The 144,179-nt window shown below is 37.9% G+C and overlaps 1 protein-coding gene and 1 pseudogene across 1 annotated transcript; one reads left to right on the top strand and one right to left on the bottom strand.

Moving 5' to 3' along the window:
* Positions 1 to 42,064: 42,064 nt before the first annotated feature.
* On the top strand, positions 42,065 to 42,170 carry LOC123453492 (annotated as a pseudogene).
* A 31,581-nt stretch (positions 42,171 to 73,751) lies between these two features.
* Gabrg1 (gamma-aminobutyric acid type A receptor subunit gamma1) lies at positions 73,752 to 141,165 on the bottom strand. Its single transcript, XM_045161713.1, has 9 exons — positions 140,915 to 141,165; positions 118,885 to 119,033; positions 104,248 to 104,315; positions 92,908 to 93,128; positions 91,397 to 91,479; positions 88,774 to 88,911; positions 88,507 to 88,659; positions 83,607 to 83,818; positions 73,752 to 76,101 (listed from the first exon to the last, which is right to left on the bottom strand). The coding sequence occupies exons 1-9, from the start codon at positions 141,025 to 141,027 to the stop codon at positions 75,832 to 75,834; spliced, it is 1,407 nt and encodes a 468-aa protein (XP_045017648.1). The 5' UTR covers positions 141,028 to 141,165; the 3' UTR covers positions 73,752 to 75,831.
* Between the last annotated feature and the right edge of the window lie 3,014 nt (positions 141,166 to 144,179).

Raw genomic sequence — 144,179 nt, 5'->3', positions numbered from 1 at the left:
GCCCACTACTGGTACCATTATTTGCTCATTATTCTTAATTTAAAGTTCAGTAATATGCTCTCTGTGGTGGTACACATCAGTAATTCCAGTGCTAGGTAGACCAAGGAGGAAGGTTGAAGTCTTCCAGGTCAACTCAAGCTATATAGTGAGACTCTGCCTTGAAAAAAGAAATCCAAAACAATTTAAGAACCCATTACTTCCATTCAGAGAAACACACAACCACATGCCCTTTCCTCTCTGTGATTAAATTCTGTTTAGCCCTTCTCTTCCTGCTAACATAACACAGGGTGTATGTTGTTATCAAACCTTTACCATGTACATTGCTTATGTAAGTATTCAAGCATATTTTTAAAAATTATGCTTTGATATCCATAGCTGCATGCTTGTCACTTATTTCACTTTATTAACATATCAAAATAATCCCAGAAATGTTCTAACATGCACAGGGGTATTCCTCTCACTGTGAATCTACCCGTAAATAAGCCCCAGGCAAGGAAGAGGCTTCTCTGGGACACCAAGGGACTTCCCATGAAGCTACTTGAGATGCAGAGCCATGGCAGGACAGCCAGCTCATAGCCCTGTACTGAAGGACAAGAAAGGGGCAGTGAGAAGGGAATTGCTCTCACCTTTAGATCTGTTTGAGTGGAAATCCACCAGAAAGAATTTGTTGTTCCAAAAAGTAATTTCCCTGGTATGAATAAAATGGCTATAGGGGGTGAGGTAGGGGGAGGGAAGAGAGATTTCATGAAAGTGAAAGTTTCATGATTTCTATACAGATGTTATACATGGTATAGTGAAATGTTGACACAGATGGCATATAGACTTCTAATCTCTTATGATAATTACTTTTGTTATGAACTCTACAGTACAAACATATTCCCTATTGGTTATATTCTCATCAGGTTATATTTTTATATCTCCACTATCCTTCCCCATTCCACTGAGGGCCTTCCTCAGTGGGGCTGTTGGTTGTCACTGTGGGATCATGAGTGTACCAGGCTGTCTCAGTGTGTGTGCAAAGGGGGCAATGTCTTAGGATACACCTTCCAACTCTGTGGCTCTTACAATATTTATGCCCCTTCTTTTACAACGTTTCCTGAGCTTTGGAAAGCCTGTTATAAATCTTTTTTTTTTTTTTTTTTCTGTTAGGCTCTTTCTGCTTCCTTTGAATTTCTACTTGGGTGACTTTTGAACCTCTTCAGTGTCTTAGCACCTGGAGGAGGTTGTCAGGATAGCAGTGAGAGCAGCACTCATGTTCAGTTACCATTTTCCTCTGCAGTACCTCCTGGGGTCTGGGAGATGTGATGGAGAGGACTTGTTTCATGAGGGGCACTTAGCTATTTGTTTGCTATCTTACCGATGGATGTTGGTTCTCCTGGGTATTCACTGCCTATACAAAGCAGATTCTCTAAGTAAGAGTGAGAGTAAAGATCAAAGATCTTTTGATCTATATCAAAGGGGATAAATATAGTTCTTTCAAAGATATTTTGGTGGGCACACTCTCTCTTCTTAGCCATAGAACAATAGAAGCTTTGCTTTGGAGTCTGTGACCCTTAAATCCATAGGATTCTAACTTGGTTCTCAATGCCAGGTATGAACTCCCTCCTACTGAACAGGCCTCATAACAAATTAGAGAACAGTTGGTTGCTCACATAGGCTGTGTGCCACTGTTACACAGATGGGTAAATTTTTATCTGGCTGGTTGATTTTGTAGTATTTCTGGTCTCCTTCTTATTCACACTATTGGTGACTATTATCCCCCCAGAAGCTTACACAGCACAGTCCCAGACTATGAGGGCTAGCCAGCAGAAAAGTGGCTTCCTTTTCAGTTTCAGCCTGACATTAGGTTTTTACTCTTGAATACAGTGTGCCCTCTGATTCATAAAAAAGAAAAATAAAATGAAAAAGCAACACAAAAATAAAGGAAGAAAGAAAGGAAAATTAAAAGAAGCTACAATAAGGAGGAGAGAGTGAAACAGGGTAAGAAGAACGTCAAGGAAGAAATAGAAAGTTGGCAAGAGAAGACGGAATCTTACATACCTTCATCTTACCTTGAAGGCAGATATATTCTTGTGACTTGGAATTGGTCTTCAGAACCATTAAGAAAGATTCATTTTGAAGCTGGAAAGATTGCCTAGTGGTTAAGGCACTTGCCTGCAAAGCCTAAGGACCCATGTTTGACTCCCCAGATCCCACGTAAGCCAGATGTGCAAGGAGACACAAGTGCGCAAGGTCGCACACATGTCTGGAACTTGATTACAGTGGCTGGAGGCCCCAAAGAGCCGATTTTCTTCCTCTCTCTTTCATTCTCTCTCAAAAAAATTCCAGTCCATTGGGCTTACCACAAAAAAATAATAATAACACAGAATTAATTTTCTCCTTTTCCCTAGCTATTTATTGCCTTTGTGTTTGGTAGACAGTTACTTTCCTATCTGCACCTGAATTTCTTCACTTATAAAATAGGGACTATAGTTACAGGGTTACTTCAAAAATTTGGAGGCATAAAGAAGGTCACATGCATAAATCCTTTCATCCAATTTCTGTGTATCTAATAGTGAATATGAAGTAGTGCATATATGTTAATATGTGTAGCATGCAATGCATGTTCACAAATCTACATACTATCTACTTTTAAAACACCAATCTTTGAGAAGAACATTTTCATAGATAGCAGCCAAACAATACAAGATTCCAAAAGGAAAGTTTTATAAAGTCCTCACATAGATATTTTAACGTACTATTTTTAATAGAGACTAATGCATATTTTAAGAAATTTGAACAAGGAGTTTGAACTCAATTTTAGTAAATGGCTTTGGGGAGAGAATGGACATGCATATATAAGACCATCAGTAGAAGGTGAAACCAGAGACTGCCAATTGCCTCAGGTCTACCAGTGGTACAGAAGCCCAGCTGAACTGAAGACTTGGGTCCTTCAACTTTTGTGTTCTCATCCCTGAGGAAGTTGCCTTGTTCCTTTCATTAGCCATGATGAGGTTAGTTTTATGTTTATCAATTAACCAGTTTCACAGATACTTGGTGGAAAAGCTAATTATCTGCTCATTCTGTAGCATATCATAAGCAAAACAGTTCTGCTGCACAAAATCAGATAAGGTGGGGTGTTGGAGACTCTGCCATCTTACTCACCAGTAGATGGATTTATAGTTTTCTTGGTCACCCAATCAGAGGAAGATAGACACTGAGCTTGGCCAGCCAAGAGTAACATAGGACAATTTGACCTGTGCCCATAATTTGGTCTCACTACATGTCTGGTACCTGGGACAGGTTGGGGAGCCATGGAATAGTTAGTGAGCATGTCTGCCTTTTCTACAGCCTATGATCCTTAGAATGGATGAACCAATAACTTCATTATAGCCAAAAGTGGAAAGAAAAGTGTGAAGTAGAGGACATTCTCAGTTTATGCACAAGTCCTGAAAGGTGTGCTTAGACTTCCTCTATTCAGAGCTCATGGACAGATCTTAGTGAGATGGCTATACCTCCCTACAAAAATAAGAGAATGTGGTGGCGCACACCTTTAATCCCAGAACTCGGGAGGCAGAGGTGGGAGGATCACCATGAGTTCAAGGCCACCCTGAGATGACAGAGTTAATTCCAGGTCATCCTGGACCAGAGTGAGACCCTACCTTGAAAAACCCAAAAAACAAAACAAAACAAAAAAAAAAAAAAAAGAGAGAGAGAGAGAATGTTCCCTTTGTTCTAATAATCGTGTGTCCTGCTGATATTTAAGTGCTAAACATCAAGTTGCTTTCTTGGCCACCAAATTCCTTTACAAAATTATAACAGCAGTTCAGCTTAGTTCAGACTTTTAAAATGTGCTATAGCTTGGGTATCAAATATCCCCTGCAGGCTCTTGCGTTGAACGCTTGTTCACCAGTTTGTAGCACTGCTTTTCAGAGGCAGTGGGACCTGGCCAGAGGAAATAGATCTTTGGATTAGAACCTTTGAAGGCCACTAATCCTATTTTTTTTGTGTGTGTATGTGTCTCTACTTCATGATTCTAATGAGATGAGCAAGCTTTTCCACCATATGCTGTAATACCATGATGTTCTATTGAAACATATGAGGACCATGGTGAAATATGGAGCCTTCTAAAACAGTAAGCCAAGATAAATTTCATTTCTTAAGTACTTTCATATTGTAGTAAGAGTGGTTGGAAAGCCAACGCAGTTTGCATTTATGAAGTCTCATAAAAATCAGAATTTCAATGAAGAATGGTTCTGATGATACAGTTCATATCTCACCAAAGAATTAATTTAAAACACAGAGTCAGTCTGCTAACTCTATTAACATCTTGTGTTCTACAAAAAAGGAAGTCCTAAATTCCCCAGGCAGCCTACTTACCCCCAATAATAAGTAATTTTAGAGAAATGTCAGGAAATAAAGATTCATGAACAAAAACCATGAATATATGTTTAGGAGTTGTCATCCTTTGCACAAGAAGAAACAAGTTCTCCAGTAGCATTAGTCAGCAGAATTGTGATGGCTTCTTTTCTCTCTGAAGAAAGCTCCAGTACTTTCAAAGACATAGGGATGACAGTTCTGAGAACACTTGTCCCCGTGTGTGATTATGTCAAAATCAGTTTAAGAGAGATGGTTGATAGTTATATTGTATTTTGTCTTTGTAATATTATTCACCTCATAAAATGCAAGATAACCTGTCCAAAGTCCTGTGTTCTTTGAAATGCTTCATTTGATATCATTTTTTTTTTAAAAATCCCTATTAATGGTCACTTAACGATTGCCTAAAATTCAAGTGGCAGAAATTATGTCATTATACTGACTTTAACACCCTGAGAGAGTATTTCAAGCCTCATGGACTGCTGTGAGTCCAAAACTGTTATCCATTCATGTTATAATATGAAACACTTTGTGGTGTGGGAATATAGCTCAGTTGGTAAGACACTCGCTCAGCGTGTATGAAGCCTCGGGTTTGATCACCAGCGCTGCATAAGCTGGACATGATGGCAGACACCTGCAATTCCACCACTCAGGAAGCACAAGCATGAAGATCAGATGTTCAATATTATCGTTGGCTACATAGTGAGACCCTGTCACTGAAATAATAATCAGAAAATGGAGTCAAGGTGTGTCGTTGCACCCAGCCCCATGTTGCTGGGATGAACATCCAACCCAACACAGCTTATGGGAGGAAAGGGATTGAGTTCAGGTCTACAGAATCCAGTTGAGCACCATCGATGGAGGAAGTAGGTTACTCCCTTTCATAGACCCAAGCAGAGAGACGTCACCTACAGCCAGCACCCCCAGCAAGCACTAGGAACAGCCAGAGCTAAAACTTCTCTGAACACATCATTCATAGGGATTTTTTTAAAAATGATATCAAATGATGCATGTTAAAGAGTACAGGACTTTGGACAGGTTATCTTGCATTTTATTAGGTGAATAATACTACAAAGACTCACAGCGATCCTCCTACCTCTGCCTCCCGAGCGAGTGCTGGGATTAAAGGCGTGCGCCACCACTCCTGGCTATGTTACTGCAATTCTAATGACAGTTATACAAATGCAGAATCATTGCCCCTGTGTTGGCCTATTTTCTTGTAATTGGCAGGTTTGGACAGACATTAATCCCCATTTTTATGACTGTGATGATCATGCAAAGAAGATTCCATCACATCTTCCTCTGGCAGGCTGGATCTACCAAGGGGGAGCATGGTGGCACACTGTCCCATCAACCTGCATGCTTGGCACGGCAGGCCCTCAGCTAGAGCATCTCCTCTGCCAGATACCTACTGATCTGGACAGGAGGAGAATCTCCACACATCTTTAGCGTCACAAGTTACCTCTGGCATAGGACTCTTTGTTGCCCCTGTGACAGGAGACCTCACCGGGCTGCTGGTTAGCTGCTTCTCCTATGTAGGATGAGCCTTTCCAAATGTGCCCCAGCATGGCTGGGAGGCAAAATCAACAACTCTGGGTGTAGGTATACTTTGGTGTAAACTTGATCATTAGAAAACAGAAACTGTCAGCAGCCTAGAGAGTCTCTCAGAAAGGGCTCCACACTGGGTAGATGGTTGTGGTTGTTTGGTGACTGTACCCAACCCAGAAATTCATCTTGTGTGGGGTTTCCCAATCCTCATCCCAATGTCTTTAACTGATATTTTTTTCTGAGCTTCCATTGACCTACAAGGTCATACTATCATCATGACCCCCTTATTTAGTATTATGCAGAATATTCTCATATTTGGTTTATTAATGTAATGTCCCATATATGTAATCCATGAAAAATATTTTAATAAAATCAAGAGCAATAATACCTCCTCTTTATGTGTTGTTTTGTGCAGCATGTTTTCTATGTCTCAGTAAGCTTCACGTTACTGTGATAAAATATGTGTAAATGATGAAATGTCTGTTTTGGCTCATGGTTTTGGAGGATTCAGTCCATGTTTACTTAAGCCCTGCTCTTCTGGCCCTTTGGAGACCTGATCTATTATAGGGAGAGTAGTTGGTACTCAAAGCCTATAGGGCTAGTGGCAACAGGGAAGCAGAGATGGAATAGGGCCACAGATCTAACTCTACCCCCAACAGAACACCGTCAATGACCTATTAGTTTACATAAGGCCTCCAACTCCCAAATATTTCACCAAGTTCCAATGACACAGAACATAAGGGACTTTGGCCACATTTAAGACCCAAACTATAGTACCTCCTAATCCATTCTAGTGTTATCGTTGTTTTTGCATCTCTTTTTCACATTTTATAATAAATATTTAGGTGCTTCTATAAATTGTAAGGGGCAAAAATGTTTGTATACCATTAAAGGAAATGTTTGCGATTCTGTTTTTTTCCCTTTAAATGAAGTTGATTTCTGAAGCAATCCCCAAATTAATTTATCACTCCCATGAAGACAAGGATCTGCAAATCAGGTAGGACAGGTGCTGCCACACAGGGGAATGTGGATCAGAGGAAGGCACTGGGAATGCGGGTTTGACAGACATAATTGCTAATAATTATGCAAGTGACATTAATCTCTTTATGAATCCTTTTGATCATAGAAATTAGATGTAAGTTTTGCATAATAATTTAGGGAATAATAAGAATTCAGCGTTCATCTTAGTAATTTCTGTTACATGGGCAACTAACTGTATCTGATAGATGGAGTGACCCTTGAGGACATGTAGCCTCCCTGGTTCACAGACTGAGAGTAAAGTCTCTGGATCAAGACAAAGCCCCAAGCAGCTGGTGCCTTTTGCTGTATCACTCTGGTTTAATGTTTGTTTTCTACCTTGACATGTTGAAACAAAAACTAGCGGGGGGAAATTTTAACATACAACTTAATATAATGTGAGGAAATAAACATTATACTTGGATTTTAAACTACATTTTAACAATTATTGTTTGAGGCCATAATGTCTCTTTCTTAACTGCAAAAGAGAAGGCTGTAGAGTCTAAATTATTTAAGTCCACATCTTTTTAGAAGATATGGTTTTAAAACTACAGAGACTAAGGTTGCTGGCAATGTTTGAGATTTTACTGACCTATGCTCCCTTGAAATATTTAGGTATTCTTTTTTACCTATCCTTCTGTTCAGACTAATGGGTGGTTTTCAGAAACTTTTCCATGTAAAAATGAATCCAAGGGCTGCAGAGATGGCATAGCAGTTAAGCACTTGCCTGTGAAGCCTAAGAACCCAGGTTTGAGGCTTGATTCCCCAGGATCCACGTTAGCCAGATGCACAAGGGGGCACATGCTTCTGGAGTTCGTTTGCATTAGCTGGAGGCCCTGGCGCGCCCATTTTCTCTCTCACTATCTCTCTCTCTTTCTCTCTCTGTCTGTCGCTCTCAAATAAATAAATAAATAAAATTTAAAAACTGCATCCAAGCAAGTAGGAAGATGTAATAAAGTTCTTCTTCCCTGTGTAAATTTCCTCCTTATGATAAGTGTGTGCAATATTAACTGTTCCTGATCTACTGTTCTCATGTTTTTTAGGACTAAATTTAATTTGTGTGCTTGTAATTTGAGTTGTAAATCATAGTAATGACCTGAGAAATAGAAAACATCATTAAATAATAAGAAAATAATACTAGTGTCTCATTCCTAGAATGGGTTTTTATCTTTCCAAACTATTTTTTTTTTCTATTCAAGTATGTTATTTATGTAAAAAAGGAATAGTCCTTGGGCTGGTGTATTCAGTGGGGATAATGTTTACGATGCAATTCTATGAGTCTCTGAATTCTATACCCAGCACCCATTTAAAAAGTTGGCATAGAGCTGGGGTGATGGCTTAGCAGTTAAGGTGCTTTCCTGCAAAGCCTAAGGACTCACGTTCAACTATCCAGGTCACACGTAAGTCAGATTCACAAAGTGACTCAAGTGTTCAAGGTTGCACAGGTGCACAAGAGGGAACACACTTCTAAAGTTTGATTGCAGTGGCTGGAGGCCCTGGTGGACCAATTCTCTCTTTCTGTGTGTGTCTCTCTCTCTTGCTTGCTCTCTTGCCAATAAATAAATAAATAAACCGCAAAGGCCAATCACTGGGTTTGTGTCAAGAAATTGAGGCTGGTATGCATGCACACACCTGGAACTTCAGACACCTGGGAGGCAGAGACAGAAGAATCATTGGGAATTGATGATTAATCAGTCTGGCAGAAAATGGCAACTTTGGGTTCAATAAGAGACTTTGTTTCAAGGGAATAAAGCAGAAGAGCATATGAGGCTACCTGACATCCTCCTCTGGCCTCTGCGTATGGGAAACAAATGTCTATACACGCAAATGCATCTACTATACACGCAGGCTACAGGTAATAAACACACGTGTGCATGTGTACATATGAAAGTGCAAAATGTTCTTAACAGGATTCTGCCTATTGGATATGAGCCCAGTAAATATCACAAGAGCATACACTGAAACAGAGGGAAAGGATTTCTTTTGACTGCATTCTGGACATGTGATATTATCATGTTTGTATAGTGTTTGTATTTACATTATTCATAGCTCCACTGATCATACTTATCAAAGGTTTAATCCTCAAATTTTCCTTTATTCAACTAGTTTTCATCATAGATAGATGAGTAATTCAAAATGGTGGAATTTTTTCTGAGATAAATTATATTTTCATTGTTTTTTTCAAATATTTTTATTAATTTATTTTCAAGCAAAGAGGGAAAGAGGGAGAAGGAGAGAGAAAGAGAGAGACAGAGAGAGAGAGAGAGAGAGAAAGAATAGACAAACCAGGCCTCTTACCCTTGAAAAGCAACTCCAAATTCATAAGCCACTTAGTGCATCTGACTTTACATGGGTGCTGGGGAATTGAACTCAGGCCTTTAGGCTTTGTAAGCAAGTGCCTTTAACCACTGAGCCATTTTCCTAGCCCCAGCCATTGTTTGTTACAATCATTGGCCTCAGTCTCTCATGTACTGAGATTATAGGAAGGTATCACAATGCCTGTTTTAGAAAAGTGAGATTTGAGATCAAATGACATTTAGTAACTTCTTAGCTATAAAATTTCACGTAATATATACAGTAACACCACCACCTGGCCATATGGAGATTTTGAGTTGATTATCTTAATGTATTTATAAGTGTTATACAACATTAAAAAAAAACATTAAAAACTTTATAATGCTGTTGTTATTCACTCTGAAATTTTCTATTTTTTATAATTTACATTGACAAACACAAATGAGAATGTTCATTACTAACTTAAAATTTATTTAATGTGACACACAAATAAATCAAGTATTTACTTGGATAAAACTAAGTCCTTATAATTTTTGTATTTTTTTAAATTTTTATTTGTATTTATTTGAGAGCGACAGAGAGAGAGAGAAAGAGGCACATAGAGAGAGAGAGAATGGGTGCGCCAGGGCCTCCAGCCACTGCAAACGAACTCCAGACGCGTGCGCCCCTTTGTGCATCTGGCTAACGTGGGACCTGGGGAACCGAGCCTCGAACCGGGGTCCTTAGGTTTCACAGGCAAGCGCTTAACTGCTAAGCCGTCTCTCCAGCCCTTTTTTATTTTTTAGAATAACTTTATAGTGACATGGAAGGCATTAACTTGATGAATAGTTGTATATTTACTAAAAGACTATTATTTATTTTCTAATTCTAATTACTGTGGACATTTCTTGAAGAATCTCTCTAGTGATATGAAATGAAATAAAATATTTTACTTTTAACTATGTCAGATTCGCATTGCTGGCAGAAAACACCTAACCAAGAGCAGCTTGCGGGGTAAGGGTGGGTGAGGATTTGTTTTGGCTTACAGACTTGAAGGGAATCTCCATAATGGCAGGGGAAAACGATGGCATGAGAAGAAGATGGACATCACCTCCTGGTCAACATCAGATGGACCACAGTAACAAAAGAGTGTGACAAACAGCAAGAGAAATCTGGTTATGATCCCCATAAGCCCTTCCCCAACAACACACTGCTTCCAGGACGCTTTAATTCTCATCAGCTGGGGACCTAGCATTCAGAACACCTAAGTTTATACTGGACACCTGAATCAAATCACCATACTATTTAAGCTTATTACATATTAAATTTGAAAGATAATTTTTTTGTCAAAAACTAATTGCATCAACAGCAGCATATGAGACAAATGTGAATAAATTATTTTACCCTTGCTAACATTACGTTCGTACCACACGTCCAGCTTTTGTGCTAAGAACTTGAATGTGTCTTTCATATTTTATTTCTTAGTAAATATAGTTACATGTATGCCATCTTAATACTTATTTAACAAGTGAGGATATTCGGATTCAGTAAAGTTTAGATAGGGTTTTCCTCCTAACATTAATTAACATTAATTAAGTAGGAAACATCATTCTGCAACCTACATCACATCAAAATCTATCCTCTTAGCTGTTTGGTACTTGTAATCAGTAGAACATTGTCTGTGTTGCTAAGGATGCTCTATCTTTGGAACTGATAATGCCCCCCACATTCATAAACATAGCACGACATTTAATGTAACATGTTAAAAGCAAATAGTTAGTGTAGGAAAGGGCTAAGTTATAACCACTTCCACTACACTATTTTATCAACTTTATAATCTTGATTTGCTGCCCAAGTTGGATTCTTATGAGTACAAAAAGAATAGTTCACAGTCTCATCTTTTGCTGAAAAACAAGTATAGTGATCAATTTTAGAAGCCAGTTAACTATTCCCCAGTTTTAAATACACACTCCTAAATTTTGAGTATTTTTTAAGTTGTCCTTCACCACTGAGATAAAGAAGGCTCAAGGTTCCTTTTCTCCAGTGCCAATAAAACAGAGATCTAATTTTCCTCTATTAATCAACAGTCATTCTTTATTCTCTGGACAGACTGAGACAGCCTGGCATAAGCACAGAGAGAAATGCTTTTGGCTGGGGTAACCAAAAAGTTGCGAGGCAGGGAAGTTACGAATATAGCTTGAGGCACAGACCTAGATGACATCGTAGACATCTGCTTCCTTCCTACTGCCTGGCTCAACTTGACTCGTCTTCCAGTTTGCTGTCTGTAGCCAGAAAACAACACAAACAACTACCACAAATGTAGCTATAGGCACGCAAAAACCAAAAAAAATAAAGAAAAAATAAAAACTGTGTTCTTTCACCTTCTCTTCACTCAACAAAGCAGTGTTCTCTTCCATGGATTCCTGAGGGAAATCTCATTGACTCTTATTACATTTTTAGTCATTTACTTTTTATTTATTTATGTATTTGAGAAAGAGAAGAAAGAAAGAGAGAGAGAGAAAATTGGAGCACCAGGGCCTCCAGCCACTGCAATATAAATCAAGATTCTCGTGCCACCTTGTGCGTCTGGCCTGTGTGGGTCTTGGAGAATCAAACCTTGGTCCTTTAGCTTTGCAAGTAGGCACCTTAACTACTAAGTCATTTCTCTAGTTCTATTATTATGTCTTTTGTTTTGTTTTGTTTTGTTTTTTCTGTTTTTTGAGGAAAAGTCTCGCTCTGGCCCAGGCTGACCTGAAATTTACTATGTGGTCTCAGGTTGGCCTAAACTCGTGGTGGTCCTCTGCCTCCATCCCAAGTGCTTGGGATGAAAGGCGTGTACCACCATGGCCAGTGACTCTATTATTTAAACTGGAAGCAACTCTTACACTTACAGAAGAATGAAGATGACAATTCACTCAGGACTAAGACCTGTCTCACATCAGTTTCCTCAGGAGGAATCCAGCATAAAAGGATTCCCTTTGTAAGAAATTAAGGGATAGTTCCCAAGAGAGTCCAGAAATGAGACAGAGAAGGAAGAGATCAAGGAAGGCTCTGATGAGCAGACTGCAGAAAAAGTTGTCCTCATTTTATTTTTTCCTACAAAGAATCCCAACTTGTACTCTTAGTTTACTGGCCCCGGGGAAGCAGAATCCCTATATCTGAGCTTGCAGACAGAGAGCTGATCTAGCAGACAGATCCATTATAGGCTAGGTGGGAGGAGGGGAAATGGATGGACAGAGAATCTCGGCAGGGAGCAGACAGAGCTAAAAAACGATTGGCAATCTCTGCCAGTGATCACTACACAGCTTAAGGGCAATGAAAGGCTTGCGTTTCCACCCTGATGGAAATCAGAGTGTGGTTCACTAGAAACTGGATGAACTGCAAGATCTTCTCCGCTACATTCTCAGAATTAACGTTTGTAAAAAAAAAAAAAAAAAAAAAAAATACAGTGTTTTTATCTTTGTTTTTACTTGTAAGAAATTGACTAACCCACTCAGCCCTCAATATCTTGGACTCGCCATTCATTAATTTAATCAATCACAAATAAAAGAAAAATTCAGGAAAAATAATTCAGTTTGTACTTGACACAAGTTCTTGTTGCTGTTTCCTAAGTAATACAGCCTCACAACTTTTTTTATGTGTGTGTTGGCATGTGCACTGTGTGTGTGTGTGTGTGTGTGTGTGTGTGTGTGTGTGTGTGTGTGTGGTTTGTACGACTGTGGGCACATGTGTGGATGCTCATACAAAGGTGAGCACATGAATGTAGAAGAACAAAGGGTGATTTGGGGTGTCTTCCTCTATCACTCTAAGTTATTACCTGAAGCAGTTACTGTCACCTGAGCCCATAGTTTGCTGAGGGCCTACCTTGTCAGCTTGCTAGCTATGTCCACCTCCCAAGGGCTGAGATTATGGGTGGGTCAACACACCTGCCTGGCATTTATGTAGATGCTGGGAATGTGAACTCTGATCCTCACATTTACATGACAAACACTTTATCCCCTGAACCATATCTTCAGCTCCCTTATAACAGATATGGACCTAGGCTTTACATAATATTTGGTATTTTAAATAACCTAGAGATAAGTTTAAGGGATTTTGGAAGATGTGCATAAGTTATATGAAAATATGACTCCACTTTCTATTAGTGCTAGGGAATTAGAAATCAGAGGCTTGAAAGGCACTGCAGATGGACCCCTTCCTCATAATTTGCTTCGCATGTGTCCCTGTTACCACGTGAATTTGCTACAAGAAGGTGAGACAGCTCAATTGCCTCTCCTTTAAATTTGAGATATCATGAGAAAGGAAAGCTAGCAACTAAATAGAAGAGAGGAAGGTAGATGTAATGCAGCTTTGTTAATGCACATTAAGGAATGTCTATTTTTCCTAATAAAACATGGACCATTTTCCAGCTGTATTTTCATTTTTATTTCATTTATTCTCTTTAATCAGCTCTGTTGTATAATTTTTGGTTGAAAGAATGCGGTCTGAGCTTTAACTCTGGCTGTTGGCATGAAGCATGACTTTCTGAATCACCAGTAAGAAGATCAATTTATCATCGGTCTGGAAGCTTTCTTGTAAAGAAACAGGGCATGCCACTATTCCCCTCCCCCCCGGGAAAACGAATCAAAGGGACAAGTCAGCCCTCTGAACAGCAAAGCTTCCATCAGGAACGATGCCTGCTTCTGTTAACAAGCAGCATAAAGTTCAGCCGCCCTGGAGGGAGACAGTAGTCAGCCCTCTGCCCATTGCACCCACTCTTACTCTTTGAGAGTGTTTTCCTCCATAATGGTCCCCTTGGCCATTATCTATGGTTACCCTTGAGAAGTTCTCTGTGCCTGGGGACAGGGAAGTTCAGTGTGGCTTCACCATGCCTCCAGTCTTCTCTGTTGAAGGCCTTGTCACCTAAAAGGCCAGTGCCTAGGAAGACAGGTTTTCTGTCTAACATGACAGTTACTCGCTAATAAACTCTTCCTGGCTTCTATGCTACACTCTGCGTCTCATCTTCATTCATGTGACAGAGATCACAAGGACCAGGGAGGAAATGGGAGGCCACAGCAAAATACTGAAGCAATAATTGAAGCTGGAATCTTGGCTTTCTATTTTTAATTGTGGTATTTGTAAACTAAGTAATTTTTTTTAAAGTATTTATCTGAGAAAGAGAATGGGTGTGCCAGGGCCTCTACCCACTGCAAACGAATTACAGGCACGTGTTCTACTTTGTGCATCTGGCTTACGTGGGAACTGGGGGGTCGAAGCTGCATCCTTAGGCTTTGCAGCCAAATGCCTTAACTGCTAAGCCATCTCTCCAGCCCTGCTATATTTTAATATATTTATTTATTTGAAGCATACAGACAGACAAAAAAAAAAGTGAGCATGGGCATGCCAAGGCCTCCTACCACTGTATACGAATTACAGATGTCATGTGCCACTTTGTGCATCTGGCTTAACATGAGTGCTAGGGGTTCAAACACAGGCTTTGCACACTAACACTTTTAGCCACTCAAGCATCTCTATAGCCCATAAGCAGCTATTTTTTTTAATTAATTAATTTATTTATTTGAGAGCGACAGACACAGAGAAAGACAGATAGAGGGAGAGAGAGAGAATGGGTGCGCCAGGGCTTCCAGCCTCTGCAAACGAACTCCAGACGCATGCACCCCCTTGTGCATCTGGCTAACGTGGGACCTGGGGAACTGAGCCTTGAACCCGGGTCCTTAGGCTTCAGAGGCAAGCGCTGAACCGCTAAGCCATCTCTCCAGCCCGAAGCAGCTATTTTTTAAGTGGAATGAACAAGACATTTAAAATGAAGCTCTAGTTTGAGACTCTTATTTAGAGTATAAATTTGGACAAATTAATTAACCTTTCTGAGCCTCAATTTCCTTATCTGCAAACTGAGAATTAAGTCAAGACCTTTCTGGCAGCAGTGGTGGTCAAATGAGTTACTGAACACAAAAGAGGTTCTTTCACAGTAGCAACGTTTGGAATGCGAAGAGTCTCTCCTTATTACTGTGTATGTTTCCAAAGGCCAGGACCTGACCATCCACAGCTATTCTCAGCGTTTAACCTAAACCCTACATTTAATATGTTCTTCTGGGAGATTTGATAAGAAAAAGAATTTTTAGCTGGCAAGATGTTTATTTTTTCAGTGCAATCTTGTAGTCATGTTTTCTTTTCATAAAAATTTCATTTTGATAGTCACATATAAAATATTTCTCACATATTGGAATAATTGGACTTCTTTTACAATGAGTAGTAAGGAAGATCACTAGGTACACTGATTTTGAACTCGATTTCAGGTTTTATAAATTTGTGTCTTATTGAGCAGGAATTAAATGCAGTTCCCTACATTTAAAATAATGACCCTCTTCTTGCTTGGGCTAACATCCAACCAGAAGCAGCTTATGGAAGGAAGGGTAAAGTTTACTTCAAGTTTTCAAATATCAGGGAAACTTTCACTATGATAGAAGAAACTGGCTCACTTGCATAGATCCATGCCAGACAGATACAACTCACAGCCAGTAAGCAAAAGGCAGTGCTCTTACTGGCTCCTTATATACCTTAGAACTTGCCTAAAAGATCTGGTTTACAGGGACACCTCCTCTGGCAGGCTGCTGGAGACTCAAGTTACAAGGTTAGTCGGAAAGATCTCAGGGTATGGGGGACATACATTCACATTCAAACGACCACAGCTAGCAGCATGTTTACTTGCTAGGAGCAAGCTTACAGGTATGTTTACTTTTAGGAAACTTTTCTTTGTGAACCATTATGATTTTTTAAAAAAATATATTTTGTAGTAGTTCTACTTCTTTTACAGTCACCAGGAAAGAAGATCATGAGATATACTGATTTTAAGCTCTGTTTCAGCTTTTATAAATTTGTATCTTATTAAGCAGAAATTAATTTAGTATAAAGTCCTCACATTTAAAATGGTTACTAAAGCTAGGCATGGGGACTCGGAAAGTGAAGCAGGAGGATCTTGAGTTGAAGTCCATCTTTTGTACAGTCTCTAGAAAACAGAAACAAAATAAAATTAGGGGATGGAGGAATGGCTCAGCTGTTGAGATATTGCCTATAAATGATCCAAAAAATGTAATGTAATGACCTGAGTTTATCTCAGGTACCCACTTAAAGCCAAATGCACAAAGTGACAATTGCATGTGGAGTTCCTTTGTAGTGGATAGAGGTCCCCGCACACCCATTTTCCCACCCTCCCAGGGTATGGTGGTATATACATTTAATCCCCAGCACTCTGGAGGCTAAGGTAGGAGTACGCCTGTGAGTTCCAGGCCACTCTGAGGCTGCATTGTGAATTGATCAGGTTGAAATAGAATGTAACCCTACCTTACAAAAAGGAAGAAAGAAAGAAATTAAAGAATTAAATGAAAAACTGAAGAAGTCATTGTCAGACTGTGTGAGTAGGGTATATGATTCTTTTAGGCAGTTAGGTTTAGATGTGTATGAAAGGATATTTTTATTATTATTCTTTTTCACAGCTGGAATATATTGGAGGGTAGGAAGAAAGAGAAAGATACAATTATAAATAAACTATTCTAAAACACAATAGAATCTAATTCCTAGACTTTAAGTTCATGCTCTGTTGAGTCATAATTTCAGCCCTGTAGTTGTTTCCTTATCTATGAAGCAGATTGTAGTAATGGTGCAAATTTAGGTTGTGGCAAAACTAATTGTTTCGATATATTAAAAATATCACTATTTCTGCCTTGTTTTACCTTAATGTGCTCATTATTAGCCTGCAATTACAGGACGGTACAGTCTCCCAGGACACTGTGGATTACCCATGGGCATGTATAGTGCAGCAAGCACAATGGCAGAGACAGATTAAAAACACATCTATATGCCGAAAGGTTTGATGTGTGCCCCCCACCCCCAATTATGCAATGGTCAGTATTGCCTGCCAGCTTGACAAGGTCTAGAAGAGGTATGGCAAAAAACCTCTGGCCGTGTCTGGAAGGAACTTTCTAGATTAGGTTAATTGAGGTAGGAATTACTTACCCTGAATGTGGGTGGTCCCGTTCCACGGCTGAGGTGTTGGTGTGCGTCAGATAAGAAAGCCAGGGAGCACCAGCATTACACCCTCTGTCATGGCTGTGCGCTGAATGGGAGGGAGCAGCTGCTCGTGTTCCTGCTGCTACGCCACCCCCACATTGCTGAACTGCATCCCTTCAAACTGTCCCTTACCATAAAGCCTTTCTCCTCCAGTTACACTTGTCTGGTACTTTGTGGCCGCAATGAGTAAAGTAACTGTTAGAAGGTGACCAGTGTACACACACACACACACACACACACACACTCACACACACACTATATAGATAGATGGATAGATAGATCGATCAATAGATAGATTAGATAGATAGATTGATTATTTTATTTTATTTTATTTTATTTTATTTTATTTTATTTTATTTTATTTTATTTTATTTTATTTTATTAATGTAGCATCCTATTCTAGCTCAGGCTGACCTGGAACTAACTCTGCAATTTCAGGTTGGCCTTGAACTCACAGTGATCCTCCTACCTCTGCTTCCCAAGTACTGAGATAGAAAAAAAAAAAAAAGACCTGAAATTTGTATAACATCAAACAAACTAAACAAACAAAAAACAAAAAGAAAAGCACTTCAAACAGACAACACAAACTTCAATAGCAGGCAAGACATGGAGGCACCACACTATCTGATTGAAATCTACTTTGCAGAAACTGGGCGGGTGTGGTGGCGCACACCTTTAACCTCAGCACTCGGGAGGCAGAGGTAGGAGAATTGCCTTGAGTTTGAGGCCACTCTAGGGCTCCAAAGTGAATTCCAGGTCAGCCCAGGCTAGAGTGAGACCCTACCTCGAAAAACAAACAAACAAACAAACAAAAACAACAACAACAACAAAAAACAACTATGTTGCAGAGCCACAGGAATCAAAAGAATGTGGTGACTGCCTTAAAACAAATATATCAACCAAGGCAATGAAAAAGGCTACCAAAGAGCCCCTGTTTCCATAACCAGTTGATTTCCTAGATGAGTCCTAAGAACACACCAAGGACAAGGGCAATATCTTCAGCTCACGGTGCTAGAAAGTGTGACATGCGGGGCCCACAAAGACAGTAAGACCTTATATGATCCTTGGTAGAAGAATCAAACCAAAATAGGATGAAATTATTGAATAGAAGACCTTAAACTAAACTAACAGCAAAAAATGTAACTAAGACAACAATAACCAAAATGGGGAATCAGTCTCATGGGATCACATCAAACTAACATGGAACATACAGAAGTGAGAAATATGGTCAATCAATACTTGAAAAATATCTCAGTGCCATGGACCATCAGGGAGATGAAAATTAATACCATATCAAGATATCAATGCCAGAGATATTGGCTATTGTTCAGAATACCACAGAAAATAAATGCTTTCCCTGATGTAGATGAAGAGTAACATACACACGGGGTTAAGGAAGAGCGCATTGGTATAGCCATTATGCACAGTATGGAAGTTTCTAAACAAATAAACCTCCAGTAGGACCCAGGAGGTCAACCCCTTATGATATGTCACCAAAAGAACTGAAATCAGGTTATCAAAGAGATACCCGCATGCCTATGTTCATTGCCACAATATTCGCAGCAAGAAATAAATGAAAATAACCTATGTGTCCATAAATTTATGGATGGTTTATTAGTTTGAATGTGAGAGTTTGAATGAATGGCCCCATATACTCAGTCATTTGTTCATCAAACTTCCTAATTATAATCCCACCAAACAGGCAGATCCCTTCTATAGGGGGTTGGGTGTCTGAGGGCAGTTTCTAGAATCCAACCCTGAGGTGTGTTTGGGGAAAATAGTCAGTCCAGCTGTACTAGGTGTGTAGAGAACACTGAGCTCTGCCCCCCAAGCTCGTTGGGACTGGTGTTTGCTGAATGTTTGGTGCTACCTCTCTGTTTGGGTCTATTAAAGCACCCAGCTTCTTCCACCATTGATGGAGTTTCCCCTGTATTTTCTTAAGCCTCAAATAAACCCTTTCTTCTGTCATTAAATCATGGGTGGAACCAGGACATTGAAATTCTGAGGTAGAAGAATCCACATGAGTTTGAAGCCAACCTAAGATTACATAATAAATTCCATAATTAGTTTCTAAAGCAAGTCCTTGCCTCTACAGAAAACAAAAAACTTGAAATAATACATGGGTAGGATTGGACATTTTCCTATGAGATAAGACACATGCTTATGACCTTGTTTATATGAATAAAAATTCAAATTGAGATGTAGAGAGTATGATGATAGCATAGAGTAAAGAAGATGAAGACAGTTATCAATGGGACAAGAAAGTTGTTGGTCAAAAGGTGCAATGTTAGAGTTATGTAAGATGAATATGATCTGGTATTGTACTGCAGAGCATGTGTGCTGACTATATTTAAGCATAATAGATTACATACTTCAAAATGATGGAAGTGCATCTTAAACTGTCCTCATTATAAGAAACTATATAAATTTAAGGTGCTTCATATATTGATAACTAAATTTGATCATTCACAACATATACATTTATTGAAACAGTGCATTATATCATATAAATATACTTTGAATTATTTGAAAATTATAAGTACAATAAATACTATATAAACATAAGTTTAAACTAATAAAATTGACTCATTTTTTTAAAATAAAAGAAGGTGCTGGAGAGATGATTTAGTAGTTAAGGAGCTTGCTTGCAAAGTCTAAGGACTAATCCTACAATCGTTTTTTTTTGTAAAATATTTTGTTCTTATTTATTTATGAAAGAGAGAGAGAGGGAGGGAGGGAGAGAGAGAGAGAGAGAGAGAATGGGTGCACCAAAGTCTCTAGCCGCTGCAAACAGACTCCAAGTGCAGGTACCACCATGTGCATCTGATTTACATAGGTTCTGGGGAATCAAACCTGGGTCTGTAGGCTTTTCAGGCAAGTGCCTTAACTATTAAGCTATCTCTGCAGCCAACCATACTCCCTTCTTCAGATCCCACGTAAGCCAGATGCACAAAGTAATGAAAGCACATAATTTCACACATGGGTACAAGATGGCACATGTCAATTACAATGTCTGGAGGCCCTGGCACATCAATTCTTTCTCTCTCTTGCTCACTCTTGCCCTCTCATATAAAAAGGCCAGTCTGTTGGGTTTTCCAACAAAAGAAAGAAAGAAAGAAAGAAAGAAAGAAAGAAAGAAAGAAAGAAAGAAAGAAAGAAAGAAAGAAAGAAAGGAAGGAAGGAAGAAAGAGAGAGAGGGGGGGGAGGGATGAAGGGAGGAAAGGGAAGGGAAGGAAAAGAAAGAAAGAAAGGGTGGAAGGAAGGAAGGGAGGGAGGTAAAGAGGGAGGGAGGAAGGAAGGAAGAAAGAAAGAAGGAAAGAGGGAAAAGAAGAAAGAAAAGAAGTGATTAGGTATGATTTCATTTATTTTCTTAGATCATTTCATTAGAACATTTCATAGTTGCTTTACAATGTATATAAATGATTTTGGCACTAAATATAATTCTTGTTAGAGTCATTGCTCAAGGATTTCTTTATCAAGGACATAGGAACATACCTGTTCAGAATGTAAACATTTAGGAAAAGTAATGTTCCGGTCACCCAATTTCTGTGAGAGTGTAAGCTCCTACCCTCATCTCCTCCAAGTTGTAAATTTTCTCTCATTTTTGAAGTTATCACAAGTTTATTATTCTCCTTTGACCATATGATCTGTTAGTTATACAATTAATTGCACCCATCATTAGTCAGTTCATTGATGTAGGTAGATGATCACTTTAATCTCACAGAGGCCTTAGGGGAACTCTCATGTATAGGGTACTGCCATCTTTTTTTGGAAAGCTAGTTACTGTTTAGTTAATGAGTATTCCATAATGATGTTGGTAGGCAGTGTAAAATAAAAAGATTTCTGTCTCCATTTGTAAAAAAAAATAAAAATGCCTGTGAAGTATACCTTTTTCAGTTTAATGCTCACCTAATAATAACACTATTTTCTTTCTTTACTCATTTACAGAGGCAGTTCTTGGGGTAGGAAAAGATTGCTTTAGTTTTCCAACGACCTTTTCTGAGTGTATGTACTTCAAGAACTACTTGAGCATTTATACTAATTAAAAGGAAAGATGACAATTCACAGAGAAATTCTTAATTTTTTCTCTTAGTCATAGTTTGATTATTTTTTTTTCCTTTAGCTACATATAGTAGTACCCATAACATCTAACAAATATAGGATTTAAATGTAGTGTTTCTGCAAGTGTTTGTAAAGAGCTAAGTCTATAAGAATCATTTGTTCTACTGGAAAAAAGTGAAAGTGATGTGTGGCCTAGCGTGCTACACCTGTGTATGTAGCTCTCTGTGAGCATTTGTGTGTGCATGCGTGTGTGTGTTTCTGGGGTTGAATACTTAAGTGTGCTAAGCAGGCACTCTGTCAAGTGAATTACACCCCTAGTCCCACCCCAGTGATATCTGACCTGCAATTGTCAATTTTACAACTTCATTATTGTTCAAGTGAGGATAACAATATCTATTCCAGTGGGTTAAATAGGAATGATTATTTATTTATTTATTTATTTATTTATTTATTTTGCTACATTATCCCCTTTCAGTAACATTGTCCTATGGCTGTTGGTGTAGATCATATCCCAGAGGTACCTGCTGGGACTTCCACGTTCTTAAGTCCCAGAATTAGTAATTAGATGAGGGAAAAATGGATTGTGATAGGATCAGAGACAAAAAAAAAAAAAAAAAAAAACACTTCTCTGCATAGAAGTGGGCCAAAGAACCTTGAAAGGATAGAAGATTAATGGCTGTAGGTCACCAGAGTTAATGAGTTGTGACACATTTTGGAATCTTTACATAGTTCCCGCCTGTCTTTCCATTCTAATGCTCTGTTACACACACACACACACACACACACACACACACACACACACACATATATGCACTAAAGGAGGTCCCAGTTATTTTCTCTGTGATGGTTTCTTTCTGGGTTAATAGTGATGTCTATTTCTGCCATATTACTTTGCCCTATTATGACTCTGCTGTTTTGCTGTTTTTGTTTCAATGTTGGTAATATATGTTTATGAAAATTTTGCCAGATATCATACTTCCACTAAAGATATTGGTTTGTCACTTGAATGTGAATATGGCAATATGTGATCACAGTTCATGTGTTTTGTTTTCTTTTACAAATTTTTAAAGATATAATTATTTACAAAAAGAGAGAGAGAGAGAATAGATGATGCATGGTCTCTAGCCACTGCAAACAAACTCCAGATATATGTGTCGCTTTGTGCATCTGGTTTTATGTGGGTATTGGGAAAGTAAACTAGGTCTTTAGGTTTTGTACGCAAGTGCCTTAAATGTTGGGCCATCTCAAGAACTAATTTTTAAAATATATTTTAATTAATTTATTAATATATAAGCAGAGAGAGAGAAACAGAGAAACAGAGAAAAAGAGAGTGTTTCTTCTCTTATAAAGATAAAATGCATTTAATTTAAAAAATTTTTTCTACATTAAGCTTTAGACCGTCAAAGAAAAAAAAAAAAACTCCAAACCAATGACAAAGCATCTTGAGCCTACTTGAAAAATAAATTATGCATAATATGAAGAGTAAATTCACAAGAAAAGAAAATTTAATGCCAAAACTACATGTGGTCTAGAAGATACTTAACTCCACCCATACTAGAACAGGTGATAGGCCCCATATATGCCTCAGTTACTATGACAAGGCATTTAGCATTGAGGGTCACATTACAAGATGCTGCCTTCTGTAAATCCTTTTGGTTGAGGTTGTTGTGGGAATTTGACTCATAGGCATGATATAACCAATGAGTCTACTCCTTTACTGCGGGGTGAAGAGACCATGATGACTCAACGTAGGAGGCCATCCAAGAGACCTTTCCTCAACACTAGGATATATAAGAAATTGTATTACTTATTTTAGCTTTGCTGTGATCAACTGTTTGACAAGAAGCAACTTGTGGGTTGGTCTTTTTTGACTCACAGTCAGAAGTGATAGTCCATTATGATCAGAAAGTTGTGGTGGTGGTAGCTTGCACCAGCTGGTCACATTCATTGTACCATGAAGAAACAGAGAGCAATGAATGATGATATTCAATGAGCTTTATTCTTTTTTATTTATTATTATTTTTTTTATTTTAGAGATAGTGAAAAAGAGAGAGAGAGAGATTTGGCACACCAAGGCCTCAGCAACTGCAATCGAACTCCAAGATGCTTGCATCACCTAGTGGGCATGTGTGACCTTGTGCTTGCCTCACCTTTGTGTATCTGGCTTACATGGGATCTGGAGAGAAGAACATGGGTCTTTAAACTTCACAGGCAATGCCTTAACCACTAAGCCATCTCTCCAGAATAGATATTTTCTCTTTAAAAGAAATTCTTTAAATTATTTCTTTACTTATTTGCAAGCAGAGAGAGACAGAAAGAAGAGACGGAGAGACATGCCAGGGCCTCTAATCACTGCAAGCAAACTCCAGATGCATGCACTACTTTGTGCATCTGGCTTTATGTGGATAGTGGGGAATCAAACCTGAATCTACCTCTCCTCCCCTTCTCCTTTCTTATATAGTGCTAAATCCCAACCTATAGTATAATGTTAAGATGATTCCTTCTATCTCCATTAACTCAATTTATAAACTCCGTCACATACATGTTCATAGATTTGTTTCCATGGTGATTCTAAATTTCATCTCATTGACAATCAATATTAGCCATCACAGCAATTACCACTTAAAAATCTCTAAGAGGAAGATTCCTCTTTAGTGTAGCTGCCTGTGATGTTCCCTCTGCTTCGCCATACTAACTTGAATAGAGTCCTGTGACTGATTTGTCACATTTCCATGAACACAAATATTGTTCTTTGAATGTTTTCATTCTCATAAACTCTGCAGCAAGAGATCACACACACACACACACACACACACACACACACAATTGTAGAACAGGCAGCAAGATCCAACAGAAATCTAGGCTTCATAAATAAATACTTTCCCCCACCAAAGATCATGAATGTTGTAGGGTTAATGAAGCCTTGTGGAAGGACCTTGGAAGGCAATCTATCTTGATTTTGAACCCTGAGGACAATATGGCACACTGCCCTAAAAAAATGAAGGGCTTTCAGCTCCAGGAAGAAGAGTGTGGGATGTTGTAGCCAGTTCTTCCTCATTCAAAGATGTTTCATTTTTAGGCCAGTACTAGGCTATCTGGAGGACTGTCCTCTGGCTGTTTCTTAGAAGACTAGTTGCATTAAATATTTTAAATATGTGTTATAAATTGGTTTTCAGCAATATCAGTCTGAAGCAATGGATAGCATTTATCCTAAGAAAACACAAGATATACAAAGAAATCTGCAATCTACTTCCATACATATATCAGAAGCAATGTATAGGATTAAACCTTATTTTATGCATCTGATACTCAAAAGAACTATGAAATCAAGCAAATAATATACTTTGACTGCCTAAGTTTTATCATCTATAACTGCATAAAATAAATGTACCTTTACCATGTATTATGTAAGGGTGAGGTTAGTTAATATAAAACATAAAGTTGAAAAGTATTGGTACTTATTAGGAATTTAAATTATGTATTTTAATATATACAAACAGCCAATGAGACTCTATAGATATTAAAAGACTCAAGTCCTTGTGTTGTGATCTATAAAAGTAAAAATATACTCTTTCTACCTCTTTTCTACCTTACTGGCCTCTGATACTGAGATTTTTTACTTCTCATACAGAAGCCCATTCATCTGTAGCTTGGGTCCACATATGAGAGAGAACATGGAAGGGAGGGGCTACTTAATAGGATGGTATTGTATATATGCCATTAGAAGGATACATTAATGGGGGTGAAAAGGCCCAAAATGAGGTCTGGGGAAGAGACTGAATAAAGGAAAGGTGGAAGGGCAGCTAATCAAAATCTAAGAGGATATAAATAAAGCATATGTAATCCTACTTTTTTGGACAATGGAACACTCAGGAGCCATAGACTGTTGCTAGAAAATTTTCAGTGCCAGTGATGGGATTTCTTCCAGTGAGTTGTTGGCCAGGGAGATCCCTGATGCCCCCAAAACATTATAGGCCATTGCCGAGGCCCTTGGTTTCCCACCAGGAATAGATGGTAAGACCCTATTGCTGAAGACACCATATACTTGGGCTCCAAGGCCACTGAGAAATCTTGCTGGAACTGAGCTGATAACCTCCTTCATGTAGACCAGCTAACAGAAAGCTGGAAGAAGCCATTCTGCATGCAGTGCAATGGAGAAAGAGAAATCAACAGTGAAGATACTCATCAGTGGACACTGCAAGCATTATAATTGGCCAGCCAGGCCAAATAAGCCAACGGGAGCAATAGTGGCATGTCTGTTATGGGGGAAACCAACTGCCCTCAAATTGGACTGGAGGCCCGCTCCATGGGAAGGGAATACATCCCTGATACTGAAAACTTAAAACAGAGGTAGTCATGGGCCCTAGGGCTGTAACATCTGCTGTTGTCTGGCCAAATGTATATACTATGCTTATTAAACTGCCCAGTAAGCACTTCTGTTAATGTTCACACCCTTATATTAATGCTATTCTCACTTTAGGTTGAGAATCTTCTCTTTTCAGATGGCAGTGACCTTGGGATGACTCAGAAGTTATCATGGTGATGGAAAGAAATGACCACAGTGCTCAGTACTGCAATATCTGTATCACACCTTCCAGGGCTCAGGGTCTAATGCAGAAGAGGTGGCACAAAGAATGTAAGAGCCAAAGGAAAGGCAGGACTCCATACAATGTGCTCCCTCCACACATAAAATGTCCTGGATATTCATAGCCTCACAATGCCTGATACTACTTGCATAAGACCATCATAAGAGGAGGAAAAGATCAAGGCATCAAAAGTAAAAGAGAGACTGATTGAGATGGGGAGGGGGTATGATGGAGAGTGTAGTTTCAAAAGGGTAAGTAGGGGGAGGGAGGGTATCACCATAGGGCATTTTTTATATTCATGGTAGTTGTTAATAAAAAAATTTAAAAATACAAATAAAAATAAAAAAGTAAGAATCTGTATGGTAGCCTAGGTACCCAAACAAAGCAGAGAAAGGAACAAAATTAAATATGAATGAAGGACTGGAGAGGTGGCTTAGTGGTTAAGTGCTTGCTTGTGAAGCCTAAGGACCCAGGTGCAAGGCTTAGTTCCCCAGTTCCCACATAAGCCAGATGCACAAAGGGTGCGTGCATCTAGTGTTCCTTAGCAGTGGCTGGAGGCCCTGGCATGCCCATTCTCTGTCTATCTGCCTCTTTCTCTTTTTGCCTGTCATTCTCAAATAAATAAATAAAAATTTCAAAAACTGTGAATGAACAAAGAGGACTTGTCAGCATGGGTGATATAAAATGACTCTGTGAATGGAAGGGGCTTGATGATCATAAAGCCCAGAAATGATTGTTCCTTTGTGCTTCTTGCCACTTCTTCCTCATGAAGTCTTTACAATGTGATCATACACACCACACACACACACACACACACACACTTGTAGAAACGGGCAGCAAGAAACATTGTAGTAGATTTCTGCAATATATTTTTTTGGGAGGGGGTATGCTTGCATTTATCCAAAATGTACTGGAAGATACAACAGCTCACTAACCCTCAATATACTCTTATCTATGGATGAGAAGATGAGAAGAGCTTCCTGCATCCTGAGCCTGACTCAAACTCAAAGCCCTCCCACTTGTGCTGAGACTCACATGATGGGTGTCGCCATCAGATACATGTCACTTAGTATTTAGTGGGTGATAGACAAATCCTCTTTTGAAATATTTTTATTCAGTCATTATATGAGAGAGAGGGAGAGAGAGAATGTAGCTGCCAGTACTTTCTGCCATTGCAAAGAAACTTCACACACATGGATACTAGGGAATTAAACTCAGGCTGACAGGTTGTCCATGCAAACGTGTAAGTGCCCAGCCAACTCTCTCCTTTTCCACATATTTGGATAGAGTTTTCTGGGCTCTTCTCTTGCCACTTCTCTCTCTCTCTCTCTTTCTCTCTCTCTCTCTCTTGTTTTTCAAGATAAGATCTTCAATTCACTATGTAGTCTCAGGCTGACTTTGAACTCACAGCAATCCTCCTACTTCTGCCTCCCTAGTGCTGGCATTAAAGGCATGTGCCACCATGCCCAACATCTTTCTACTTCTTTAAGACTTGGCCATATCAATCCTCAGGCAATTCCCTTATTCCTCCTTGCCTCACATTCATACTGATTTTTTTTCTAACATATTTGTGTAATTTAATGAATACATTATTAGCATGGTGAATCATTTATGTAAATATGTTTACTAAGCATTTAATCAAGTATTAGCACTGCAGTTACCTTTGCATTGCTGACATAATATGGTCCACCAGAAGTAGTTGAGGGGACAATAGAGTTTATTTTGGTTTATAGTTTCAGAGATAAAAGCTTTATCATAGCAGATAAAGGGTGGTAGAGCAGGGATTAGATATCACTTTTTGTCACAACAGCTATCAGAAATCAGCAAGAGAATTAGCTGAGCTTCTACAGGGTACAACACCCTGAAGCCTGCCTCAAATAACACACCTCCTCTAGCAAGCCTTCATCTCCAAAAGGGCCACCAGCTGGGGGCCAAACTTTGAAAGTACATGGCCTCATGAGGTACATCTGATTCAAACCATCATTGTAAAGTACTTTGATTATTAAGGTGCACACATCCCAGTGAAAAACATAATGATGGTGTTTAGCCGTGATAGGAAGAATTTTAAATAAAAACGATCAGTGTCCTCAGCTATTGCAAGAGGTACAACTTCACAGACTCTTCCTATAAAACTCTTACCATAGCAATAAAGTTTATTTTACATTGTGTAAAATGTGTCAATATTAGGCTGGAGCAACAGTTTAGCAGTTAAGACACTTGTTTGCAAAGCCAGGGAGGTTTGATTTCCCAGGACCCATACCCAAGGTGGCATATACTTCTGGAGTTTATTTGTAATGGCTGGGGGCCCTGGCATACTTATTTTCTTTCTCTCTCTCTCTTTCTCTCTTTCTCTCTCTCTCTTTCTCTCTCTCTCTCTCTCTCATAAATAAATAAATTGTTAAAATATATAAATATTCATAACTTCAGTTTTATTTTACTCTTCCTATCAATTGATTGAAAATTTTAAAAAGCAAGCCAATTACTTAACAGTACTACTCTGACTTTGTGATTTAGTTTACCAGAATAAGTGTAATATCCATTAATGTTTCACTATATGTGATAACAGCAATTATTGGAATATGACATGCTCTTGGGCTTGCAGTAGATACAGGAAGTACATACAACTTATAAATCCTTTGTGTATTTAAAACACTGTGTTTTGGATTGGAAACATCCCCTAAAAGGCTTGTATGTTGGCTTGGGTTTCGGATGGCGATGTTACTGAGAAGTGTCTACCTCAGCAGTGCCTAACATACTGATGACTCCACAGCCCGATGGTACATTAAAATATGGGAGTTACCTGCATGAAGTAAGTTACTGTTCATGTGCCTTTGAAGGTATCCCTTTCCCCTGGTTTCCTCCTTTATTCCCTTCTCTTTCATTTCATTTTCGCTGTCTTCTCTATGTCCCTCCCTTTGTCTTCTCTTCTACTAGATCCCAAACACTGAGCCATTTGCTCTACTCCAGCCCCCTACCATGACATGTTTCCTCATCATAGACCCAGAAGCTATGGAGCTAAGGGACAATAGTCTGAATTTGCTGAAACTAAACTCTAAGTCATTGCCTTTAGGAAGGTGATTTTCTCAAATGTTTCTTCAAAACACAATAACCAAAAAAAAAAAAAGACTTACAACCTATAAGTCAAAAATTCATTGAAAATACTCAGTGGACATGATAGAAGGCTCCATTGTTCCATAGAAGACTCGCTGAAACAGTGTTGTGATCACATCATGAATGAGGTCTCACGTGCATGAGCATCTTGAGGTCTCCCACCAACAGAACAAAGATCAAAATTAGCATTCCTGGGCTGGAGAAATAGCTTAGCAGTTAAGGCATTTGCCTGAGAAGCCAAAGAATGCAGGTTCGATTCCCCAGGACCCACATAAGCCAGAAGCACAAAGGGCACATGCATCTGGAGTTTGTTTGCAGTGATTAGAGACACCGGTGTGTCCATTCTCTCTGTCAGACTCTCTCTCTCTCTTCTTGAAGATTAAAAATTTTAAAAAGTAATCATTAAAAAAATAATATTACATGTTTATCACTACTCTTCTCACAATAGCCAGAAAATGGAATTAGCACAGCTGTACATCCACCTATCAAAGGATAATGAAAATGTGGTGTGTATACATAATAGAAATGTATTAAGCAATAAACAAGCTAAAATTATGAAATTTGAAGGAGGAGAGATGGGAGAAAGTGGAGCATATTATATTAAGCAAGGCATTTCAGGCTCCATTGCTTCACAGGGGGGAGGACAGGGAGGAGACTAACAATGGTACCAACATGGCTGAATACACACTGTGTACATAGCTAATAATAAAATAAATACACACATTGTATACCTTCCCTAGTATGTCGATCCTCGGTTACTAACCTGCAGGAATCTCATAACAAAAATACCTATATACCTGAGGTTCGCAATACATCCATACAGACCAGAGGAGCTGAGCCCTTTGACTCTCTATGAGCCAGTCCTTCTAAGTGGACTTTCAAATGAGTGTGCCCACTTGCTAAGGGTCACTGAGATGGAACCTACTCTGTTTTATCTTAGAGGGATGTGTGAATTTTTCAAGGATATGGCAAGCATCCAAGCTGCTTTAGCAGTTTCCTCTTATCTCAGAATGTTGCATTCTCTGAATTTTCTGTTTCTATCATTCTCGAGACGTTTAAGTAAGGTGAGAATGCTGGGTAAGAAAAAGGCTTGCAAACCTGTTGTGTTTGTTTTCAACACATGTTCTACATTGTGGCAGTTCAAATGGATGTCTAGCCCTTAGATGTATTTGTGGGCAGATCTGAATTCCAGCTGATGATATGCAGAGTGATTGAGCTCTTTCTGAGGTCAGGGAGTGTGTTTGCTTATAGTGTTTGTGGTGGAATTCCTCTCTCAGCATGGATCTGTGAAAGGAGATGAGGTTCTTTCAGCATTATGGAACATTCCCCTTGCTCAGTAAACTTCAGTAAATCCCTTCCTCTCATAATCTGTGTCTGGTCTGGAGGTTCATCCCAGCAAAGAGAAGCTGACTCTGACATATATGATTGTTAATTAGTACTGAGGTGATACTAACATGCCATGTACAAGAGAAGCTATATGCTAACTACGCCCACAGAAAGAGCTTGATATGTTGGCAATTTTATTCAATAAGGGTCACCTTCTGAATTATAAAAAGAAAGGAAGAAAAGTGGTGGAGGATGTTAACTGATATATTTTTTAAGAATATTGTCCAACCACATCACTGTATCTGTGAAAACTCTAAGCAAGGCTTTAGAGTTGACGTCTGAGGTCAAGACCTTGTAACACCACAGCACCCTAGAGAAGAAAAGAAATGGAGCAATTCATGATCCTTCCTATTGATTTGATTGACACCTTTTTTCTCATTATTTAAAACAAGGTTAGTACTTTCCCTAATTGGGATAAATTTTACTCCTTTCTTTTCCCTTTTAACTGCTTAAATAGAAGTATCTTTTCTAATGAAATTAATTGTACAGACTTTGTCTAGTTTATAACGAACAGGCTGATAGGATTATTTATGCATAATATAGTTTATTTATTGCACATAGTAAATTTTTCTGCCAACATACTGTCTCATAAATTGTATTGTTTATCACATGTTTGCAAATCTTTTCTCATAAAACTCATGCAAAATCTGAATAGCCATGGAATTCTGTACAAAATGTTTATGAATAATAATCATTTCAAAGATACATGGTTGACATTTTGAATTCCATTTTTCTTACAATAAAAGTCAAATGCAATTTCAGCAGGTCAACAACTAGCTTCACATTATTAAACCCAGCTCTTCACATAATATTGGAATGCTCAGGGAATGTAGAAGAAAGTGTTTGTATCTGTTATGTCTTATATATGATTCCTATTCTACACACATCTGGATTATGCCGTGCATATTAATTTCTATCAATTGTGTATGAAATCTAATCTAATAAAGATTGGAAATTGAGCCTAAATTTGTTTTTCTTTATGTTACAACTCAAATCAATTGATTATTACCTAAAACTCTGTGAGCTGGTGTAATTGCATAGTTTCCTATCTAAAAAAAAATTCTGAATAATTTGGAGCAAATTATAAGACAGAGCTTAGAACTTGAGAGATGGTGTTGCACTCAGGTTAGCATTGCTGGCAGAAATCACCTCACCAAGAGCAACTTTTGGAGGGGAAAAAAGGGGGTTTATTTTGGCATATAGACTTCGGGGAAAGCTCCATAATGGCAGGGGAAATTGATGGCATGAGCAGATGGTGGACATCACCTTGTGGTCATTAACAGGGAAGTGTGCCAAACACTAGCAAGGGGAAACTGGCTATAACTCCCATAGGCCCGCCTCTGACAATACACTGCCTCCAGGAGGCATTAATTCCCAAATCTCCATCAGCTGGGAATCTAGCAGTCAGAACACTTAAATTTATGGGGAAACCTCAATCAAACCACTACAGATGGCTTAGTGATTAAGGCACTTGCCTGCCAAACTGAGTGACTCATGTTTGATTCCCCAGCACCCACATAAGCTAGATGCACAAGGTGACACGTGTGCCTGGAGTTGTTCCAGCCTTTGGGGGCCCTGGCACACCATTCTCTCCCTCTCCCCCCTTTCTCTCTCATTCTCTCTCTCTCTCTCTTTCTCTCTTTCTCTCAAATAAATAAATAAATAAATAAAAATTTAAAGAGACAGAGCTTAAACTAAGTAAAACTTTTGTTTTCAAATAATTGCATTTTTATTTTAAATTCTTTAGTGAGAACCAGCATGACATACTGAAAAGAGAATAAGTACTAAGAGAAATAGTATTCTAACAGGGTCAAGGGAAATTGTTTAATCTCCTGCACATTACTTTGCTCATATACTAGTGAAGAGAAATTAAAATATGTAAATGTATGGCATCTGTGAGGAATAGCTTTCTTAATTCAAATAAACTCAATGGAAGAATGATAGTATGTAATAAACACCCAAATAATTCTGTGAATCAAGAGTCATTATGAAGACCAGAATAGCACAAATATTTGCAATAAATGTAACAATATCTGGCTAAATTTAGCTTCCTTTTATTTACTTGAAATATTTAAAATAGACCAATGCCTAAAAACCTAAATAGTTGATTCGAATGATAACAAACATATTGCTTACAGGAAAAAGTAGGGGCTGGGGTTATTGCTTAGTGGTTAAGGCACTTGCCTGCAAAAGCAAAGGACCCAGGTTCAGTTCCTCAGTACCCATGTAAGCCAGATGCACAAGGAGACACATGATTCATAGATGAAGATAGAAAGGAATATAGAAGGCAAACAAGTTTTATTTTTTCATACAAAGGATTGGTGTGTATAATCCAAGCAACATGTTCTATAGATCTTGGGATTAGGTAAAGGAATGAGGTCCATGATGCAAATAAGTTCAGAAATATTTATCATGAAAGTTAAAGCATTTTTATTATTCATCCTAAAATTTTTATAACTTTAATTTTGATTAGAAATCATTGTAGGAGAAATGATAGTATAATATTGTGGAACTTATCAAAATACAAAAGTGACTATAAAGGATGATATTTTAATTAATTTTCCACTATATCTGGTAACCTATATTTTCATATATGCTTTGCTTATGAAATTATTAGTTCACAAAGATCTGTAGTACTGATTATGCAGAATAACATAATTAATGTAATATAAGCAAATGAAGAAAAAAAAACAGAAGCATAAGAAATACACCAAAACATAACTGAAGTTTCTGTCTAGTTGTCAGATAAATACATTAAAAATATAAATGGTGTAACTGGCAATGGTTTGTAAATCTCCCCAAGAACTGGTAAGAACCAATTGATAAGCTTAGTGGGGAGTAATGGAGGCACTAGGAGCTGGGCCTTAGAGCAAGTAATTCAGATCCCTGGGGGAGTGTCCTCTAAGTGCATATTGGGACCCTAGGCTCTTTTGCTTTTTGCTCTCCAGCCACCATGGTGTAAGCAGCTTTGCTCCATCACAGACTCCTTCCTAGGTCCTATATTAATTCCACAGGCCATGTATATATAAATATATAAAGAGCCAACTAACTATGGGTTGAAACTTTGTAACCATGAATCAAAATATTAATGGGGCATGGTGGCACACACTTTTTTAAAAAAAAAAATATTTATTTATTTATTTGAGAGCGACAGACACAGAGAGAAAGACAGAGGGAGAGAGAGAGAATGGGCGCGCCAGGGTTTCCAGCCTCTGCAAACGAACTCCAGACGTGTGCGCCCCCTTGTGCATCTGGCTAACGTGGGACCTGGGGAAACAAGCCTTGAACCGGGGTCCTTAGGCTTCACAGGCAAGCACTTAACTGCTAAGCCATCTCTCCAGCCTGGTGGCACACACTTTTAATCCCAGAACTTGGGAGGCACAGGTAGGAGGATCACTATTATTTTGAGACCAGCCTAAAACTGCAGAGCAAGTTCCATGTCAGTCTGGGCTAGATTGAAGCCTTGCCTTGAAAATAAAAACAAAAACAAATATGTATGTGTATATATATATAATTTTCCTCTTTATTCCCTGAGGTATCTTGTCACAATAACAGCAACTTTATTAACACTTGAAATTATTTGCTGATGGATACATACAAAGATGTATAAAACATTATGCACTGAATATATGACATTTCAGAAGTGTATGCCACTGTAATGAAAGTATAACAAAGAGCTGAAGGCATGGCTTAGCAGTTAAGGCACTTGCCTATGAAGCAAAAGGACTAAGATTTGATTCCCCAGGACCCACGAAAGCCAGATGCACAAGATGGCATATGCATCTGGAATTTGTTTGCAGTGGCTAGAAACCCTGGCCCAACCATTCTTTCTCTCTCTTCTCTCTCTGAAATAAATAAATAAATATAAACAAAAGATCAGTAGATGTACAAGGAACTTGGCTCTATGTGTCAGGGAAGCATTGTCAAGGTGAGGTGATGAGTTGTATAGAGTGCTTGAATGAATCGAAGAGAAGGTAAAAGAAGAAAGCAATTGATCAGGTGGAAAATTATAAGATAAGTAGATAAGTCAAACCCCATTGGGCCAACAAAGCAGTAAATGAGGGAGAGATCATGAACGCACTCAGACTATGTTTGGGAAATTTTAGGTGATTCATGTGAGTCTCACCTATATGGATGGAGTAAAAAGCATTACTCTGAAAAAAAAAATATTCTAGTTTTGATTTACTTTTATAGGCAGAGCCTATGAGCCTGTTCTATGCTGGAAACTGTATTAGTTGAAGAATTTACAGCCATCAGCAAGAACACATAAAGAGCCCACAGCAGTACCTGTCCAGTGGATCAAAATAAACCTGAAAATATTTTCAATATCTAATCAACATTATTAAGTAGAGTCTGAGGAGAAGACAATATAGCACCAAGGCATTATGCAGGGTGCGTGAGTGTCATCCATGTCTTGATATCCAGTTTGATTTAAGAGGGACATGATATTCTGTGTAGATCAAGGGATCTGTACTTCCAATGCATGTAAGGAATGAGGGGGTTGCATGTGGTTAGGGAAAGCCTATGGAAAGGAGAGGTGAGCGAGATTGATGCTGGACCTTGATCACTTGCAGCCTTAGGATGGAAAGTGAAGTTTTGTTTTCAAAGGGCGGGAGGCCATGGAGAGCTTTGCGACAACTCACTGGCCAGCGTGGATGTAAGACTGAGGACTGCAATGGGAGCAGTTAGGTGGGTGTGGAAGTGAGTAAGTGTGATGATAGTGGCTACTCAGTAGGTCAAAGTCAGTAGAGAAGTCAATTCCACTTAACCTTTCTTAGCCTCCATTTGGTCTCCAAGCAAATAAAGATCTTGACTATATAAACTCAAGCTACCTTTCTAATGAAAACATTGATCCCAGAGTGGTTAACGGAACTACTACAATGAAATGAGCATCCTGCCCTTACCATGGGAATTCAGAGAGAAATGTAATAATAATAAAAAAAAAAATCTGTCTTACCATAGAGCAATGAGAGAGCAGGCTGACTGAATTTGAAAGAGAAAGATAAAAAGCAGCCACCAGGGAAAGAACAGAAAGCTAATAAAACAGGAAGGTCTGCTGGGAGCTATTTCACAAAGGCTCATTTGTGAGGGATCCTAGGGGAAAGAACAAAACCGAAGCATGTCAAATTTTCATCAGAGAGCTTCAAACCGCACAGAAATTGCCTACTTCTCAGTTTGTGCACAAGTTTCCCAGCAAAGGGATTTCATTTGTGTTGTGGAATGCTTTCTGTTCTGCATACAAACCTTTCATCTAAGAAAAAACAAAAACAAACAAACAAACAAAAATAACACCTGTCACCTTGTTTAGTGTCAGTGTTTTCCTCAAGGTCGGTGTTCTAGCTCTTTTCAGTGTACACACAGTTTAGCAAAGAGGGTAAGTGAGTGAAAGTGGTTCTCCCTTTGACTGCACTGAGCATCAGAGCAAAGGCATATTCTTAATAACACCTAAAGGAAATGGCTGCTGACATTATTGCTGGTAATGGACAAAGAACTACATTAAAAAAAAAAAAATCCGTATCTGGCTTTCTAGTTCTTGTGTATCACTCTCTCAACTCTGCCTCCCCCGCCATGTGCATTCTTTCATCTCATGGGTCCCATATGCTTTGTTTGTGCACGATTATCAGATATTTCATATTGTAATCCAAGTGTGGTGATGCACACCTCTAATCCCAGCACTCAATAGTCTGATGCACGAGGGTACCAGTAAATTTAAAGATAGCCTGGGCTGTGTAGTGAATTCAGGGACAACCAAAGCTATACAGTGAATCCTTTTCTTTAAAAAAAAAAATATTAAGAAAAAGGGCTGGAGAGATGGCGTAGCTGTTAAGGCACTTGCCTGCGAAGCCTAAGGACCCATGTTCATTTCTCCAGATCCCACTTAAGCCAGATGGGCAATGGTGAGGCAAGTGCAAGGTGGCACATGCCCACTAGGTGGTGCAAGCATCTGGAGTTCAATGGCAATGGCTGAGGCCCTGGTGTGCCAATTCTCTCTCTGTCCCTCCCTCCTGCCCTTCCTTTCCTTCTCTCTCTCAAAAATAAAATAAAAAATAAAAATAGATTATATCAACAAAACATTAATATCCTAGTGGTATTAATGAACTTCATTTTCAGTCTTTCTTCCTCATACTTAGTAGTGTTAAGATATATATAAGAGATATAAATTTCAAGTTCACTTAAGAAATAGATAATCATTTAAGTGATCATTACAGTAAACTTACTGTAAACCAGTGAGTTGGAAGCCCATGACATGCTCTGCCTCCTTCACCCTATCCTTGAATCAGCCTGAAGGAACAGGAAGGGAGATGTCACATACCAAGCCTCAAGTGAGAAGCAAGCTCCTTCTAGTAACTCCATCCCTCTATCACTATGGGCTCATCCTTTTTGGCACCATTATGAAGTTCCTATATAAAGGCTTAATTATATTTCTGCCAAGAAGCTCTCTAATTCAGTTGAAGGTTTTCTTGAATTTCACATTTTTCTCTAAATCATACAGAACTGACCAGATGTGGTCATGGTGAAAGATTTGATGAAGATTCAAAATATCATCAATATTTACAGATCTTATCATCATCTCTGCATCACTATAATGCTTTGCCTTTCATATTTTTTTTTGGTCACTCCTACAACATTTCCACTCACTTCTTATTTCAGGCTTGCATGTACCAGAACAAGAATTTACATACTGTAAACCACAAACGTCTCAATGGCAGGGCCCAAGAGTTCTTCCTTTATGCACCCCAAACATGCTCCATCACCTGCTGAAAAATGTAAAGGCAGATCAAATATACATAGAATGGATATATACTTGTAAAATTCAAAGACACAGTAATATCTATATTAATTTGTAAAATAAAAGCAGTTTAAGGAATTACACATGGGTAAATCTAGCAGTGAATTGCTTTGTTAAAGGATCTGAAGCTAATGGTAGTTGAGGATTATGAGATTGATATGTGTGTTTTCCATGTAGTCTAAACCTTTTAGCATATAATAAAGAGATAAGCAGTAAGTAAGACTAGATCACTAAACCATGTATTCTCTCATGTAATGATATTATGAACAGTTAAGAAACAGTATTTTTTTTTCTCATACTCAGCCCAACAAATAAAGTAGTTATCTATAGTATAAAGAGTTTGTCTGTGGGGCTGGGAAGATGGCTTAGCAGTTAAGGCATTTGCCTGCAAAGCCAAAGTATACCTGTTTGACTCTCCAGGACCCACATAAGCCCGACACATAAGGAGGTGCATGAATCTGTAGTTTGTCAGCAGTGGCTGGAGGCCCTTGTACTCCCATTCTTTCTCTGTCTCCTTCTCTCTCTGACTCTTTCTCTCTCTCAAATAAATAAATAAAATATATATTTAAAAGGGGTTTTTCTGAGTTCTGATTTGATTTGTGTAACACAGTAAAGAACATGGCTGCTAGCAATAATTATCTATGCCAACATTAAATTTTGCATCTCCAACTACTGTTTGTTTGATTTGGGATAAAGAAAATGTGTTTCATTATCCATGAATATTTAGTTTCAGGTAACTTTTGATGCTACAAGGCATAAGTTTAAAAGTTTCAGAGAATAAAAATTAGAAATTGAACAACTCATATCAACATGAATGCATCAGAATAAATTAAAATTAATCAAATTAACTTTCTTCTCTTACATACTAATGTTTGACATTAAGACCTTTAGAAGTAGATTCTATGTATCATTGTGGTATAAAAATATCCACCCAGAGAACTTAATTTTCTTACAGGATAGCATAACAATGTGATATAGTTGTCAGAAGTTATTACTGCTTAAAAAGCCTCATATGGGCAATGAATACTAAAACAGTTGATCAGGGAAGAAAGCAAAGTTTGTTTTTTTTCTTTTTAATTGTGTGTTATATAACTCTTCAAAATCAGCTGATTCACTCGTGAAAAAATATAGCCAGCAGTTCTGCTCATCATGCTTTGATATTTTCCGCAAATATTGCATACTATATGGACTTTACCTCCATGAAATTTTAATATTTTCATGATACACAAAAATCATAAATAGTAGAAAATTATATAAGGTAGCTTGATAACATATTCTAGTTGCCCATTAGTTTTCTTTTACATGGTTCCAAAGCAGTTTAATGCAAAGGAGAAATAAAAACACCATCAACTGTCACCAATGTGGAATCACAGGAACTTTCAAATTTGTGAAAACTGGAATCATAGGAAAATCATTGAAAGATAATTTGATAAAGACCAGATGGCATTGAATATACAAATCAGTGTTAAATAGAATTACCAGAGATTAATAGTTTATCTGGACTGGTTTTGATGGTTAGAACACAATTATTATTAGGTAAAGAAAGTCCAGAAAAGCATAGACAAAAAAAAAAAAAAAATCCTGCATACATAGAATTTCTAATGTAGTGACTAATATATAAAAAGGAATAAAGACTGGAGAGATGGCTTAGCGGTTAAGGTGCTTGTCTGAGAAGCCTGAGGACCCAGGTTCTAGTTCCCAGTGCCCACAGTAAGGCAAAAGCACAAGGTGGCATGCATCTGGTTTACTCTGCATGGGTTAGGTCTCTCTCCTATCTACTCTTTCTCTCAATGGGATACAATGAATGTTTTCTGCATGCAAGAATGGCTGTGAATTGCAGTGCTTTTAAAGGACCTGTGCTTCCCTTGGATATGTATCTCACGAGTCATCTTTGTCCTCTTTTAGGTGGAAACTGAAGCATTCTGCATAAACTCATCTTTTGAATTCTTGTTCCCCGGATCATAGACCTGTTTGGAGAGGCTATGAAACACTGAGGAATTAGGGTTGCAAGAGGAAGTCCCCAGAGCTGTCGGCCTCTTGTGTCCACATGCTACCAGCCCATGACCTGTACTGTACTGGCTTGTCCTTCCTGCCTCTACCGACTGAAACCTTTAAGAAAATGACCCAGTATAATCCAGCCAGGTAAAAGTAACTCACACAGCCTCTATCATGATTATTGCTTACAGGCATGCTTACTTTCATTCTAAGTAATGGCTCACTGAGGAAACCCGTCAGTGCCTCATCGTAAGATGATGTTTCAACAGAAACCTGGAGACAGCGAGGAGGCTGGCATGTACAAACACCATCATGTCTTACTTAATTGACATTCCATTTTCATCCTCTGTTTTCTATATCCACAATACGAGAGTTTCCCTTGGGATACACATTGATCACTAAATTCTAGTTATGTAAAAATTCAAATGCATCAAATGTCCTAGAACATTTTATGAACTGATATGTACCTCCCCTTCAAACTAATCTACTTCTATCCCTCCCTTATTCATCTCGCTATTATTATACTACCTCTATTATTATTATTGTTTCCTCATTGCCAGGACTTGACACCTGACAAGAAACAATTTCAGGGCAAAAGGGTTTATTTTAACTTATGGTTGAAGCATGCGGTCTGTAGTAGCGGAGAAGATGTGAAGATAGGGCTAGCCCATAGCTCTAGTGGCAAAAGCATGAGGCTCACATGTGGAGAAGGGTCAGGAAGCACAGAAAGGGTAATGTAGCCACTTGGTTGTGATTTTCACTTTATCCTTTTTTATACAGATCAAGGTCCCAGCCCTTGGGAAGTGACACTCTTGTGAGCACGACCACACTCAGGCTGTCTTCTCTAGAAACACCCTCACACACATGCACAGAAATGGGTCTCACTTATGTCCCAATTCTTTCTTGAAAAACAATATTTCTTTATTTATTTGAGAGAGAGAAAGAGACAGACAGACAGAGAGACAGAGAGAGGGAGGAAGAAAATAGGCACATCTGGGCCTCTAGCCACTGCAAAAGAACTCCAGATGCATGCACCACCTTGTGCATTTTGTTTGTGGGAATATTGGGAAATCAAACCTGGGTCCCTAGGCTTCACAGGCAAGCACCTTTACTGCTAAGCTATCTCTGCAGCCCCTAATTATTTCTTAATCCAGTTAATTTTACAATCAAATTTAGCCATCACACTAGCATTTTACAACCTGCTCAATCACACATGCCTTTTCACTAGAGGGTTTATTTATGCATACCATTGTCTCTTTTTGAAAAAGGTTGATATGATTTGATTAGCGTCACTAGGTCTCAACCTGCAAAAATGTTTTAGACAGGACATGTATAGTTTACCAAAACTTAAGGAAGATTCTGTTATTTGAGAATACATGTCAAAAATCTGGTTCTATTTTTCACCAGGGAACTTGTTAACTGACAAGTTTTATTAAAACTCTTGTATATTTTTGAGATTCAATTTTCACATCTCTAAAATTAATTTAATCATTATTATAAAATCTGCATTAAAATCTAGCTATGTTGCTCACCCAGTCCTATGGTGTTAATTTTATTACAATGGCAAATCTGTCAATGTTTTTAGTGGAATGGAATGAATTTGACATGCAACAGCAGGTAGACCATACTTGGGGAAGATTAAATCCTTCCTTTGCTACCTTCCAGTACCTTCAATGTCTTGATCTTATTTTTTTTCTAACTTAATACAAAGTAAAATAAATGACTTCAAATAGCCCTTTATCCAAAGAGAATTATTCTTTGGGTCTCAGTTCATCATGTCAGTGAGAACCATCTTTCTCCTTCTTCCATCCTGCAGAGATGGATTATCTGATCTGGTTAAAATGAGAGCTCATTATCCAAGAATGCTGTTGTGGCACTAAATGCCCTGAAGTCTTAGTAGAAAGGAATCAAATATCTTCTTAATATTTTCTTAGCCTTTGGAAAATAATTAGCTCTTATTTCCTTAAGTATGTAATGGAGTAACTGATGATTTTTGGCTGTGCCTTAACATTATTAAGATCAAATAAAATAAGGTTCCCTAAAATCCCTTGGTAATGGTAACACACAAAGTATGTGTTCCTCATAAACACAAGGAAGACTGTAACAACTTTCGAGAATCCTCCCATATTTAAGGTGTATACAAGTGCCTTCATTCTCTTAAAGATCCCTTCCATATAGAAGCTCTCGCTGTTACTGAGTACAGTGAAACAGCATAGTGCACTTAAAGGAGTGAAAGAAGGTTGGAGAGATGGCTTAGGGGTTAAGCGCTTGCCTGTAAAGCCTAAGGACCCCAGTTCGAGGCTGGATTCCCCAGGACCCACGTTAGCCAGATGCACAAGGGGGCGCACACGTCTGGAGTTCATTTGCAGTGGCTGGAAGCCCTAGCTCACCAATTCTTTCTCTCTCTCTCTCTCTCTCTCTCTCTCTCTCTCTGCCTCTTTCTTTCTCTGTCTGTCACTCTCAAATAAATAAATAAAATTAAAAAAACAAAAAAATTAAAGGAGTGAAAGAATTGGACCAGTCCTTATTTATTGAAAAACTCTTAAGTATCTAGATGTAAAACTATAAAATTCAGCTGAGCGTGGTGTTGCACGCCTTTAATCCCAGCACTCGGGAGACAGAGGTAGGAGGATTGCTGTGAGTTCGAGGCCACCCTGAGACTCCATAGTGAATTCCAGGTCAGCCTGGGCTAGAGTGAGACCCTACCTCGAAAAAAAAAAAAAAAAAAAAAACAACTATAAAATGCATCTATGTTGTCTCCAATTCTTATTTTACAAGTATATAAGGAAAATGACTTTTCATCATATGCCTCAACTTTCTTAGAGATACTTTTCCTACCCTTTGAATAATGAAAAGCAAAATTTTCATAATGATACTTACCTGGTAGGGGAGATACCATGATCATGAAGGTGATTTTCCCAGGGTGAGGCTAATCCATTGCACTCTGGGTGAGCTAAAAAAAAAAAAAAAGAAAGAAAGAAAGAAAGAAAGAAAGAAAGAAAGAAAGAAAGAAAGAAAGAAAGAAAGAAAGAAAAAAAGAAAGAAAGAAAGAAAGAAAACTTGCATGATAGCTACTATGTTAGCATGGATCCTGAGTAGATAAAGGTATGTGGCTCACAGACAAGGGAAGAAATGAGAAATTCAGTTTTTGCTTACAATTTTGGGACTGTTTGTTGTCATTGGATAGTCTGGTCACACCTGCTAGTATACAATGTTAACCCTCACATTGTAAGTAGTAGTACAGTGTCTAGGTAAAGCTTGAAACTTCTCAATATACTTGAAGCTTTTGTGAAATTTATTCCTGTCTCAAACATTACCATATGTGTTGCTAGAGATAATCCATATATGACACAATGCTGGTGCCCAAACTGTGATTGAATTTAGGATCCCAGACCTAATCAATATGTGATGGATCACTTCCTATGCTCCTTGGGAGAGCTCTTATTCAGAGACAATTCTTGAAAGGGTAAATATCTTCAACAGAAAAGCCTAGGCAGAGAGATAGGCTTGGATAAGGGGGAGAGAAATAGACTTGAAGTCAATATAGATTTACTGAGTTCTTTAAATAAATTACTAAATATTACCCACCTGAATTCTTTTGTCACACTATCCAGTTTTGTTTATTTTATGCACCAACAAGGACTAAAAGATTCCAGAACCTTATCTGTGGAAAATAAGTAAATTTCACATGGTTCTTGTCTTAGATTTTCATCACAGCTCTGTTTCTTATAAGTGTAGTAGGTTTGATCTCCTAACATTCTCCCATTATTTTATTTTAATTTATTTTATTTATTTGAGAGAGAGAAAGAGAGAGAGGGAAAGAGGCAGATAGAGACAAAGAGAGAATGGGCATGCCAAGGCCTTTAGCCAATGAAAACATACTCCAGACACAAGTGCTCCCTTGTGCATCTACATGTGTCCTGGAGAATCCAACCAGGGTCCTTAGGCTTCGCAGGCAAACACCTTAACTCCTAAGCCATTTCCCCAGTCCTCTCCCTTTATCTTGATAATATCACTTTCCTGTAAGAATCTTTCATGCAACATAGGTGACAGGATCACTCTACAGATGATGTTACTTAATTATGACAGAAGTTTAATAAAGTAGCTTTCACATGGTCATGAATTTCTACATGGTGAATGGCTTTTCCTTTCCACTGTTATTTGTGATTTGTATCATTGACTTTACAAATGAGTTTTTTTTCCTAAACAATCGTAAGAGAAAGCAAGTAGCCTATGACCATACCACCTTGAATGGACCCGTTGCTATCTGATCTCAGAAGCTGAGCAGGATCTGGTCTGTTCAACACTAGAATGGAAGAAAACACCTAAGTGGGAACCTGATTGGTATGCTCACCAGTGCATTCTGGGAAAAACACTCATGATGTTAAATGCTATTAAGCATGTTTTCACCTCACAATCAGTGGATCACTCTGAAACATCTGGTGGGGCTCAGGTTTCCTTGCTATCGATAGCTTCCCTGACGTAGGTATACGATGGGAAGTGGTTGTTTGGAAGTCATGAAAATCCAAGAGCAAACAAATGATTTACATTATAATTTGAAAATGTAGGCAGATTAGATTGCCCTAGAAATATTTCCAGCAGATGATCATGGGTCTTTTGGTTTCCTTTAAATTTATTCTCTTTACCATTCTATGTATTTTCCTGTGTAACACTTTTCTGTTGAAATTTTCATCTTATGTTTTATCCTTTGAGGTAGAAAGCTCATTCGCTGTGCAGTTAACTGATCGTTACAAGCTTGTCACATCTCACATCTTGTATGTTCTGGGAATTTAGTGGACAAAATGGAACTTCTGTACTCATAATTGCTATTAAAATAAAAAACCTCTAAAATAATAACATTTAAAATAGTTGCCATGGCTGGAGTGAGTAAAATTCATAAGGGAAAATAATTTAAAATTCACAGAAGAGTTTCTGAAAGTTCCTCCCACCCTCCTTGAGGAACTGATGAGATGAAAACAGTTGCATTCGTTGGATTGTATCAAGCTATGAACCCCTCAAAGCATAAGATTATGGAAGATGATCTCAAATATCAATATTTTTTTAACACAAAAAGAATTATTTATAAAGGAAAAAAAAATCTGTCCATTGCAATGAAGATTGGGGTTTTGATGTTGCGAGTATATTTTGGGTAATATCTATGATACCTCCTACTCCTTTCCTGAGGTATCATGGGAAAACATCTTTGGCACACTGATTCCTTTCACCCATTGTTTGAGTGTTTGCCAAAGAATTTTAAACTACACTTCCCAAAGTGCACTGGTGAGCACGCTGACCAGATTTCCCCATGCTTGTTTTCTCCATACTAATACAAAATAGACCAAACCCTGCTTAGATTCTGAGATCAGATGAGAACAGGTATAGTTGGAATGCTATGGCTATGTAGACTGCTTGTTTTCTCATATTTTTTTTTTTCCTAAAAGCCTCATTTAGAAAGTCCATCACTCAAATAAACACTTTGAGTTAAGAATCTTTGTCATCTAGAAGGAAATCTCCATTCATATATATGTGTGTTCCCTGGAGCTGTAACTAGAATGAGAGATGTGGCCAAGAGTAAGTGAACTGAGGCTCAGGAAATGATCAGTCCATCAGGGAAACCACTAAAGAAAGGGAATGTTGGGGCTGGAGAGATGGCTTAGCGGTTAAGCACTTGCCTGTGAAGCCTAAGGACCCCGGTTCGAGGCTCGGTTCCCCAGGACCCACGTTAGCCAGATGCACAAGGGGGCGCACGCGACTGGAGTTCATTTGCAGCAGCTGGAAGCCCTGGCGCGCCCATTCTCTCTCTCGCTCTCTATCTGCCTCTTTCTCTCTCTGTCACTCTCAAATAGATAAATAAAAATCTTTAAAAAAAAACAAGAAATGGAATGTTGAAAGCAGACAATTAAAACTCAATAGACCTAGTCATGGAAAATGAAGAACAATGGTAACTGGAAAGGACACATGAAGGTGAAGTGCTGAGAGAACCAAAAGAATTCTGCATTTTTCTTGCTATTCAAATGAGAAAGGTTTTACACAAGTACTTCTAAATTATTTACTTAAATTATGGATACTCATTTTATAAATAAATTTTTGTTTATTTTTTATTTATTTGAGAGCGACAGACAGAGAGACAGAAAGAGGCAGATATGTAAAGAGAAAGAATGGGCGTGCCAGGGCCTCCAGCCACTGCAAATGAACTACAGCCATGTGCGCCCCCTTGTGCATCTGGCTTACGTAGGTCCTGGGGAATCAAGTCTCGAACTAGGGTCCTTAAGCTTCACAGGCAAGCACTTATCCGCTAAGCCATTTCTCTAGCCCTGATACTCATTTTTAATATATACTTTTCTGTACTTTTTTTTTTTTTTTTTTTACAATTGAGAATCTTGAAATAGAGAATTAAACTTTCAAGGTTATTTTTTTTTTTAACACACAAAACATATTATCCTAGCTGTGTAGAACCAGGAATAGAATACCTGTCCTTGGATTGCAAAGTCATTTCTGGGTCCCAATAAGAATTGTGAGAAGTCTGAAGTCTGACATGAATCATAATTGATATCCAAAATGTACATAGTACATGGGATTTCAGCATTGCTTCTTACCTACTCAATAATAGAGAAATATGCCCCGATGACACTCTCGTACAGTATCTCTGACGGACAGTGGAGCACCTGCCACCACCTTCAGGACCAGCCCCATCCAGTAACTGCAGAAAGCATGAAATCAATTATCCTCTTCTGAAAATGGAAAGGATGATGAAAACCCCAAAGCTATAGAATTTAGGAAACAATACACAACAAGTGCTGCTAAAATTTAGCTCAGTAAACTGACCAGATCTTGTTTGTGAAAACCTTACTAACACAACATGCATCTCCCACATCAGAAAGCTCTGTTAGCTTTTTGTTTGTTTTGTTTTGTTTTCGAGGTAGGGTTGCACTGCAGCTCAGGTCGACCTGGAATTCACTATGTAGTCTCAGGGTGGCCTCAAACTCACCATGATACTCCTACCTCTGCGTTCTGAGTGCTGGGATTAAAGGCATCCGCCTCCACGCCCTGCCTCCAGTTAGTTTTTAATCCTCTATAGCACCGCTGAATCTACCACAGCGCTTGGGCAAGCAATGCATTCAAAAAGTTCTTCTCAGCCAGTGGTTTAGTATGGCAAGGACACCGGTGCAGGGCCACACTTGAGACCCAGGAGGACTCTCACAGACAAATTAGCCTGAGGATTCTTCTGTGGGCTTCCAAACTGTTCCCGGAGCTGTGTGGCTGTTCCATAGCGTCCCAGCACGTTTCTGCGTTTGCTTCACAGATACTAAATACTCATCAAGACTCGTGGCTTTTCACCTTGCCTGCCATGAGCTTCTGTCATGTCTATTTTCACCCTGACTTACAAACTAAACAAAACATAAATTTTGGTCAAGAGAAATGGCTCAGCAGTTAAGGTATTTGGTACAAAGGCTAATGATCTGAAGCCAGGTGTATAATGTGGTGCAAGCATCTGGAGTCATTTGCAGTTGATGGAGGGTCTGGTCTGTCTGTCTTTATGCTTACAAATAAAAAATAAAATAAAATTATAAAAATCAAAGTTTTAAAATAATTGCATTTATTTATTGAGACTGACAGAGAGAGAAAGAGGTAAAGAGAGAGAGATAAAGTGAGCCAGGGCCACTAGCCACTGCAAACAAACTTCAGACACATGCATCACCTTGTGAATTTGGTTTACATGGTTCCTGGGGAATCGAACCTGGATCCTTTGGTTTGCAGGCAAGCACCTTAACCGCTAAACCATCTCTCCAGACCCCCAAACAAGTTTTTAAAACCTGAAAGTAGTTAGCACATCTTTGTGTAAATATTTATTGAAATTCAGCTGAACACTTTGTGTTTAGAAGAATTGAATATTACAAGTAATCAATGGGAAATTACAGAGGCAGTGACAGAAGAGCAGGGTTGGAAGATTTTATTTGTTTCATTGTTTATGGAGGCTTATGACCACTAAAACCAATTAACTAAAGAAATTGGCATTTATATTTTAGTCAGTGTGATTATGAACTGCAACAATAGCAAGGTTTCTCAAGGATTATATGATTATCACAAATGCCATTTCATTTCTCACCTCTTAATAGAAAATTCTGAATTTCTTAAAATTGCATACTTTTGTAAATTTATAAAGCATTGTTTCTGAATAGCTGTTCTCATAAATCATGAGAATAAATTACTTTCAAGCTGTTACATGGAAATATGATTTTGAAAGGATGGCATCTCTGTGTTGTGGTAGTTCAATAGTAAAAAAAGTATATTGTTTGAAAACAATGCCATTTAGAAAAACAATACATTGTTTCTATGACTATTACTGTTAGGAATTGTTTTTTTTCTAACGCATCATGAATGTGTGTTGATTTATTTTGATGCTTCAGAGCTAGCCACATTTCTCTTGTTCCTGTTATCAAACAATGAAAGAACCAAGCTGACCCACATGCACTCGTAAGATATTTCCACATGTCCATATGCACACAATCAGTATTTAAGTGAAGGTGAATATCAAATAGTGGATTGAGCTGTACATATAGAGCAAAAGTTCTACAATAGATATTACCATAAAGCCAGCCATGTAGAAATTTTACTTTATCAATTACCAGCTACATGACTAAACAGATGTCTCTGGTTTCAATACCTTTGGTGTCTGTTTTCAAAGAAACAACATCAAGAGAGATTTGTAATACAAAATGTGCTACATTAAGTATTCCTGTGGGAAATAAAAAAAGTATAGAGGGATGTTTTATAAACTTAGTGAACTGGCAGTTTTGTAAATTACTACATATATATGTGTGTGTGTGTGCGTGTATTCTAAATCTCTCTTAGACCTCCTCTTTTATTGCATTACTTATTGGAAGGTCCTTTGATACTAGTGAAACTACCTGAAATTTATTTAGCTATTTTTTTCAGTTTTCATTTATTTATTTGTTTATTTGAGAAAGAAAGAGAAGACAGAGAGGGAGAGAATGCATGTTCCAGTGCCTTCAGCTACTGCAAATGAACTCCAGAAACATGTGGCATCTACTGCATCTGGCTTACAAGGGTACTGGAAACTCGAACTTAGTTCCTTTGGCTTTGCAGGCACATGTGTTAACCTCTAAGCCATCTTTCCAGCCCAAGCTATCTATTTTAAAACTTACATTCTGGAATTGTTAGAAGTAAGTTTACACAGGAGCACTTTTATTACTATCATCATGTGTCTAAATCCTTATGCTATTACCGTTGTTTTAACTCATCAACTGTATGCAGTGTCATACAGAATATTCAGCCTATAGAAGTACAGATCTAAGCATTGAGGATATGTTTACTAACGCTACAGCTTCATGATCTCTGGATGTATTACTGATCACAAAATTATTGAATTGCTATTCCAGAAGATCAGGGTAATATTTAGGTATCTCTGTTCTGTGTATGTCCTGAGAATCTATTTGCTGGAATATCTGTACTAGAATTTGATATGAATGCATTGACTCATATATTAATGCAAAAACACTCATAGTCTTTTATCTGCTTTGTCTTTTTAAAATATTTTATTTATTTATATATTTGAGAGAGAAAAAGAGGCAGAGAGAGTTGGATAGAAACTGAGAATGAATGGAATGCCAGGGATTCTAACCACTGCAAACAAACTCCAGACTCATATGCCACCGTGTGCATCTGCTTTATGTGGGTACTGGGAAATCAAACCCAGGTCCTTAGGCTTTACAGGCAAGTGCCTTAAATGTTGAGCTATCTCTATCGACCTATCTGCTTTGTTTTTAAATTTTAGTAGAAAATTTCAATGAGTATCAAATTGAACTATTTTGAGTTCGTACCAGTTCTGTGTACTGAAATATTAAAATAATTCACTGTTATTTTTTTTTCTGGCCAAAGGAATTTTATCTCTTGCTACGCATGGTTACTGTCCTAGCAAATTCTGTAACAGTCATCAGATATTTTAGGTTAACTTATTACTGATACTGATTGTGAAAGTATTCTCAGGTATCTCAAGTCTTTATTGGGATATTTTAAATTCTTCACAAGTCTTTCAAAAATATGAAGAAAACCCTACATCTGACCTTTTAATGGGAGGGAGGCCAACTTCACTGTAAGTACACAAGGATTGAAAAATGTTATTGCGCCGGGCGTGGTGGCGCACGCCTTTAATCCCAGCACTCGGGAGGCAGAGGTAGGAGGATCGCCGTGAGTTCGAGGCCACCCTGAGACTACATAGTGAATTCCAGGTCAGCCTGAGCCAGAGTGAGACCCTACCTTGAAAAACCAAAAAAAAAAAAAAAAAAAAAAGAAAAATGTTATTGATGTTATTGCTGCCATTTATGGATATCACAATCTATCATACTACTTAGTAAATAATGAACTCTGGTAATATGACAAGATTCATGTATCTCTCAAAGAGTGAGAAACATCTTCATTTTACTGAAAATCACATTTCAATTTATACGTCAGTTTTATTTTCATCTCAATAGTTTAAGAAATTTAGGCCATGGTTGAAAATTATGCCATTTAAAAACCATTAGGAATCATACAGATTTCAGAATAGCAGGAAAAAAAATCATGTTAGGTTTTTATTAGCTTTTCTATGATGAATTACAAAATGAATCTGCTTTACACTAGGAAGTCAGTATGGCTCAATAAACTAATCAATGAGCTAAGGCTTGAGCATATGGTAAGCAAACTAGACTCCCCCCAAGATATTTTAAGTTTCATCAAAATAGTACAAACCAGATGCATGTTGAATCTTTTTAATTCAGCAGTGAAATTCCTACCAGAAATGACATTTTTGCCAAACCACTGGAGGTCTGTAACATGTATTTTCATGCGTTATTGAATGCCTGTTTTCATAACTGTCCAAGGTATCAATCAGGGTGGATTGGACTTGCCAGGTGTGCTGGTGTACCTGGCCTAGCTCTTTGGAAGGCTACGGTTGAAAGATTTCAAGTTTAAGATTTTCTGGGTATCTTGATGTTATAAAAATAATATTTAAAAATGGAGGGATGTAGGACTGGGCATGATGGGCCCTGCCTTTGATCCCAGACGTTGGGAGGCAGAGGTAGGAGGATCACTGTGAGTTCGAGGCCTCCCTCAGACTATGTAGTGACTTTCAGGCCAGCCTGGGCTAAAGCAAAACTCTACCTCAAAAATCCAAAGTGAACAAACAGTAAATAAATAAAGTATACCAACATAACAAACCTAAAAAGAATTGGAATAAGCTCTGGATAAAATGAGGAAGCCGATTGTATAATTGGCATTTCATGAACACATCTATATTGACAAATATTGAGATGAATCAAAAATATTTGGCTATAGTGATAGTTTACTGATTAAGGCACTTGAAGGTGAAGCCTAAGGAACCAGCTATGATTTCCCCACACCCAAGTACCCACATATTACAATGGAATATACAAGGTGACACGTGTGTCTTCTGGAGTTCATTTGTAGTGCCCAGAGGCCTTGATATGCCCATTTTTTCTCTCTGTCTGTCTTCAATAAATAAATAAATTTTAAAAAATTGGCCATAACCTACATGTAGACTGCTGCTGTCAACGGATCCTTCTGCCATATGATTGACATTGGAAATTTAAAAAAAAGAAAGAAAGATGGGCTAGAGAGACGGCTTAGCAATTAAAGTGCTTGCCTACAAAGCCTAAGCACCTGGGCTCCATTCTTCAGTACCCACATAAATACAGATGCACAAAGTTCTACATGAATCTGGAGATAATTTGCAGTGGCTGAGTCCTCTAGCATGCCCATTCCCTCTCTCTATTTCTCTCTTTTCTCTTCTCTCTGTCTCTCCCTCTGCATGTAGGTAAATAAATAAAAATGTAAGTAAAATATTTTCCAAAGGAAAGCATAGGGGAGGTGCATTGAACTAAACATAAAGTCTATCAGTGTTCTCCTGTTTAGTCATGATGCAAAGTGCTTTCTGTAATTTTCTTTCCTTTATTTTTGCAGCAAAACTTAAGGTAACTTAAACAGAAAGGGATATGTTAAACTATTTTATTTAATTACTTAAGGGAGAGAGAGACAGACAGACAGACAGACAGAGACAGAGTACGAGTATGCCAGGGCTTCCTTCCACTGCACATGAACTCTAGGTAAATGATCCACTTTGCACATCTGGCTTTATGTGGGTACTGGGGAATTGAATCTGGACCATAAGGCTCTGCAGGCAAGTGGCTTTAACAATTGAGCCATCTTTCCAGCGAAAATATGATTAGTTTGGCTTTATATTTAATCCTCAAAGATAAGACATTCTGAAAGACTTAGCTGAAGACTTACATGTCAGTGAGATAACAGTATGAGTAACCCATGTTAATTTTATCCATACATCTTTCCATCTCCAGGAATTATATCTTCATTTCAGAAAGGAATAAGGACAGACCAAAATCTTCCAACCTTAAGGACTCATTTCCTGCATCAGCCTAACATGTTTCTTAGAAAAACTGATGAAAACTTGATGAAGAGATAACCCAGCCAATTTCTTACATGCTGCTAATAAGAAATGGGTCATGTAATTACTCTTGAATTGTAAGGAAGTTTTGGAGACGTTTTTCCCTTTCGCTTCTGTAGTAGAGAAAGGCTGGAAGGGTGTGGAACGTATCTGCAGCATCCACGGATTTCCTGTGTGCTCTGTGTCTTTATTGCCATATCTATTTTGTTTTTATATGGAGTCTGGCTTTTGGTGTTGAGCCATTTCCCTCATACCATATGTTCAATAACTGGTAGTGCTCAGATATAAACAGCTTCTGAATTCAGAGACCCACGTTAACCTCCCATGAAGATGCTTTCTACCACCATCCTGGATCAATTTCAATACTTCATGAAATCTCTCCTCTTCCCTGAGTTGTTTACTTCATAGGAACTCTGAGGTGATATGCCTGTGAGTTTTCCAGTTCATATAAGATGTCAAATAACTCCATGAAAGTCATCTTTATGAAGTCATCTGGAGTATATATCAGGGCCAATATTTAAGATAAAAAGTAAAGAAGTCTAAATTATTTATCCGTGGTCCCTGTAGCAGCTTTCTCCTCATTGCTAGGATAAAGCATGGAGCAGAAGCGACTTATGAAAGGAAAGGTTTTAGTTTGGTCTCCAGTTTCAAGGGGAAGATTCATGACGCTGGGGAAAGCATGTCAGATCAGACAAATGGGGCATCGCATCATGTCACTCAGCAATACAAAGCTGAGTGAGGAACCTCAAGCAGCCCCCAACCCCATAGTGACACACTTCCTCCAGCAATGCTCACCTCACACAGGATGAACAGATCTCCCAAAGTGCCACCAGCTGGCCACCAAGCATTCGGTATAGACGAGCTTATGGAAGACAGTTTACACTCAAACTGTCACAGTCAAATAAGAAGAAGGGAAAGGGGGTTTCAATTCGCTCTGATTTCAGGGTTGCTTTTGGGGACAGGTGCAGAGCACTTGCTGAGCAGGTGCGATACCGCGGGCTCTGTCCTAATCAGGAAAGCAACATAAGAGTGCCAAGTTAAGGAGAACTGGCGAAACAAGCAAGGGTGATGTTTTCCTGTGAACCGGATACCAGCACAAAGGGGAAGGAGACCAACGCAGAGAAAAATCAACTCCTACCAAACCAGAGAGCCAGAGCCTCAGAGGCCCCCAACACCTCAGCACTGAAGCAGACCAAAAATGAACACAACATGGCTCAGGGAAATCTTGCGGAAGATGGGGCGGAAAGAATGTCAGAGTCACATGTTGGGTCATGATTTGCAGAGACATTTATCATACTAATAACTGGGGGCTAACTCCACAATGCACGACCCATTTTCATTAACAAGGAGGGTCTAATGGGAGGGGGTAGATCACAGATGAGCCTGAATAATGGTACCAAACTGCCTGTATTCACTGAAATGAAAACTAATAAATTAAATTAAAAAAAAAAGAGTGCCAAGTTGCCTCACCTTTATTACTTCACAGCGAATCTTGAAATTTAACTACAATGACTAAACCTGAATATGCACTTCTCTACACAGTGTAAGAAGTAACTCCCATGTCAAATGTTAGCGATCAGAGTACAGCTAGGTGTGGCGACACAGGTCTGTCAACCTAGAATCTGGCCTCTGCCTGCCTCACAGGGAGTTCTAGGCCAGCCTTAGCTATAAGAAACCGTTTTCAAAAGGTAAGTAAAAGATTATAATTGTAGCCAGGCATGGTGGCGCACAACTTTAATCCCAGCACTCGGGAGGCAGAGGTAGGTGGATCGCCCTGAGTTCAAGGCCACCCTGAGACTACAAAGTGAATTCCAGATCAGCCTGGGCTAGAGTGAGACCCTACCTTGAAAAACAAAACAACAAAAAAACAAACAAATGAACAAACAAAAGACTCAATCTGGAGACTTTTTTTCTTCCCTTTCTGCAGTACTATTCTATGACACTTAACCTGGAACCTCTGGTTTTCCAGGTATGTTAAAATAATACTTGTATTCAAACCCCGAATCTCATCTCCTGTTTTAGTCCCAGTATCACTATAAAACATTTTCGCCAGAATACTTCATGTTATTTAGCAACTGTCACAGTCAGGTTCACATTGCTGGTGGAGATCACCCGACCAAGAGCAGCTTGTGGGAAAAAGAGGTTTATTTTGGCTTACAGGCTCGAGGGGAAGCAGGGGAAACGATGCATGAACAGAAGGTGGACATCACCCCTGGCTAACATAAGGTGGACAATAGCAACAGCAGAGTGTGCCAGACACTGGCAAGGTGACACTGGCTATAACACCCATAAGCCCGCCCTCAATAATACAGTCTCTCCAGGAGGTGTTGATTCCCAAATCTCTATCAGCTAGGAACCTAGCATTCAGAACACCTATGTTTATGGGGGACACCTGAATCAAACCGTCACAGCAACTATTATAAACCAGATTTTAATGATGTCCTAGTTCTTATGAGACATTTGGGTCCACACATAGTGTGGTGGAATGTTCACCCGAGCCCAGTCTCAGGCATATCTGGGAATAAGCCTGGCTCTACTGCTCACATTTTCTGTGCTTAGCGAGAGGGTCTCAGCCCCGTCGTTCGTCAGGCTCCTCCTGCGTAAATGGTGGCTGGCACAGCTGCTGCTCCATAGGGGTATTCCAAAGGTTAAACAAGTTTTATTGTGAACACCACATAGGACATTTCCCCCATTATGCACTGGATGGTCCCAATATTTCTTATTGTCACCCTATCTCCTCTCTCTTTCTCATGTTAAATCTGGAAGCCATTCCTTTTCAGAGTTCTCATTAAAAAAAAAAAGAGATAAATACCATGCTTCCTAATCCCATTATAATTAGCTCAGTCCATTAGCTTCAATTTTTTATACTTATTTGTCAAATGTGTTCAAAATACAATTAAGCCATGATGTGCTTGTACAGTGTTATGCAGTGAATCGTAAGCATCATCGGTATCATTGGGATATTATAATACATGCTTGGTTATATTTGTAAATCATTCCAGAGATATAGTTAAAACTACGTACTCGGGGTTATGACAGTTAGTGGGTAGTCTCTCATGTATGCGTGTATGTGTATTATACATGTATGTATGTGTGTGCATGTATATGTGTATGTGTATGCACGCATGTGTGTGGTCTGTGTGCACATATATTGCTAGAAGCAAAAGTGAACAAATAAGCACAAAACTGAAAATTGAGTGTATTGTATATAATTTGTGTTGAACAACACGGTCACCTTGGCAACTTTTGAACTTGTTTCCCACTAAAATAAAATAGTGTCCTCAAATGAGTTCATCCTAGTAATGTATTATTTCCCAGCCTGTGTTTGATCATCTATGCTTGTGTCCAACATCTATGTCCTGTGTGCAACATTTTTCCTTACCATTTGCTTGTTTTTTCATTTCATCCTCAATCAGGCAGTATCAGATGTGTTAGCATATGAATTGTTGCTAGCTGAGCAAGGGTGGGAAAGGAGGGCAGGTTCTGCTCTTGTCTCAGTCTTGATTCCCTTCCACTAATGAGATTGTTAAAGAGGTGTACAGAGGGGTAAGGGAGACAAACCAGAATTCTTTACAGAACCTGGGAAATTACCTTTTGGCCCTTGAAACAAACACATGTGTATAAATTTTACATACAAATGTTTCAGAAATTTTGTTCATCAGGAAGGTGGCTCAACCAGTGACTTTCATATTTCATATTTTATATGCAAAGCTAGGCATCCCAGACTCAATTCCCTAACTATAGCCAATCACAAATGTGGTCCAAGCATCTGGTGCTTGCTTGGAGCAGCAAGAGACCATGTTTTATACATATATATATATATATATATATATATATATATATACATATATATATATATATATATATATATATATATACACACACATGTGCTAATATGCAAGTAAACAATGCTGTTCTTTTTTTTTTTAAGGTAGAAAATAGAGAAGAATCTCCTTTGAGGCACAGGTGAAGCTTATAGAAATGACCAGTCCTTGGCTATGAACCTGAAATATGAGCAAGAGAGGTAAAAATCACTAACTTTGCCTCCAGATCTCATTTTTCAGGAAGGAATGAAGTGAATAGGTAGTCATCAAGAGAACCAACTTTAGTCAACTCTGAATCTGGATGGTGTCCTCAAACATTACTCTGGGTATTTATATTTTCCCATTTAAATCTTCTCTCCCCTCCTCTGTACAGGGCTGTGTATTCCAGAATACTGACATGAATGGGTTAAACTGATGGCTCTCTTGCCCTTTGTCCTGCCAAGACCTGTCCCCACAACAGCCAGGCTGAACACCAGCAGAGGGCACAGAAGAAGTTAAGTATCTGTCCAGAGTCATCCCCCTCCAGTGGGGCTGCTTTACACTTCTCTCGGGGGGTGACTCCTGCAGCTGGAAAGGATCATGCTGCCCCCTCTGGAGTCCTTGTGTACCCTGCTATTGCTATGTGATCTTCCTGCATTACCTTTCTCCCCTTGGTTCTAAAGCCCCATTTCCCTAATCAGTAATTAGGTTCAGGGTTTTGAAAAATACTTGGGTGGGGGTGTCTCATCACTCTTTCCTATACTTTCTGGGGGGTGGGAAATTATAAGTGTGTGGATATGTGTATTCATATATGTGTATAGGTGTGCATGTATGTGTGTATATGTGTGTGTTGGCCAGACTTTTACATGGGTATCTTTCTCAGTCACTCTCTCACTCTCTATGTCATTTCATTTTTATTTAATTCATTTATTTATTTGAGAGAGATAGAGAAAGAGGCAGAGTTCACAAGAGAGAAAGAGTGAGTATGGATGTGCCAAAGTCTCCTGTTAGTACAAATTAGCCTCTAACACATACGTCATTTTGTGCATATGGCTTTATGTGGGTACTAATCTAATCTGGGTGGTCAGGCCTTGGAATCAAGCACCTTTAGCAACTATGCCATCTCTCCAACCCTACCTTATTTCTTTTTGGAGACAGAGTTTTTCACTAAACCTAGAGCTCACTCATTCAGTTAGACAAGCTGGGCACCAGGTGTGAGGGAAGACTCTGTATGGGCCTCACCTGTGCTGGGATTGCAACCAGGCCCTAGCATACTCTGAATATTTACGTGAATTCTGAGGATTTGAACTACAATCCTTGCACTTGGCAAGGAATTCACCCATTGTTCATCTCTGCAGCATTTTTTTTTAATTTAATTTATTAGTTTTCTTTTCAGTAAATACAGGCAGTTTGGTACCATTATTTAGGCTCATCTGTGATCTACACCCTCCCATTAGACCCTCCTTGTTATTGAAAATGGGTCATGCATTGTGGAGTTAGCTCCCAGTTATTAGTATGATAAATGTCTCTGCAAATCATGACCCAACATGTGACTCTGACATTCTTTCCGCCCCCTCTTCCGCAAGATTTCCCTGAGCCATGTTGGGTTCATTTTTGGTCTGCTTCAGTGCTGAGGTGTTGGGGGCCTCTGAGGCTCTGGCTCTCTGATTTGGTAGGAGTTGATTTTTCTCTGCATTGATCTCCTTCCCCTTTGTGCTGGTATCCAGTTCACAGGAAAACATCACCCTTGGTTATTTCGCCAGTTGTCCTTAGTTTCAGTTGGGCCCCTCTGAGGTATGTTGGAGCAGATCTCTTCTTAGGATCTGCATCTATCTGGAAAAGAGAAGCAGATTCCCCAACGGAGAGTAAGTTAGCACCCAGAAAATTGAGATAACACTTACTTTTTTGATGGACAGTTTGATAGGTGTAGGCCCTCTTATACCCTGTGATTGATGGTAGCTTGATATTTAGAGTGGGCTTGTGTTTGGGTATGGTTCTGACTTGTTTCCCAGCTCCAGCTAAGGGTCTAGTACCACTGAGTGGATCAGTTAGCCAAATCAAGAGCAATTGATTCCTCACCATGGCTGTGTACCACTATTGCACTTGTGTGGGTATCACATCTGGTTAATTGTTGCTACTTAGGTTAAACAATGTGTTGCTTGGACAGATCTTGGTCACTTCCCCCAGTCGCCTATGTAGCGCCTTCTGGCACTAGACATGCTGACTGTCTGGGGACTGACTCTCTCCTGGCTTCCAGCCATGTCATTCCATTTTACGTGTCAGCTGCGTATGGAGTCTTCAGCAATAGGGTCTTACCACTGGCCTTTGGTGGGTCATCAATTACTCTGACAGAAGTCTGTCATTGTTTTGGGAAACCTTGTAGGTTTCTCTGATCAAAAGCTCACTGTGGATTGTAGGCCCAAGCTGGAAGTGGGGGTTACAGGTCAGTGTCCACTAAGAAATTGAGGAAAAAGATAACTAATATACAAGAGTTAGAGAGGAGAGAGATAGAGGGGAGAGGGGGAGAGGGAGGGAAGGAAGATGTAGGAGATTTAGGTCAGTCTTGATTCTACCCTCTCCAGTGTCTTGTGGTTCAGGTGTTTCCTGTAAGGGACTAGTGAAGGTTCAGTCATTTGGTCTGTCTTTTAGGAAGTAGAATTTTATGGTACCATTGCCGTTTGGGTCCGGATTACTGTTTTCCACCCTTTGATTCCCTCCCCGCCCTCCCATCCATCTTATTGTCTAGTCCATGAGGTACTTGCTGGGTATGTAAGGCATCTTGGGCAAATTCAGGTTAGGTGTTGCAGATGAGTGAGACTATGTGTCGATTTTTTTTCTGTGATTGGGTAAGTTCGCTGAGAATGATCTGTTCCAGGTTCAACCATTTTTCCTCAAATTTCTTTATGTCGTTTTTTCTTACTGCTGTATAGAATTCCATTGTGTAGATATACCACATCTTTGTTATCCATTCTTCTAATGTTGGACATCTGGGTTGATTCCAGCTTTTAGCTATTACGAATTGAGCTGCTACAAACATGGTTGAGCAAATCTCTCTGGCTTTTGGTTTGAAGGTTTTAGGGTACATGCCCAGTAATGGTATAGCTGGGTCTGTTGGTATTTCTATAGTCAGATGTTTCAGGAGTCTCCATATTGCTTTCCAAAGTGGTTGTACCATCCTGCATTCCCACCAACAGTGAATGAGTGTCCCTGCTTCTCCACATCCTCGCCAGCATTTATTTTCATTTGACCTTTTGATGTTGGCTTTCCTTATTGGGGTAAGGTGGAATCTCATAGTTGTTTTAATTTGCATTTCTCTGATGATTAGGGATGATGAACATTTTCTTAGGTGTGTGTTTGCCATTTGTATCTCTTCCTCTGTGAATTGCCTGTTTAACTCTGTGCCCCATTTTGTGAGTGGGGTATTTGTCTTCTTATTGTTTAGACTTTTGAGTTCTTTGTAAATTCTAGAGATAAGGCCTCTATCAGTTGGATAACCTGCAAATATTTTCTCCCACTCTGTGGGTATTCTATTGGCTTTTTTTATTATATGCTTATCTGTAAAGAAACTCTTCAGCTTCATATGATCCCAATGGTTGAGTGACTGTTTAAGAACTTGAGCCACTGGGGTTTTATTCAGGAAGTCTTTTTCCATTCCTATATCATGGAAAGTACTTCCTAAATTTTCTTCTAGTAGTTTTCGAGTTTCTGGTCTTATGTTGAAGTCTTTGATCCATTTGGATTTGAGTGTTGTGCATGGTGAAATGTGTGGATCAAGTTTTAGTTTCCTGCACGTGGTTATCCAGTTTGTCCAGCACCATTTGTTGAAGATGCTATCTTTTTTCCAGTCTATATTGTTTGGGCCTTTGTCGAATATCAAGTAGCTATAGTTGCTTGGCCCAAAATCCGGGTCCTCAAGTCTATTCCATTGGTCTATACTCCTGTTTTTATGCCAGTACCATGCTGTTTTTATTACTATGGCTTTGTAGTATAACTTTATATCGGGTATGGTGATGCCACCAGAGGTATTTCTTTTGCTGAGGATATGTTTGGATATGCGAGGCCTTCTGCCTTTCCATATGAAATTTGAGATCATTTTTTCTATGTCTGTGAAGAACATTGTAGGAATTTTAATTGGAATTGCATTAAATCTATATATTGCCTTTGGTAGGATTGTCATCTTCACAATGTTAATTCTGCCTATCCAGGAGCATGGGAGGTCTTTCCATCGTTTCAAGTCCTCCTCAATTTCTTTTTTGAGAGTTTTTATATTTTCGTTGTATAGATCTTTTACTTCCTTGGTTAACGTTATTCCAAGGTATTTTATTTTATTTTTTGCTATTGAAAATGGGACTATGTCCTTTATTTCTTTTTCTGTGTCTTTGTCATTTGCATACAGAAATGCTTCCGATTTTTGTGCATTGATTTTGTATCCTGCTACTTTGCTATAGGAGTTAATCACCTTCAGGAGTTTTGGGATGGAGTCTCTCGGGTCTCTTACATATACAATCATATCATCAGCGAATAGAGCTAACTTAACTTCTTCCTTTCCAAATTGTATCCCTTTTATTTCCATCTCCTGCCTTATTGCTTGGGCTAGGACTTCCAGAACTATATTGAAAAGCAGAGGTGAGAGAGGACATCCCTGTCTTGTTCTGATCTCAATGGGAATTCCTCCAGTCTCTCTCCATTAAGAATTATTTGGGCCTTTGGAGCTTTGTATATTGCCTTTATTATATTAAGATGTGAACCGGCCATACCGATTCTCTCCAATGTTTTGATCATGAAGTGATGTTGTATCTTGTCAAAGGCCTTTTCTGCATCTATCGAAATGATCATGTGATTTTTATGTTTAAGCTTGTTTATGTGGTGTATTACATTGACAGATTTTCGTATGTTGAACCACGCTTGTGTTCCTGGGATAAATCCCACTTGGTCAAGGTGGATAATGCTTTTGATGTGTTGTTGGATTCGGTTTGCGAGAATTTTGTTGAGGATCTTTGCGTCTATGTTCATTAGGGAAATAGGCCGATAGTTTTCTTTTCTTGTGGCATCTCTGCCTGGTTTTGGGATTAGGGTGATACTAGCTTCATAGAAGGAGTTGGGTAGTTTTCCCTGTTCTTCAATTGTGTGGCACAGTTTTAGGAAGATTGGTTTGAGTTCTTCCATGAAGGTTTGATAAAATTCGGCTGGGAATCCATCTGGTCCTGGACTCTTCTTTTTTTGGGAGGTTTTTTATTACTTTTTCAATCTCCATGAGCGTGATGGGTTCATTGAGGTGGTTGATCTGCTCTGAGTTTAGCTTTGGTAGATGATATGCATCCAGGAATTTATCCATCTCCTCCACATTTTCCAGTTTTGTGGAGTAGAGGTTTTTGAAATAAGTCCTGATGATTCTGCCGATTTCACTGATGTCTGTTGTAGTCTCTCCTTTTTCATTTTGAATTTTGTTAATTTGGAGTCTCTCCCTTTTTTGCTTGATCAAATTGGCCAGAGGTTTGTCAATCTTGTTTATTTTTTCAAAGAACCAGCTCTTTGTTTTGTCAATTGCCTTAATTGTTTCCTTGGTTTCCAATTCATTAATTTCTGCTCTGATTTTAATTATTTCCTTCCTTCTGGAGCTCTTTGGGTTGGATTTTTCTTGTTTTTCCAATGCCTTTAGGTGGATGGTTAAGCTATTGATTTGGGATTTTTCTGTCTTTTTTATGAAGGCATTGAGTGCTATGAATTTTCCCCTGAGGACTGCCTTCATTGTGTCCCACAAGTTTTGGTATGATGTGTTCTCATTGTCATTCAATTCCAGGAATTTTGCAATTTCATTTTTTATTTCATCCACTATCCATTTATTGTTTAAGAGTGTGCTATTCAGTTTCCAGTTGCCGTTGGGGCTCTTGTTGGTTTTTTTGTTGTTGATTTCTAGGAATATAGCATTATGATCTGATATCATGCAGGGAATTATGTCGATTTTCCTAAATATGTGGAGGCTATCTTTGTGACCCAGTATATGGTCTATTTTAGGGAATGTTCCATGGGCTGCTGAGAAGAATGTGTAGTCTGTGGATTTGGGGTGGAAAGTTCTGTAGATGTCTGTTAGGTCTAAGTGCTCTATGGTTTTGTTGAGCTCTCTTACTTCCCTGTTGAGCTTCTGTTTGGATGATCTGTCTATTACTGATAATGGTGTGTTAAAGTCCCCAGCTATGATGGTGTTGGTGGTTATTTCTGTTTTATTGTCAAGTAGGTTTTGTTTTATGAAATGCGGTGCCCCTGTGTTTGGTGCATACAGATTTATGATTGTAATATCCTCTTGATGGATTGTTCCCTTTACAAGTAGGAAGTAGCCTTCTTTGTCTTTTTTGATTGTTTTTGGTTTGAAGTCAACTTTATCTGATATTAATATAGCTACACCTGCTTGTTTCTTATTCCCATTTGCTTGGAATATTGTTTTCCACCCTTTCACCCTGAGGAGGTTTCTGTCTTTAGTGGTAAGGTGGGTTTCTTTATGGCAGCAGATTGAGGGGTCTAATTTTTTGATCCACCCTGTTAGCCTGTGTCTCTTGACGGGTGAATTAAGGCCATTAATGTTTAGGGTGATGACTGTGAGATTTGATTTGATCCCTGTCATTTTGTGGTGGTAGAGGTGTGTTGGCATTTCCATGGAATTTTTTTTTTTTTTTTTTTTTGTATCTACTCTGGGTTTGATTGCTGTGATCTTCTTCTTGTAGGCATTTGTGTTTGGTTATTTGTTTCTTCTCTGTGGAGAATTTCCTGGAGTACTTTCTGTAGGTTTGGTTTTGTGTTCATATAATTGTAAAGCTGAGTTTTATCATGGAAAGTTTTCCTTTCACCATGTATTATAAGGGAGACTTTTGCTGGGTAGAGTAGTTTAGGTTGAAAGCCATAGTTTCTTAGAGTTTGGAAAGTATCATTCCAGGCCCTTCTAGCTTTCAGGGTTTCCATTGAGAAGTCTGAAGTAATTCTGATGGGGTTTCCTTTGAAAGTGGTGTGCTGTTTTTCCCTAGCTGCTTTTAGGATATTTTCCTTGGTGTCAATGTTTAGAGTCTTAATGATAATATGCCTTGGGGAGTTTCTTCTTTGGTCTAGTCGGTTAGGAGTTCTGTTTGCTTCTTGAATCTTGATGGGCCTTTCTTTTAAGAGACGGGGGAAGTTTTCTTCAATTATTGTGTTAAATAAGTTCTCCATGCCTTTGGTCTGAAATTCTTCTCCTTCTGGTATCCAATGATTCTGATATTAGGACGTTTAAGTGTATCCCACAATTCTCTCATGTTCTGTTCACAGGAACTTTTGAACTTACTGAAATTTTTGGACTCTCGAACTCTTTCTTCCATCCTGTCTTCCAGATCAGAATTTCTATCTTCCACTTCGCTGACTCTATTCTTGAGAGCCTCTAGTGAGTTTTGGACTTGTTCAATTAAGTTTGCATTTTCTACTACTTTCCTATGTATCACTTCCATCGCTTTGTCCAGCTCCCTTTTTGTCTCATTTTCTGATTTTCTTGATGATTCTTGGAAATCATCTTTGCATTTCTTTATGTTTTCATTTAGTGTGGCCAGCTGATTTTTAAGGTCCTCTTTTTTTTCATTCTCCCTCAACTCTCTTAGCTCTCTTTGAATTCCTTCCAGTGTCTTATCATATTGCTCTAGCTTAGTGATGGTAGCATCCATACGATTATCTATCCTTTGTAGCTTTCCTGTCAGATCTAGCAGTAGTTTGGTCAGGGTTGCATTGTTCATTGCTTCCACTTGATGTTCTGATCCTAAACACTCTTCTATGTTTTGGTTTGTTGTGATCCTTGTTGGACTGGGTGATCTGTCTGGATTTTCTTCCATTTTATTTTTCGTGTTATTTCTTTTGCACTGTGGTCTACCCATGTCAGTGTATGGGCAGGTAGGTGGGTGGAGCAGCCTGGGATCTAGCTTAATGCAAATCCAAGGCAGCCTGGGGCAGTTGTAAGCAGCCTGGGTTTTTGCTCACTCTTGCCAAAGCGGCCTACCTATAGCCTGACAGGGGCACCAAAGTTGCCTGAATTCTCACCCAGTAATGCACCTAAGCTGCCTGCCTTTGAGCTTGTAAAGGGACTGAGGTAGCAAGCCTTGAAGGTGCCTAGATTCTGGCTGGGTACACTGGGGTCTGTAAACAGTCTGTGCTCTTCCACCTCAGGGGAGTGGGGGATGGGTGGCGATGTACAGGTAGGGGATGGCACCTGCGCTGGTGCTAGTGACTCAGTGTGGACTTATGTGGCTCTTGCTGTGGGACTGGGCCCACTGCACGTGCAATTGTAGTGCAGAGGCAGATGATGTGGGTACGGAATCAGGACACAGCAGAAACTGACCAGCGGCAAGTGATGTGAGAACAGCAGGGCGTGAGGGGAGGGGGGGCAGCTAGGAGCGTGGGGCGCTGTGGGATACCGTGGGGTGCTCTGGACTCGCAGGGGGGGAGGGGCGGATCGCGCGGGGGGGGGGGTGAGGGGGTCCAGGGGAATTGCGGGTAGCGCAGGGGGCGTGGAGCACGCTGAGGTAAGATGGAGTGCTGGATGCTGCGGGACGCTGCGGGGCAGTCTGGACGCACGGCGGGGGTGGGGTGCACGGGAGGGAGGCTCAAGGAGTGCGGGGGTGGGGCACAGGGAGTCTCGGGGCATGCGAGGGGGCACGGGGCACACCTGGGCGCCCGGGTGCTGGACGCTGCAGGGCGCTTTGAGCGCCCCTGTCGCGTGTGGGTAGGGAGCGTTGGGTGCACGCGTGGGGGTGGGGCGGGGGGGTCTCAGGGCGCACGGGGGGCGCGGGGGTGCGGGGCACACCTGGGCGCCCGGGGCGCGGGGCGCTTGGGGCGTGCCTGCTGTGTGTGGATAGAGAGCACGGAACGCGCAGGGGGTGGGGCGCACGGGAGGGTGGGGCGGGCGTGGGGTGGTCTCGAGGCACGCGGGGGTGGGGCGCAGGGGTCTTGGGCGCGCGGGGGTGCGGGGCAGGCCTGGGTGCCCGGGGCGCGGGAAGCCTTGGTTCGCTTGGGCCGCGTCTGCCGTGTGTGGATAGGGAGCGTGGGGCGCGCTGGGGGGGGAGGGGCACGCTGGGGGGGTGCGGGGGGTGCGGCAGGCGTGGGGCACGGGGGTTGTGGGGTGCGCTGGGCCGCCGGGGTGCGTGGGGCTTGGTGTGCACAGGCGCCGGGCCGCTGGGCGCGGGGCCGCGCCCGATGCAGTTATTCGTGGCGGGCGGGGTGGCGGGGCGTGGGTCGCGGGGATGTGTGCTTCCCTCTTTTATCCCAATCTGTGCCCTCCCTCTTCAAAAAGTTCCTAATTTCCCTTGAATACTTGCCTTTTTTTTCCCTCTTTGTTTGTAGTGCAGCTAGGCGGTCGCCATCTTGACCGGAACCCTCTGCAGCATTTTTATCATACTCTCCATATATCCCAAAATGTTAGCATTCCACCTGAATATTGTCTGGAAAAAAAATTGTGGTAAATGTATGTCCCCCACAGCCTGAAGCATTTTTTGATTAAGCTTGCAATGTAAGTCTCCAGCAGCTCCTGGAGGGTGTGTCACTGGGGGGGGGGTGTGGATCTTAAGTCCAGCCCTAAGGTGTGGTCAGGGCCAGTTCGAGCTCTGGCTACTGTTTGCTGGATGATATGGTGGTGTCCCACTTCTATTAATCTGTAGAAGTAAGTCAACTTCTTCCACCCCTGATAGCGTTTCCTATGCATTCTGTAACCCTGAAGTAAACCTCTTTATTCCCATAAGCTGCATCTGGTCAGATGTTTGTCAAACAACATGCAAAAGAAAAATTGTCATCAACCAGTGGGGGGTGGGGGGGACTGTTCCTGTAATGAATCTGACATTGTGAGTTTTGGTATTTTGGACCTTGTGGGCAGGAGGAATGTGGAAGGATTTGGTACTTTGGATTACAGAAGATTTGCAGTACTGTAAGCCAAGTGTGATGGACTCTCTTGGTTAGTGTTTGAAAATGCCAAATGCAGAGACAATTGTGGACTATGAAGGCTTAGTTTATGAGCTTTTAAGGCAAAGAAAGAACTTTGTTGGGTCAGGGCTAGTGGTGTAAAGGTTGGCTACATTCTTCTGCCCATGCCTAGACAGTATGCTCAAAGTTGAATTTAAAGGTAATGGACTGCTGTGCTTAAATTGAACGTATATAACAGAAAAATCTGAAAACTATATGGTTTATTGCAGGAAAAATTCAAGAAAGTTTCATGCTACCAGAAAAGAGGCTAGTTTTAGGTAACCGAAGCTGTGCATTAAGCATAGTCCAAGTGTTTACCTTTAAACAATGGAAATGATCCTGGGCGGGGGGATGATTGGCTCAAAAGAGTAAGAATACAATCTCTTATTTTTATTTTTTAAAGATTAATTTTTATTTTATTTATTTATTAGAAAGAAAGAGAGAGATATTGGGCCCGCTAGGGCCTCTATCTACTGCAAACGAGCTCCAGATGCATGTGCCACCTTGTGCATCGGGCTTATGTAGGACCTGGGGAACCAAACCTGGATCCTTAGGGTTCACAGGCAAGCACCTTAACCACAAAGCCATCTTTCCAGCCCCAAGAATACAATTTCTTTGAAAGGAAGTGGCTTGAAGCAAGATTGGTAAAGTAGCATGTTGCTCTTCAAGGGAAGGATTTTTACTCCTAGATTTTCAAATTTGACTATGTTGGAACACCTGCTATTGTTTTGGAAGCATGAAGAATACTGGAGAGGGAAGGTCATTGTATATGCAACCTGTTTTTTTTTTGGTTTTTTTTTTTTTTTGTTGTTGTTGTTTTTTCCTTTCTGGAAATGACACCAGACAAAGAGAAGCAGGTTGAACTCTGTGCAGACATCCAGTAAGGCTATTGTATGAAGATGAGTCTGTTCTAGTTGCTGCTGAGTTGCAACAATGGAAAAACAGGGTTAGAATCTCTGCATCAAGTAAAGGTATTGTATGGTGCTGTGAAGATGAGCTGCAGTTTGCAGTGTAAACACAAAGGTGATTTGGATTCACCAAAACTGCGGAATGGCTGCCCGCTGGAGGTAAGGGACGGGAATCCGGAGACTGTCCTCCCTGGCTATAAATGCTGGGCTTGGATTACAGAGATTTGACACTTAACCACTGTTCATTATTTACATTGGTCCAAGCTAGTCTCCTTTCCATGCCTTTTTACAATGGAAATGTTTACCCTGTGCCATTATGTCTTGGAAGTATGTAACTTGTGTGTGATTTATGCCAGGCTCACCATTAAGATATACTCCTGAATCTCAGATGATAGTTCGAAATTTTGAATGACGTTAAAAGTTGATAAAGGCTTTGAGGGCCAGGGATGTAATGTGGTGATTTTAATGTGAATGTACGTATCCCATAGCCTGAGATTTTTTTTTTTTTCATTTTTATTTATTTGAGAGTGACAGAGACAGAAAGAGGCAGATAGAGAGAGAAAGGGAGAGAATGGGCACGCCAGGGCTTCCAGCCACTGCAAACGAACTCCAGACGTGTGAGCCCCCTTGTGCATCTGGCTAACGTGGGTCCTGGAGAATCGAGCCTCAAACCGGGGTCCTTAGGCTTCACAGGCAAGAGCTTAACTGCTAAGCCATCTCTCCAGCCCCTGAGATATTTTTGACTAAGCTTGCAAATTAAGTCTCCAGCAGCCCCCTGGAGGGTGTGCCACTGAAAGTGGATGTGTAGTTCAGGCCTAAGGGTATTCAGTTAGTTTGAGCTCTGGCTATTCGTGTTTGCTGGCTGTTTGGTGGTATCTCTTTTCTACCATTGATGGAGTTTGCCCTGGATTATATAAGCCTGAGACAAACTGTTACCTCCTATAGGCTGATTATGGTAAGATTTCCCCCACCCCCAGGAATATGAAGGTAACTGCTCAAATGTCAAGAGCATATTGAAATAAGAGTAAGTATTAAAATGTTCCTCTCTCATCCTTGAGGAGATCAATCTAGGGAAGACAGAAGGGACTAAGCAAAGTGTGAGAGCCTAATGCCTGTGATGTGCAGGTCCTCAAGCTCTTAGAATCCATGTTTCGTTCTTTGTCAATCTGACAGTCTAATACTGACCCCTCCCACTCCACAGGTTTGGTAACTGTAATGTGAAATCTTTAAATAATATTCTTGTCCATCAAAACAAATGCTAACATTAGCTATTCATATTAATTGTAAATCCACATTATTTTTAAGAATCTGCTTTGTAAAGACAAGACAGAAAGAAAAATATTGCACAATGATCTAACAAAAAGAGTCAAGAATATTAAGCTTCCAAATATAACACTGTAAGGAAAATTTGGAAGTGCCTTGAACAAGTGTTCAGTATTTGTGACACAGCATACCTGTAGAGTGTGCACATAGGACACATGTAGAGATGAAATCCCTAGCTTTATTATTCACCTTAGTTAGGAGGGTCTCTTGCTTTATATAGACTCTGTATTTTAAACAAACAACATTTGTGACTATCTGAAACGTTAATTTTAATAATTGAAAAGCATTTGCTAAAATGCAGAGGGAGCACATGGTAATGAACAAGGACAGATAAAGATCTATTTCAGTGAAGTTACTCATAAGGGCTGCTTGCAGTTTAGTGCCCTGAAGAATGCAAATGTAAGTTTTTATATTGACATCAACTATTCCAATGAGTAAACACTGTGTCATCCCGAGGGGGTCATTCAAATTACATTAATATTTGTATTTATCATTTATGTTTTCCTTAAGAATCTTCTGCCAACTTCAGGGGTAAGGAACTTTTGTCCATTTCTAGGTTAACCTATGTTTTCTAATTCATGTAACAGAGGATTAACTAGAAGCGTGTATTTTGATTAATTAAACTGAATCACAATGAGTTTTTATAAAGCTTTTAAAAAGAGGGCATAGGGGCTGGAGAGATGGCTTAGCGGTTAAGCGCTTGCCTGTGAAGCCTAAGGACCCCGGTTCGAGGCTCGGTTCCCCAGGTCCCACGTTAGCCAGATGCACAAGGGGGCGCACGTGTCTGGAGTTCGTTTGCAGAGGCTGGAAGCCCTGGTGGGCCCATTCTCTCTCTCTCCCTCTATCTGTCTTTCTCTCTGTGTCTGTCACTCTCAAATAAATAAATAAATAAATAAAAATTTTAAAAAAAAGAGGACATAGGTTTAATTGATTTGCCTTTGGAAGAAGGGTTTGAGGAAAAGTGAAAAACAATCACATTTATTTCACATACAACTTTCCAACAAAGATATTTATCTTTAAATATTTTTGTGAGATTGTATGTTTCTATATTTTTTTATTAACCAGAGAGAGAGGAAAGAGAAAAAGAATAAAAGATATTCAATTCATTTTGTTACTTCCTGCATCTGCCTTTACATTGGTGTTGGAGACTCAAACACATGCCAATAGGCTTTGCCTGTGAATGACTTCAACAGACCATCTCCTCAGATCAAAGTTATCATTTTTAAAAAGTAGGAAAATATGTATTTTCAATACTGTGTTTCTTAATTGCCATATGACACTATTCAGAAATGGGTTTTGGCCACTGGTTTCCCTGAACTGTCAGAATATGAATTCTGTCTTTTTGGGCCACTTTGTGTTGCTCAGCTCTGTTGTTACAGCCAAAAACCAGCCCTAGAAAGTGTGTCAATGAATGTTTCCTTTTCCCAGTAACTACTGTTGCAACTAGAAGTACTTCCTAAAAGTTAATACTCTATGTTTTGGTTGAATATTAATAGCACTTACTGTCTTTGTTGGCCTGTGTGTGTGTGTGTGTGTGTGTGTGTGTGTGTGTGTGTGTGTGAGAGAGAGAGAGAGAGAGAGAGAGAGAGAGAGAGAGAGAGATTCTTCTTATTAACTGAATTAACTTCAAACTTGTGTGTTTCTTGCCTCAAGTTTTCCAGTGCCTGGATGAGTGGCGTGGTGTTTGCAGTGTGAACGTATGCCCCCACAGACTGGAGTAATTTCAATTATGGTTAAACTTCCTGCTTATGTCTTCTGCAATTAACTGGAAGATTCATGCCACTGGGGGTGGATTGAATTTCAGCACACAGATATGGAGAGAGTGGTTTGAGCTCTGGTGGTATTGTGCTTGCTACTTTTACATGGTTGGATCCATGAAAAGGAACCATCTTCTTGCACCATTGATGGAAGTTCCCCTGGATTTGTAAACTGAAATATTATGTTCCTCCACAAACTCTGCTGCACATTCATCCCAGTGTCTTGGAGCTGACTGACAGCAAGAGGCATGCATCCCCACCCCCAACCAGTAGAACTTTGTAAAAGCAAATCCATTATTCATTTAAGTGTTTTACCTGAAATAAATCCACTTTGCAAATAGCAAGGACATTGAACAAAGATGCTCTTATGCCATTAATACATCCTATAGCTTGGCTGTTCTGCTTTAGACAGAATGGGCGAGGCTGTTATTCATAAATCTAGTTCTTATTGTGAAAGAAACATGCTTAACTGTGAGCAAAAGAGCTGTCCCTGCAACCATGGTGATGCTGCACAATGGAACAGTAAATAGTCTATCTAGCTAGAGTTAATGGAATTCAATTTTGGTGTAAGAAATATGAGCTTGAAGAATTAATCTCCTCTTCTGAGTCTCCACATGCCCATTTCTTAAGTAGAGCCCCTTTCTTTGAAGACTAACTTATTATGTAAGCCATTCAACGTTCAAGTCACACGGCAGGTGCTGGAGCAGCAGTAACTGCCTCTTCCTGTTCTTCAACGTTGTGTGCACAGTGTGTTACTCTGAAACCTGAAGATTCACCAACTTTTTGTTTAATCTTGTACTGTGGTGACAGGAGAGTTGAGAATCAGGCAGAGGAAACCTACTTTTCTGGTCATCTTGTTCTCACTTTTCTCTCAAGTTACTGCTCCCTCAAGAGAAACAAGATTTTCTCATGACATGGGGATTTTTAGAATAGCCTGAGTACTGAATCTTACTCATATTGACTGCTCCAAAGGAAGTTTCACCAGATTGAAATTACTGGTTGTTAGACTAATTAAGAAATGCATAGTTTTAGCACGAAATAAATGGGAAGACCATATTATCTTTAACTTGAATTTGCTTCCCTTCCAAAATTCTCCAACATTTCTATAATTTCTTAATTTGCAAAATATGAACTAACATTTATAAAAAAATTAACATTGAGTACATGATCTCATACTTTATAGCAATAAAGGGAAACATATTTGCAACCTATTAAAAGGGCAACAGAATACAGCATATAACTTCATTATTTTTATTTTGTACTTAGGTGTATGAATGCACAGAATGCCTTAAAAATTAAAATATCTTGGTCAAACACTTACAAATGCTTCTCCAGAAGCAGAAAAGAAGTCATTATAACCATAAACCACACAATGTTATTACACAGAATTATGATGTACAGTTAAAACATACACATGGCTGCTATTAGAATGTCTCCTGAAACATAAGCTTTTTCCTTTTAGGTAAATCCAGTCTTAAAATCTCTTCTTTATCTTTTTATACTTAACTGCATATCCATGTAACTAAACTTTTCCATTCACCAACTCAAATTGTCCAGGTAAATTTCTCTAACAAACTGAAATTCATTGATTTATTGACACAAACATTTCAGAGGTATATATAAAAATTCATCATTCTGGAATTGTCTGGCCTTACAAGAACCAATTACTACCTAACAGTCTATTTTCTTCCTTCCCTTGTGCATGTGTGGTGTGTGTGTGTGTGTGTTAGAAAGTAGAGGGTTTTTAAAGAGAAAACTTTAATAAGGTTGAGTATTTATAAAAAGTAATAAATATATGGACAGAACACATTGATTTACATTTTTGTGTAGAATTTGTTTTCTTAATCTCTAGTACAGCAAATATATAAATCAATTAGGATAAGTATTTGGTAAAAATGTAACAACAAAAATGGAAATAAATCCAGTTTCTGGTAAAGTTTTCAGTGTTTACTCATATACCTAAAAATGTTTCATACAAGATCCCCTTGCCACCCACAAAACACCCCATGGATCCTGGTTTATGTTGCTTGTTATTTAAAATCTAATGTGTGGCATTTCACTTTTTTATTCCATGCTCACTCTTCCCCTCTCCACTGAAGATGTCTTTCATCACAGCACTGTGTTTCATCTCCTCACCTCATAACTTCTTTACTTTTCTTACCCCCACATGCCACCAATGATAGGAAATCTCTGAACTTTTAATAATGGGCCTTTTTTGTATTCAAGTTACTCCAAGCAGTCCCCCTTTATCCATAGTATCATGTGATGTCCAGAGCTTTGCTTTCTTTCCTCCCCATCACATCTGGAAAGCTGTCTTTCCATACCATCTTTGATTATCTATGTACAAAACTTAACCTCCAAATAAAGTGAGGTTTCATATGTGTAAGTTTCGGGTTTATTCACTCAAGCTGTTGTCTGAAGTAGACACCTTCCCGGATTTCCCCCTTTCTTAAACGGTGTTGCATCTTCTGACTTTTGTGACTCTGTTCCTCAAATGTCTTCTTTATCCACTCTGTTGTTCCTGGAACACTATTTTGTACTCAAATACTCAAATGCATACTCAAATGCAAACATGAAAGACAGCTCTGGTCTTATACCAGGGAAGCATGTCCAATAGTGTTTGCAAAGTCTACCATGAATGCCTTTAAATACTGAGCAGTGCTTTCTAGGATTTCCAAAAGTCCTACAATGTCCAGCCTGGCATTAAAAGCAAGAAGTGAGCGGTGGTGTAGAGAGATGGCTCAGCAGCTAAGGCACTTGACTGCAAAGCCTAAGGACCCATGTTTGATTCCCTAGTACTCATGGAATGCCAGATGCACAAAGTGGTATATGTGTCTGAAGTTCGTTGGCAGTGGCTAGAGGCCCTCGTGCACCCATTCCTTCTCTCTCATGCCTGTCATTCTCTATTTGCAAATAAATAAATAAATAAATAAATAAATTTTCAAAATTTAAGAAAAAAGAAAAAAAGCAAGAATTGTAAAAAGGACTAGTGCTTTAATTGTGTCTGGCCTTTACATGGTATGACACCGAGGAGCTGAAAAAAATTGGTAATGTAAAGAAAATTAGCTTGAAGGGATTATTATTATTAGTTATTTATTTATTTATTTATTTATTTATTTTTGGTTTTTCGAGGTAGGGTCTCACTCTAGCCCAGGCTGGCTTGGGAGTCACTATGGAGTCTCAGGGTGGCCTTGAACTCACAGTGATCCTCCTACCTCTGCACCCTGAGTGCTGGGATTAAAGGCGTGCGCCACCACGCCTGGCCTTCAAGGGATTATTTTTAGTTTCTAGCAGAGCAGTACAAATGCCAAATGCCTTTTTGTGTGTGTATGGGTGGGTGGGGTTCAAGGTAGGGATTTAATGTAAATGTAATAAAATTTTCAAATTTATTAATGAAATTTCCCTTTGACTTAAAATGTAGTTGAGTAATTTCCTACTTCTTAAGTCAAAACTTCCTTTTGAAATTAGCTGTGAATGATTTTTCAATTATTCATATAGTGCAATTTATTTTTCTTAAATAACTTGAAATCATAGGAACAAATTTTAGGTGAGCCTAATTTTGTCCACACAATTAAATAATACAAAAATGTCACTCTATCATTTTATCCAAGTAGATAAGATTGTGAATTACATTTTTCCTTCTGAAATCTTTTAAATATTTTATATATTGTTGGTCTATATTTATATTAAACCTTAAAACCTTTTATATGTATTCTGTCATTTGCCTCCAAGAGACAGAAATCCTAATGAATCTAATAAATTAAGATATACTCCAATAAAAAAAGGCTACTTGACATGCATTTTATGACACAGTAAAATTAATATTTGAAATAATAAAAGAACAAGAAGTAGATTGTGTTCCCTTTTAAACTTAAGGGCTATATAATTTATTGTAGAAAAAAATGAGGTTTAAATGAAACTTTATCTTCTCATTTTTAGTTTAAGAAATAATGTGATTTATGGGCTGGAGATATGGCTTAGCAGTTAAGCGCTTGCCTGTGAAGCCTAAGAACCCCAGTTCGAGGCTCAATTCCCCAGGACCCATGTTAGCCAGATGCACAAGGAGATGCATGAAATCTGGAATTCGTTTGCAGTGGCTGGAGGGCCTGACGTGCTCATTCTCTCTCTCTCTCTCTCTCTTCCTCTTTCTCTCTCTGTCTGTCACTCTCAAATAAGTAAAAATAAACAAAAAATATTTACAAAAAGAAATAATGTGATTTGAAGACCTCCCCTTATGATCTTGATATTTAAATAAAACTGTTCAAAGCATTGCTGGCTCTAGAACACAGTGCTTATTAGATTATATACAAACGGAAGGTATATAAAAGAGTATCGTTTATATTTCTATCAATTTTATTTTCACTTATAAACATGTAAATACTTAAAGGCAAGTTAGTAAAACAGCAATGAAAAACATGGCCATTTATATCAAGCATTTTAAAATACATTAACATGTATTCATGCTGAAATACAATTGAAAGAGTCCCCATTGAAACTACCCCAGGGTAGTGAACAAGCTATAACTGAAAACATGGAATTAAACAGAAAAGTTTAAGCAACATATTTTACTCCTTAATGGACAATTCGTATTTCATTCATCCAAATATGAAAGTTCATTTATTAATCTTCACCAGTATTCAAGATTGTGAGCTTGGATCTATGAAATATCTGAAAATGAGTATATACATGGCCAATATATTATTTGTTATCCATTTAAAACTGTATTTGTTGTCACCATTCACATACTGCATATTTTATTTAGAGTTTTATGAGGCAAAAGAAAAATAGTTTAAACGGGAACACAGAGCCTCACCCTGGGACTCACTTACTAACCATGGGGAGGAATTATCATAATAATCAAGCAAGCCAAACACATATATGACTGCCTCTCCTTGAAGCTTAACATAGGCCTTGGTCATGAAGTTTCCCACCCTGATAACAGCTTTTGAAATGACACATTATCTAGTACATATGTACAAGCTGACTCAGATAATTTGACATAACATTAGGTGACAGTGAACGAATCTAAAGTTCTTACGAACATTTGATATGCCAAACCACTTATCAGTTTATAATCAGGGAAACCATTATTCAACTCTGCTCATCAGAGGCTTTTGGCAACTGTTGAATGGTTGACTGTTCATACAGTGAGACGTGATCTCAACCTTTTCTGCTCTTGCCTATGGGAACTTGAAATATTCCCACGTTCAGATTCATCATATACCTCCGAACAAAGTCCATCTGCATGATGATTGGTAATGCTTCCCACATTGTTTAGATTTGGGATCAGAAATCAGGTGGTAGAGCAGATAATACATGATGCAGACCTAAGATGGTTTCCCAAATGTATATAGTCTAAAGAATTGTCAGTAGTGCATACTTAACACCATAGTCTCAGTATGCCTTACAAGTTAATTTTCCAGATGACTATTTAAGCACACTGTTAAGTATTCTTCCTCTCAGGGTTTATGTGCTGACAGAACGTAACACTCCTTTGTAGTACATAAAAGAAAGCATGATCATTTTCCTCTGCACTTAATTTCAGTGCTGGTAGACAGTAACATTTCAGTGTGAAACTCTTCATACCTCACAAAAGCTATGAGGCAGAAAATAGATTAAATGTAAAACTTTCCTTGATAGTTTCATTTCAAAAAGGAACAATAACTTTAGTGGCTTACATTCAAGTTTGCAAAACCTCAAACTAAATACCACTGTTACCAGGGTGAAAATTTTCATTTAATACTACATCAAGAAATGGACTGAATTACAGACAAGAATCATACATTTCATAAATTGCTTGTAATTGTCAAGTAGCTTGGTCAAATTATTCTACATGGTCTTCATACAATATGACATCACAGTTTACTACATAAATTTGTACAATTATAAATTGTCAATTTACATGAAAATTTAAATGAAAAAATACCAAAAAATTTCCTCTTTGAAGTAACATTATAGAAATAAATCTAAGAAAATCATGGCTTTATCTTTGAAGCAAGCTGAATCCAAACGGGGGGGGGGGGAGAGGTGAGAATATAAAATTAATAACTTTTCTAAACAAAAAGTACGTAAGTATCAGGCTTTAGTTTCTCATTATAAACAATAGTTTTATTTAAATAAATATGTACTTATATTATTTCATCTTTATGTATTAGAAAGCTATTAGTTTAAATACTAATAGTATATAAGCAAAATAAAGAAAATTAAATTCAAAATATTTAATACGATTTCATGTCAATTTAGGGCAACCAATCTGAAAGCTGTTATTTTATTTACTTATGAAAGGCTTATAGTTATATTTCAGATTTCAACCACTGAATTCTCTGCCTGTCAAACTTCAAATTCACATCACTGAAGTACAATGGGTTACATTGGATTTAGCCAGACTTTTGTTTGCATAATAGTGGCATTTATAAGTAAAGATAGCCAACCCAGTAAACCAGATTGAACAGGGCAAAAGCTGTTGGGAAAAAGATGCGTGAGTAGGAGTCGATTTTTGCTATGCGAATGTGTATCCTGCCTTCCCTCCACGACCCTGTCCTACAGTCTTCGAAGCAGCAGAAGAAGCTTGCGCAGTCTTTGCCCTCCAAACACTGGTAGCCATAGTCATCCTCTCCTTGAGGAACAGAGATACTGTTCATGGGAATCAAAGTGGATCCAGCATGGAGACCAGGAGACACCTGGATGAATGATAAAGGAGCTTTTGAAACAAAACATGAGCATCAAGTATCACCAATCAGTCATTGCAAGGTAAGTTTAAGAGACTTGTATGCAATAAAAACAATCTTGATTGACAAATCACAAGCATGATCAATTCCATTGTACTTTCAGACTACACTTTATTGTGTAACATGTAACTTTCCTTCCATGAAAAAAAAATAAAAAAAATGCTGAAAACAAACACTCGTGAAAATTGAATATATTTGATACCTTTAGAGGTTGATAAAAAATATATATGTTCAATCCAGGCATGGTGGCACATGCCTTTAATCCCAGCACTCAGGAGGCAGAGGTAGGAGAATTGCCATGAGTTTGAGGCCACCCTGAGACTACATAGTTATTTCCAAGAGAGCCCAAGGAGAGCCTGAGCTAGAGTGAAACCCTACCTCAAAAAACATATATATGTATATATCTCCAGTCATGACCTAAGAATAAAGTGAATATTTCTTTGAAATTGTACATTAAATGATTATTATGCTATAGCAAGTTTGCTATTGCATGTTATTTTAGTAGTCATGAGAACAGATATAAAAAATAAAGGCATTATGCTAATGAAAAAGTTTGAGGTGCTGTGAAAGGAAAAAAAGTGAGATATTAGTAGTGAATAGGTATGCAAAGCTAAAATTTGTAAGAGCCAATGTACAGGAGTTAAAAGCTCAGATTTTGGAATGATAGGTATTCAAAACTGCCCATTCTAATGGAGCAGCAATCTTCTCATCCAGAATTATATTTGCAGTTAATTTTGGTGACAGCTATGATGATTAAATTTTACAATATACACAGAATAATAAGTTACTCTTTTGCTAATAAAACTAGCAACAGTTTTAATCCAAATTATTTGGGACATAGATCACATCAAATTTTCATACTAGGTCCCAAATTAAATTGGTAAAGTTAAATTTTGAAATACTGTATATATCAAGCAACATCATGGTACTGCAGAAAACCAAGGCAGTCATTTCTGTGTCAGACAAGCTTGAGCTGAATTTCCATCCATGTAGAGTCATTGTGCAGTGTGCCATCATACAAAAGTAACAATCACAATACGTACGGATGGTTGACATAGTGGTTTGAATGTGAAATGTCCCCTTAAGGCACAGGTGTTTGAAAACATGATCTATACCTCATAGTTCTGTTGGAGAAATATGTGAAACCATTGGGAGGTTGAGGCTTACTTGTAGAAATAGGCCACTGAGGTGGGCTTTGAGGTTTTACAGCCTGACCCTATTTCCTGTCTCTCTGCTTCCATCCCATCCATGTGACTAGCCAGTTTCCTGCTCCTGCCACCATACTTTTCTTGTTATGAAACTTCTCTTCAAAACTGTAAGCTGAATCAAACCATTTCCTTCCTCAAGATGCTGCAGTTCAAGTAATTTGTTTACAGAAACAAGAAGTTAACTGAAAACATCAATGATTCAATTACATAAGACATGTTTACATAGAAATAATTCAACATGAGTGCTACTGCTGCTGATACCTTCTTTGTTACTGCTGAATTTTGGTGAAGGCTTGTCATAACTGACTATAAAGTGCATGGAAAAATATACATATACACAGTAATCATAACATTTTCATTGCCTTTCTGAGTATCACAAATGTTAAGTAACTTGAGAATCTTATGATCCTTGATTTTATGATTTTAATACTAAAATGCTTGCAAAAACACTATTATATAGGACACAGTGTTGTCATAAATAAAAAATAAAATGGTATGTTTGTTTAAATACCTCCATTGTGCATGGAGGCAAAACCAAAAGTAGTTTATTTAAAAAAAAAATGACCTTATCTCCAGTAGTCAATATCATGGAGATTCTAGTGCTATGACACTTTTAATATTCCCTAGGCTTTTTTTTTGCTTAAATTTCTGTATGACTTCATTCATAAAATGAAAGAAAGTATAGTTCCATGAATAATAAAAGTGAATATAAATAAATAGGAAAAGCTCTGACACAATTTTAATATGATTAAACACTATCAACACACAGACTGGTTACCGGGAAACCATATGTGATAAATAGGAGTGCTATACACATTTTAAACCACTTTTTCTTGAATTGGAATGCACTACTCTGACTGTCTTTCAAAGTAGCAAATATTGAAAAAAAATAAATCAGTTAAAGTAATAAGAAAATGACACAATTGAAGAGAAAAATCTTTTACTATAATAGTACAGTAGGGCAAACACAATAATGCTTATTATTTAAAAATTCATTTTCTTTTCCTTTTTATTTATTTTTATTTTTATTTATTTGAAAGCAACACAGAGAGAGAGAGAGAGAGAGAGAGAGAGAAAGAGAGAAAGAGAATGGGCGCACCAGGGCTTCCAGCCACTGCAAACAAACTCCAGACACGTGCACCCCCCTTGTGCATCTGGCTAATGTGGGTCCTGGGGAATCGAGCCACAAACTATGAACTGGGGTCCTTAGGTTTCACAGGCAAGTGCCTAACAACTTAGCCATCTCTCCAGCCCTAAAATTCATTTTATATAGCTAAATTTACTACTTTGAAAATTCAATATCAACCCTAATTTTTATTTATATATATACATATACACATACACACACATACATATATACATATATATATACACATATATATATATATACACATATACACACATATATATTTATATATACACAAATATGTATGTATAAATTTAGAGTAAATTTTAACTGTATTATTAATATATCAATACTATAATTAAATATATAAAGTATACTTTATATAACTTTATGGTACGTGTAGGCATACCAGGTTGTTTTATGTGGAAAGGAATACCTGTTTGTCTTAATGTAGGAGGCTGGGAATTGAAAGTGAGAACACTTGAGGTAAACCAATAAAACAAAAAGAAAGAAAAGGTGAGAAGGTAACCATCTAGAATTACAACTTGTAATAAATCAGGCACCAAGAGAAACTTAATCCTCCTAGTTAGTTCATTCAGTTACCACTGAGGAGATAGTGCATCCATTTGATTAAAAAAGCACTTGAGAAAATGATTTTGCTTAGAAATTCAAAAGTTACGAAATTTTAAAAGGTCAAATATACTTAAGATCTGGAGAAAATTTTCAGTGCTATAGAAAATATAAATACTGCAAAGAGCATAAAAAATATAATCTTGGTAGTCAAGATTACCTCAGAAGAGCGACTGCTAAAATCTGTTAGAGAGTAGTTTGGTTGTTTGGGAATGTGTTGGTGAGAAGTGCTCCATCGGGTAGGGGACAAGAGAAACAAACAAAAATGTTTCAAAGCATCATAACCGAATCTAATTCCTTAATAAAAGCAAAATGCATAAATAAAAATAAGGTAGAATAGAATTATATTTATTAAAATAGTTTTAGAGGAGAAATTTTAAAAAAAATTATAGGAACAATGAATCAAGTCTATCCAGCCAGGACAAGAGTAGTACCTCATGCTTGTAATCCCATCACTCGGGAGGCAGAGGTAGGAGGATTGTCATGAGTTTGAGGCCACCCTGAAACTACATAGTGAATTCGAGGTCAGCCTGGGCTAGAGTGAAACCTTACCTCAAACCCTCCTCCTGCCAAAAAAAAAAAAAGAAAAAAAAAGAAAAGAAGTATCCAGCCAGAATATATAGCCAGAATAGGAAACTCATAGACTCTAGAGAGAACCCTCCAATGTCCATCAAAATGTCTTGCAAATAAATACGCTTATCATCTTTCATCCAAGCTGCTATTCCTTGTGGTTGGAAAATCTGTTTTATGTTACAGATGACAGAGAATACTGTATGCAGGATTCATCAGTGCATCAGGAAGACAGCCAAGTGTCTACCATGAAGGGTCACCTGGACCACATCTGCAGGGGCCCAGCAGTCATTACAGAGAAAGAGTCATTGTGAGCACAGCTCTCAAAGTGAGCTAGATGGTGACAGACATTGCGGGCACTGGAATCTCACTCATCAAAACATCTCTCCTGCCCTCTAATTATCTTTAATAATGTAATGCTGAGCTGGAGAGATGGCTCAGAGGTTAAGGCATTTGCCAGCAAAGCCTGACCACCTGTGCTTGATTCACCAGTACCCATATAAGGCCAGATGCGCAAAGTGGTGTATACAAGTTGCATTCGTTAGCAGTGGCCAGAGCCCTTGCTCACCCATACTCTCTCTCTACCTCTCTCTCTTTGTACCTCTCTGCTTGAAAATAAGTAAAATGCATATTTTACTTTTTAATATTTTAATTTATTTTTAAAACTTTTAGTTTATTTTTATTTGAGAGCGACAGAGAGAGAGAAAGAGGCAGAGAGAGAGAAAGAGAAAGAGAGAGAGAGAATGGGCGCCCCAGGGCCTCCAGCCACTGCAAATGAACTCCAGATGTGTGCGCCCCCTTGTGCATCTGGCTAGCGTGGGCACTGAGGAATCGAGCTTTGAACTGGGGTCTTTAAGTTTCACAGGTAAGCGCCTAACTGCTGAGCCATCTCTCCAGCCCTTAATATTTTATTTATGATTCATATACATACATTCATATATATATATATATATATATATATATATATATATATATATACACACACACACACAGATACACACACACACACACACACACATACATATGGAGAGAGAGAGAGAGAGAGAGAGAGGAAGAAAGAATGGGCACTTAGGTCCTCCAGCCACTGCAAATGAACTCCAGATGCAAGTACCACCTTGTGCATCTGGCTTATGTGGGTACTGGGAAGTTGAACCTGGGTCCTTAGGCTCCACAGGCAAGCACCTAAATGTCTAAGCCATCACTCCAGCCCTGAATAAAATATTAAAAATAGAACAACGTAGCTGCTTACATAAACGTCTGCTTCATTGTAGGCCAGACAAAACCCACATTCTTGGCATGACAGAGGGAAATGCACAACATGACCACAGACCCCTGTCTTTTATCCACGTGGATTACTGTCTGCCCCAAAGTTCTGTTTTCTCCTTTAAATAGCTTTACCTTGTGTATGTTTGTGGTGTGCCAGAATGCTTGCATGTGTATGATGCTTGCATTGTACATGTGTGTGGAGGCCAGAGGTCAATGTTGGAAGTGTTCTTCAATCACTCTCCACCTTATTCTCTGAGACACAGTTTAACACCAAATCTGGAAGCTTACCTGATTCAGCAGGAACAGCTACCCAGAAAGTTCTAGGGACCCTCCTGTCTTCCTCTCCCATGATGGGTTTACAGATACGTGCCACTAAACCTGGCTTTTACCTGGGTGCTGGGGATTTGAACTCAGGTCCTCATATTTGAGTGGAAAGGACTTCATCAATTGACTTATCTTCCCAGCCCAAATTTTGCATGTTCTGAACCAGAACTGTTCAATGAAACTTTCTGTGTTTGGGAAAATAGCCTATGCCCACAATGTCCCATACAGAAGTTATACCCAAAACCATGGCAACTGCGTTCATGAAAAGTAAACACTGACATTAAGACACTGCATTTTCTTTAACATGTACCAATTTGAATACATCTAATCAGATGTTACAAGTAGTCTTGGACATTCCAGCCTGAGGCATAGAAAAGTTTATGTTTCATACTCATGTATATTCCTCATTCCACCTCATTTGGTACTGTCTACCTTAAAATGTTCCCCCTAATTTTTTCTTCTGAAAAGCAAAACCAATTTCCACAGATACACTTCAGTGGTGACACACTTTCTCTGAAATTTTAACTGTCAAATTTCCTTTGGGAGAATTAATTTACATGCTTTATGAATGGATTATTTACACTTCAAATGAAAGGGAAAGTTTTCAGTCCACTGTGACCCACATTCACAAGAACCTCTTTTTCAACACTATACACCTGCTAAAGTAAGGTTTCATCAAACAAATCTCAGGGCATCTCAAGTCAAGTAGGCATTGGTCACATGGGACCTACTTTGTGGTAGTTGTATATTTCAAAAACACCAGCTCCTTTAAAAAATATAGATTTCATAGAATTAGAAATATAAACTATATCTAATCTGTATTTGTTGTCCCAAACTATCACTTTTGCAATATAAGATACTACCCATCTCATTGTTAATTCTGTCAAAACCTCTTTGATTGTCATGGGTTTTATTTACTTATTTATTTATTTTTATTTTGAGGAAAAAAAAAACAGAGATAGAGAGAGAGAATGGGTGTATCAAGACCTTCAGCCTATTGCAAACAAACTCCAGACATGTGTGCATGTGTGACATTGAGCAATTTTTGTCACTGTGTGTCTGGCTAAGAAGGACCTGGAGATTTGAACACGCTGTGCCATGGATTTTGTATGAATGTAAATGAGGGTTTCTCAGAATGAGATGAGTATGAGCTATGATTTGCAGTAGGAAACCACTAGTGGAGAACAAGAGGTGATGAGAAGGGAGGAGGTAAAGGAACATGTAGTACGGCATGAGAAAGGAGGCTAAGTTAGAGGCGTACCAAAGGCAGAGGGAGAAAGGGAAAAGGAGGGAAGGAAAATGAAAGGAAAGCTTGTTTGAAAACAGCATCATGAAACCTAACTCTTTGTATACCAATAAAATTTTTTTAAAACATCCTTCTTTTTTTTTTTTATATTTTTATTTGAGAGCAACAGACACAGAGAGAAAGACAGATAGAGGGAGAGAGAGAGAGTGGGCGCGCCAGGGCTTCCAGCCTCTGCAAACAAACTCCAGACGCGTGCGCCCCCTTGTGCACCTGGCTAACGTGGGACCTGGGGAACCGAGCCTCGAACCGGGGTCCTTAGGCTTCACAGGCAAGCGCTTAACCGCTAAGCCATCTCTCCAGCCCTAAAACATCCTTCTTTATATTGCTTCTGGTAAGATATTTAGCCAAGCAAAAATACTTTAATAGTGATAACTTTATAGTACCCCTGGGTTTTAACATTAAAGGGAGGTCTTCAAGCTCATGGCATACCTCCCACCTCGGCCCTCTGAGTGCTAGAACTGCAGATGGAAACCACCCAGCATTAAAGAGAAATCTTAATAACGTGTTCGATAAAAAGACCATATCACTGAGGGATATCCCATGCTGCCATAAGTCAGTTTTTTGCAAGCAAGAGCATTCAGTGTGTACTGGGAAAATGTGAATATGGTTTTTTGTTTTTTTTCTTATTGGTCACTTAAAGGTAGTCCACATTCACTGTAATTATATTTTTTCTTTTATCATAGTCCCCCAAGTGTCATATTTGCCTAACAAAATATATCATAAATATTTAAAACAGTATCATGGACTGGAGAGATGGCTTAGCCCTTAAGGCACTTCCTGAGAAGCCTAAGGTCCCTGGCTCAATTCCCCTGGGTTCACATAAGCCAGATTTTCAAGGTAGCACATGCCTCTGGAGTTTGCAGTGGCTAGAGAACCTAGCATCCCCATTTTCTCTCTCTCTCAAATAAATACATACATCCATACACACACACACACACACACACACACACACACACACACACACACACACACACAAATCAAGTATGATTAAGTAAACTGTAGTTTCTGACATAGAGGTTTTACCCACCGAGGCCTTGTTTTTAAGCTTCCGGTCTCTGGTAGTCTTTCCTTTTTGGTTGCTAGTGAAGTAATGCAAGGTTCCGTACTCCATCAAGGCTGCGAACACAAAGATGAAGCAAACAGACACAAAGAGGTCCATGGCGGTCACGTAGGAGACCTTAGGTAAGGACTTCCTTGCGATTGTGCTCAGAGTAGTCATCGTCAGAACCGTCGTGATCCCTGGGAGAAAGGGGGGGTGCGATTACAGACAACCAACAGCTGGCTTTCATTCCTTCATGCTATGTGGCAATACTGTCAGCTGAAATCCACAGTGGAAACAAAAGGACATGATTACTAGTGATTTACCAAAAGAATGACTGGTAACCATGGCTACGTAATATTCAATGAGCCCCTGGTTTAACCTGAAATCATTGAAATGACTATGGATTGTGAGTTGACTCCCAACTCCCATCATCCCCTTCTTCCCTTCCATGATCACAAAACAACTTTTTTTTTTTTTTTTTTTTTTTTTCCAAATACCGGACTGTGGTTTTCTGACATGAGGCAGGATGAGCTCTCCAGGGGAGCTGCATCAGACATGAGAGCAATGTTGTAAGGACGGTGTTGAAGATAAACTGGTGCATGTCTTTCTTTCCTCTGCTCATATAGACTGTAATATTAGGGCCCCAAACCAGTCACACCTTACAGTACTGGACTGCTCTGGAAACTCAAGTCATCTACATCACAGCTTCGAAACTAAAATGACTGAGTCCCTTTTACCACCATGGGCTGAATCACCAGAAGCAAATAAATTTCTAGTTCACTGGAGAAGCAATGGTTGAAAATTTCTATCATACACGGTAAAAATTAATCCAAATTAAATATGGCATTTTCTTTCACAATTTAAATTTAGCCTCGAGTGTGTGTGTGGTGTGTTATAATCATATTTACTTCCTGATTTGGCAAAGATTAAGAGAACCCAAATATCCTTGATGAAAAATCAAGAGAAAGGGCTACAGAAAGAAGAACATCATTGGTGTGGTGAGTTGGGCCTGAAAAATTTCTCTCATAGACCTGCCTAGACCTATCTTATTCCCCAAGACCCATGTAGGCCAGATGCACACGGTGGCATATGCAGCTAGAATTTGCTGTAGTTGGATGACCTAACGTACCCATTCTCTCTCTCTCAAATAAATAAAATAAATATTAAAAATACAAGATTAGCAATATATTTCTTGGCATACACATAAATACACACACATCTATATGCACATATAACATATTGTTCTTAATTACTTGTTCATTAGTGGTGACTTTTTTAGGTTTGTCTTTTAATATTCATAAAACTAACCATTTAAACCTAAGGCCTCCTCTCCCAGCCAAGTGGTGACTTGCAAGTATCCTGCAACTATATCTCAATTTTTTTTAATTAAAATTCGCTATGAAATATTTTCTTATCTTCTCTTGTTGCTTATTTGACCCAATGGTCATTTAAAATAGATATTTTAAAAGATTCAAATATTTCTTTATACATAATTATTAATCACATAATTTTTATTAACTTCTATTAATATTTCATTTATCTTTCTTAGGAAATATACTGAGAAAAATGTTCCTTTGAAATTTTCTGAGCATTTCTGGGCATTTGAAAATGTGTTGCTTTCCAGAGTTCTGCCTTGTGTTCTAAAATATCAAGTTGATAGCTAGGGATATGGCTCAGCTGTTAAAGGTGCTGTCTTACGAAGGCTGCCTGCCCAGACCAGCCTAGGCTCAACTCTCCCATGTCCATGTAAAGCCAGATGCACAAAGTGGCACATGCATCTGGAGTTCATTTGCAGTGGCCCTGGCAGGCCAATTCTTTCTCTGTCTCTCTTTCAAATAAGTAAAACCATTTAACAATAAAATTCCAAGTACAAATTTTCACTGGGATTTTCCATTCCTTAATTGATTTTTATTTTAACAATGGCTAGAAAATAGTCCTTAAATGTCCATATATGCCTAGATTTTTCTGTTTCGTTTCTCGTGACAGACTTTGCTTCACTTATTTTGAAACTCAAACTATTTTTTAAAGTTCTATAAATGGTAAATGTGACATCATTTAAATGAATGTAAGTCTTTCCTTTTCATAAATTCTTGTACTTGTCTCGTTTTCATACTCAGTCTAATGTAGATTTCCAAGGGTAGCTCTGGTTTCTATAATTATGTCTTGTTCCTACTTTTAAAACCTTAAAGTTAACATACAGTTTTATTAAATTTTACATTATTAAGAACCTGTTATATTTCTCTTTTGTGAGACAAGGAAAATGATAGCAGAGCAGCTTTTTGACATTTACTTCTTCAATTTAGTAATTAGCACCACAGTGGTTTGCTTGAAAAGAATATACTAAACTTCCTATTTTAAAACCTCCAAGTCTATGAAAATAATAAAAATGGAATATTTAGACACGTGTGGTGGTGACCACCTTCAATCCCAGCACTTGGGAGGTAGAGGAGGATGGATAAGAGTTCCAGGATACCCTGAGACTACATAGTGAGACCCTACCTAGAAACCCTCCCCTGCCCCTAAAAAAGGAATATTTAAAGGCTAATAAGAACCAATTTTACGTATCATTGAGATCCCCCCCCCCCCCAGTTTCTCCTGCTAAAGATCCCATCATATGTGGAATGAAATCCAGCTTTCTGCACATGGACTATAACGGCTTAGGTAGCCACTGTCCACCTCTCCAAGTTCATTTCTTAACCCCACTTCATCAAATCTGATCAGACACCATTCCTTTATATATATATATATAATTTCTGAACACCAAGCATGGGATGACAGGAAGATCCCACTTTCAAGCAGAAATTAAAATAAAATTACCATGCTCAAAGCAGACTTCCAGTAGAATGAAATTAAGCTAAATCAGTTCTTAAGCTTTGGAACATAAACTAATTTGAAATGTTTAAAACAGAAGTTTAGATACGAGTAGGTTTTGTCCACTGCCTATGTTTATGCATGTCACTAGGCACCCAAGGAAACTGTATTTAACAGATATCTTTATGTTTAGAGTCCATTACTGCCACATCTATGAAATTTGCATGTTATTATAGTCATTAGTTGATGTTTACCTATGACCACAGAAAATATATGCAAACCTCTATGGCATTGAAAATAAAATTATCTCAATTTTCCTTATGAGTTTTTTTTTTTTTTTTTGAAGCAAGCCCAACAGAATGGCCTATTTATTTATTTTTTTTTTTTTTATTTATTGTTTTACAGGAGACTGTGACAGTGGGAGCGAGCATGAGAGAGATGAAAGAGAAAAAGAGAGAGAAAACAGAAAGAATTAGCATGGTAGGGCCTCCAGCCACTGTAATGTAACTCCAGACATGTGGGCCACCTAGAGTGCATATGTGGCCTTGAGCACTTGCGTCACACTGGAGAATTGAACATGGGTCCTTAGGCTTTACAGGCTAGTGCCTTAACTGCTAAGCCATCTCTCCAGGCCCCTTATGGCTTTTTAAGACACAATTATCAGCACTGTGACACATGTTTAACACTCATATTGAAAATGAATCAATTGATTAATAAAATTTATTTCTATATTAATTCAAGGAAGATAGTATATCATTTTATTATAAACAAGTGTATAATAATTAGACATTTGCTTTCTTATATGATCTGCCTAAAATAATTCATTGCTACAAATAAAGGACAAAATTCTATTTCATGGGCTGGGCACACACCTTTAACCCCAGCACTGGGGAGGCAGAGGCAGGAGGATTGCTGTGAGTTTGAGGCCACCCTGAGACTACATAGTGAATTCCAGGTCAGCCTGAGCTAGAGTGAGACCCTACCTTGAAAAAAAAAAGCATGGAATGTAAATTTCCTACCTTGAAAAATTAAAAAAAACAAACAAACAAAAAACAGAAAACAAAAATAAATTCTATTTCATGAAGTATGAATTTTAAATTAGTCTTTAATCAATTTTATTATATGGGTAGCTCTCAAACATTAACAGATTTATTCCTCAATTGTTTTACATTACAGAAGCCAGGAAGCTGGGGGTGGGGAGGGAAGGCTCCATGTTCTTTTCAGGCATTTGCTATTTGTTATAGCTGAGCATCAGCTTGCAGCATAGCAGCGAGGAAATTTGCCACCATACAAACCTACATCAGTAATGAATGAAAGCTGATTCGTGATTCTGTGAAAAATGAATAAAATGATGATTAAAAAAAATATCCTCTAATATAAGACCAGGAAATTTTTCCTGCCTTTTGGGCATTAATTCTTATATATTTCTCAGTTCTGTTCACAAGGAAAATAAGGAATTCTCTGTTTTGAAATTCTTTTTAAAATATTTTTATTTTATTTATTTATGAGAGAGAATGGGCAGGCCAGGGCCTCAAACCACTGCAAACTAACTCCAGATGCATGAGCCATTATGTGCATCTGGCTTACGTGGGTCCTGGAGAATCGAACCTGGATCCTTAGGCTTTGCAGGTAGTCACCTCAACCATTAAGCCAGTGATTTAAAATTCTTTACATTTTTTTAAAGTATTTTTATTTATTTATTTATTTGAGAGTGACAGACACAGAGAGAAAGACAGATAGAGGGAGAGAAAGAGAGTGGGCGCGCCAGGGTTTCCAGCCTCTGCAAACGAACTCCAGACGCGTGCGCCCCCTTGTGCATCTGGCTAACGTGGGACCTGGGGAACCGAGCCTCGAACCGGGGTCCTTAGGCTTCACAGGCCAGCGCTTAACTGCTAAGCCATCTCTCCAGCCCTCTTTACATTTTTATTGCTATTTTCTTTTACGTCCTTTCAACATGGTATGACAGTAGAGTCTGTCCATTTTTTCCCCTGACTATATTCTGGAGGGAATTTTCTAGTATATAAACTTTTATTTCATGTTTGAAAAATCACATGAGTCAATAGCATACTCCTACCCAAGGATGTTCTTGCAGGGACAGCATCTTTATTGATCCAAAAAGACACCCAAGAGAGAACCACTGTCAGGATGCACGGGATATATGTCTGAATAGTGAAATACCCCATTCTTCGGCTCAGGTCAAAGAAAATTGTCATGATAACATAATCCCCTATAAGAAAAAAAAAAGGGATTAAATACATTAAAATAAGTATTCTAACTCATATGCATAAACACCAGCTCATTAAAAGGTAGTATTATTCATTGACTTGCATTTTCTCCTTACCTGAGATTGTATGAGAGATCTCAGTTGAGTTTCGTAACCCTACAAAGGCAAACTGATATAATCTCCAGTACTTTGGATCAGCCACTTCGACAGAGGGCTTTTTCCACTTATACTCAATTTCATTTTTAGGGTATCCATCTAGAGGGAAAATTAAGATAAATTCATTGAGATTAGCAAGATTGAAACTCATGGGTTCTTGTAATACCACATAATCCTTATAAATTTTCAGGAATTTTTAAAAATTTTTGTTGTTGTTTTTTGTACATATAGAAAATGATAACAACATGGTCTGGGAGTGAAGTGGGGCTCATTTTGATCTAGCCCTAAGGGTCTAGTCTCTTATAGTTCAACTGACTTCGATTCCTATATGGAACCTAGACTGGCCTAGAACTTGGGAACCTACGCTCTCAGTGTCCATAGAATTGGGATTAGATATGCACCACCAAGACCAGCTGATTATAATTTATTAGATTTCCTTCCCCAGAAGACTGTCAAAACTATTATATGAAGTTACTATTTTTTTTAAATAAAATGTATGCAGGTCCTAGTCAATTACCACCTACATTTTTGGCTTTAATTTTTGATGGGATTTTTTTTTTTGTCTCCAGATTCATTACTATCATCACTTTCAGATTTTGAGAAATGTTTTAATAACATGAAGTTTTCAGTTATGATTATAGAAGAGCAGGTGCACCCCTTATTACTAGAAATAGAATTTACTAATTCCCTGTCGGCATTTCAAAACGAGTATAGCATCTTGCAAGTTGTATCAGAAAAGAAACAAAATAGTTCTCTTCTCTGCTGATGTCAGAATTTATTTAATGATGTTTGCTCTTTGTTTTCCTCTTTTGTCTCCTTTCCTTGCTTCTTTTTGGAGGTCCATGTTCATCACAGTACTAGAAGCTACAAAGCAGTACAGTCGCAGCATACAGGAATGTGGACACGAACAAAAATGCTTAACATCCTGCACTCCCCCTACCGCCCCCCCCAACACACAATGTTTTAACTATTGTATTTATGTATTTGACAGGGAAACATACAGAGAAGGAGAAAGAGGAAGATGGAGAGAAAGAATCTGCAAGTCAGAGGCGCTATCCACTGCAAACTCCAGATGCATGTGCTACCTTGTGCATCTGGCTTACTTGGGTACTGGAGAATCAAACCTATGTCCTTAGGCTTTGTAGACAAGTATCTTAACTGCTAAGCCATCTCTCTAGACCCTCAATTATTTTTATGAGGGTATATAGAGAGAGTAACTCTCTGGTCTATGGGTCTCATTGTTGCTTATAATGGGTAAAGAACTAATGATAGCTAGCAGTTGCAATCAATGTCAAAGCAATGGCACACCAAGACTGAAGATTGGTTTCATTCCCAAGTGCCCATATAAGTTAGATGAACAAGGTGGTGCATGCATCTGGAGTTCGTTTGCAGTGGCTGAAGGCCCTGGTGTACCTTTTCTCTCTCTCTCTATCTGCCTCTTACTCTCTTTCCTTCCCTCTCACTCAAATAAATAAATACATATATATATATATATATGTAAATACATATATATATAAATACATATATATATAAATACATATATATATAAATACATAAATATATATATATAATGTATTTATATATATATACATACACATACACATACATATACACACATATACACATATATATATATGTATATGTATATATACACATATATATATGTGTGTGTGTGTGTGTATATATATATATATATATATATATATATATATATATATATATATGTTACCCCTTTATGTTTAGTTTTGATTTTAAAACTAGAAACAAATGCATAATGTATGAAATATTTTTGTTAGAAGGCTCAAAAACCACACTTCTGGAAATTGTGTTTCATCTCATTTTATGGCTTAATGGGAAAGGCACTTGCCTGTGAAGCCTTAGGACCCAAGTTTGAGTCTCCAGGTCCCATGTAAGCCAGATGTACAAGATGGCACATGTGTCTGGAGTTCCTTTGCAGTGGCTACAGGCCCTGATACACCGATTCTCTCTCTTTCTCTTCCTTCCTTCTATCTCAAACAAAAATAAATAATATTAAAACATATTTTATTTATTATTTATTTATGAGAGGTAGACAGGAAGAAAGAGAGGGGGAGAGAGAGAGAATGGGCACACCAGGGCATCCAACCACTGCAAACAAGCTCCAGATACATGTGTCACCTTGTGCATCTGGATTACCTTGGTTCTGGGGAATTGAATCTGGATCCTTTGGCTTTGCAGACAAGAGCCTTAATTGCTAAGGCATCTCTCTATCCCTTTGGTATGTATATTTTTTATGGTTTATTTATTTATTTATTTATTTATTTATTTATTTATTTATTTATTAGAGACAGAGAGGGAGTGAGAGAGAAAGAGGGAGTGAGAATGGGCACGCCAGGGCCTCTAGCCACTGCAAAGAAACTCCAGACACATGCGCCACCATGTGCATCTGGCTTATGTGGGACGTGGAGAACCAAACCCAGCTCCTTAGGCTTTGCAGGCATGCACCTTAACCACTAAGCCATCTCTCCTGCCCCTATTGGTACATTTTTAATGAGACAGTTTGAGGCTAAAGTTCTATGAGATTAGGAAATGTGTATCCACTTACAGCTTGAAAACTCCAATGGGCAGGAATGTTCATCCATAGGAAAGTTATGGAGCTGGAGGTAACATTCTGCATTAATTGTCAGTCTAGTAAGATGGAAATGTATGCATTAAGAAAGGAAAAATAATTTAAGTCATTAGAAATATCTTGTCTGATTTTAAAACCTGCTTTTGGCATTCAATAATAGTGCACAATACAACAATAACATTAAAGTTTGTTATTAAAGGAGGGCAGGGGAAAGCTAGCAATTTTTTAGGCAGCTTCAATTTCAGTTAGGGATTGAGGCTCAACGAGAACCATGAGATGCAACCCCACATGTCACCTCATCCTGAAACAACAACAAAACTCTTGACGAAAATGAAACTCCTCTCATTGAGACCTACCTACACCTCCCTCTGCTGCCCATAGTCTAGTGCGCTACCTGTATGGGCTGACCAGTGGGCTGACCCTCAGGCTCATATTCCAAATAGAACAATTATCCTTCTTGAGGCTGTCTGTGTTAATTCTTTATTAAAAGTAGGATAGAGGGCTGGAGAGATGGCTTAGCAGTTAAGAGCTTGCCTGTGAAGCCTAAGGACCCCAGTTCAAGGCTCAATTCCCCAGGACCCACGTTAGCCAGATGCACAAGGGGGCGCAGGTGTCTGGAGTTCATTTGCAGTGGCTGGAAGCCCTGTTGCTCCCATTTTCTCTCTCTCTCTCTCTCTCTCTCTCTCTCTCTCTCTCTCTCTCTCTCTGCCTCTTCCTCTCTCTGTCTGTTGCTGTCAAATAAATAAATAAAAATAAACAAACAAAAAGTTAATTTAAAAAGTAGGGTAGAATCAAAAACTTGGGGTTCATAAATTCTATCAGACCCATTCTGAGCCCCCAAATCCTGCATTATTATGAGGATCATAACTGAATATGAAAAGTTTAACACTTTGTCTTATAGCCAACTGTTACCTTTATATCTATTTCAATATAATAGCTTTACATACATTAAAAGCCCACACTTCAGAAATTCTATAAATATAAACATGTGACTACATATGCCTAGTAATACCATATTAGAGCAGCCTATAGTTATATGTTGTGATTTTCTTTCTCTTTATTCATCATGATGCTCTTCCCATGAAAAAATATATTGATTATGCATATATATCCAAGGAAATAAACTCAACTGTCTATTCATACATCATTTTCCCCTTGGAATATCTTACCACATTGGCGAAAAATCAGAGTATAAAATTTTATATCAGGAAGGGATCCTAGAGAAAAATCTCAATAATGTGCATCAAAAATTTTTGGAATGTAATGGTTATGATGCAATGTGTTCTGTTTCTAAGGAGAAAATCAAATTCTTCCACTTATTTGTGTAGTTATCAGTAGCTTAATAGTTTGACTATATTGCCAGTATATGTAACTATTTTAAATTTTCCATACGTTCTGCATTGTCAGTGTGAATGACTAGTTAGAAGCTAATAGGATATGAGCAATGAACATGTGTGCAGCAGCTACAATGGTCTAATCAATGTTACCGTAGAGTATACAGGACTCGTCCATCATTCCAGATCCTCAGCAAGCGGTTGGGAGTTGTTATCCAGTGTGCATCTGATTTCCTCGAGTTCCGGAAGAAAGTGTCAGGGATCCAAATTTTCCCCACCATATTGCTGTTAAGCATCAGCACTTTCATGGTACTATTGAACTTTAAGCGACTGTCAAACCAGGTTTGGGCAAAAATTATATCTATTGTGTATTCCTAAAAGATTTTAAAAAAAGAGAGAAATGACACCAGTAATGCTACTAGTTCAGAGGTTTTCCTCAGGAATGGGAACTATATTAAAGTATAAATTTCCAGCAAGTAAGCAACACTTAACATACAGTCTTTCTGAAGGTGAAGTATGTCATTTTCTTAACCTATCTTAAAATTATTTTATGTTTTATATGAGTCACAGTAAGTGAGACACAAGGTTGTCAGCAATTTCTGCTACTACTCTGGTATCTTTAATTGTGTAATTTTTTTCAAATTGTTATAAGGTATATATCATTGCCATTAATATTGACACAGATAATCTTATTATTAACAATAGTGAGCTTTGAAAGTTATGTCATGTGTGTCCCTCTCAGAATCACAAATATGTACAAAACTCAAGAAGTCAATAACTATTATCTCAAAGTCCTTAGCACACCCTTCATCTGAAAAACTATTTCCATTTAATTTACATGGTGTTATATGTGTTAAAGCCACTACAAAGAAACAGAATAAGCAGTAATATTCCGAGACATTAACACGTTATGTCGTTTTCTAAAATCTTGCAAAATACACACTACAATAACATTCATTTCCCATTAACACTGAGTAAGAAAGGTGAAATAATTCTCATGTCAGAGTTAGTAACCAGCTAAGTGGAAACTGAGTAACCACAAGGCTGACTGTAGATGAACTGACATAGAGCAGGGAATGGCACACACGGAGCTGCATCAGTGGCTCAGTGTTGCAGACTTTGCTCTTAGTCAGTAAGTAGCAACCAAAAGAATGCTGTGTTATTACACAAGGCCCCTCGGGAGGAACTACTTATATATTATATTGACTTTTTATATTGTCAAGAGAAACTCATTGACTGTTATGACATTACATTGCCTTTTATATTGTCAATACTAATTTTACCCTGATAAGATGTCCACCATATTATAAGCATTAAAATTTATTTGAAAAACATCAAGTAATATAAATGTAACAATAATTAATGCTATGGAGGACAGCAATTGAAAAGTTGTTTGTGTGTGTGTGTACACACCTAAGCACATTATAACTTCGACATTAAATAAGGCAAAAAAGGTAATTGTAAAGTATTAAGTGTTATATTAGTTACATGGGCAATAGAGATTGGCTACTTGTTCTTGATGTGATATTCACAGTTGGCCAATTTACCTGAAAGGAAATATTTACTGTGGGTAATAGAAACATAATTGGGAGTTTGGTTAAAGAATGAACATTTGAAACAATGCTAGGGAGATAACTAATACATAAGCAGAGAAAGACTCAACTTATTAATGGGAAAATGACACCAAGCCCTAGTATACAGACAGAAAATTTACCATTTCTCTAGTAGGATATTAAGATTAGTAGAGAGGAAATTTTCATTCCATGCTTTTTTTTTTCAAGGTAGGGTCTCACTCTAGCTCAGGCTGATCTGGAATTCACTATGTAGTCTCAGGGTGGCCTCAAGCTCACAGCGATCCTCCTATTTCTTCCTCCTGAGTGCTGGAATTAAAGGTGTGCGCCAACACGCCTGTCTCCCAGTCCATGCATTTTAAAAGAGCAATGCTTCGGTTTTGGAAAGCACAGACATTTCAGTTCTTTTAAGTCCAGCAAGTGGCAGATATTATAAGACTGAGTCTGAAGTGTATGGTTTGCAATAAAATTTATTAAGATTAAGATTTACCTAATACTTATTACAATTGAATTTGTTAAGATTAAATTTATATCATGCATGTGTATATCTGTGATATTTTATATATAAAATATTTTCAAAATTGTTTCATTCTTTTGAAAAGGAAGATAGAGCAGAGAGTTCTTGGTAAACCAAGCAGGATCACACCATGGAGAGTTGCTCTATGCAATAATGATGTAATTGTTTGTTGTTCAATAATATACTCATGCATGCATTTAGCATCAATTATATCTCAATTTATTTCATGGGTGTGAACATATCAAGTCCTTGTATACAAAAATACTTCTACTCTAGCCAGGCAGACGTGGTGGCACATGCTTTTAATCCCTTGGGAGGCGAGGTAGGAGGATCACCACAAGTTTAAGGCCACCTTAAGATTACATAGTGAATTCCAAGTCAGCATGGACTAGAGTGAAAACCAAAAAAACAAAACAAAACAATAAAAACTTCCACTTTAACCCTCTCTGTACCTACTGATGTCCATGTTCAAATAACTGAGGAAGGAAAACATTTGAGTTTTTTGTTTGTTTGTTTGTTTATTTTGTATTTAGAGTAGCACCAAATTCCAGCATGCTGAAAGAATTTCTATAAGCATGTAAGTTTTACAACTCCCATAGATACATCTTTCGTGGACTGTTTATAACATGAGCTGACAACAAATCAGTATGCAGACCATGATGCATACTAACAAATCACACTTTCTGCAGCTATTAACCAGTGTACAAACATTATGAATGCAGTGGTACACAAAATATGCATGCATTTAGTAGGACAAATGAATCTACATATACAGTACCACTGCTGTGAATGCCCCTTCATTCGTGGATAGATATTATCTCTAATCTACACACTCTCTCTCCTTTTTCAGGACAGATCTCTTTCAAAAACACCTGGGGATCAATTATGAATTATCTAAGTATCCTCTCCACAAGATACACATAATTAAATCTTGGATGCTTAAAACTATAGTTATGCTAATGATGTGAATTTAGGCTTTTACAGTAAATGGATATTGAAGATTCAGCCCTGTGCCAGGGTATATCTTAGAAAAACATTTATCAATACTAGTTTTCAGAATTATTTCATGCTTTGGAGAGAATCATAGAGCAAAGATCTCTTGAGAAACCAGGCAGGATCATGGCATGGAAAATAGCCAACAACAAAGTGAGCTCTTGCTACTTAGGCCCACTTAGCTACAAGGTTTCTAAGAAAGCATTAAAGGAGGCATTTGAAAACTGTTTGTTCTAGTGATTACTTTGCAAACAGTGAAAACACTTCTAAGTACCTTATTTATATATTGTATAAAATATATTGTATTCTTTTTCCAGAATGACAATGGAAACATCTTTCATATAAATGTACAAAGAATGAAAAAAACTGGGAATCAATAAAACTTAGAAGAAAAAAATAAACTGAAATAGAAATAGTAGAAATTATTTTCTGCTTGAGAAAATTAAGGAAGGCTTCTTGATGAAAGCTACATTTAGCCAGGCCCTTGGCAGAACAGTGTGATTCATACCGGTTTTAATTAGTCAATGGTAGGGGTGATAAGGCAGTAAAATGGAGGGCATAATAGAAAAATTAAAGAATGCAAGCCACTTAAACTTAAAAATAGTTTAGTTTTGCATGTTTGGGAATATGCATTCCTCAAATTTGCAGGTTATTTCATCTAGCAGAGGTTTATCAACTTAGCTTAAAATTCCTAATTTCTGATAATTATGAATGCAGATATAATTCTGAACTCATACACTGCTGAAATGAAGATTCTGAACTGAGAATCCTATCTCATTTGTTGATGTTCTTTACAACATATAGTTTCAAAGAGAAAAATACCAAAATTAGTGTGACCACAGAACAACTATACCATAGACAGAGAACAGAGAAATAAGAGAAATACCTGTGCATTTGAAAACAATAGACAGTACAACATTAGCTTCTGTAAATCTGTTGTTCATTTCTTATTTATTTATTTGAGAGCGACAGACATAGGGAGAAAGACAGATAGAGGGAGAGAGAGAGAATGGGCGCGCCAGGGCTTCCAGCCTCTGCAAACGAACTCCAGATGCGTGCGCCCCCTTGTGCATCTGGCTAACGTGGGACCTGGGGAACCGAGCCTTGATCCGGGGTCCTTAGGCTTCACAGGCAAGCGATTAACCGCTAAGCCATCTATCCAGCCCCATCAAATTGTTGTTGCAAGATGAATATTCCATATTTTCAAGCTTTATCTTCATACTTTCCTGATATCTCTTACAAGGAAGTAACTTCCTCAGTATGGACAGCATGTAACAAAACTTGATTGCATGATTGCATAACCCACAATTATAAACTCTTTACTCTAACACAGACTATATCTACTGCAAATGAGAGAGAAAGATTTATACTTTTACAGTAACTAGTTCAGGTTTCTTACATCATAATGTTTTTTTCCTTTTTTTTTTTTTTTTACACTTATCCTTGTTATCAACAGTAGACTGTTTGAGTGAATGATTTTAACATGGCATAGGGTTATGATTTCCAAGTGTATAAATCAGTATGTCTCCAAACCATACTTCCTTACTAGCTTTTTTTTTTTTTTTCTAGTTAAAAGTACAGTTTGGAATTCTTCACAATGGATGTAACAACTGAGAAATAGTAAGGCTATATTGTCATGCGTGTCAACACTGATACCCCCTAATATCTGAAGGAAGTCTATCATGAGTTTCAGATATTGGCACTCATACCCTATGGAAATAATCACAGGGGCTGAAAAGATATAATTAGAAGAATATTCTTAACACATTAATGTCAAATAAGTGGAAACGTTCAACTGCTAAGTAATGGATTACTAAATATATTAGATACAAATACATCTTTGAGTAAAGGATTTGCTTTTAAAAATAATTAAGTTGGGATGGAGAAATTGCTTAGTGGTTAAGCCACTTGCTGGGGAAGACTAAGGACCCAGTTTTGATATCCTAGAAACCATAGCGCATGTGTATGGGGATCATTTGCAGTGGCTAGAGGCCCTGGCATACCCATTCTCTCTCTCTCTCTTTCTCTGTATCTGCCTCTCTCTCATACACAAATAAATAAAACATTTTTTAAAAATAACAATTAAGTCCTGTGATAGTTATAATCAGTAGAAAATGTACAATATCCTAAAAACAGGTAGTAACATCTGGTAAATTTATGTATATAAATTGTTTACAGTTTTAAGTAATAAAAGTGAGTGCAGATTTTAAGCCAAGCTAATATTTTTACCTAAATTGACATTTAAAATTTCTTATTTCCTACAATTAACATACCTGCCTTTCTCCCACTCCTTCCCCCTCCCTCTCTTCCTCTTCTTTTGTTCTTTATTTATTTCCTTCTTTTTGGGGGAAGGACACTAGTTACCTGAACCTGGGGCCTAGGCAAACATTACATTACTAAGCTATATATGTAGCTCTGTGTCCTTTTTGCAACACAGGAAAGGACTACACTTAGGAAATTTTCTTTTGGGAAAAAATACCATCAAGACAATCATTTTTTCAATTTAAAATAAGTAGAGGGCCATAGGTGTATTTAGTTTTGATAAAGGTTTCCCTTTATGTTAAATAATGTTATTTTTGGTAACTTCCCTGCTAGGTTTTATGCTTTTCTGGAAAAAGGAGCTTTAACTTCCTAATTTAGAAGACTGCACTAATTTTCCAAATATAGGTAACAAATCACAAATCACAAAACAGAATAAAATTAAGTTTTCAAATACCTTATATATATCCCCCACACAAGAATTACTGTTCATACTTTGCCATTCCAATTAATAGGTACAAACCAAGTCAAAACCATTACTAACAAAAAAAACCCTTTCTTTTCCATTTAATATCAAATAATGTTTACTGTTTTATAGTTCTTGATATAATTTTTTAATATTTTTTTATATTTCATTTAGTTATTAGACAGAAAAGGAGATAGAGAGAGAGATTTGGCATTCTAGAGCCTCTAGCCACTGCAAATGAAATCCAGACACATATACCACCTTGTGCATCTGGCTTATGTGAGTAGAGTTATCGAACCTGGGTCCTTAGGCTTCACAGGCAAATGCCTTAACTCTCCTACTTTTTTTTATTTATTTTTTTTCTGGACTTTTGTTTTCTGTGAAAACTACTCTGAAAAAAGACCATTTATGTTAATCATTTATTTATAGGAAAATATAAAGTTATTTACTGAGTTTAATCAGCCCTCCTTGTATTGCAGGGCCCCGTCACTCTGTTAAAACACTATTTTGAAGAAAAGGCTGATTTCCTACTTTCCTTCTGAATTACAGATCTGGCAGCTGGGGCCCTTGTTCCTCCACTCTATCTCCATTACAAAGGTCAGGTTTCCTCCCAAAAATAACCTACCCACCTTAGAAGCCTTATTTGAGCACTCTGTCTGGTCTCTCGTGACTAGAGAAACACGAGTTCAGTTCTTGCATGGACTGGGTTCTCATTCTTGCCAGTTTTGTGGCATTCCTCTCCTAACCCTCACTTTCAAAATTGCCATACTGATATTCTCTAAGTATTGGCTTACATACACATTACTAGTTCCTAGAAATAAACCATTACCAAATCATGTCTGTAATTTTTTAATGACAAGATATTTACCCTGATGTGCTTATACTGTAGCCTTCAGTTAAATGCACAGGATATTATCTTAAACTTTCTAGACTCCTCATTGATCCTGCCTTCACCTGAATTACCATTAGAAGACCTTACTTGCTAGTCTGAAGTTGCTTATGTTGATGCAGGTGACCCAAAGAGTCAAAACACTTCCTCTCCCCCTACCTGAAAAGTCATATAGTTACAAGTATTCTGGTCCATGTCTAATAATAATCTCATGTAACACTGGGATAACTTCTGGCCTGATATTTTATGTATATTTAATTTAACTTAGCTTGGATATATGAAAAATTGCAATATCAAAAATCCTACCTGTTTTCTGAAGGGACAGACAACCAACGCTAAATGAATGTAGAAAAAGAGACAGAAAGGCTGCCTACTGTGGAATGATGCTTTAGTTCTTATCAGCAACCCACCAACTGACATTTTCAAACAAAACCATTTCTTGCAACAAAGATAGATTTTGCTAGATTTAAATTGTATGAGTGGTTTGTAGTGAAGGAGAAAGAGGAGGAAGTTAGCTTCTAGTAGGCAGTTTCATTGAGGAACTGAGGCCCTGAGAGAACCAGCATCACATCTCCCTGCCATGATCGGAAACTCTTTGCAGGAATGGGACAGACAGAACTCGTGTCTGAGGGAGGCTCATCTGCAACGGCTAGAGCGCCCCCTGCTGCCCCAGTGTAGCGCGCGGCCTCGATAAGCGGCCTTCACTGCGCAGGTGGGCGGACCCTAAAGCCTGTCCCTTCCAATCTACAAAACAATCAGGTCTTCTTTCCTTTGCACACCAGAACCTAAGGAAAGAATACGTTTCCAAAGGACTATACAAGGAGATATTTTTTCCACCATTTTTCTCTCTGCTCTGTGATCTCTGCTTGGAGTCTGGCTTCCCTCTCACCCAGCCTGGATAGGCAATGGGAGAGCATGGATTGATTTCTTGGTCTGAGTAGTTTTTCTGTTTGCCTCTGCTTTATACTTTGTGGTAACTTCTCACTTTAATCACATGCATTGTTTTTCTCAATCTACCACATACTTATTCCCCTTAAACTCTCTATCTACCACGTGGGTGCTTTAACTCTGGGCGGGCTACCTGTGGTTACCTGGCATAACCATGGGCATAACTTTCTTTGCTACTCATTTCTTGTTTGAATTTCTTGGTCTCTGCTTTGATAGCTTCCCTCTGCTCTTCTTCCTTAAGTCTCCACCAGTTGCTCTCATAGCATTCTCCATGGGGAAGCTCAGGGCAGATACTAAGTAAGTGTGTTCCTCCTATGTCTTCCTACACAAGCCTATCTTGTACGTGCCTGTGGCTCCACGCCAAGCTTTCCCTCAAAACCTCAATATCACTTAACCGAACCTCACAGACTATGCTGTGTTTCCCACCGGAGTGTGTTGGTGTTTCCCACTTGCCATCTGCAAATGACCCTGCTCCAGCCTTCTCCCTAGATCCCAATTTCTCTTAAATGAGCCCCACAATTTGTTTAATAATTCATAATTTTTCCATCTTGAGTCCACATTTATCAATTCTTTGTTTAAAAATATGATGGGACCCAAAATTGGGGCTCATAATTTTGGGGGACCGCCTCCTGAGGGCCAAAATCCTGCAGCAGTAAGAAAATGTGAACTATCGTCTCATTTGTTGAATTATGCTCATGTTTCCTTGACTAAGTTTTGCACATTCAAAACATTTTTGTTCATTTTATGGAAAGCGAGTTCTCCTTTCCTGAGATGTTTAGTTGAAATTGCCTTGTATGTAAGCCTTTTATTAATCCCTAGTATGACAATATTTTCCTTAATAAACACTACAAACTGCTCTGCAGAGAATTTTATTTTTTTGCATGTTTTCGTGTCAGTAGTTCCAACAGCCATTTCAGTTAATTAGCTTTTTACAAGACCATCAGGGCCCAAGGTTACAAGTGTGCAATATTTCCAGAGAAGGCAAGTAAGTCTTTATACCATAAATATTTCATTGAGGAAGATGTCAAAGATGACTGTGGTAGACCAACATGTTGCCATCTCCGGAATAGCAATAGAGATAATGAAATCCATTTCTCTTCATTTCAATATCTGTTTTACTCTTAACAAATTCAGAAAAAAAAAAACTAAAACAAGATCCCAAAATGAATATATGTAATTTAAGAAAATATATTATTTTCCCCTAAGTACTGGTGACATAGAGACCAAACACAGAAAGCTTCTTATAAAGAGAAAACTCCCCATGTATATGATGCAATGTCCTAGGAAATACTATATTTGTATAATGTTAAATTTTTCTGGGAAAAGCTTTTCTCCTCCATTTGTTTCCATTGACATGGTATTGTATTCTGTTTCTTGTTTTGTTTTTGATTTTCAGATTTTGTTTTTCATACGTGTATGTGTGTACTCATGTGCATGCATGTTCATATGTGCACAGGTGCATATGTTAGCACATGTGTGGAGTCCAAAGATAAACTGCAGGTGCTATTCCTCAGGTATAACATCCCCTTCCTCCCTTCCTTCCTCCCTCCCTCCCTTCCTTCCTTCCTTCCCTCTTGGCCAAACTTGCCTTTTCTTTTCTTTCTTTCTTTTTTTTTTTTTTTTTTCCTATATGGGCTTTTAGATCCTTAATTGTGTGTTGGTAGACTCTGATACTCATTTCTATTCTTGTCTTGTCATATGAAGACATTTTTCCCATGTAAGATTTAACTAATTGCAGATATTTTACTAGTTCTTTGACTTTCCCAGTAGTATTAGCCCCTAGTTTAAACTAAAGCAGAGTGAGTAAGCCAGAGCTCCCCACCTCCCAGCTTCCTGATCCTGATAGCCCTGCTGCTAGCTTGGAGCTGCCTGGACCCTGCATGCCTGCTGCAGACGCAGTCCCCTTGCTCTGCCTTCCTGATTGAACAGCCCCTGGGTCCCCCAACTCCCAGATCCCCTGTTCTAGAGGGTACACACAGAAAAGTAGTGAGACCCAAAGAGATAGATCACATCTCATATTTCATTCAAGGCCCAGGCAAAACCACAGAGGAAGTGGGGAGATGAGCAAGACCGCTGCTTCCATGGTGAGCCTGACAATCTATGCCAGGGTGAAGGAGAAAGACACTAAGGATACTCAACTCATACCAAAGCAGAAATCCAGAGGCTCCTGAGAGCTCATCACTGAAGCAGACTTAAGACACATCCACCAAGGCTCAGGGAATTTTGGGGAAGAGGGGGTGGAAAGTTATTATGAGCTACAGGTTGGTATGTCATGCCCAGTGGAATGGCACTGCCTCCCTCAATTACTGACTGCTGCGCCCACAACACACACCCCACAACCACATGGGGAAGACCAGCAACCCACTGAGGAGTGCACCATGCAGAATAGGCTCAGGGATGAGGGAATAGATGGTGCCAACATATGATGTATCCATACAAAGTATGTTCTTAAAAAAAAAAAAAAAGCCAGGCGTGGTGGTGCACGCCCTTGATCCCAACACTTGGGAGGCAGATGTAGGAGGATCGCTGAGAGTTTGAGGCCACCCTGAGACTACATTGTGAATTCCAGGTCAGCCTGGACCAGAGTGAGGCCCTGTCTGGGAAAAACAGCAGCAACAACAACAAAACTAAGTTCTTGTCCAGGCCTTAGGGCACCCTTCCATTCTCTCAAACTTAATTTAAAGACATCTTGCACATACTCATTTGCATTAGGTGACAAAGGTGTCACTTAGGATGTGGCCAAGATGTATTCACTCCAGCAATCAGTTATGAAAGTTAATGCCAGCCATGTAACCTTCACGTTGAGGGATAGAGAAATTGGCTATTGCTGGAATAGAGTAGGAATAAAGAAGAAATGGGCAAGAGTTAAGTATATCACCCATGATATGACACTGACGGGCTGAATCATGTGTGGGGGACACCAGCTGCTGTGAACCCATGAGTGCGATTGTTAAGTTCTATCTCGAGTTCAGTATCCCATAGCCCCACATCTCACCCTGCTGCTCTTACATTCCTTCTGCTGCCTTCTGTGAGCACATCTGAGCCTTGCCGGGTGTGCCTCATAAATCATGTTTAGGGAACACAAAAATCTAGTCACTTCTGCTTGTCAATTTAGCAGCCATACACCTCTGTTTTAATCTCTGCCCTTCGCACAAGGAACCCTCCATGTTCATGGCTGCGATTCACACCGGTCCGTGGGAACACTACTAGGTCTGTTGAATGTAGTTTGGCATGCTATCCCATTAGTATTGTGGTATTTTGAATGCATGCCAACCCCCAGTAGCCTCAGGTATTCTTATTAAAAAATGATGATCCCCAGCCCCTGCCTGGAAGAAGTGTCACTGAGGGAAGATCTGATTTCTAACCCAAAGGTAATGCAGAGAGCGCTTGGAGCTCTGGCTGCTTACTGCTGGCCCCCTGCAGTTTTCTTATCCATTCATACTTGTTTGGTTATGGTGCTGGCTGTGGGGTTGTCTCTCTCTCCCTGCTTGGAATTGTGAATGGAGCCATCTTCTTCAGCCGTCCATGGAACTTCCTGAAATCACTCCTTTTCCTCCTTTAAACTGTGTCTTTTTGGAAGTTCACCTCAGCAACTAACACATGGAGCTGACTCCAACAAGCACCAAGGGCCCATTCTTAAATCAGCCAATGATTCATTTAGGTTTTCGCATTTCTTTTTCTATCAAATACAGTATTACACTGGAATAACAAGAGATATTTTAGTTCTCACTGCCAACATCTGGCCCAGAAGAATTGTTGACCTGAATTCAGTCAGAATCATCTCCAAAATTTACGAACACATTCAATCTACTAGGAAGACACAACTCACGATCTTTACATACTTACTCACCATATTTATGGGGTCAACTGGTCCGATGCTATTTACATAAACATCAGTTTCTATCACTGTGGGTCTCACTAAAAAATATCAGAACAGAAAATGGTTAATGATGTCATCAGGGACTATTAAAAATCTTAGTTTTACTCACTCATAATATTTTATGATTTCAATCACAGTAGACTTCACTATGAGATACAAGGAAACACATGGTTATAAAAACACCTTTCTTTTGCATTTGCAAATCTATTTTATATCTAAAAGGTTTTTCCATGTATACGTGAGTGTATAATATGTGTGTCCGTTTGTGTGATTATGTGTGCGTTTATGCAATGTGGAGGTTAGAGAACTTTTGCGTGTCAATTCTTGCTTACTACTCTATTTGAGAAAATTTCTCTAATTTGCTGTTACATTTGCCAACCTAGCCATTCCTCAGCCTTCTAGCAAATTATTTTGTCTGCACTTCACATTTCACTACAGATGTACGTGTATTAAAGAAGCCTAGCAGTACTTTGGCATTTTACACAAGGCCTGGGATCCAAACTGAGTTACATGGTCTTGTATGACAAGTGCATTATTTTCTGAGCTTTCTCCCAAGCCCCTAAAAACAAATTATCTAAAACTTTCAGGTGTTCTATATCAAGATATTATGAGTATATCTATCATTTATATAAAGATTTTAAATTCAATAAAATATTTGTTGATTTGTTCTGAATTAGTTTTAGAACTTTAAGATTAAAATGCAGTTTTAGAGCTTAAAGTAGACATAATTATGCTTAAAGCTTACTTGTAGTAGGCTGCTGTTTAACAACATTCTTGTCAGAGAGGAGGGAAAAGCTTGATTTCTAACTTCTGCTGATTTCCAAGTGGTTACTACTCCCACAATGGTTGGTTTAATGGTACAGTGGGAAATCACTGAATTCCAAGTTGTCACAATATGTAAGCCTCTATCACGAGCAAGTTCCAGCACACAATTCTATTAAGGGATAGAATGTGTGTTAATAAGCTACCTCCAGGTCTGACTCACTTGAGGACCTTGATAACTATTTATGCATCCTTCCTTCCTTCATTTGTTTGTGACAATATTCCTTTAGCCTGCTGATAGTTTCTGTTAATGTGAAGCATAGTTTTACTTGATTCTCACAGGGTAATTGTGTAGATCCCTATGCAATGTTTATTGTGTTTTGTATTTAGCCATTATTGTTTCCCCAGCTGGTTTTCAAGAAGTACATCCAATACTTTTATTTCATATGCAAATAGTATAAAAATGGTCTTGTTCTTGTTTATCAAGCAATATTCTTTTAATTACCCACATTGGGGCCATATTTGATTATGATTTAAGTCCTTATTTCTTTTCAGGTTTACCTTTGATGATATTTTTGCATTTGTGTAAATACATTAAACAGAGAAATGCCAATATATACAAACACATTCCTCTCTGTTCAATATGAAAAATATTTATTTTACCCTACTCTTGATTATCATTGTATATATTTACAAAGGGTTCCTCTTTTAATGCAGTGAGTTCTGGTTGAGGCGTAGATATAAAGCGTTTGTGAAGTAGACAAGTGTATGCAAACACTTAGAGGAAAGTCTACAAAAGCTGCATGCTCTCTTATCATTTGAAGATCCTAATGTGGATCTTTGACTTGTCTACAAATTGTCATAAGCATCAGTCGTAACTTGTCAGGAAACTAGAAGGAGGGATGGAGAGGAGAAGCATGGAAGAACTAGAGGAAGGAACAGGAGGGCAGTGGAGAAACAGAACCAAGGAAGTAGAATGGTCTAGTGGGACAGGGGTAAGGGAGGGACACAAAGGAGGAATACACAAAGCTAGTAATTAGTACTAAAGAACCCTACTTCTTCATTAGTTAATGAAACGATGAGAGAGAGAGAGAGAAACAGAGAGAGAGAGGGAGAAAGAGAGAGAGAGAGAATGAGAATAAATCTTGGCTACAAGTACCCTGGAAAAAGCTTTACCTTAGGTTACCATAGGTAGTTGCTGATAAATCTCTATTGCCAGAATTGGGCACCCCTTCCCCCTCAACCTCCCAAGTGAACTGTGGGTCAGACAGATCCTTGAGGCAATCTAAACAATGCAGGCCATTGTCCCATTGCCACAGCACTTGGTTACCTACCAGAACTACATGGTAAAGACCAGGGTGCTGAAGACACCACAGGCTGGGTAAGCAGGACATTGTGAACCCGTGCCAGCACTGAGAGGGAAGCCACCCTCCTGCTGGCTACCCACCACAGCGCTGGAAAGCCCTCCGTGAGGTGCTTGGGGAAAAATGTTACCAACTGTGTGAATAAACAGTGGAGCTTGCAAGCTACAAAACCAACCAGCCAGGCAAGACGTGCCTGCTGGTGCAGCAGTGGTGTGTAAGTTATGGGAGCAATCAAATGCTCTCTGATTATACATGACGCCCAATCGGTTTGAGGGAATTCATTCTCAGTGCTGAAAACCAAGCCAGAATCTTGTAGTTTGTAAGGTCGTAGAACCTACAAGGGAGCTTCCACTGTTCTTTGCCTAAGTAGATAGGTTTTGCCCACCAAAATGTCTTATAAGTGTATGTTTATTTCCTTTTCCCTATTCTGCTCTCACACTTGGTTGGAGAACCTGCTTTTTCCATGTGGCAGGAAATACAAGGGAGACATAACACCCATCAAGATGACAAGAAAAAAAAAAAAAGTCAAATGTCTAGCAGGGTCAAATCATCTCTCTCTCGTACAGGAAGGGGAGACTTAAATATGATTGCTGCTTTCATTATGAGCCAAGGAACCTTATCCAGAGAGATGGCAATAGATATTGAGGAGAATCCAAATTTATCAGAAGAGAAGGTGAGAAGGTATGGATAGCTCAACACTAAAGGAGGCTTCTGTCACACCCTCCAGGGTTCATGGAACATCGTGGAAGAGGGAGAAAAGTAAATGTAAGTCATAGGGTGGGGAGATTTACTTGGAGACATTGTTCCCCCATAGGAACCAACTAATGTATTCATGACCCAACAATTACCATTATGGATACCCCACTGTGAAGGCCCTCAGAAGAATGAGGATGAGGGGAGGGGACATAATAGAATAACTCAATGGGAATATGATCAATCTGAAATATGCTTACTTATGTTTATATACCAAAGTTGCCTTTTTTCTTATTGTTTGTTTTTGGTTTTGTTTTTGTTTTGCTTTTCGAGGTAATGTCTCACTCTAGTCTAGGCTGACCTGGAATTCACATTGTAGTCTCAGGGTGACACCTTCAACTCATGGCGATCATCCTACCTCTGCCTCCCAAGTGCTGGGATTAAAGATGTGTGCCACCACACCCAGCTAAATAGCCATTTTTAAAAGTTAACTTTTAATATAAACAAACAAACAAACAAAAAAAACCTCTGTCATGTCTTGTACACACTATTATAAAGAAAATGAGATGAGCAGAAAAATAATTTCATAAATTGAACAGTAGTGTGATTTGCGTTTCTCTGCAATTGGAGCAAGGTTTTAGCTCTGTTTAGTCAGTTCACCATCCTAAACCTTATTTGCGTCCACGCCCCTTTCAGCATTTACAGCTCATATTCCAAGATTCTCTTCCCTCCTCCACACATCGCCCAATCCCCTCAGCACCCCACCCTAGTTACCCTGTGTCGTCAAACACAGCCTTTCAGCTACCAAACTTTGATGGAAATCTTTGGATGTTTTGCAAAACAGTATCCCAGAGGTTTAAGATGACATTTTTTAAATCCTTTGTAATTTAAAAAAAATTCAATTTGGAAAACTTTCAATCTTCACATGGATTTTTTTTTGTTTCTGTTTTCTCTTGGGGGGGTCAGGTTGTATTTTTTTTTTCTCAGACAAAAATGTTGTTGCATGTTATAAATATTGCTTTAAACAGATTAAAAAAACTGAGTTTTCAAGTTGACATACTTCTAGAAAATGTAATGCAATTTAATTGCTGGCCTCGAATAAATATCTATAAAATCAGGTCACATGGTTTAGAGAAGATTTTCAATTTATATAAGGGTGATGACTTTTGAGATAAGTTGTTTTAATTGTTTGCCATTTATTTCTGACTAGCTATAAACTGCAGGCAATAAATATGTAATTAAGCTAATTATGGCTTGGTTTATGGAATGATTTTTATGAAAGCCAATTAACAACAATATAACCGGTTCCTTAGTTCCATTCGTAAGTATATTTATTATCAGTAGCAAGCAATTATAACTGATATAAGCAACATATCATTATAAGCAAAACATCATCGATGTTTTCAGTTACACTGACGAACAAACACTGGGTTTCTGCTTTTCATTGCACAACACATGAAACTAAACACTGTCCATGGGGAGGAATGAATGACTTCTATGGGAATTTTCTTTCCATGACTTGCTTGTCACATTTAAAAAGAAAGTTGTACATATGACTGAGCGTAGTGGTTTGATTCAGGTGCCCCCATAAACTTAGGTATTCTGAATGCTAGTTTCCAAGTTGATGGAAGTTTTGGAATTAACACCTCACAGAGGCAGCATATTGTTGGGGGCAGACTTATGGGCACTGTAGTCAGTTTCCCCTTGCCAGTGCTTGGCACACTCTCCTGTCCCTGTTGTCCACAAGGTGATGTCCACCCTTGGTTCATGCAGCGTTTCCCCCTGCCATCATTGAGCTTCCCCTCGAGTCTGTAATCCAAGATAAACCTTCCTCCCCCCACTCCCCGCAACCCCACAAGCTGCTCTTGGTCAGGTGTTTCCTGCCAACAATGCGAACCTGGATGCAACAGTGATTTACCCTAACATTTCATGGCAAACTATAAGATGAATCTTAGAAAGTAGAATTAGAAAACATTAACTCTTCCATTTGGCCATGAGCTGCATGGGATTGTAGCTCTGGGACATTTCCTGACTGAGGTGAGGCCGATGTACCTGCAATGCGACAGATCTGAAGACTAAGGAAGGAAAAGGTTGAATATTGCTATACTGAGGATTCCTTTTTGCTATTGAAAGAGCATGTAAAATAGCAATTTATTTTATAAGAAAAATATATGGGTTGTAAATGCATAACGTTTTTATATTAACTACACTTTTGTAAAACTACCTATAAGTGAAAAGTACAATGGAAACGATACTACTATGAAAAAAGAGGTTCTAGTTAGGAATAGAAACCTAGAACGTTCACTATCATATTTTTTCAATGCTGACAAAAATATTTAGCTATAAAATAATAAGTACATATGTAGAGGGCTGGAGAGATGGCTCAGCAGTTAAGGTGATTGGCTGCAAAGCCTTAAGGACCTGGGTTTCATTCCCCACTTCCCACAGAAAGCACAAGGCGGTGTGGGCGTCTTGAGGTTTTTTTTTTTTTTCAGTGTCTAAAAGCCCTAACATGCCATTCATTCTCTCTCTCACTCCTTTCCTCTCTCTGTGCCTCTCTCTCAAATTAATTAATTAGATAAATAAAAATAAATAAAGACGTATTTTCAAAGTATGAATATTTTTTTGTATGTCATCTTGTAACTTTGCACTGCTGATATTTAATATAATCATGTAACATGCAGACCCTAAAACAAAAATATAAACATTAAATATTTGAAATTAATTTGGAAACTACAGATAGTGCTTTTATGCTTAAAATATATATAATTAAGAGAGAAGCTATAGTGCTCTGGAGCCACTCCTTACTCATAACTCATTGCTACTTTGATAAACATACTATGAATAATGCCCATGGGCAAAATCAAAATCACTAAAAAATAAAGCTTCTTAAAAATTGTAAAAACAGTTTGTCTCAGCATCATGTTGGGTTTTTGTTTGTTTGCTTGCTTGCTTGCTTGCTTTTTTTTGTTGTTTTTGGTTTTTTGAGGTAAAGTCTCACTCTAGTCCACGTTAACCTGGAATTCACTATGGAGTCTCAGGGTGGCCTTGAACTCATGGTGATCCTCCTACCTCTGCCTCCCGAGTTCTGGGATTAAATGAAGGCAAGCACCACCACGCCCGGCTATGTTGTTTTTTGTTTTAATCCAAAATTGTACAATTGTAGTATTTTCATGATGTTTAGAAAGGGAACGTGTTACAAGTCAAAATTTGAAAATCACATGTAATTTGGAATTGCTATTCCACTCTCATTACATGATTTCTTAAAAATAATCTCAGCCGGGTGTGGTGGCACATGCCTTTAATCCCAGCACTCAGGAGGCAGAGGTAGGAGGATCATCATGAGTTCAAGGACACCCTGAGACTAAATAGTAAATTACAGGAGAGCCTGAGCTAGAGTAAAACCCTATCTCAAAAAACTAAAATTAAAAAAAATATAAAATAATCTCAGATCATGTTTAATTAATCATCACAATAAAGATCAAAAGAACCTTTCTTCACAGTAGTCTAACAATAAATGTGAAAACTATGTACTACCAGAAAATTATTATTTTTTTTTATATACAGAAGGCATGTAGACATGGAATTGGTTTATTTTTGCAAGGTGTCTTTCCGAGTTGAGTTTCTAAATACATTCCTTTAAGTGCACCAATAAACTGTGAATAAGCTCCTAGTGGGAGTGAATGCACGCACACACACACACACACACACACACACACACACACGAGAGAGAGAGAGAGAGAGAGAGAGAGAGAGAGAGAGAGAGAGAGAGGGTGTGAGAAAGGGGGGTGTTCAGGGCAACTTGAGCATTCCCTGCACAGGAACAAGACACAGTTTTAAAAATTGAAAAAAGAGCAGTGAGATAAATCAATTGGATTTCCACATCAATTTCTAGGGAGCTCAAGCAAAAATAAAGAAAGGAAACTCTTGACTTTGGAAATCATGTTTTGTTTTGTTTTTTGTTGTTGTTGTTTTTGTTTGTTTTAAGCACAAAATATGAACTAGGATAACTTTAAAATATTTTCATCACAACTGTTGTAATCATGCTTTCTTGGACACTTTATTCCTTTCCTTCTATATTATCTTCAGCAGAATATGTATTTATTGCCCACATTCACTAAAATCAACTCATTTTAGTTAAAACTATAATCCTAGAGAATGGATTTTATAGCTTTATTTTTCTTTTGTCACAGATTAGTCATTAAAATAGGTAAACTACATAATGAGTATTATATTAATATATATATGTAGTATTATAATTTATAAACATGTATATCTTTCTTTGTGTCTACCAATTTTATATCATAAAACAATCATGAATTACTGCTTGCAAATGGTGCATGCGTTATTACATAAAAAGGAAATAACCACCCAGCCCCAGCATTCTTACACCATTTCTTCCCTGTTTCCATAATCCTTGCCCAAATATAGACTTACTTTCAAGAAATTTTACCCGATCTTTGAAGCTTTTCTAAAAAATTCTTCAAGAAATCAAATGTCTGTAAATTATTCTTCTAGGATATTGACTATTCCATTCAACTGACACGTTTTAAAGATTTATCAGTTAATAAATATCTTTTCTTGTCCTGTCTCAGTCTGGTGTAATTATCAAGATTATACTGATTTAGTGACATGAAATGGGAATCTCTATGCTCTGAGACAGTTTTGGTAGCGTATGGGTGGGTTCACTAGACCGCCAGCCACTTTAACTTCAGATGCATAAGTCACTGTGCTCATCTGACCTGTATAGGTATGAAGAAATCACACCTGGAAAGTGCCTTCACTGCTAAGCCATATCTGCAGCTCTTTATATGACTTCTTTCTTATATATTTGGCAGAATTTACCATGGGGAAATAAAAAGGTAATGATTATTTCTGAACTGTTTCCTTAGCCTGTAAACCTGTTATCTGGATAAATGGAAATGAGGCCTGGTGTTCAATAACACTAACATGTCAGTGTTTTTTCTCTAGTTCTGAATGTCATATAATGCTTACATGAGGTTAGAAAAATAAAAGTATAAAATCTGACCATAGCAGAGTTAAGTGGAAATCAATAGTTATAAACATAATTAAAAGCCTAAATATTTACAAATAATTTTAATGTTTCAAAATGAAAATAAACTTACAAGGCAGCAATGCTGACATAATAATAACTCAAAGGATTATTGACTTACTAAAACAAATGTGATGTTTACTAAAGAGACAATTTAATTTAAGGCTTCATGTGTCACAATAGGAATTTCAATCCTGCTTCACAGTTTACATGGACTTGAGTTGGAGAGAAAACTGGAATAAGAGTTAACAAGATAGCTGGGATTTCCATGTAAGAAAGGAAAGGACATGGAATTTAATTTGACATTCTTCATAAAATTTCTCAAGCATCTGATAATTCGTAAACTGAACTCCATAAGGTATGATGACAGCAAACATAATATAAACATGCTACGTGTTTAATAAAACACAGAACAATTTCACCTATATCTGGGCCACAAAGGGGAAAAGATTGCTAATGTAAACAAACCTTAAGTATAGAAAAACTCATATTTTTTCTTTCTTTTTTGAATGTCATATGTGTGGTGTAGGTTGATGTGATGTATATGTGTCCATGCATTCAGGCACATATATGCATATATATATGCACAGTATGACAAGGACATCTATAACTGACTCTATCTATCTATCTATCTATCTATCTATCTATCTATCTATCTATCTATCATCTATTCCAACACTCCCCTAGCCACTATCTCCATTCAGTATGTGTGCTTTGATACTATGTTAAAAAAGAACATTAATGAACTGAGAATATGGTAACATATCTTCCAGTCTTAAAAGAATTAGGTAAAGAATGCAATACAGATCAATCGTGGAAAATCCCTACAAAACTCTAAACAGGAGAAAACTGTAAAAAAAATGATAACTTCAAAAAGTATTTGAGGATAAAGGCAAATTACTTTGACTCAGAAATTCATACCCTAAACAAATGGAATGAATTCCCTCATTCCTGGTGGGAAAAATAATGATGCAGAAATGAAATGCAGAACTGTTTGTAATGAAAGGAAAAGAAGAAATTCCAAAAATGTACTAAGAATGTAGTAATATGTAGGAAATTTTGTTTTTTTCTAGACTGTAATAACCATGATAAAGAGAGGTGAGAGGCAGGCAACAATCTGTAAAATCCATGGCAGGCACAGTTTGACAAAGTCATCTATAACTGGAACTTATTAAGACACCAACACAATGGAATAGAATTAACTTTCAACAGTATAGCAAAATAAATAAATAAGCCGTTGTTTCTAAAGTTAAAAGAAGAGCTAATTATGAAGAAGTTATCAGTTTGGGGAGGGAAAATAAAGGTTACCCAAACTGAACAACTCTGAAACTTAAACTAGTAAAATTGTTCTGCTGAAAGATTAAAAAAAAACCAAAACTCTCATTTCCTTCTAGAAGTAAAACTACAAGAGCTAAAGAATTGGGCTGACATTACATGTCTCAAAAATCACACACAGAGTACTGGTGAAATAGGCTATTAAAAAGAAAATTAAATGAAAAAATAACATGGAACACAGGTTTTTTATCTAGCCAATCTGTCCTTCAAAGATCAAATCGATAGAAAATAGTTTTCCACACATAAGCCTAACAACAAAAACAATCCCACTGATGAAATGCTTTATAAGATATTAATATAAATGTTATAGTTTTCATAACAACTTAAGTTTTTACTACTAATGTAGTGTTGATGTATAAATAAAAGAGAGAGTTAATAAAACAGGTATAAACAGAATACATAAAGTATAATGCATGATCAATGAATCTCAAGGAATAGAGAAAGGATGATTTTTCAGTAAATTATCCTGAGTCAACAATCTAGCCATTTGGGAAAAAAAAAATTAAACAGCAAATTTACATCAAATACAGCATTGAACTCAAAATTTATGAAGCAATTATATATACAATACCTCAAAATTTCTATCATTACTTAACCTTGTATGAGTGTGGAATGCATGTGGTATGTATGCGTGCATTTATGTATGTGTAGACACATATGTGTGGAGTCATGTTCATGTTTGTGTCAATCTGCAAGCCAAAGGTTCCATCGAAGAATCTTATTTATTGAATTGCTCTCATCTTCATTTATTGTGGCAGGGTTTATCACTTGACCCCAGTGCATGCCAATTCAGATAGTCTGCCTAGCTAGCTTATCTCAAAGATGTCTTGTCCCTGACTCTGATGGGCTGGGAGTACAGGCCAGCCACATGTACAGCTGTATTTAAATGGCCATTGGGTGCCCAAACTTTGGTCCTTAAAATTGTGAGGCAAGCACTTTATTCACTAAGCTCTCTCTTCGGACCCTAATAAAGATTACTTTTGTAAGTCTCAATATCCAAAGATAATAACATTTTGATATTTCTGACTAAATAATAATAAAATGCAAACAACAATTCACCATAAAAAGCTAAATGACAAATGATAAATGCATAGAAAATATTTGCAATACTGATCACAGAATAATAGTTTATATGCCCGTGACAATGCCCTAGGGTTGCGGGGGAAACTCCTCCACTATTGTGCTACCTCACAACATCAGTGTGTTCAGACCTGGGCGCTAGAAATGACACATCAAGATGTCAACATGCTGTGCTCCTAAGGTGCTTGGGAAAAGGCTATGCCTGCTCCACTGTAGCTTCTAATGAATGTACTGCTCTTCATTTCTCTGTGGCCCAACTTCACAGCATCTTGTCTTGCACATGTCTGTGTAAATCTGTCTCAATTCTTTTCTGTTTTTATTTTTATGTATTTGAGAGCAAGAGAGAGAGAGAGAGAGGACGTGCCAGGGCCTCCAGCCACTGCAAACAAACTCCAGAGGCATGCGCCCCCTTGTGCATCTGGCTAACGTGGGTCCTGGGGAATTGAGCTTCGAACAGGGGTCCTTAGGCTTCACAGGCAGGTGCTTAACCGCTAAGCCATCTCTCCAGCCCTCAATTCCTTTCTGTATGTCACTCCTATAAGGGTACTAATCACTGGATTCAGGACCCACTGGATGATTCTACATGGCGTGCTTATCTTATGATATTTAATTCTATTTTATGTGCAAAGAACATCTTTCCTATGTAGTACTATGCACAAGTTCTACAGATTATGACAGTGTATACTGTTTTGGAGAAAACTGTTTAGGCCAATCCATGTGTAATAGATAGATTCATTGATAGATAGATATAATAAATCAATAGATAAACAGAAATTCTCAAAAGCTGATATTAACTTGATTATCAAATGCATAACAATGACCTTAAACTAGAAATAAAGCAAAACCTCTAAGAAAGACTACTTCATTATTAGAAGTATGTCTGCTAAAAGATAAGATAATAAATTGTGCTATTGTAGAAATATGAGGAAACTCTCCCTCTCATATTCACTTGGTAGAAATTAAAAATACAATAACCCTCATGTAGTAGGATTCTCAACAAATAGTATACAAAATGAATATACACATATATTTGGAACAAAAAAAATCCAGCATCTGGGGATTTATAATTACATATTAACCAACATAAACATATGTATACACACAAATATCCATTGCTTGTTGCTATATAAAACAATTAGAACTATCCATTAGTAGAATAATGTTTGAATAAATAAACTATCATATCATTACATAACTGATTATAGTAAATGTTAAAAATGAGGACTATGTGAAAAGACAAAAATAAAAATATCTCCAAAAGTATAAATTTCTTGTAAGGTAATGTGCACATAATTCTTACACTTGAATCTTCTCATCTATGTATACAAATGAACAAAGGAATAAGTAGAAATCAACGATTTTAGTTAACTTCTGGTAAGCATAGCAAGGTAGAAAGTAATTTAGGAAAGAGATATGTCCCATGAATTATACATTTACTTAGATATTTAATTATAAAATCATGATACTAGTATATATATCTACCTACCTATCTATCTGCCTGTCTGTCTATCTATCGATCGATATATCTGTCTATCTAGACTACAATAAAGGATGAACTCAAAATTGAAATTACCTGAAGTATATGAAATAAACTATTCAAAGAATGAATAATAACTTTGGAAGGAAGCGGGCGAATGATTAATAGATGACTTGTAAGAAGAATGTTCTCATTGTATGCTACAAAATGAAAGACAAAAGAATTGTACAGGGATCTTTTGTTCACTAATTAATTTGTTTTCACAAATACATTATTAGTATATATGTATCAATGGTAGAGTGATGGAGAAAATGCAGGCCAAAAGTATTCCAAAAATATAAGAATATCAAAATGAAAATTGGGCTGGAGAGATGGCTTAGCAGTTAAGGCACTTGCCTGTGAAGCCTAAGGACTCAGGTTTATTTTCCCGGTACCCATGTAAGCCAGATGCACAAAGTGGTACATATGGCTGGAGTTTGTTTAAAGTGCTTAGAGGCCCTGGGGTGTGCCCATTCTCCCTCCCTCTCTCTCTCTCTCTCTCTCTCTCTCTCTCTCTCTCTCTCTCTCTCCTCCCTCTCACTTTCTACTTCTCTCTCTCTCAAATAAATAACTGAAAGAAAATGAATATATAGTGACATTACTTAAGGTTACTATGTTAGAATCAAGTGGAATTTTAAAAGAATAAAATTTTTGTTCACAATTTATAATGATTGAAAATTATTTATATAATATATAGGAAATAGGATGACATGGGAAAATGTGGCCTATGTTTATATTAATGTATGTAAAGAAAGTAGTTAAAGTTTCAGATTGATGTAAACAAGAATACTGTTAAAATAAGAAAAGGGCTAACAGAGCTCCAAAAATATCTTCCACATTAAATATCATACCTACCTAGTAGTGAAATATGAATTTCTATCCCTGAAATCAGGAGAAAGTCAAATTATGCAATATTCAGCTCAATTCCTATCCCACAAAATATGCAGTTTTAAAAGTGAAATTTAAAAGTAAATTTTCTCACTCTCCATTGGAGACTCTGGTTTTCTTTTTACAGAAGGCAGTGAAAAACGGGGATAACAAAAATATATCAACAAGACAAGGAAAGAGAGCTGAATCCCCATTATGAGGTGAGCTACCCCTCCACTGAATTAGGGCTCAGGGGAAACCACAGAGGTACTGGCAGGTGAACTTGAGTGCTGCTTCTATGGAGAGCCTTAACACCTATGCCAGGGCGATGCCAACATGCCTCCACACAGAGGGTACTCAAATCATACCAAAGCAGACATCCAGAAGCTGCTGAGGGCACAACACTAACATAGACCAGACTTAAAACCGCTCACCAACGCGCAGAGGATAGAAAGACTGTAAGAGCCACAGGGCCGGAGGGGATGTGTGGAGGCATTGCTTAATGACTGCTGCTCTTAAAATGCATAAACCCCGTGGTAATACCAGCACTCCCACTGAGGAGGGCCCTCAATGGAGCGGGAGCAGGGAGGGGAGAAATGTTATCAACACATGATGTCTCCATACAAAGTTTCCACTTAAAAATATATATATATTGCTTATGAAATAATCACTGTTTTCTATAGTCCAAAAAATCCAGCTATATCTAACAATAAGTAACCAAAATAATTAATTTTAAGTATATACGCAGAAATATATTGCATTGATAAACATATTCAACATATACAAAGATTAAAACACCTTTACTCATATTTTTCTAAATTAAAAAAAGGACAATACTATTTTTTGATGGTACTGGGTTTTGAATCTAGAATACATATTTAGCAAGTCCTCAAAAGGGGAAAAGTTTGGGCATGGTGGCACACACTTTTAATCCCAGCCCTTGGGAGGCAGAGTTTAGGAGGATAACCATGAGTTCAAGGGCACCCTGAGACTACATAGTGAATTCCAGGTCAGCCTGAGCTAGGGTGAGACCCTACCTACCTTGAAAACCCATTAAAAAAGAAAACAGCCAGTGAGATATATCTTCAGCTCAAAATAGCCATATTTTTAAAATTCCAATTATTCTTATATAATTCACATGTTATTATAGTAGCACTACTTGTGACACTGCATGGAAAATTCTTTAATATATATAATCAATATGTAACTATATATCTATTGACTATAGATTTAATGCAATTCACATTTAAATTTTGTCCATTTTATGCTGGGTATGATGGTGCATGCCTTTAACCCCAGCACTTGGGAGGCAGAGGTAGGAGGATCACTGTGAATTCAAGGCTACCCTGAGTTCAAGGTCAGCCTAGAGTGACACCCTACTTCAAAAAGCCAAAAAAAAAAAAAAAAAATGCCCATGTATGTTTGTTAATCTTTGAGTTGCAGTGAGAAATTTACCAGATTGTTGTGTATAAAATTTACACATAAATACAAGGACTTAGAATAATAATCTGAACACAGTGATTACCTCCACTAACTTTATCGTCATGGCATAATTCTGTTCTAACTAAATGTGTGTTGTTGGCAAAAAAAGAAAAACCTGCAAGAACTACTACTAATTTTCAAATATTATCTCTTGGGCTGGAGAGATGGCTTAGCAGTTAAGCACTTGCCTGTGAAGCCTAAGGGAACTAGGTTCTAATATTGCCTCTTTATGATAGCCCATTTTATAGTAACAGTTTATAAATAATCTTGCCATACACGTTTTATGTGCATTGTATGCAACTTCTAATTGTGAACTTCCTAAGGCAGTGGCCATTAAAACTAATAATCTTCAATCTCAACAGTCTTTGACATGTACCAGATATTTAAAAAAAATGAGATCCATGACAAAAATAGCATCAAAGAACCATCAACATCCCAGAATAACCCAAACTCACCTCCTATATCTGGACGAAGTTTGTTGTCATAGCCTTGAAGCAATGAGTTCAGAATTTGTGTTATATCGCCTTCATGAATTTTTGGTGCCAAAACCCACGTCTTGTTCACTGTTAAATCCTCATCATCCTCATCATCTGCCTTATCAACGCTAAATAATTCAAAGGAAGGATGGGAAATAGAAAGTTTCATCAAATCATACATGTAAAGTTTAGTTTAAGATTATTAGAATTTATAAGGCATTATAAATGAGGACAAAATTCTTAAATGTTACTTTCAAGATAACTAGTAACATTATGTTATGAACTGATCTGACGTAATGATACTTTCAAAAAATTAGAATCCGGCACACAAAATATAAAGTGCAATAAAAAATAAAATAAATCCTAACTACTCCAGAAAGTGCCAAGAGAGCATCTAGAGCTAAAAATGTGAGAAGCTCTCCCTACATTGGTGCCGTGCGCAGTCTGCAGAGCATGGTGACCAGTAATTACCACCCCCAACAGGAAGCTTGAAATGGTAAAAAATCTAAAGAAAATTTAGAACAGCCTACTAAAGTATACAGCATATCTACATTCAAAGGACCTCACTTGTGAAAGGCATGAAAGAGGACACACACACACACAGAGAGGGAGACAGACAGAGAGAGAGAAAGAGAGAGAGAGAGAGAGAATGGGCCGGCCAGGGCTTCCAGCCTCTGCAAACGAACTCCAGACGCGTGAGCCCCCTTGTGCATCTGGCTAACGTGGGACCTGGGGAACCGAGCCTTGAACCGGGGTCCTTAGGCTTCACAGGCAAGCGCTTAACTACTAAGCCATCTCTCCAGCCCAAGACCCATGTTTTAAAGTCACATTCTCCAGTCTGTGGAACCACTGGGAGGTTGTGGAAGTTTTAAGAAGTGGGACCATATAGTACTAAGTTAGGTGAGGTCATTAAATACAAGAGTGTATATGAATACAAAGTTAAGTTCACATTTAATGATATGTTTCCCCTTAAATATAAAATAGCTTAAAACATATGATGAGAAAAGATAACATGGTTATGTAATATTCTTCATGAATAGGACCAGAGAGATTTTTATGCACCAACGCATTATGCAATTTTCATGTATGCATTTGATAATTCAATTCATGTGTATATTTGATAATATAATTGCATAGGGAGGAGTTAATATGACAGAAGTGAAAACGAAAAAAAATGAACTGCCTCTTCATATATCACGAAGAATAATCTGAATTGAATTTCTAATCATAAAAAATAAATAATTAAAAAAGAGCCTTTTATAGTGAGAAGCAGAACATTATATCTGTCAAGAAAATTATCATGGCAGTCCTGAAAATTGGATGCTCCGTTCTCATTCTCTCAGTCTGCATATTCAGCTGCCAGCACCCTGGTTCAATTCTGAACAGGTCTGAGCTCCCCCCCAACATTTTCCTGCTACATGCAAGGAGGAGCACTCTACAGAACAGCTTGTCTTGGAGGGCGCTCTGTGTCCCACACTCGGCTGTCTTGGACTGGCCATGCACTCTGTAACTATGACCTGAATCATGGTTTTCCCTCTCTACTTTCTTAGGTGGCAATATCTGCTTTAAAAGGAAGATTCTCCCATCTCCTGTATTCATCCTCTCCCATGTACCTTTCCCATATGTTTCTCTCAAAAAATGACATATACATCCAATCTAATCTTGGCACATTACTCTCACAGGCTTCTGCTTCAACAGTCACTTCTATCAAAGTAACATATATCGTATCTTTTTTTTTTTTTCCTGTCTTTCTAAATTGTTTTAAAGTAATGTATAAATTTCTCTGGAAGCATAAGAAGTTAGTGTATGTGAAAATTAGTTTGATGACAGAGCTACTCAGTTTTACATAGAAAATGTAAAAGTTTGAACTGACAACTGCATGATAATTTAAGGTAACTCATGCTATGCCATGCAATCATGATAGGAGCCAGCTTAATCACTATAAGGAAACACGTTAGCCAACTATTATGAACCAGGTTTCTTGCACAAGAGGAACATTTGGTCTTAGATCCTTGGTCCCAGAATAAGTTTAAATAGTTCACTCCCCCTTCTAGTATGGCCTAGTTAGTGTGATAAATTATATAGCGACTCTGCATATAGTTCACATAAAAGTGACTTCAAGTGTTCTGATTCCAACACACGAGGGAGCCTCTCCCATTTATCTACTAAGCAAGTGAGATGAAACTCAGAGCACTTAATGAGCTGCATGAGGAGTTTCTCTAAACCTCAAAATGAATTAATGTCCATAGGCTTGTTTGCCAGGTTGTGTAAAAGGTATTAATTACAAGTAAAATGCACTGATAATGGCCATATATTTCATAGAGGCATTTCGTACATGTTTTATTAAAAATGGAAAGATCAATTGCTGCTTCTGGTACTGAATACATACGGGAGAAATTCACTGGGTAATAAACCTGACAGTCATTTCATGACTATCACACTTCGATACTTTGGGACTGGTTAGCTGCTTAGCATATCACCATAAAGAAAAATTCCACCATTATTAAGCCTTATTTCTTATTATGTCTATTGTTATTCTTTGCTATTACCATAGCTTTGCCTCCCAGAAATTGAGATGTATAATAAACATTAATTACTATTAGTTTGCCAATTTAAAACTAAGATAATAGGTAAATATGCTTGATCAGGGAGCCTAAATTCTTACCATTTTACATTTACAAAAAAACTAAATAAATACATGCAGAAATGGCTTTTATTTTAATATGTTTGTATAAAATTAATTAGCTGGGTCAAAATGGTAATCCTGTAATGTCAATATTAATAAATATAACAACTGTATATTCTGGTATCACCATTAGTGTTAGCTTTCTTCACTGAGAAAAGCATAAGTGGTTAAGTTAGAATGAGTATAGGTACATGAGAGCTAGGAATAAGTATAGTAGTACATGAGGCTGAAGAAAAGTCTCAGCTGGTACAATGTTTGCCAAACATGAAGGTCTGCACTCATATCCCCAGCACTTGTGAGAACCCCAACACAGTTTTGATTCAGTGTAACCTTAGCACTAGGGAGACAGCTATGGATACCTAAAGTTAACTCATTAGCTAATATAATTGGACAAGTGATCTTCACGTTCTATGACAATCAATGTTGCCACAAAAACATATACACCAAAGCACAAATAAAATCTCAAAATTGATGTATGACATATTTTATACAATGTCCAATAACTAAATTAAGTATTTCTCATCTTGGTTTTAATGATGATGTACAAGAAATTTTAACCAAAAGTCCTACATGCTTCAAATTTAAAGCTCACACATTAAACATGCATAGAAAAAAATTGAAATATAACCCTGTTTTGAACTCGTGACCCATCTATTTATGTAAAAAAAAAATCAAGAGATTATAATTTTTGAAATGTAAATGATTTTATTAAGGTCTCATAAATTCTAGCAAAAAAAATCACATGATTAAAATATCATGTTGGAAATAATAATTAAGTAATTCATTTGTATCTATGACCATACATACTAGTTACCAAGAGGAATGTGTTCCAAAACATTGCTGAACAAATGTGGTAGAGAGATGTTATAAAATATCTTAGAAATTCTAAAAGAATGTCAAAAACAACTCCATCCAGCTATGGGCTCTTAACTAACCTGCAAGGTAAAATGTGTTCCCTGGGACAACCGTGGGCTAAAAGTTATGGGAGTGACCAGTTGCTCTCCAATTTGATTTGAGTACATCTCTACTTCACAGAAAAAAATTAAAAAAAAAATCATGCCTGGTACTACAAATCTGGCCCAAAGCCTGTGACTAGAGATGTAGATCCTCAGGGGATCCAACACTATGGGTGTGTTCATCAGATAGCAAGCATGTAAAATTGCCTGCTAAATATCTGTCCACATAGGTTTCTCACAGCCTCAAACACAGGAGTTTCTTGATGCAAAGCTGACAAAGTTACCAAGCATAAGCAACTAGTGTCTGCTCACCCCTAAACCTGTCGCAGTTAAACCACACCCTCTGAGGCACTTTGAGTGAAAGTCCCCCACGGAGGAGCTTTAGGAATGCTTCTTGGATTTCCAGAAGCCTGATTGGAGGAGGTGTCACTGTTTGCGGATCCTAGGGTCCAGTTCTAAGGTATGGGGGTGGATCTGGAATTTCCTGCCAAAGATGCTGGACCTTTGCATGGAGTTCCTGCAGTGAGCTTGTTTGTGCTAGGAGTGGTTGTTTGCTCTCTGCAGGGACCTGTGCAAAGTGGGAGGGGGCAGCTTCTTCTCCTACAGTGGAACATTCTCTTCATCTGTACAAGTGGTGGCTCAGGCTTTATGCCTTTAATCCCAGCACTCTGGAGGCAGAGGTAGGAGGATCACTGTGAGTTCGAGGCCATCCTATGACTACATAGTGAATTCCAGCTCAGCCTGAGCTAGAGTGAGACCCTACCTTGATAAACAAACAAACAAACAACAACAACAAAAAACCTTACTCCCATAACTGTGTCTGATCTAGAGGTAGATCCCAGAAAAGTGAGCTGACTGTTACAACCTCCAACATTCAAGGCACCTTACAAACCAGGGGACAGAACGAGCGTGAAAGGATGGGGGTGAGAAGAGAGGGTTGTAAAATGTGGTGTTTGGGATACAGCATGGATCTAAAACTCATGGACTCACAGCAAATATGATTCCCCACCCAAGGTGGAGCCTATCCATGTGTAATCATTGGTGGGAAAGGATTTCATGACACCCAGTATGTCACCAAACAGCTAGTGGTAAATGATGATTTCTGGGGCAGAAGGTGGCCTATCCTTCTGTAGACACTGGTCAGCTTCCCACTCTCCAGGAAATACCCTCCCATCCATGATCAGGCAAACAATCCAGGTCTACTCAGTGAGTCAAACATATTAATAAAAGATTTGGGACTGGCGTGGTGTGGTGGCACATGTCTTTATTCCCAGCACTTGGGAGGCAGAGGTAGGAGGATCACCATGAGTTCAAGGCCACCCTGAGAGTACATAGTGAATCCCAGGTCAGCCTGGGATACAGTGAAAGCCTACCTAGAAAAACCAGAAGAGAAAAAAAAAAAAAGATTTGGGCTGGAGAGATGACACAGCAGTTATGGTGCTTGTCTGCAAAGCCAAAGGACTCAGGTTCAATTTTCTAGGACCCATGTAAGCCAGATGCAAAAGGTGGTACACTCATCTGGAGTTTGTTTGCAGCAGGTCAAGGTACTGGCATACTCATTCTCTTTATTTATCTACTTTATCTATCTATCTATCTATCTATCTATCTATCTATCTATCTATCTATCATGTATCTATCTACCTACCTCTATATCTCTCAAATAAATTGGGGATTAAATAGTAAGAATCTTAAAGGAAAGAGGGACAAGGGAGATGATAGTGGGTAATTGTGGATGGATCAAAATGCACTGTATACTTATATGAAAGTGTAAAATTATTTTTAAAAAATAATGAATTCTAAAACAATAGATAACAATGCAACAATCTATGAACCCAATACTCATATCATAAGAAAAAAAAAATCATCCATCTTCCTGTCCCGTTCCAATGATAATTATCAAAAATTATGACACTTTGTTAGGAAATGATGGGATATTAAATGATTATATTTCATCACACACACATTACATCACCAAATGACACAAATATACATATGCCTGTAGCAAATTATCAATATGCATAAACACATAATTGTGCTGATCTACTCAGTGTGAAATAGTACCAGAAATGTATTCAGCCACACTCCCTTGATGGCTCACAGAGTGGAAAACTGATTGTACTCTCTGAGGAAGCTGGCATAGAGCTAAGTCAACAGCAGCAATCCATTTATACTGGCCGTCTGACCGTCTGTGAACAAAACTCCCGTTTCAACTTTAATTCTACTTTCAAAACTGGCAATATTTTATTTGACGTGCTCTAATGGGCGCTTATAGTGTACTGAACACTGTTCCGGAGGTTGAGATGCGAAGATGAATACAGCTGACCCCAGAGGGGATCATAGATCCAAGACTGCAGGAAGCCTGGCTTCTCTATGAGTATTAACCGTGCAGTGACAACTGCGGAGTTCAAGCAAGTCATCCAATACCTCTGAGCTACATTTCTCATCTTTCTTTTAGAGATTAGATATTTTCAAATCCTTAGGTGATGAAAATGCATTAATTTATTGCATTTGTAGGAAGGAAACTTGGGTCTTCATTTTCAAAATGGTAGAGTCTGCAAACTTTCTCAAAAAAAAAAAAAAAAAAAAAACTAGAAAAGTGACTGAAGATTTCCCAAATGCCATCTTTGATATGTGAGGGATCTTCTCAAATCCACAGTATCAAAAAGGGCTGCCTATTACTTAGAGATCTGGAAGGACAAGCCCTTCTGAAGTTAGGGGCAAATATTGAAACAGATGTGTTGTCAGGAGATTTGAATCCTTTATGAAACTAGCTTGCTGAAAGCAAAAAAAAAAAAAAAAAAAAAAAGAAAGGCAATCGACTGACTTCAAAAGAAGAGCAAAGAATTGCAGTCTATCCCCACAGCTGCTTTCATTGGACTCAGAAGCTCTGAACTTTGAACACACATCTACCTGCCTATGAAGATTCCCTGCACACTTAGGTGAAGTTGAAGTAGAGTGATGAAAATGGAGGAATTTTTTTAAAGACAACTTGAGGGAAATTTTCCAAGTTTAAAAAAAATCAATTTTATTCTCTATAAACATGGCTGTCCTACAAATATATTAATGTCAATGTAACATATGGATGAGATCTTATATGTATTTGATAATATCACAGACTTTCTCCAGACACATGCTCATTTAATTTTATATAAATTCTTACAAGTTAAATTTGTAAATTATCATTAACTATTAATGATATTAATGACCCTTAAGCAAGTCTGCTATCACCTCTACACCTCAAACTCAAACAAAGTTTGAAGACTACTTGACACTAAATGGTATTTTTTGTTATTGTTACTTTTGGTAGTGGACAATTATAACCAATAATGCAGAAACTGTTAGATTATGTTATGGTCCATTTAAAATCTAAGCTCAAGGAAGCTGGCTTACGTCACAGCAGAGACACAGTACTGCAATAAGTGGAAAGTACCAAAGTGCAGAAGAAAGTACAGCCAGCGAACATGAAACAGCCAGAGCTCTAACTGTTCTTTACACACCTTAGTGACACACCCCCTGTAACAGGGATCTGTCTGTTAGGGACACAAGTTACAGCCTCAATTTTAATAAATCCCTTGAGTATACGGAGCCATACTTTCAAACTATCACATTCAAAAAATCCCTTTCTAACCCTGGCCCCCACAGATTCATGACCGTTAAACAATGCAAATCACATTAAGTTCAACTTCAAATGTCTCCATAATGTTTGACAACTTTAAGATTGTTCCAAAAAGTCTCATCTGAGATTCAAGACTCTTATAACTGTAAGTCCTATAAATTTAAAACTAGTTACATACTTAATAGCTCAGAGTAAACATTCCCATTACAAAAGAGGCATAACAAGACAAGGGAAGACTGGATCAGTACAAATCAATAACCAGCTGGTAAACATCAAACATCTGCAATTCAAGTCTCACAGCCATAACCAGTGACAAAAGTCCCTGGACTCTAATTCCTCCTCTCCAGATGGACTGGTCACAGCCTGAGCAAATATTCTGAGCCATCAGTGCTCTATAGAAGCCATTGCATAGCCATGGTATATCCAAAACATCTTTAGGTTCCCACTGCAAACTATGGTCCATCTTCACGGTGCCAAACAATGGCTTTACCGGGTCTCCGTACAGGGACTTATCCCTGCTTCACATTCTGTACCTTGACAGTGGCTTCTGGAATCCATGTTGCAGCACCAATGACTCCTCCATGCATTTTTCTTTATGATTCCAAAACCATTACCAGGTGTGCTAATTTTGTAAATGACAGAGAGGGGACAGGCGAATAAGCCTTGTCCTAGAAGAGCGGTATACACCTTTAAGATTCTTTCTCCAAGTCCTCCCCTTTCAAAAGCATTTGAATTCCTACTCAATGAGCCTTTTCTGGGTGGAGTTCACCCTCAGACATCTTTTCAGTTGTTTCAAAGCAGTTGGTCCACCACTAATGGTGGTGATCAACAATGGCAGCTTCAGTAGCCTAAAACCAATCTCTGTGTTTTTAACTTTAAACTTTTCTTAAATTCTTTGTGTAATAAACTATACATCCTTCATGTGTTTCTGTTCCATACCTTCCACAAAGCATATCAGTACATTCCTTTTAAATTTAATCTTGCTCACATTCTCTGGGCTTGTGAAGAACACAGCCTACATTTATGCCAGTAGCCCAGGTCCAACCAAGTTTTCTCTCCCTTTAAAAGTTCATGGACCAGCCCTTCACAGTCCACAATTCTCTCTGCATTTAGCATGTTCAAACTTTCACCAGAATGGCCCATAAAATTTTGCTTACTGCATGGGTGTAAGGTTTCTCCAATTCAAAGTACTAAGTCCTTCCATATTCCTCACATAGTTACAAAAGACCAAAATCCACATAGACTCACCACATCAATGATGCTAATAGCTCTCTGGCACCCAATTACTGTTTCAGCCAGCTTCTCGTTGCTGCGAACAATGCTGGGTCAGAAAGCAGTTTATGAGAGGAAAGGGTTTATTTATTAAAAAATCCAGGAGAACACCATCAATGGCAGAAGAAACTGACTCAACTCCATAAATCCAGCAGAAAGACAGGACTGCATCAAGCAGTAACACCAAGCACCAATAGCCACCAAACACAAAACAGCCACAGCTCCAACTGCTCCTTATACATTAGGCCTGTACTCCAATGTCCAATGCCCAGGGACATGTCCCCTATAGTGCTGTGTCTATGGGGCTGTTCATTCAAACTATCACATATCCATTCAAACTAGCATGTACATACATTCAAACTGTTACAGAGTAGTTTTTTTTTTTTTTTTTGGACAAAAATCATGTTATAGTACAAACATCTTGACAAGGAGTTAGAAGAAGGAAGATGTATGTTACCTGTTCCTTATTGTTTTATATTGGTGGGAAGAAGGGAGGACAAAGGAGAAACTGATTCTTCTAACTCCTCATTAAGTACATTAACCAGCATCTGGTGACTTGGCTATGGCAATGCTTAGGTGACTTTTCAGAGTTTTTCTGCAGTTCATTCTTTCTTTTTCTCCCACCATTCCTCTTCCTTTCATTCTCCTTTCTCCCCCTCCCTCGCTCCTTTCCTTTCTATTCTATTCTTACCTTCTCCACCTGCCCCACCTCAACTTCCCCCTTCTAGACTTCTCTCTGTCTCTAGCGTGCAATTATAAAATTATGACTATGTTACATAAATGTAGAGTACAGAATCATTGTGTAGAAATAATGATCCCTTTTACATTATCTTTGAAAATATCAGCAGTTCTATCCTATTTAATTTATATTCTATACATAAATTTCAAATTAATTTCTAAACTACAAAATCTCATATTTCCAAATGAACAATATTTCTGCCAAATATTTTAAACTTTAAAGTATTTAGGGGGGGCACTGGAGAGATGGCTTAGCGGTTAAGTACTTGCCTGTGAAGCCTAAGGACCCCGGTTCAAGGTTCAATTCCCCAGGACCTACGTTATCCAGGGGGTGCACACATCTGGAGTTCGTTTGCAGTGGTTGGAAGCCCTGGCATGCCTATTCTCTCTCTCTCTCTCTCTCTCTCTCTCTCTCTCTCTCTCTCTCTCTTTCTCTCTCTCTCTCTCTCTGTTTGTTGCTCTCAAATAAATTTAAAAAAATAAAATAAAATAAAGTATTTGGGGCTGGATAGAAAGATGAACAGTATATGCCCTTGACTGTGAGGCCTAAGGACCTGTGTTCAATTCCCCAGTACCCAGGTAAGCAAGATGCACAAGAAGGTGTATGTATCTGGCGTTTATTTGCAACGGTTGGAGGCCCTGGTATACCATCATAATCATCATCATCAACAACGTCTCTCTCTCTCTGTCAATTAAATGCATAAAATATTTTAAAATATTTTATACATATTATCATTTATTTTGTTAATTAGGCTATCAGACTATATTCTACAAGAGGTTATTAAATTCAATTTTAATACGTAAGATAAATAAGTAAATAATTAATCCCATAACTGAGAAAGTATTGAGGGTCATGGGTAAATATCCTTACTGGAAGAGATATGACTTCAATAATATGAGAGAAAGAAAAATCCATAGGCCTCTCAGCTCATCCTCAATCTTCAATAAACCTTTAAATATTTATCAAAGTAGCACTAGAAAGGCTTCTTTATTTCATTCTCCACAAGAAACACTTAAGGGATATTCTCTGAGGAAGCAAACGATAAGTGTGGTATGAAAACTTACCCAGAAATATGTAATACTGGGGAATCTATTAGATGGCAAAGTGAGGAAAGTGTATAGTTTTGCATAGATTTCATAAGCTCTGATCAATTGTTTGTACATACTTTGCTGAAATGAACCACGTCCCAGATGGTCAATATTACAAGTTCTATCATTAGGAACATTTTTTATATATATATATATATTTATTCTCAGTCAGAGTCTGTTTATATATGTTACCAAATCCCCATGTTAGGAGGATTGCATGGCTTAGGCTTTTGAACTGGATAACAGTATCGTTCAATTCATTCCTGTTTAATGCTGTCTAGGTATATATTAAAACAAGGAGGCACTAAAGGTGGAATTTCTGCACTTAGTATATTAATAGTTGGTAAAAATGAAAAGAATTCCTTCCCTAATATTAACCTTAAAAGACAAGCTCTGTGCTCTGGTTCTAGGTAGGTTGTTTTCTAGTCACTTGTGAAAACTAGCCTATTTTGTTTTCTTATCCATTCCCAGTACCCAGAGGAGTGCTGGTACAAATGAGATTTGTTTTTATTACTATCATGAATGAGTTCATGAACATGTGTCCCTAATGAAGGTATTTTGATCTAGTTTTATAAATGACTGTAAGTGAGAATCAGTAAGGCTTAATTAACTTGCCACTTGCTCATCTCTCTGTCACAAATATGAGTCATTGGGACATGATCAACAACGGATTGGGTCTCTCGTCTTTCACCCTTGCCTACATCACTGTAAGTTATTATCAATACAACAACCACACACAAAGGCTAAAAAAGATATAGGCCATGACATATATCCCCATGTTAAAAAGCCTGGAACCCTGTGTAATGATTTCCTGAGTCACTCAGATCACAAAATGCCTATTAGGCCTCCACAATCTTGTCTTCTATTTCAAACTCCTTTATGCCCAAGAATTCACTTAACATGGATAACTCCATCCATGTTTGTTTGATTAATATTTAATCAAACTCCTTCATCTGCAAACATTCACTTAACATGGATAACTTCATCTATGTTTGTTTGAACATTATTTAATCACTGACCTATGATCACTCTATTGAAAATTACAATCTTTTTCATACTTTCATACTTCATACTTTATTGCCCAATTGACATTGTCTGTTTATTTTTTGATCACATTCAAAAGTTCAATGCATAACTATTTAAGTCATTTTGATGACATCAAATTATTTTTGCCTCGTAGCTTATTGCTGTCTATTTTCTCCTACTGAGGGTCGAGTCCAAGTAGGAAAGTTGCTTTTGCCTCTAAGTCACGGATCATTGCAAGTTGGTGGGACAGACTTTATCACACACAGTGTTGTTGAACAAATTGTTGAATAAATGACATTTCTTGCCACCCAACTCCATCTGTGAGCTGTTGCTCATGACCAGTAAAACAGTGCTTAATTACAAATGTGAGATATGTTTCAGTAAGCATAGCATTTTAGTGACAAGTTCAAGAAAATGAATATATAACTCTTATAATATTTCTGAATAGGAAACGTTCTAATGCCAAATAAATAATATCTAGTCTTTAAAGAACTGGGCTGGAGAGATGGCTTAGCGGTTAAGCGCTTGCCTGTGAAGCCTAAGGACCCCGGATTGAGGCTCGGTTCCCCAGGTCCCACGTTAGCCAGATGCACAAGGGGGCGCACGCGTCTCGAGTTCATTTGCAGTGGCTGGAAGCCCTGGCGCGCCCATTCTCTCTCTCTCCCTCTATCTGTCTTTCTCCCTGTGTCTGTCGCTCTCAAATAAATAAATAAAAAATGAACAAAAAATATAAAAAAAAAGAATAGGGATAACCTTTGACATTATATCTGTAAATCATAGAAAAGAAAATGTTTAATTGTCATTTTCTTTTTACCTTCATATTTTTTAATATTAATTTCATTTTTGCCAAGGCTTTTCTCTAGGGCTTCAGGTATGAATTGAATATTGCTAATAAAAATATATTTGAAATTAAAATTTACTACTTAAAAAAAATAACAGTTTTAGATTTGAACTTCCAGAGTTTAAAAGAAATTAAATAATACCACAGTTGATTATACAATCATATTATGAGCATGCCATGGAAAATGAAGCCTGATATTTACCACAAATAGAGAAAGACAGTGCAGACAATTGAGCAAAATAAACAAGTCCTGGCATACCATATCAGTGTGTCCCACTGAGTTTAATCCGTCCCCTGCCACTGTACTGTAATTGGCCCCCACTGGTCACATTTTCTTACTGATTTATGATCCTTTAGACTCTCTAGCTAATTGTATGGCAGTGTCTATGGTATTCAGTGTAGCAGCACTGGCATCTGCTTCAAATTTTTACACACAGCATAGTACTACTTAAAGAGTGTTTTAATAAGGGAATGAATGAGAAGTATAGGATAGCTCCTTGCATTATTTTCATAGAAAACTACTTTAAAGGGGAACAAGTAGGGCTGAAGAGATGGCCCAGTTGATTAGGTGCTTGCCTACAAAGTCTAACAACCAAGGTTTGATTCCCCATTAACCACATATAAGCCAGATGCACAAGGTGATACATACATCTGGAGTTTGTTTGCAAGGATGGAAGCCCTAAAGTGCCTGTTCTTCTTCTCTCTCTTCTCTGTTTCTTTCTTATTGCAAATAAGTAAATATTTAAAAATTAAAAAAAGACCAGAACAGGTACATCTAGTGGCCAAAATAAAATTAGGATGGCTATTTTTTTTTAAATGTAGTAGCTTTCTGATACTAGTACTAAAAATAATGAATACATCAGAAAAATATACAAATCACTTTCGAGATTGTGACACAACATATGTGATTAAGAGGGTGTATGTAGCAGGAAAGGCATAATTCTTATGTGAAGATAGCTACAAACGTAATTATGGAACAACAGGACAGAGAAAGTAGAGACAAATCTACAAGAAAATATTATTTCCTTCTTAAATTGTTTATAAGTTCAAGTCAGTTAACGTCAGAATTCCCTGTATTGTGAATAATAAGTCATAATCATTCCTACTACAGTAGTCACTGCAGAAGAGAATCATCAGATGAAATTTCCCTTACCAGAAGCAAACAAAGTTATTGTAAGCAAAATCAATAAATACCAAAACAAAAAGAAGCTTGTGAGAACAAAATTAAATATTTAACATCAGATACCAAAGATATAGAAATTTGATATATGGTAAAAATATGCAGTTGATATAGAAATAATACCATAAATTAGAGAGGAAATTATATTAAAATACTAATTAACTCAGCCTCAAGAAATGAAAACATAATATATATGTATGTATGTATGTATGTATGTATATATATATATATATATATATATATATATATATATACACACACATATATATACATACATAAATGTCTATATAAATAAATAAATATATATACATATATATATATATGTATGTGTATATATATATATATATATATATATATATATATATGGAGAGAGAGACAGAGAGACAGAGACAGAGACAGAGACAGAGAGGGTGGTGGGGGGCATAACTTGTATACAAGCATTAATAGATTGAAAAAATTTAATAGATATATAATCATATATTTAGATTTGCTGGTGGCAATGGAAAACAAATTAATTTATAAGAACAATTTAAGTATAATATTTGCAAATTATTAAAAGGCCATTACATCCAGTTGTGGTAATAATATGGATAATTGATATTTTATTATCATTACTAGAATGTCAAATTTTCTTGTATTATGTAATTCTCCACTACTGATATATTGAAATAAAAGTCACCTCCATTATATGTATATATGCATACATACACAAAAATAATATTCATAAAAATTGAGTAAGAGGTAATCTATTAAACAATATTCTAATGATTTACAACTCTTCTATAATATAAAATACCATGTTGTTATTAAGATGGAGGTAGAATAAAAATATCAGTTAAGAAATATATTTATGTTTCATTCTTTTCTAAAAAGAGTTTAGGCAATTTTTAAACATATTGTAACATGGTTTATTGAGTTCAATGATAAAGATAGGGATAGAATCACACCAAAATATATATTTTATTTCTTGGTTTGCTTATTTTTCAAGTTAGGGTCTCACATTATCCTAGGATGACCTGGAATTCACTCTATGGCCCAGACTGGCCTTGAACTCATAGCCTTCCTCAGCCTCCCAAGTGCTGAGATTAAGGTGTGATCTACCACACCCAGTCTCAGAATACACTTGTCAAGGCATCAGTATAAATGCATACACTTATAAAGGAGATTAAAAGAGAAAATGTATTTAAAAGAAATTTTTCTTAATGACTTTGCTCATAGATTTGTATTTCTGTAGTTTATTGATTAATATTTAATATAACAAATACCACAAACAATACAACATAAGTTGACAACATTGGGATTTTTGTCTTTAATTTAATTGTTGTCAAATTAACTTTGTCCTTTTAGAAGGTGCTTTGAAAACAACCCATCCATGTCAAATCTTCAAGGAATTGGTGAATACTCAGTGATTATAACGTTGGAATCATTTCCACGTGAGATTTTTGGGGTAAACAGAAAGGAGACATAATTTTTATTATAGTATATTTTAAAGTGGATGTCAAGTAGAATGTATATTAAAGTGAAAACCAAATCCTACATTTCAATTTACATCCCTAGAGCCTGACAGGAAATAAATTAGATTTTAAAATGACAGAACTATTCATGACATCCACGTTTCTAAGTCTTTGGTGCTTTCATGCATCAGATAAATGCCTTAAAACTGCTAAAAATTTTGCAGTAAAACCATATTACTTATTAAATTATAAAACCTTATTAAATTATAAAGCACATTAAGTGACCTTAAAAGTGGAAGAAATGGGAATTAGTACATCAAAATGCAAAAGCCTATTCCATTGTCCTGTCATGGGATTAAACAATCAGAATATAGTATTTTCATTAACATAAGGTTCTGTAAGATCATTCTTTTTGTCCAGGAAAGAATACAAATGAGTGTAAGAGTCACAACCAGTCATTCTTTCTCCTGTGTGCGACTTGGGACAATAAGAGGTTGCTCAATAAAGTAACGACATTCTAGAAAACAATATTTTCTCATAAGTCATCTGCAGAAAATAATAAATTTAAACCACAGAAGTTCTCATGAAGACTCATATTCATTCTAGCTAATATGGCTGCTCTCTAGTATTCAATTCAGCTACTTCTTGGAAAATTCTACTTTATCCAAGCCACTATGACATATGCTGGAAGGCTATTTTAACAACAATGTATACCTAAATTGAATGAAAGGTGAATATGTCCTTCTACTTATCAAGCCAAATTTTAGCTAGCCATAAATGATCATCTCAGAAACTTATACAGAAGTTCACTTACTTGATAAAATCCTTCCTGCAAGTATTTTTAAAGTTATTTTGGGAACATGATAACATAAAGATTAATATATTTATATTACAGTGAACATGTTTATCCAGACAGCTACAGGTTGGAGATGAAGATTTATATTGTTTATTTTTAATGTCCCATCGGCTTACCACAGCCTTTGAATTAAGATTGCTTGATAGAAAGCTGAAGGTCTTTGATAACATTCCAATGGCACTCTAAATGACCTGACTGAAGGGAGTTCCCCAAAGCCTACCAAATTCTGAAACTGTACATCTGACCAGAGTAATGTTGACAGCCTCTCATAAAGCCTCCATCAGTACTTCTGAGTTGAATTTAGGCCTATCAAAGCTGAAATTATAGAATCTTTGCTTGAGTTACATGGCCAGCAGCAACCCTCTTAGCCTTGACACTGTATCTCAGCATCCAGAGTGGAAGTTACAGTTCTTTGATTTTCCTTATTTCTATTAACAAACCATCTCCACACAGACCATTAATATTCAGTTTGGAGCAAAACCTCAGACTTCGTTGTACTATGCATCAAACCTCTATCCCATATTCATGTACTTTTCATTATCTTATTTTTGACAATATCATATGTATAGTTTTGACCCTATTCATCCCATTGCTCTCTCACTTCTTCCCAAACAAGCCCCTCTTCTTAATTTCATGTGTCTTAGCTTGAATCAACTTTCCCCTGTCTCTTCTAATCTCATCTCTCTTACCATATCCCTTCTTAAACCTCCCCCCCTCACACACTATCATCCCTTCCAGTCATATCATATATATTCTACTATATTTGCAAACCATCACTCCTTAGTCCCCTTCAAGCTTCCTGGCTTATGCAGATCCTACAAATTTAGCCCACAAATCTAATAATTAAAAGGTAGAACAGCTGGGCGTGGTGGCATACATCTTTAATCCCAGCACTCAGGAGGCAGAGGTAGGAGAATCGCCTTGAGTTCAAGGCCACCCTAAGACTACATAGTGAATTCTGATCATCCTGAGAGAGAGTGAGACCCTACCTCAACAGACCAAAAAAAAAAAAAAAAAAAAGTAGGATACACTTATAAAGGAGAGTGCTTCTGAGCTTGAGTTACCTAACTCAACATACTTGTTAGTTCCAGACAATTTCTGGCAAATTCCATGGTTTACTTTTGCTATACAGTTTTTATATTATACAAACATAAAGATTCCTCTTGCTTACTACTGTATATAGAGGAATTTAAACTCTGGTTAACCCATGGGAGCATAGAGTAAATTATTGGGTGAATAATGAGTAACAGACATGTAATGAGGACTGTTAGTGCAGATAGCAGTTAAGACACATGCTTGCAAAGCCTAAGGACCCAGGTTCAATTCCACAGTACCCCAGTGAGCCAGATACACAAGGTGGCACATCGTCTGGAGTTCATTTGTAGTGGCTAGAGGCTACGGTGTGCCCACTCTTTCTCTTTCTTCTCTCTCTCTCTCTCTCTCTCTCTCTCTCTCCGTCTCTCTCTCTCTCTCTCTCTCACTATCTCTCAAATAAATAAATATAATATTTTTTAATGTGAATTGAATGAATTAATACCTAAGGCTATTTGCAGGAGCATAAGAATTCACTTGGACAAATGATTTAAGTAGAGAGAATTAGATACTGTTTAAAAATAGGTAAAAAACACAGGTCTCATCAACCTCCCACTGACTCCAAGAATACACTAACAAGCTTCCACTTGAACAGTTCCAGGGTGGATAAAAAAAAATCTGTTACCTGATGTTCTATATATTTTGTTATTTGGTTTTGGTGTGTGGCACTCCTATATGTAATAAATTCAACCATGAAATTTAATGACACCTTAAAAAATGAAGTACCTAATAATTGGAACTAAAAGTTTTGGCTTTTGCTACGTTTTCCTAGGATAATTTATATAGATAATAATTATAATTATTCGGTACTGCACATGATATTGCATAAATTACGTGATAGGTACAGAGCAGATTCTTCTACTTATTTTGCTTCTACCAAAAAGGGTCTTGAATTTAGTGTTTATTAGCAAGATGACTATGAAAAAGTTTCCAAAAGTCTCTTTGCCACAGAGTTTCCATTTGTAAAATGAGGCAAACAACAGTATCAAGATTAGATTTCTTCATGCTTGGTAATCAACTTGGCCAAGCACTGTATTTTAGGATGATATTTTTTTCAGCATTATTTTGGTAAGAACTTGAAGGTTTCAAGCATCTCTTATGTGTAATCTGAGGCTCCTTCTTGTTCTGTTTTCTTGACTATGATTTATTCCATCAGGATCCTAAGAAATGGAAGGTCCTTTGAATCTTGGGAGTCTTAAAGCTCTATTTTATGACTTTCACTACAAAAAGTTTTCATTGATTTCCTTACATATAGAACATAACAGATACATAAGTTTCATATGGATGGAACTCATGTTTATTTTATTTATTAGTATAAACCTAAACTCTTTGCTGTGTTTATACCCAGCATGCATTCAACAAGTATGTGTTGAATAAATGAATGGATGTATTCTAGTGGATTGAAATATTTAACAATATGTCATGATCCATGAAATTAATGTTACTTCATTCAAAGCCACCTTTAAAAAATAAATAAGAGAGATGGCTTAGCAATTAAGATGCTTGCCTGCAAAGCCTAAAGACCTAGGTTCAATCCCAGTATGTGTATAAGACAGATGCACAGAGTGGTGTATGTATTTGGAGTTTGTTTGTAGTGGCTAAAGGCTCTGGTGTGCCCATTTTCTCCCTCCCTCCCTCTCTTTCTCATATATATGCCATTGCTTGCAGAGCCTTCTAGCCTGTGTTCAATTCCTAGCCACACATATAAACCAGATGAAAATAACAGCACAAGTGTCTGGCACTTGTTTACAGTGACAAGAAGCTCTATCATATGCATGCATACACACACCCATTACAATTTTTAAAAAGATAAATAATACCAAGATCTATAAAATATATGTTATCTGATAAAGTATTATATGCTGGGTTATTGGCACAATTTCCTTTTACTGGTCTTAAAGCTATTTTGGGAAACGAGGACTCGCTGCTCCTAAACATTGCCTCAAATCATTCTAGAGGATCGGGCAGGACTGAAAGCATAATGTGAATCCAATGACGAAGTCTTGGACTGTCTCTTGATACCTGCCTTTAGGTGTATTATTATCTCCATGCCAGTGCATTCAATCTGCCTCTGTTCTTTTCCTCACCCTGTACCATTCCTCTATCACATATAATCTTAATTTTCCAAGGATCTCAACAGATATCTTTTTCTTTTTGTAATCACTCTTTGTCTCCAACCTCTTTGGCTCTTTATCTCCATTCTTACAGTCCTAAACAAATTTTATCACCTTGATATGAATATAAAATATTCTGTAAGAGGCAAAATTAAATGTGGCATATGCCCTGTATTGCTCAGCCAGATTGAGTTTTAGAGTTAGGGTAGCATGAAAGCTATTGAATAAACCATTCTATGTTTGGGTAAACAAAGATTCTCAATCCTGGGGCTGCATCAGTTATGGCAAGTGCTCTTCAACATCATTTTATCCCTGTAACATTTAAATAGGTACTTATCATAGAATCTCCTTTTTCAAGTGTTTTCTTCTCAGACCTTCATGGTTAATGTCAGTAACATATAAGAAAATTAAGCCAAATAGTAAGGAAAATCATTCATACACTATGACAACCACAATTATATTACTAATGTTATTTGAAAATATATTTTAATAAGCACACCTGAATATTTTCATTTCGGAAAGAGAATGGCATATTACATGATGTTTGGTTGATTGATTTTTAATAAAAGAAGTTACTTTCTTTGGGGCCCTTTTGAAAAATGTTACCATGGGTTGCTTTCTAGAGCACTAAATCTCTCAAGCCACTTTTTCCAGCCTTTTTTAAGCTCAATTAAATTTATTTTAGCATTACAAAAAAAATGAAATCAAGCTGAGGAACTTTAAACCAACTTATTAAGATGCCATGGGTCCTGCCCTAACTGAAACATGGTCCATGGCTACAGTTTTAGATATATCAGGAAGATCAGTTTACATAGTTCAGCAATGTAGAAAATCAATATAGCATCTCTTCTTTATGCTGTTGATGGAAACTTAATAGCGAAACACAACCTCACTTCTAATTCCATGAGAAAAACCATAGCGTCTAATTTTGTAAACCTCCAAAGAGATGACATCAAAGGTATTCTGGGGAAACTGGTATGATATCAACATTCTTACAGAACTGTCTAGTGAGTTTTGAAGAGAACACTCAAATGAAGGAAAAAATGGAGAGGGAAATATGATTGCACATATTGACATATTGGCATCAATTATTGTCAAATAAATGCTAAAAGGAAGAAAATGTTTATCAAAGATTTAGCTACTTTGCCATGTGAAGAAAGACTCTCCTAACTCATGCATTTAGATCCAATTATAATTATAAGATGAAGATATTTTCTATGTATTTATCCACTTGCCAAAATAATCCAGATGCATATGATGAATAAATTAATTCACATTAAGTTTTTAAGTTTGGATTCTATAGCATGTTTCCCACTCACTCATACACAAGATAAACATGTAAGTGATATTCCCATCGAGAATTTTCCTCTTGTAAACTATTACACCAGGGAGGCTACATCTGAGTCATTTTCTGTTTCATTTTGAATCTTGCATCTATTGAATGTGAAGGCTTAAAGCAAGCATAAATGATCTACTACTATCTTTTATTTCTTAGATGAAAATACTGTGGACAGGGAACTTAAAAATCACAGAACATGGGATCCTGTGGCCAGAAGGTTATATCCCCTGCCCACTGCACCACAAAGCTCTTACTTCTGAGTAGCTGGATGCCAGAATTTGGAGCCAATAATAATAAATATAATGCTAATCTCAAAACAAAATGGCTTTACTTAAAGCATAGCATCTCTTTGGATAGACAAAAAGCTCTTTGCTAAGCAGCAGCCGATTTGTTCAAAAGAGAAACTTGCAGTTATGATAATGAAAAGGGAAAACAGGTTGTTACTCTAGAAAATTGTGAGCCTGATTTTATTCGAGCACTACTATAAAGGTATGTATCCAACTTAAGTAGCTTCTATAAAATACTGCAACATAATAAAAGGAAAAGCCACCATAATGCAACATATAGAAGGGGCAATTCAATAAATAATATGTACAAGCTTAGAGAACATTTCAGATTACTAGGGTAAGTAAAGGTGTAACACTAAAACAAACAAAAATACATTAAAAAACCATTTTTTCCAGATTGCACTTTAATGCAATATTTACATCCTGAGAGAAAATAAAGGTGTTCTATCACTAGTAATAGCAAGTCATATATATATATATATCAAGGCATACATTAAATTCATCCTAAAAATTCATGTGATAAAAGTAATTTCCAAGGACACGTTTCTATCTTCACAGTTATCACTTTACTGGAGTTCTAAGCAGGACAAAAGGATAAGATAACGCAGTTTTGAAAACACGTTTACTTGAAACAAGTCACACAACGCGAGCAGCATGATCCAGACCTGTGTTGTGTCTGTACCTTAATTAACAAATGGGGGCTTCTTTCACCCCTGTCCTTTCACACAATCCAGGTGTGAGCATTTCCTTCCTTACCAGAATGGATTCAAAGTTTTTTTTTTTTTAATTTTTTTGAAAGATATTACAGTCCAATCTTGTTCCTGTTGGGCTAGAAGCTTGTGATTAGTGACATTGCACACATATACAGCAAAACATTTATATTATCTTACATATAATTGTTTGTCAGCAATTTTCAAAATGACATTCAAAGACAATTCCAATAAAATTCACAGGACTATTTCTGAATTAAAAGTAGCACACATTTTCCAACCTCCTAGAGATTCTAGTCCACATTCACTTTATTTTTCTTATAAAACATTGACTTATTTCAGAAAATTGCCCAAAAAATGAAGAAGAGAAATGGCATTGTGGGCAAATAGAGACGCACAGGCTGCTGTGTAACAACAACAACAACAACAAAAAGTTTCTGAAATAACTTTGTCTTTAAAATGCAGAATCATCCAGTAAGTTCATCAATGGCATTCTCTCCACGTGTAGTGACAAAGTCCTTTCTACTTCCCAGTTCCCCCTCCAAATGATTGAGCTGGTATTACTTGATACTCTTCCCTGGAGTTAAAACAAATAAACGAACCGCCTTCCTAAAATAGAGGCTAATTCCATGCTGTGTCAGACTAAACAGACCTGAGCAGAATATAATGGATATGGTAAATGTTATCCAGCATGTCCCAGGGGAGACACAATTTAACTCGGAATGATTTTCTTTTTTAAGTGGATTTACTCACCAGTTTCCCAAATGCAAGGTCAGCAGCAGGAACACCAGTCTCACCCCTCTAGTTTGGCTCCACAAAAGGAAAGGGGAGAAGAAGAAAGATTTCCAAGAAGCCATGGGAATCATTTTCTGAGGAGCGCTTCCCCACGCTTGCCCTCCAGACCCAGAGTTTCAACAGCGGCCAGGGAGAGGCCAAGGTCTGTGAGTGTGGGGAGACAGGACCCCACCTCCTTACCAGGTGGGATGCGACTCCCAGTGGAACTGAGCGACGCAGCCAATCAGACATGGAGGATGCTGGCATACATTATCTCCAAAAGAGTTGGACCAACCAGTGCTCTACAAAGGCGGGGCTTGCCCTACTAGAAATCGAGCCCAGTAGGGAAAAGGGCTTGGTTTGATAGAAGAAGAAGAAGAAAAAAAAAAAAAAAAAAAAAAAAAAAATCAAGCTCCTTTCCCTTCCAGCCTGGGAGCAAACGTAGGAAAAGAAGCTGCTCCCCCTCTCCTGCCTGTCCTTCCCTTCTGTTTCGGGGTTACTGCCTCTTCCCATGAAATGTCTTCTGGAGAGACCCAGGGTGAGCCTTGTCCCAAAAGACAGTAACTAAATGACTTTCTCCCAGCTCGTGAGGAGCTTATTAATTTTGCTGTATTATTAATATCCATTCATTTCGAAGGTGGGATGGTGTCTCTGTCCTTGTCAATCTACTGCCTGACATAATGCCCTGCACAAATGAGCCCCAGGGAGCTGCTGGATGTAAAACTCAGAGAATGAATGAGCAGGCTGTGAGCATTCCAGAAAGCACTCTGGCTTCCTCCAGCCCTTCCCACTGCCTTTCTAGTGGGAGGATTTGCTGTCTATTTCTCCTACTAAGAAAAGATGAAACTAATGAAGAGGGACAGGCAAGAACTGTTGCATTTTACACACACACACACACACACACAAACCAAATTTCTAACCGTGACTATGTCCTCTTGTAGCATAAGACACTGGGTGCTGGCGGGGAGGGACGGGGGACGTGGGATCCTTGTTCTATTCGCTCTACCCAAAGTGCCCTTGCGTTTGTGGGGCTCCAGGATTTTGGTACCTAACTTCAGAGGCTCCGCTCCTGAGTTTGCTGCAGAGCCCCAGGGTTGCCATGACAACCGGAAAGCCTCTGGCAGCTGGAACAACTGTTACTGCAAAAGACCGCGGCGGTGGAGAAACAGGCTCAGTGCCCAGCCATCTTCTGCCTCTTGATGCCTGGCTAGATCCCTGCTTCCCACGGACTTCGTCGCCCGAAGGATGGGGGTCCTTGCGTGAATCCTTAATCACCCCGTAACACGTGGCAGTGGCCAGATACAGGGCTGAACTGAAATTTGCCACGTAGTTTACTTTGCGAACAGTCGTCTTCCGACAAACAGTTCAAGCCCGAAGTACCAGTGTGCATGCCGGTGAGGGAACTGTTGCTACAGGAGACGGGGAAATCCTCAAAGAACCTGGGATGGGGCCAGCGCAGTGACAGAATGCTGTTTGCCGGTCGTTCCCTCCCACACCCTCCTTCCCCCTGCAAAACAGAAGACGTGCAGTGCAATGCTGGGCTTTTATTCTCTTCCCTAATTTTCCATCCTCTTAGTCTGTTCTGAAAACAGGGATTGACTTTCTTTGTGTCTCTTCTCTCGCCACACATTAGCTAGCATTTTCCTCTTCCATAGAGCATGTTAATGAAAGTAGTCCAGGTCAAATCATTGATAAAGGCATTAAAGTCATATATATACATACATACATACATACATACATACATACATACATACATACATATAAATACATATATATATATGAATGATACTGAGGTGAGCACATTTGGATAAGAGGTGAGGTCAGTGTAAATCCAAGTTGTTACATTTTTTTCCTTTCAATCCTTCTTTTTTTTCTATTAGCAATGGGTTTCCGAGGAGTTATTTAATTGTTTTTCTGGACATACACTGAAATCCACTGATCTTATTAGCCAGTGAGAGAGGAATTAATTCATTAAAAGTACATTCTGAATGAGAGATACTTATCCAGTTACCTCTTGACGTAGCTAATAGGTAGGGGTTTTTTGCACATATTAATGGGAGTAGGTTCTACTACAAGAGCTGACATTCCTCCCATAAATAATCCCTGACAAGACTTTACTCTCAGTCTTCCAGTGGGTGGCTGAGAAAATGCTGAGAGCAGATACAAAAATTAACGGAGAGGAAAGGTGAAGGACAGACATAGACTTAGATAATAACAAGGTGTCTCCTTGTACTTGTAAAAGCTCAAGGGTGAGAAAACACAGGTACATTTTCCCTGTATTTTCCAAGGTCTAAGTTACTGCCAGTTTTAATGCAAAACATTTTTTCTTTCTATTCCTATTTTTTAGAATAATTTATCTGACTCTAACCTGTTTCCTTTTTTGAATAATCTCCTTATATTCTGAAAACGGTTATGTGCTGCTGCAATAGTTAGTTATTGGTTACTGTTAATTCTATAAGCCCTGTGAACTCAGAAAAAAAAAATACGATGGTGGCCTTGTATATTTGCTCTGACTTGCCCTTATCAATCTATTCCTTTGGTGTGAATAAAGTAACTTTTTGCACAGAGTAGGTTGGTAAATAGAGAAGCTAGATTCTGAATAAAGCAAAAAAGGTTCATTACAGTCATCAAAGCACAGTGTCTCCCAGAAGCATGTTCATGGAGAACAGTTCAAGTGTCCCACGAGATAGATTTCAAGTTTGCAGAATGCAAGGAACAGGAGGAAGCTGTCTGCTTTTCATTGTGGAAATACTTTTCAGTTGTATGTCATTTGACCCTGTGGGATTGTGGAAATGTTTGAAGATGTTTTTAATGTATCTATTATTTTTTTAATTTTTTGTTTTATTTTTATTTATTTATTTATTTGAGAGCAACAGATAGAGAGAGAAAGAGAGGGGGAAGCGGAGAATGGGCATGCCAGGGCCTCCAGCCAATGCAAAAGAACTCCAGATGCTTGCACCACCCTGTGTACCTGGCTTACGTGGGTCCTGGAGAATTAAGCCTCTAACCAAGGTTCTTAGGCTTCACAGGCAAGTGATTAACTGCTAAGTCATGTCTCCAGCCCCTGTTATTTATTTATTTATTTATTTGCAAACAGAGAGAAACAGAAGAGTGAGAGAGAATGGACAGAGAATGGACACTGCAAATGAACTCTAGATGCATATGCCACTTTGCACATCTGGCTTTATGTGGATACTGGGGAATTGAACCCTGGTCATTAGGCTTTGCAGGCAAGCACATTAAC

Source organism: Jaculus jaculus, chromosome 11 (assembly GCF_020740685.1).
Source record: "Jaculus jaculus isolate mJacJac1 chromosome 11, mJacJac1.mat.Y.cur, whole genome shotgun sequence".
In the NCBI taxonomy this organism is placed as follows: domain Eukaryota; kingdom Metazoa; phylum Chordata; class Mammalia; order Rodentia; family Dipodidae; genus Jaculus; species Jaculus jaculus.
Note: the sequence above shows the minus strand (reverse complement) of the source record. Positions and strands in the feature narration are given on the sequence as shown.

What these genes read in the sequence shown, in the direction of transcription:
- Gabrg1 (XM_045161713.1), bottom strand. Translation starts at nt 141,027, where the DNA reads ATGATTCCCATGGCTTCTTGGAAATCTTTCTTCTTCTCCCCTTTCCTT. An exon ending in CGAGTCCTGTATACTCTACG is followed by an intron (nt 91,480 to 92,907) that starts GTAACATTGATT and finishes CCATCTTACTAG; the next exon opens with ACTGACAATTAATGCAGAAT. An exon ending in GATCTCTCATACAATCTCAG is followed by an intron (nt 88,660 to 88,773) that starts GTAAGGAGAAAA and finishes TTTTTCTTATAG; the next exon opens with GGGATTATGTTATCATGACA.